This window comes from Scomber japonicus, chromosome 9 (genome assembly GCF_027409825.1).
Source record: "Scomber japonicus isolate fScoJap1 chromosome 9, fScoJap1.pri, whole genome shotgun sequence".
In the NCBI taxonomy this organism is placed as follows: domain Eukaryota; kingdom Metazoa; phylum Chordata; class Actinopteri; order Scombriformes; family Scombridae; genus Scomber; species Scomber japonicus.
The window spans coordinates 35455385-35599563 of NC_070586.1; the positions used below are offsets into that span (position 1 = coordinate 35455385).

General features: G+C 39.9%; 6 protein-coding genes across 8 annotated transcripts; 3 read left to right on the forward strand and 3 right to left on the reverse strand.

Annotated features, from left to right (window-relative positions):
* Nucleotides 1-12864: 12864 nt before the first annotated feature.
* Nucleotides 12865-37231, reverse strand: LOC128365158 (folylpolyglutamate synthase, mitochondrial-like). Of its 3 annotated transcripts, none has more exons than XM_053325812.1 (15): nt 37155-37231; nt 36344-36472; nt 34312-34365; nt 34159-34223; nt 25523-25637; nt 23761-23838; nt 23031-23092; nt 22802-22904; nt 17860-17937; nt 17434-17590; nt 16030-16110; nt 15681-15828; nt 14469-14544; nt 14280-14343; nt 12865-13935 (listed from the first exon to the last, which is right to left on the reverse strand). In XM_053325812.1, exons 1-15 carry the CDS (start codon nt 37167-37169, stop codon nt 13589-13591), a joined length of 1572 nt encoding a protein of 523 aa, XP_053181787.1. In that variant the 5' UTR covers nt 37170-37231; the 3' UTR covers nt 12865-13588. The 3 variants fall into 3 exon arrangements, with proteins under 3 accessions (XP_053181787.1, XP_053181788.1, XP_053181786.1); XM_053325813.1 differs by lacking the exon at nt 37155-37231 and adding an exon at nt 36590-37016 and having other exon boundaries at nt 36344-36449; XM_053325811.1 differs by lacking the exon at nt 37155-37231 and adding an exon at nt 36590-37016.
* Nucleotides 37232-54455: 17224 nt separating this feature from the next.
* LOC128364991 (uncharacterized) lies at nt 54456-78969 on the forward strand. Its single transcript, XM_053325608.1, has 23 exons — nt 54456-54462; nt 54587-54796; nt 55143-55220; nt 55779-55949; nt 56815-56897; nt 57127-57220; nt 57764-57799; nt 57910-58119; nt 58488-58565; nt 59211-59360; nt 60017-60080; nt 64920-64975; nt 68581-68790; nt 69137-69214; nt 69773-69945; nt 70792-70947; nt 71104-71197; nt 71741-71776; nt 71887-72096; nt 72464-72541; nt 73186-73335; nt 73992-74055; nt 78903-78969. The coding sequence occupies exons 1-23, from the start codon at nt 54456-54458 to the stop codon at nt 78967-78969; spliced, it is 2553 nt and encodes an 850-aa protein (XP_053181583.1).
* A 3463-nt stretch (nt 78970-82432) lies between these two features.
* Nucleotides 82433-83937, forward strand: LOC128364992 (Golgi-associated plant pathogenesis-related protein 1-like). The gene is made up of 4 exons (XM_053325609.1): nt 82433-82439; nt 82564-82773; nt 83120-83197; nt 83756-83937. Exons 1-4 carry the CDS (start codon nt 82433-82435, stop codon nt 83935-83937), a joined length of 477 nt encoding a protein of 158 aa, XP_053181584.1.
* A 12737-nt stretch (nt 83938-96674) lies between these two features.
* On the forward strand, nt 96675-99266 carry LOC128365161 (tubulin beta-1 chain). The gene is made up of 4 exons (XM_053325816.1): nt 96675-96774; nt 97668-97776; nt 97873-97983; nt 98092-99266. The coding sequence occupies exons 1-4, from the start codon at nt 96718-96720 to the stop codon at nt 99150-99152; spliced, it is 1338 nt and encodes a 445-aa protein (XP_053181791.1). The 5' UTR covers nt 96675-96717; the 3' UTR covers nt 99153-99266.
* A 540-nt stretch (nt 99267-99806) lies between these two features.
* Nucleotides 99807-102046, reverse strand: bcl2l16 (BCL2 like 16). Its single transcript, XM_053325818.1, has 2 exons — nt 101439-102046; nt 99807-100057 (listed from the first exon to the last, which is right to left on the reverse strand). Exons 1-2 carry the CDS (start codon nt 101919-101921, stop codon nt 99929-99931), a joined length of 612 nt encoding a protein of 203 aa, XP_053181793.1. The 5' UTR covers nt 101922-102046; the 3' UTR covers nt 99807-99928.
* Nucleotides 102047-137906: 35860 nt separating this feature from the next.
* si:dkey-90l8.3 (LIM domain transcription factor LMO4-B) lies at nt 137907-141747 on the reverse strand. Its single transcript, XM_053325820.1, has 5 exons — nt 141536-141747; nt 140497-140735; nt 140276-140372; nt 139780-139938; nt 137907-138804 (listed from the first exon to the last, which is right to left on the reverse strand). Exons 2-5 carry the CDS (start codon nt 140709-140711, stop codon nt 138796-138798), a joined length of 480 nt encoding a protein of 159 aa, XP_053181795.1. The 5' UTR covers nt 140712-140735; nt 141536-141747; the 3' UTR covers nt 137907-138795.
* Nucleotides 141748-144179: the final 2432 nt, after the last annotated feature.

Consider the following 144179-nt stretch of genomic DNA (forward strand, 5'->3'; position numbering starts at 1 on the left):
AAATGGTAAATGTATGTATTTATATAGCGCCTTTCTAGTCTGTGCGACCACTCAAAGCACTTTACATTACATCTCATTCACCCAGGTGCCTGCTCATCAGGGGAATTTAACCATTCATTCACATCCATACACCGTTGGCATAGCAATAGGAGTAATTTCGGGATTAAGTGTCTTGCCTAGGACTGGAGGAGCCGGGAATCGAACCGCCTACCTCCTGAGCCACAGCCGCCCCCTATAAATGTTTTGAGATATGATTTGTGGTTGAGTGTAACGTTGTGGTTGATTGTATTGTTGGGTATCTGATCAACTGTGTGTACTATGGTCTATAGAAGAAATGCTGTTTGGTCTGTTTGGTTTGGTGTTTTTACTGTGTGGCTCTGTATTTCAGTGTATATGTAGATCATGTATATAATGTTAGTACAATGCTAAAAATCTACTGAGTCAGTCACATATCCACCTAACCTTCCCTCCACAGTGTCAGGACCAAGACTTTGACAACTATTCTAAATAGAAAGTTCATCAATTGATATTTACACATTGAGTAACATTTGCTAAAAACCAGAGGCAGACAGAGTACACAGCTTCCTTACTTGAGTAAAAGTACAGATACCTCTTGCTTAATTTTACTCAAGTACAAGTAAAAGTACTACGGTCACATGTCTACTTAAGTAAAAGTACTTGTTTTTAAAAGTGCTTGAGTATCAAGAGTACAAGAGTACATTTTCTAAATATTGCATTACTACTGCCACAGTGCTTACATTTATGTATAGAAATGTCCTAGATGGAGTTATGACAAATGTTAATGTTAATACCTTGGAGAATGTAAAAGGAATTGAAAGTAAAATCAAGTCATTTTCATCCCGGGCCGAGATAGACCTGCTGCGTCTTCTTCCATTGTTTCCTCCATGGTTTCCTTCCTTCCTTCCACCCTTCCTTCTCTCCTTACTTTCCTCCATGGTTTCGTCTCTCATCTACAAATTGAGTTGTTTTTTGTTTTTTTAGTAGAAGTAACGGGTACTCACGGTTATGGATAGAAATGTAGTGGAGTAAAGAGTACAATATTTGCCTCTCAAATGTACTTGAGAGGCAAAAATGATACTCCCCAAAAATGATACTCGAGTAAAGTACAGATCCCTCAAAATTGTACTTAAGTACTGTACTCAAGTAAATGTACTCCATTACTGTCCGGCTCTGCTAAAAACTACAGACCAGCTCTTCCTTCTTTTTTTTAAATGAAACTATAATAGATGTGTTTGTGTTTCTAGGATCAACCCAGTCACTGTACTGTGTTTCTATAACTAAATACTAAACAATTTCACTTATATTTTGCTCTTTAAAAAGTTTTCTGCCTGAATTCATCTCCACAAATCCTCCATAAAAACAACACACACAAGCGTTTTCTGATCTGATGTCTGATGTCAGCAGATGGTGGTTTGGGTTCAAATAAGCACTTTAAAGGTAAAGTTAAATGGCCTTCATTGTCATGGTTACATAATAATAATAATATTGATAACTTTATTTATATAGCACCTTTCATACATGAAGCGCAGCTCAAAGTACTTTACATGTTAAAGCAATAAAGCAAAAGCAAACATGTACAGCAAATTAAGATTAAAATTATGACAGCAAAGGTTTAAAAAATGAAATGTTAAATAGATTTAAAAGATGAAACCAAATAAAGTCTAAAACACAGATGAATTAAAAACGTTGTGGTAAAGGTTTCGTTTAAGTTCTTAACTCTGGATTAAACATTTATAGACATTTGCCATTTCAGGACACTTGTTGAAACAATTGATTTTCTTAAGAGGTCAGTGTTGATGTAGAAAAACTGCAGTAACAATGATAGAAATACAGTGAGTCCAGGACATTTATCTTCAGAAACAGATTCACTTTAATTGTCATTCTTATACAGGTACATAAAAACAAGTTTCACAAGTTAAAAACACATAAAAAGAGAGAACAGTGCAATAATTAACATTCAAATTATCAATTTAAAATGAAGACACTATGTAAATAAATATTCCATAAATAGTTAATAAATACTAAGTGCTAAATTGGTATCTTCTTCTACCTGTAGTCTAGCTAAGTCTTATAAGCAGGAGGAAACTGTTAGCCTTTGTGCATCAAAAGTAGTGTAAACCTTCCACCTCCACAGCTAATGTGTCTTTTTACAGTCTATATTTTACAGTTGGGTGTAGCAGCTCCACCAGGAACTAAGCCTGAAGTCCAGTCCAGGATTATTATGAGTGTGCGTCTTGGATCAATGGATTGCTGCTCCCCAGTCTCCATCAACACCCACCCCCACCCTTAGAAGCAGGGGTGGAGGGAGCTTATCCAGCACCTATCTGGTTGGTGGAGGCCTCTGTGGCGGCTGGACAAATGCCTCAGTCACCCCCACCCACCACCCCCACCACCTCCCAATCTCCCCCACTCCCACACACACACACACTCCAACTCCCCCCTAACCCTAACCCCAACCCCAGCGTCAGGCTTAAAGCCAACCTGCCGCGTTCACCACCACCACAACAACAACAAAAAAAGTTTAATTAAACACTCGGAGGGGGGAGAGGGGAGGAGGGAGGGGTGGGGGGTGGAGCAGAGCACTCCATCGCCTTACACGAGCGACATGCAAATGTGTAAAGTAGTGAGTCACAGCGGCTCGGCGGCTTCACATTCCTCAGTGACTGGCTGCTGCTTTCATTAAAGCTGCCACACAATAGAGAAGTAGACGTTAGGCTGACACGCAGGCTCAGCCAGGTCACACACACAAAGAGCAGGCCTGAAGATGCTGTCCCTCTGTCAGGAAATAAGGAGGTACAAATGCACTTCATGTACACTGTATATGGCCATGTTTGTCCCTGAATCTTAACTAGACTCATTAGTTTATGTATATGTTTATCAGTGTGGAACTATGTCCTCTTTATTATCCTAGTAGAGTTGTGGGAAGTGTTTTGGAGAGCAACACACACACTTTTGATAACTTTTCCGAATCTGATGATGTCTACATTAACCTTCACATTATTATGACTCATACTTACTATACTACTCTCTATAACAATTCACCATCAGTCATTAATAAATGTATGATTAACCCTATGGAAAAAAGACATTCAAAATCACTGTTTTATGGTTCAGGAGAATATCTTTTAGACTATACAGACTAAAGAATAAAACAAGTTTGAATGGTGTGTTTTTTTTTTGCACATTTGCATATACAAAAATGTACAACGGAGTATTAGGGCCATATATGTAAAAAATAAATAAATAAATACTGACCTGGAGGAAGGGGGGTTATATTTCGCGAAGAAAAAAAACTCTGAATTTCTGAGATTAAACTCACAAATTTGTCAGAAATAAAGACACAAATTTAATATCAATCAATCAATCAATCAATCTTTCTTTGTATAGCGCCAAATCACAACAAAGTTATCTCAAGGCACTTAACACATAGAGCAGGTTCTAAACCGAACTCTTCAGGTTTTAACTTTAAAGAGACCCAACATTCCCACATGAGCAACAGTGGCGAGAAAAAACTCCCTTTTAACAAGAAGAAACCTCAGGCAGAACCAGACTCAGAAGTGGGCGGACATCTGCCTCGACCGGTTGGGTTGAGAGGAGAGAAAGGAAGGATAGAGGAAGGAGAGAGAGGAAGGAGAGGAGAGAGAGAGGAAGAGGAGAGAGAGGAAGGATAGAGGAGGAAGCACAATGAAAATCAACAATGAAGCTAGAAGGTCCAGGACTGGAATCCGTCAATACATTTAATTCTGATTTTTGTCTTGAAATATTACCCGCCCCCTCCCTCCCTTCTCAAATATAAAGATAAATTGGTTAAATATGACCTTAAACAGTATGTAAGGGTTAATATTGATGAAGAGTATATATTTTGGAGGGAAGTCTTTAGTTTCTCTGATCATGTTTGTGTTGATTTCATTTTCAACCACAGTGATAAACTAAACTAAGAATAAATAGAATTTTTTTGATACCTTTTAACAGGTTGAACTTATTACAATGGTTGCTGCTGTTTCCCTGCTCATGTTTTTTAATGTTGTGTAGTGTTGGTGTATGTTTTTAATGTCTTCATGATATGGTTTGTGTTTCTAATATATTGGAGGAAGCCGGAGACACATTTCCACTAATTCAATTCAATAAAGAAAAGCTCCAAACTTTACCATGTTTCTACTTTTACTGCAGAGATTTCTTCAGTAAAGACACTTCTTCAGTACGCCTCCTAACACCCAGGCGGGGAGTTCCTGTCCTCTGAAAAGAAGCCAATGCGGAAGTAACTTAGAGCTGCAGTCTATCAAAAGGCCACCAGGGGGCGACCGTTTTGTGTTCAAAAAGACGTCCGGCTCTATACAAGTCAATGGAGAATTCACCAACTTCTCACTTGATTTCTAACCTCAGTAAACGATTTCAAAATGTGTTTATGGTCTCAATCGCTAGTTTAAAGCCTTCTTCAAGGCAGTCTGGTGTTCGTTTGTGAAATTTTGGCCTCCCCTGATTTTATATTTGACGATAAAGCAGGCTACGTGGCTGCGTTGTGATTGACAGGTTGATTGACCAATGTCCTTGAGATCCAGCCTCCCCGCTCCGCCGTTGGTCCTGCCCATACGTCCGTCCATGACTCCGCCTCATGCCCATATAAGTAGAATCCGTGTTCTTTTTTTCCCGGCATGCACCTGAAATTTTCAAGATGGCGCTGCCTAGATTCGATACTATTGGCTTCCGAGCAGCAGAATGTTACGTCCATTTCTTATATACAGTCTATGCTAACACCTGCTGCTGTATTCGTTAGTCATGTGACTCTGTCAGTCCCTCAAGAATCACCTGATCTGGTGTTGTGTCCCCATTGGGAGAATTACTGTACCAGTCAAAAGTTTAGTAATGTGGAGGTCATCTTTATCTTCTTACTTACATAGCCAGCTACCCATAGCTACGTCCTATAAAAACACACCACATGCACCAAGCTGCAGGCTGTTGTTAATTGGCAGTGAAAAACTTGAAGTTAGTTCCTACTTAGGTAGGACAGAAGAAAGCAAGATAACTTCCTCATACAAACAGAAATCAGCTTATTTGACCAAATGAAGTGAAGTGACATGTCCAGTATGTAGTATGTATGTATCAGTAGTATTACACTAGAGTAGACTAGGCTTTCTCATTGTTTTCCTTCCTGTGCAGTATACAGTCCTGGCCCCCACTTTATTGTACATTTTATGGAGGTGAAAACAGTCCGAGCCCCTCTGTGTGTGCAGAGGTGATTTATTGTGAGGAACCTCACACAGACAACACAGCAGCATGCACAACTACTCCTACTGAGACACAGGAATATACAGTGTCTCATATGAGATAGAATAGCATCATTATCACCTGCTATAACAGATCTTTTTCAACCACCATACTGATAAATATGTTATATTATTTTACAAACATGTTCTGCTTAAAATACTAGAAGGTAACTCTCATTCCATTCGTCTCCACTACATATAACAAATCATTTTACAATTGACAATTAAAAAGCTGAATGTTTTGTTTTTTACAAAGCAGGTCAGTCAGTACACTGATTCAATTCTATTTCCATCCATTCTAAAGGCAGTAAAAGCAGTTAATGATGTTTTTTTCTTCTGTAACTTTAAGATGAAGATTTTGTATATGAACATTTTATGGAAGAAAAAACTTCTAATTGCTTTTATATATCAGAAAAGTAATTATAAGTTTTAAGGTATGAGGTAGAATGTCATCAGTTAAGTATTACAATTATGAACTATGACATGGCAAGTCATAATCTCAATAGAATTTCTCATATTTAGGAGATAGAAGTGAGATCATTAGATGCTAAGCCATAAATATGTGTTTATTTGGATCCCTATTGGTTGCTATTATTATTATTATTGGTAGAAACTGTTCTTCTTGGGGTACAAAATATGACATTTTGTCTCATAATACACATTATCAAACATTCTCCTAATTTTGAGATGCTTAAGTTATACACCATGTAATTATAGGAACGTTTCTCATAATTATAAAATACTTTCAATAAAATATATGTACAGTATGTAGTAATGAATTTTCCCTTTGCTGAACTGAACTGGAATTCACAAATATGTCTAATGGATCAGTAAGGCTGTTCTTCTCTCTGTCTTCTCTCTCTGTCAGTTAATACAATTATAACATTTTTGAAAATAACTATTCAAACATTACAGTGTGACTTCACTTCTTTTAAAATAAATTCATTTCACTTTTCAATTTTTTTATCAAACCATTTGAACCAGATGGAATACTGATGCTTTCTTCTTGTCTACAAAGGAGAAACAATAGTAATTCCTTCTAATCACTCTTACTGGCAGAGCTAATCATTACAAATAATAACTTGGATGATGTCATGAGTTCTCATTGCCTGACCAATTGGACGACCACTAAAACCCCGGAGTATTCCTTTAAAACCAGATAAATCCAGTTTCATCCAGTGTGCAGACAAACCATCACAGGGGGTCGTCATCACTACAAACAAATACTGTTCAGATTAATGACACAACAAGACAATCTGTCTCTCGTGCAGCTTACCGTGCTACCATACGGAGCAGTGATCTGAGCTATCTGCTGCAAACTCAGTGTTCTGTGGGTAAACACACATGCTACAATACACAATGCTCTCACATGCAGTTACTAACCCTAACATCCTCTCCTCTTTTACAGCTGCACTGTATGGTAATACAGGATGATTTATAGTGAGTGACACAGGAAGTTTAACCACATCAGGAACATCTAAAACATCTACAACTGTTAAACTAGTGTATGAACTGTTGCATGTTGACTGTAGAGAGAAACTTTTCCAATGCTCACAAAGTAGAATTCACAACATTTTTAGTGCTTTTGTCCCAATGCAATCACAGGTCATGTTTACATCCTCATGTACTCCATGCTAAATGGTAACTGGATTTATTAAAGCCCTTTTCTAGTCACCTGACCACTCAAACCTCTTTTACACCACATGTCACATTCACACATTCACACACATTCATACACTGATGGCAAGGGCAACCACACAGTGTGCCAACCTGCTTCAGGAGGAAACAAACAATTCATACACATTCATACACCGTTGGCACAGCCATTGGGAGCAGTTTGTGGTTAAGTATCTTGCCCAAGGACACATCGATATGTAGATTGGAGGAGCCAGAAATCGAACCGTCAATCTTCCCATTAGTGGATGACCTGCTCTGCCTCCTGAGCCACTGTATACACAAAAACAAACTGCTGCTAATGGACCATGAATGGAACTCTTAAGCTTCTGAACATTTGCTTCACAGTTTGCTGGTATAGTTAGATTGTGGAGGTTGGGGAATGCCTCGTAGCTGAGTGGTTACAGCTCATGCCACCTACCAGCAACATCCTTATGTGAGTCTGGCAATGGACTTTTGTCATGTGTCATACCTTTATGCCACTAACTGTCTAATAATAGTAAAGGCAAAAAAATGCCAACAAAATTATGGAGACTGTCCTAAGATAAATAGCTGCATTAGTTGTTTCAGTAAATACTCAAGAACGACATACAGTATGTTCTAGTGACAAAGCCCACTAGGAACAGTAGTAATTGAAAAACCTTTGTTCTGCCATGTTTCCCTACACTTAACCTGGTGGTATATTATAATAACTTATATTTTGATTTCATTCGGAAGACTTGTGTATTTGGAATTCATTCCAAATGGATTGATTAAAATCATTAATGAAAGTTTCTTCAAGTCTGTATATTCAAAGCCTGATATTTCCTATTTCTTTGTGCTATAGAGCTCTGAAAAACAATTAAAAACACATGAATGAGACACAGTGTAGCACTGGGTGACATGTCATTTTGATTTAGTCCCACACATACTGTCCTACAGCCTGAAATACTCATTAGAGCAACAAATTTGGATTAATCCGCCGCTGAAAATAGTCCCCAACAAATGTATTATTTGTTCTTGTTTGAATGACGTTTGCCAAAAACTACAGTGACCGGCTGTCATAGGAAATTTCTGAGACTTTTATTTAAAGTACATCTTTATACTTTTGACCTGTTTATAAAATGTACATCTTCCGTAGGAGCCTGTGGGTGTGGAGCTTAGTGAAAAAGACATGAAGTCAGAAAGTAATAAGAGGCAGACTAATAAATAGTTGGTTTTGGTCTTGGGATTTCTTGACATTAAGAGAATAAATCCAGGCAATGATACAGCACCCAGTGGTGGGACACAATATTCACTATGACTATAGGGGACTGACTGGTTTAAAGTGCATTTTTTAAAACTTTAAACTTAAACTGAGGTGTGTTACATAATAATAAAACATATTCACAGTCTGTTAAGCTGCTTCTTGTTGTGATTCTGCTCCTCCAGCTTCCAGTAATACAAAGCATTTAGAGGGGAAACACTGTTGGTGGTATTTTACAAGCTGTGGGAAGAGCAGCAGCTGGCTGCTAATGGGCAGCTAATGCTAATTCCGCTATTGAATGGTAATTGGGGTTCATGACAGTCAATCATTGCCCACTGAGATGAATCTGTTAACCACCACTGTATGCTAAAGTCTGACAAGGCTTTTATGTATGTGGAGTAAGGTAAACACAAGATTAAAGAACATGGATTATCAGTGAAATGTTTTGTTTTTTTAAGACGACAGGAAATATCCCAGCTACTATTTCCCACCTTCCTCAGAGAGGGGACAGAAAAGGGTGTTTATAATTTATGGCGCTCCTTATAAAGTTCCAGAAAGGAGATAACTCACTCTCTTTTTCTTTCTCTCTCTCTCTCTCTCTCTCTCTCTCTCTCTCTCTGTCTGTGTCTCGCTCTGTCACTCTCTCCCACGCACGCACACACCCAGACCCACACACATTTACCTCCCTTCCACATCTCAACATCCATTCCTGTCTGGCCCTCAACAACAATGGCCTCTCAAAAGAACCTCAATTGCCTTGTGACCCTTAACTTCACCCCCTCGCTCCCCCCTTTTTTTTCTTCTAAAACTCAAAGCCAACAAAGAATGCTGCTAGAGCTCAGATGGAGAGGCATTCAAACTCCATTTAACAACTCATCCAGCGTTACTCACATCCGTGTTCACATGACCACAACCATCTATACCAGCAAGTACAGGGCAGCACTAGGCTAATCTTCATGAAATTAACGGGCCACTCCGCCAATTCTACACATCTCCAGCATTTTTGGACCTAACCCCAACCCTAACCCTAAACCCTAACCCTAACCAATCCATATGAAGGGTTTAAATTTTAAAAAAATCTCATCCCCTGCTGCTTTCTGTTTTTTAATCTATATCTTGTCACTCCCCAGATTTCATGGATGGGCAATACAAAGAGAAGGCTTTATCTGCTTAGGAACCTGTTCAGAAAATGTCTTCATCTTCAGTACATATGCAAACCAAGCTTCTGGCAAGATTATTCATCAGTGATTCATAATCTCCAACTCTAATCCCTAGATTAGATGATCAGATACAGTATGTGATATGCGATTGGACATCTTAAGCATGTAAAATCTATTTTGTAGTGGGAATTGATGTCACACGAATAATATTTAAATGTCAGCAAGATACATATATTCTGTGCTAAATAAATATAATTGCATGTTTGCTATTCTTCATATAGGTGCAAATCGCTCAGTTTTACTCCTTTACACAAAATGCCATAGGTAGACTTACAAAGGTAATCTCTGCCTTTATTTTATTTATTTCAAATTCTAACCAAGTGTCCTAATTCTTTAATGTGAAAATAAGTGAGAACAAACAGAATTCATGTGGCTTTTTGCTAAATCAGCTGTGACTGCATGTTAACCATCTGAACGTGGCCTATTAGCGGCATGTTACCCAACCAATCCTCCCTGTGCAAATAGGTTAAATGAAAGCAGTAGCCTGTCAGTGGAAGCAGTGATAAAAAAGACTTCAATAACTCACAGCACCGTACACGTCACCTCCTCCACGCAGGGGGGAATTAGTGTGGATAGTGGGAGTACCAGTAAGAGGATTCTGGGCTGTTCAAGCATCTTAAAGAACAGCGGCACTAGATACATGACCAAATCCCTGAGGTTTCACATTCAGGGGAGAAATGTTGTTGCCTGACAGTGGCTCGCCAAAACAAATCTCTGTTGTGACTTCACTAATTGCTCCGGCTGTCTATAATACCTGATTAGCACAATAAAGTGATTTACACGCCAATTGGGGGCCTTTCTCACTAACCGTGGCTTTACTGTACCTGTCTGTTTGAGGGTCTTTGTTCTACCCAGGCTCGTATTAAGATGTCAACTGTGCTCGACTGGAATCTGAATCATACAGTACAATATACTTTCCAATAAAGCAGGCAGATGTTTCGCTAAGTCTCAAATCTCAACATAAGAACATCTGCGGTTCAGACAAAACAGCTGACCTCTTCTCTAATGATATTTTCTCTGTATGGTATAAAGAGATTGTCAGGCTTCAATCTGTTGTCCTGTCCTCTGGCCTCCTGTCTGGGGTAATCTTGATGAGGGGGCTAATAAGCCAGAAAGACAGCGGCTCCCAGCAGAAGCAGCAGCCCTCCCAGCGGGGCCCCCACGACCCCTCCAAAAACATCCCCCGTTAACCCCTTCGTCGCTCCCCCAAATCTGGCCTGAAGGATGCCTGCTCAAATGCACAAGTAATGAAAAGGGATATGAGCGAAGCTTTGAGGGATCAAAGTGAACTTCCTCCTGTAATATTTGGAAGGTAAATATAATAGTAAGACATTGCATTCCAGTTCACTTTTAAGATTGTGTCTGTCTGTCAGCTTAGCTCTGACATGACTACAGGGAATTCACAGCAGGGGGATGAAGACAGACCAGACAGACATGTTTTTGTCTTCTGCTGCGGAAAGGTTGCTGTATTATAGAGCAGTTGTTATATGCAGTGCCTCTTATAGGCAAATGCTGTGTTAAATCACAATATAGTATAAAAGGGAAATGGCATACATTAACAAATTAAGAGTTTGTAAAGAGGTGATTCACTAGTTTTACACATGATGCTCAGTTGATTAGAGAATAGTTGTGTTTTATGCTCTGTGTATGTGATTTATCAAGTCTGAGAAAATGAAATAACCCTTATGATGTCATGAGTAGGTTGGTACTGTATATCCCAACAATAATAGGAAGTTTTGTACAGATGTTCATGCAGAGGATGGATACTACTAACTTTGGTTAACCTTTGACCTTTCTTCTAGCATGAATAACCCAGTAGGGCTCTGAGATCTACTGACTCAGGTCAGGTAGTTGAGCCCAGAGTTCAAACTAAACATGGTGAAGCAGCTTTTAGCTGTTATGCTGCACACAACTGGAACAAACTACCAGCAGAACTGAAATCAGCCCCAACTGTGAACATTTTTAAATCCATGTTAAAAACATTTCTCTTCTCCTGAGCTTATGATTGAGCTCTTTTAAAGCACTTCTTAAATTGCATGTTTTTATGTTTTTTATTTCCAATTCTTACTGTTAAATGTTTGTTTTATGTAAAGCACATTGAGTTGCCATTGTGTATGAAATGTGCTATATAAATAAAACTGCTTTGCCTTGCCTAGCATCACCACGAGGCTCATATTTGAGGTTTTGAGTGAAATGTCTCAACAGCTGTTGTTGGCTCACCTTGACCTTTCATGACCTCCTGAGTTTTGCATCATCATCACCATCATCAGGTCACATACTTTGGTTTACAACTTTATTTATATAGCGCCAAATTATAACAAAAATGATCTCAAGGCACTTTTCACATAGAGAAGGTCTAGATCGTGTTCTTTAATTTAATTTAAAGAGACCCAACATTCCCACATGAGCAGCACTTGGTGACAGTAGGGTCTAAGGATACACAAGTTGGTGCTTTTGTACAGATTGTAAAGCACCTTGACACAAATTTTCAATCTGTAATTTTCATCAGCTGCAGCAGTCATGTGTGTCTAGTGCTTATTTGCAATAATTAACATGCTAAAAGAAGGTGGTAAGAAGATAGTACCTACTTAACATCATCATCAGGTTAGAATGCTGATGTTAGTAAATGGTAATCCAGTTTGAATATCAGATGAAACAACAAGAGTGAGCAGCAAAGGTTCTGGCTCTTTGTTTAGAGCAGGATTAACCTGCAGGGGCCCCAAGAGCCGAGGGCGCCTAATGACCTCCAGGTTCCTCCCTCTCTCCTCGTTAATTTAACTCAACTTTATTTATGTTTCACTTAACGTACAACTCAGCTGCTCTGTTTCACGGCACACAGAGAGATCCTAAGCACCCAATAAATCAAAATCAATTAGGATCAATATCAAAAACTGTTTATTTTCCTTTCAGCTGACGAACTTCATGTACTGTGACTTTCCAGTAAAATTGAATTGTTTAATAAATGTCATTTGTTATGTATTGAATGTCATCAGAACTTGTTCAGTGTGTACATTGTAGCTCAATTGACAAGGAAGAATCTGCTGGAAATGTTTGCAAAGACATTGCAAATATTAAAAATCATACATTAAAAGCTTTTTATTGAAAATGGTCAAACTGAAATGAAAAAGAACTCTGGACAAAAAGCATAGCCATCACTGTAGGATAGTGGAGAACTACACCTTTGAGAATTTGGTTCATACCATTTTAAATGGTTAGTCCCCTCCTCCACTATGTGACTTTGTCTATACTCTCTAAGTAAATTCTATTACATCCTCCAGAATATCCTCTGTAGAGATTGTCATACCATTTCATCACACTACATTTGGACAGTCAGCATTCTCTGTGAACACCACGACTTAGTGGAACGATCTACATGATTACATGAGGAGCTGCCATTCAATCCCCACATTTATTAGCAAAATCTAATCTTTTCAGCTCTGTAACCACTGACCACTTATATATGATGTGTCTTTGTGTGTAGCTTGGTATTTTGTGTTTGCTTTGTACTGTTTGTTATTGTGCTGTTTTATATTTTCATATTGACCTATTGAAGGGAGTACAGATGGAAATGAGCTATAAGTACAGTACATCAAATGGTAATATTTATGTTTAACACTGTACATGGTCCCAATAAGCAAATTACCTCTTCTACATAGCATTCACTATTAAACCTACTGTTGAAAACCATAAACACACACTTCGTATTCTTGGAATTTCTTGTTGTTATTATTATTACAGGCCACTATACAGCCAATACTGATCTTACAATTATGAGACTTTACTTGATATTCTACCATATAAAACCAAATAAATGTAAATGATGTCTATGAATATATGTATATCTATATAGTAGAGCATTATATTGTTGTGTAGCAGTTACAAAAGGAGTAGTGCTTTACTTATGGTGACTGTTACACATAAGTATCTCCTGAGAGATATTGTAGAAATATCATAATAAAGTAACAATAGCACAATAAGACTATAAAATAACAATAAAAGAAACAATAAGATTATATGAAGTTCCCAGAAATATTGTATTGATACTGACATTAAATAACATAAATGTTAAATTTGTCATCAGTAGTTACCATAAACATAAAACCCTACAAGACTCACTGTGAGTATAAAGTCCTCTGATTGGTATTAAAATAGTAATAAAACCGCAATCAGTCATTTCTGATCCACTATGAGTCGAGTGAAGGTTCCAGATGTTTCAACACTCCTCCCACCAGGTGCAAGCTGCCCGTCACCAGAACAGAAATGTGACTTGCCTCCCTCAGCTTGTCAGTGGACTCAGGAGGAGGGATCCGGCATGAACTCTTTGATCCAGCAGGGACTGACACCAACTCTGTTCCCTGACTGATCCACTGGAGGGCGCTCACGATGCAGGGGAACACCAGGCTGTGATTCCTGCAGTTGGTCAGCAGGTGGCGATGTATTATTTCTGTGGTGTTCAGGCTCTGCCAGCTGCTCTGGTTTGCTCTGCAGCGTGCCAACATGTGCTGCACATTCACACTGGCACTGCGTTGAGCTGCCGAGTCCAGCAGCACACAAAGAACAAGAAATGTGAACGTTATTCCTCTTACTGAAGCTGCAGAACATTTAAAAATGACATCCTCACATACAGTCCACAAAATTGTTAATAAGTCAGATTTTACTCAGTGAAATTACATAAAACTCCTAAATGAACCTAAGATCCTGTTTTTCTAACTGTTATCATTCCTCCTCTTCATACTGACCATTAGAAGATCCCTTCATAATGCACTTACAATGGAAAAAGTCTACAAAAGTCTGTATAAGGAGGAATGATTACAGAGAGGAAAACTTATGTACTCTTCATATGAGCTAGACTTGAAAACGTGTTGCTCATCTCACCTGTATTGTCTGTAGGTGTTTCAGTGATGTTGGGGCAGAACAGAGCGTAGTCAAACTGGCAGGGCTGCAAGTCAGACGTATTCAGTCACGTATATATTCTGCTTTAAGGATGTACATCAACACAATAACATGAAACTATAGTGTTTTTGCTTATTTTTACAAAACCACTGTTGTGACTGTTCTACTCACCACCAGCAGTCTGAGTAAAGAAGCAGAGTCCCTTTCTCCTGTTGTGTTAAATAGCAGGATTTTAAGACCAGGGCCCCTGTAAGACACAAGCAGAGTTCTCACTTAAATACATGAATGCCCTAAAATATGTCTGTCTGACATTCAAATCTATTACAATATAAATGCCAGTACTAAACCAGTTGACGGTTATGCTGTTACTGTATCTACTGACTCTGGTTACAATAGCATAGGAAAACCCTAAATAAATGAGTGGTGAAATTGCACAACCAATGCAGCTGCTTCCATACACGATAAAGTGAAAAGTAAATGAAAGTAAAGGGATCAGCAGAGTTATTACAATACATCCTCAGGGAGAAATGACTGTCTGCACTGAATTTTATGGAAATATATGCTCAGACATTCACTAAATCTCTCATTGGGATTCAGCCTTGGGGCACCATGACTATTTGTACAACGTATCACAGAAATTCATCCAACAGATAGGCAGACAGTGCCATCTCTAGCAACCTGATGCTAGTGTGTGCAAAAAATGCATTATTCCAAGAACTGTGGGAACAGTTTTTATGGATATAGTGATAGATGTAATAAACACCTTTGGGAGATTTTGGAGCAACATGTTCACCATCATTCAAAAAGAGTATGGACATATTTTTATAAGAATCTCCACAATAGCATTCCACACACTGACACTGTTCTAGACACTAGGTAACAGTTTCCCATCAGTAGTCCCATTTCCATTAAGGAAGTTCTGGGTAAAATTTAGGAGGTGACTTTAAAGAAACGTCCTCTTACTCTGTCCTCCCAGCCATTGTGTCTCCATTGCAGAGTAGGACCTTGATAAGCCCCACTGGACTCTGGAGCTGATGTAATCATTCTGCAACAGTTTTGATCATCGTGTAATCGTTGTGCAATTTTGCAACAGTTTTGACCGTGACGGCACAGAGGCAACACGAGTATACCCAATCAGGAGTACATACGCTGATGGAGAGACTCATTTTGCACCTGTAAAAGTTCTGGGAGATAGTCCTTCAGGGGCGGTTCCTGCTATGGAGACACGCACCAACGGTCACAACCCTGTAATATTACCCTGAAGTTCCTGCAGTGGAAACGGCCCTATAGTGTCCTTTCATAAAAGTGAAGACACCAGGGAAAACAGCACCTTATGTTTGTGGGCCTTTACTAAATGTACAACGGTTATTCATGCTCTCGCACCGAGTCTGGTCTCTCTGCAGCATCTCCTGGATGAACCAGCGGACACAGGCCTGTATGCTGGCTGTGGTATGAGCTCCATCCAGGTAATATGTGACAGAGCCATGCCTCAGCATCTGGTTTCGTCCTAACCACTCTGTCTCCTTCAGACCTGGAGGTATTCGGGAGGGAGAAGATAACTGTCAATAAAGTCAAATAAGACTTCAGTCAGGTTTGAATCACTGTTAATGGTTAAGTGGAGATAAAAATAAAAAAAAGTTGCACATGGAGAGATTTGGACTAAACCAATATTCCTGATGATTATTTAGGAAAGCTAATTGACTCATGATGAACATATTTTTCTTAAACTTGCCTTGCAGCATAGCTGTGCTGGGCTGAAAAGTGACGGCCTGGGAGTCTGGTTTGCCGGCAGCTTCAGCTAAACTCTGGTCATCTGTAAGAAGTTTTAATCACAGTCCACATTATTTTTTATAATATACTGTACAGGCAATATCTGACACGCCTCAGTCTCTTAGTTAAGCCACCTTTTGTTTCTCCTAGAGGTTCTTGTCTTATGTTTCCTGTTTTATTTTGTTACTCACCTCGTCTTGTTCCGTGTCATTCACTTCCTAACCTCATGTGTTTCCCACCTGTGTGATTACCTGCCTTACCCTAATGTGTTGCATCTGTGTCTCATCCTTCTCCCCTCCCTGTACAGTGTATAGCCTTTTTGTTTTCTCCCCTCTGTGCCACTTCATCTTGTTCACTTGTGTGTAGTGTTTTTTGACCTGTTTCTGTCTTAGACCCTGCCTTTTTGTACTTCTGCCTTCGCTGCTTAATCTGCTGTGTACCGACTTTTGGCATCTGTTTCTGTTTTACCACTATGTTCGAGTCTGAATTTGAGTCCCTGCCCCAAAAAAGTATAAGTGAAAGAGAAGTACATATTATGTATGTATGTATTTACTCAAAAGACAATAGTAGCAATCACTTATGTCTTTGTGGTCCTTTATTTTAAATGTATGTGTGTTTGACCAAAAAAGCATTTAACAACAGTATTTCTTTTACACATTTTATCACACATCTAAACTAATTTAGACTGGTCTCTTTATTGAACTTTCAATTGAAGTTTAGCATTCAGTTTGACATTTAATTTAGTCCTTCAGTTTCAAGTCTTCCTAACAAACTTCTAACCAACAATGAGTGCCAATCAACTTATTACCAGCAGGTGAACCCAGTGGCCACCTGTAGTCAGAGGTGTCCTTAGACCAGCATCTGTGAAAACCTCAGAAGGACCCTTTCCAACAATACAATTATATTCAGTTTTGTCAGTATATAGTTGTGTTTTTGGTTGATGGACTTGGATTAAATGTTTGGAGGCCCAGTGGAAACTAAATAAAAGGAATGAAGGAACATTGGTTACACAAGATTTGTCAGCCAAATTGATTATTCTTTGACTGAAAGCTAAAAGTTGTGTTTTTTCGACATATGAACATCAGCTTCAGTTTACTCTATCAGGCATTATATCCCTATAATCATAGCTCCACTTTCCTCTTATGATATGAAACATTCAACATGTTCTTTCTACATAGTATATTGTCAGAAAGCCAATAAATGACAAAGCCCTGATGAAGAGAGAATCTCACTGAATCTAATATTCAACTTATGTATCGTTTTTTGGTTGACATCCTTTCATTATACAATTTGAATTACTTCTTGTTCTCTTTACTTTACATTTGATGCTTATTAATATTAACTGATTATTGAACTGTAAACTTACTTCCTTTCTGTACAGCCTCATGGCGTTGCAGCCAGCTGTAGCTGAGCTGCAGGGCGAGTGATGCGTTTAAGCGCTGGTGCTTCCCCGCCAGTCCCAGACTCACAGGACCGATCGCAGCCTCATACTGATCCAGCTCAGGACAGACCCACAGAGGACACTAAGAGAAAACCAAGATTTGTGAGTCACAGTCTTTTATTACACAGATAATTCAAAACCGATGCTCCAGATGAAGACCCCATCATGGTTATGAGATAATGGAGAGGTTTTTAATAATCCAAAGACCAAGCCGCCTGCATTGAGCATACCATATTGGAATGTTTTATATATTAAAATATTAAAGTAGGGCTTCATGAGAAGTTTGTACATCTGTGTTCAATGCTACCAATCAGCTTTTCACATTTAGAGCTAGACACTTATCATCCTCACCCCAATCTGTTGAGCTCTGTCCTGCAGGACTCCCAGAGGGCCGGCTTGTTGTCTGACAGTGAACGCTGGAACACCTGGCTGAGGAGGAGAGAGCATTCATCCAGCATTTCTAAACATTAAAGTGTTGTAAAGTTAGTTGGGATACTGTAGCATGGTGTCATTCTCCACAACCCCTCATAGTTTGTGACCTTTCTACAAACTAGCAGCCGTGTGCAGAACTCAGTGATCAAGGGTCTTGAACTTGGGTGGGAAATGATTGTATGAATATGTATAAATGCTTTTGTGAACATATTAAGGGTTACAATGCCTAGTGACAGTCATAGCAATCATGTTTTATGCATCTAAACATAAAAAACAGAACTCACTATGCCTGTTTGGGTATACTTGTACATAGATTATACATGCAATAGATTAAACACAAATAATACATACATTCGTTTGTTATGTACATATGGATCTATTGAATGACTAATGTAAAAAGGGTCGGCGTTATAAGCAAATGCTTCAGCCTACAGTCAGAAACTGATTTATTTATTTATTTATTTATTTATTTATCTATTTTCACTTTTATTATTTTTCCTTTTTGGCTTGTCACTATTTCTAATGGAGATATAGAACAAGTAACAAGGATATATGATTATTTACCTCATTTATATATATGTATTTGAGTTTAATGAACAAATTCTAACTAAACTAGAGGTTGGTGTGAAACAAACAGCTTAAGAATCATTTGCCCCTCTGTAGCAGCTCATAGGTCTATATCAAGTGTGTGTGTCATGCTCTGAGCATTACAAGTGTGACAATACTATACTGAGAGTTATCTCTTTCCTCATTGAAGTCAAGTGCGAGTTACACTAATAGCCACTGGGTGTCACTCTAGTTACAGACAGGTGGAGGAAGTCTATGGGCTCTTAAGTAAGAAAAACATCAATATCATAATGTATGACACTCCCAGAGTTAAAGTCCTACATTCAGATTTTTACCTAATAACAGAAGTATGTACAACAAATATAAAGAGTGAAAACACTTTTCATGCAGATTGGTTCTTTTAGAGTGTTAATGAGAAGACTAATTATTAACTGTAGAGTGTTATTTCATTAAATGCAATATTAAAGTATAATTAATTTGTACTAAGACATTAAGAGATGAGCAACCTTTAAATGTTGCTTGTTGTAGCTAATGTTTTTTAATTATACCATGTTGTAACATGTTGTTGACTCACAAGTACAAAGTAGCATGAACTGGAACACTCAAGGCAAGTTCTAATCATCTCAGAGTTCTTAATTACTTTTCAGAGCTGATTTCAAGTTTCATCTTGTTCAATGAAACACAAACACAGCAATAATTAATTTCTTTCTAAAGGTACTTGTTGTTTGTGTAAAGTCCTCTTGAAGTCCAAAATTAGTTGGGTTTTTTCTATTGTTATTTCACTTGGATATTTAAGCTTCCTGCGTGTGGAGAGTAAAGCCAATCGTAGTCCAGTATGGAGATTACATGAATGTGATAAGGAAACTTGAAGTCTCCAGTACACACACACTAAGAATGGACTTTACAGTGAAGTGGGAGATTTTTGTTTCTTTCCTCTCCCATTAATCATCTCACCACCCCTCACATTTATACATCACTCATAATACTGCAGTACTTTTACTGTAATACTGCATAGCACATCACTCATAATACTGCAGTACTTTTACTGTGATACTGCATACCACATCACTCATAATACTGCAGTACTTTTACTGTAATACTGCATACTACATCACTCATAATACTGCACTACTTTTACTGTAATACTGCATACCACATCACTCATAATACTGCAGTACTTTTACTGTAATACTGCATACCACATCACTATAATACTGCAGTACTTTTACTGTAATACTGCATACCACATCACTCATAATACTGCAGTACTTTTACTGTAATACTGCATACTACATCACTCATAACACTGCAGTACTTTTACTGTAATACTGCATACTACATCACTCATAATACTGCAGTACTTTTACTGTGATACTGCATACTACATCACTCATAATACTGCAGTACTTTTACTGTAATACTGCATACTACATCACTATAATACTGCACTACTTTTACTGTAATACTGCATACCACATCACTCATAATACTGCAGTACTTTTACTGTAATACTGCATACCACATCACTATAATACTGCAGTACTTTTACTGTAATACTGCATACCACATCACTCATAATACTGCAGTACTTTTACTGTAATACTGCATACTACATCACTCATAATATTGCGCTACTTTTACTGTAATACTGCATACTACATCACTCATAATACTGCAGTACTTTTACTGTAATACTGCATACCACATCACTCATAATACTGCAGTACTTTTACTGTGATACTGCATAGTACATCACTCATAATACTGCAGTACTTTTACTGTAATACTGCATACTACATCACTCCACTTCATCAAGCAAGGATTTTTCATGCAGATGAGAAGATTTCTGTGAACAGTGATAGAAACAGATAATATGTTTGTATATTAAGGTGTGAGAAGTCATTTTTAATGTTGTTATTGCTCCTAATTAACCAAGTGTGTTGAAACTACAATGCTTATAAAAAGTGTGCTCCCCCTTGGACGTTTTCCCCTTTTATTGCTTTTATAAACTGAATCATGGTCAATAAAACTTGGCTTTAAAAAAAAACAATTGAAAGTGAAAACAGATTTCTACAACGTAATGTCAATTAATTAAAAATATATAATGTAAAATAGGTGATTGCATAAATATTCACCCTTTTAAAAGTGACTGACCTAATTCGATAAAGGTCTAGCCGATTCTTGCTAGTATTATCACATATAGTGAACTAGAGATGACCTGAGTGCAGTAAATGTGTCTCAAGTGATTATAGTATAAAAACACCTGAAGGGTTTGGTTTAGAACCTGTGTTTACCATGTGTAAAGTGCCTTGAGATAACTCTGTTGTGATTTGGCGCTATACAAATAAAGATTGATTGATTGACCTGTGTCTGTTATTTCATGAAATGTAATATTTAAGTATAATAAATTTGTAGTAAGACATTAAGAATTAAACCACTTTTAAATGTTGTGCTTGTTGTAGCTAATGTTTTTTAATTATACCATGTTGTAACATGTTGTGGACTCACAAGTACAAAGCAGCATGAACTGGAACACTCAAGGCAAGTTCTAATCATCTCAGAGTTCTTAATTACTTTTCAGAGCTGATTTCAAGGTTCATCTTGTTCAATGAAACACAAACACATCTTTCTAAAGATATTTGTTGTTTGGGTAAAGTCCCCTTGTTATTTCACTTGGATGTTTGAGCTTCCTGCGTGTGGAGAGTCAATTCAATCATAGTCCAGTATGGAGCTTACACAAATGTGACATGGAAACTTGAAGCCTCCAGTACACACACTAAGAAGTAGGAGACATCATATGTCCAGCAGTTAAACTTTTGAAATGAAGATTATTTTCATATTTATAGATAGAATTATTCCAAGAGTCTTTTTATAAACAGTATCATGTCTTGAGAGGATGAGAAGCTTAATGCCATCTAAATCAGGTTCAGGCCGCGGGCTGCAGAGAGGAAAATGAAAACCTTGAGGTGATAACACCATCAGCCTCTCATCAGTCTTCTCCAGGAGTGTGAGGATCTATAGCAGCATTGTCTTTGGAAGAACAGCACCCTCTTTTGTTCTATTATGCATTGTACAGGATTTTCGTCAGCAGTTGTCTCATAATCATATTAATGTTTCACACACAGTGGTGGAAAGTAAGAAAGTACATTTACTCAAATGCTGTTTCCTTGAGTAGAATGGAGGTACTTGTTCTTTACTGTAGTATTTCCATGTGATGCTACTTTCTACATCTCAGAGGAAAATATTGTACTTTCTACTCCACTACGTTTATTTAACAGCTTTAATTACTTCTCAGATGAAGATTTGACACAATGGATAATATAACAAGTTTTTAAAATACAACACATTGTTAAAGATGAAACCAAAAAGCTGTGTGTAGTCAGCTCACATTTCAGATGTCTATGGGTTGTTAACAGTTGCACCAAATAGTGATTTTTCCCTCCAAACTTGTCATATAGTTTCATTTCAGTAAATGTTCAAATGATCCAATAGTTCAGCAAAAATCAAAGATTAGAGCAAAAGTCCAAAAACTGAAAACACATTTGTGTATCAGAACTTTGTTTTTTCTTCTTTCCTCTCCCATTAATCATCTCAGCAGCCCTCACATTTATCTGCAGACCCTTTGGAGGGGCCACCCCTAGGTTGGGAACCACTGGATTAAACTAGCTAACTGTATATAAAGTAGTGTAAACTAGCTAACTGTATAAAAAGTAGTGCAAACTAGCTAACTGTATATAAAGTAGTGTAAACTAGCTAACTGTATATAAAGTAGTGTAAACTAGCTAATTGTATATAAAGTAGTGCAAACTAGCTAACTGTATATAAAGTAGTGTGAACTAGCTAACTGTATATAAAGTACTGTAAACTAGCTAATTGTATATAAAGTAGTGTGAACTAGCTAACTGTATATAAAGTAGTGTGAACTAGCTAACTGTATATAAAGTAGTATACATGTAAACTAGCTTACTGTATATAAAGTAGTGTAAACTATCTAACTGTATATAAAGTAGTAATTGTAATACTGCATACCACATCACTCATAATACTGCAGTACTTTTACTGTAATACTGCATACTACATCACTCATAATACTGCAGTACTTTTACTGTAATACTGCATACTACATCACTCAACTTCATCAAGCAAGGATTTTTCATGTAGATGAGAAGATTTCTGTGAACAGTGTAGAAACAGATAATATGTTTGTATATTAAGGTGTGAGAAGTCATTTTTAATGTTGTTATTGCTCCTACTTAACCAAACTTGATGAAAATAGCTCCACTTTGTAACCCACCTTGAATATTCCCGCCTTCTGCCAGGCTATCTTCTCCACAGTGTCTCCAAGCAGACTGCAGTGATCAAACCCGAGAGATGTGACCCCACATGCCCATGGCTTCCTGTGGTGGTAACATGATGTTATTCTAGCACAGGAAGGGTAGAAAGCTTGTTTTGTTTTGTCTTGTTTTTTTTTTGGAGTCAGACAGATAGTTAAGCTTTTTTTTTATTCAGTCAGCCTGTATTACCTGATTATGTTTGTGCAGTCATACTCCCCTCCTATCCCCACTTCAATCACTGCCAAATCCACCTGTGTTCACAAAAGTGCTGCTGAAAACAGTTTCATTTGATTGGATTTGAAAATCTTTAATATCCCTGAAGGGCAATTTGGTTTGCAACAAAAGTAACAACATGAACATCTCACATGCCAACAACACAATAAATCTTACATAACAGTATAAATAATACAAATAAATAAATCTGTACAGTCATCACAGTTTAACCAGTGTAATGTTCCCAACAAGCTCACCTGCAGCTTGTTTAAAAACCTAATTGAAGATGGAACAAATGATTTAAGATACCTGTTTGATTTGGGCTCTACAGGGGAAAGTATAGCTTCTCTTAGACGGGAGAAGCTGAAACTCTATATGAAAGGATGGAGTGGGTTCGCCAAAAATGGAGTGGCTTTAGCTTGATACAGATTAAGATCATTCAGGTTAATGCCAATTGTTTTTTTTTGCAGAGGTTTACCACATCATTCTTCAGCTTGTTCAAACCAACAGTTACCAAACTGCTTAGCTGAGTGTGTGTGTTTGTGTTGTGTGTGTGTGTGTGTGTGTGTGTGTGTGTGTGTGTGTGTGTGTGTGTGTGTGTGTGTGTGTGTGTGTGTGTGTGTGTGTGTGTGTGTGTGTGTGTGTGTGTGTTGGGTGTGAGTGGTATGAATAGTATGCTTTGACAGTGTGTTTGTGTGTGGCTCACCTGCTCTTGTTGGAAAACATGGAATGCCAGCAGAGTCAGGAGCTGGAAATAGAAGGGCATGCTGCCTCCATGGATGTCCTGTCAATTCACACAAGTCAAATTACAAAGATTTATATTTGCATTGAAATTCAAATTTTAAATTAGGATAAAAGATATTAACTATTTCCAACTTTAAAATGTCCTTGTTTAATGATTGGCACGAAATCTAAATTATCAGCAGGTACTATTAGACCATGATTTAAAACATCCTATATATGGCTGATACCAGTTTCCCCATATTGCAGGGCACATATTGCATAGTAAATGGTTACATCTTTATCAATAACCTGAAATTGCTCGCCTAACTATGATTTTTAAATAAAGTGAATTAAACATATTTAGTGGCATTGTAAACTATATCATATTATTTGCTTCATCTAACTTTATTAAGTTGTAAAGTTGGTCTCAATAGATGATACATGTTGGCAAATCTCAAAATTGTACTTACACCAACAACAGCCCTCTGTCATTGGCTAAGTAGGCATAGGTTTACATGCATAGTTGTGTATATTGATAATATACACTCACTTGCACCTTAACCCCAAATTGCTCCTGATGGCTGTGCCAATGGTGAATGAGAGTGTGTGAGTGTTAGCTTCTCCATGGTAGCCCCCTGTCATCAGTGTATGGATGTGTGGGAATGTGACAGAGTGGTCAAAAAAGACTAGAAAAGTGCTTTTTAAGTACAGTCTATTAACAAAAGATATTTAGTTTTTATGATTTTTATTGTTTGGAATTCTAGAGTATGTAGAAGTTTTTCTACATATGTAAGATACATGATCTGAGCAAAACATAAGGTGTTTTTCTTCAGAAGATTGAGTTGGGTTCAACATTTTAAATAACTAGTGCATGAAACTTGAAATGTTGAGTTTTCATAATCTTTTCATTTTTACAGTGTGTATAGTTGTTGTAAATAAAGAAGCAATAAGTCTGTGATTTTATTGGCTTTATCATGAGTGAGATCTGGGGAGGTTCCACTGATATATATATTGATAACTGTTTTCCTTTTATTGGTATTGGAGATTGAAACCGTTTAGAGTGGAAACTAAGTGAGAAAAATGGCACCCCTTAAACTAGTACTCTACCTACAACTCTTCCAACCCAAATAATAATTAATTTCCTCTAGGATGACCCATACAAGCATTTTCAGCTCTGCCACATATTCGTAGGATGTGTTCACACAACTAAGACCACTTGATTCATTTCAGGGAAAGATCACAGAAGAAGAAGAAAAAGAAAGCCACAAGAGTTGTATGTCTGAAAGATGTAAAAAAAAAACAGACTATTTACAGTGTTAGATCAAATGACTGATGATGTTGTTTTTAGCCAGGGTAGAGGCTTTATCCATAGCAAAGTCTGTCACCCCACTGTGGTCCAGACTGTCTCAACAACCATTAAATGAATTGCCATGTTGTACATATATTCTTGGTCCCCAGAAGATGAATCCTAAAGACTCCGGTGATCCTCTGACCTCTCCTATGAGATTGACATTCGTGGTTCACTGTAAAATATCTTGATGAGCTAGCAGCATCATCAGGTCAAACATTTCAGTTTTTTTGACATGGAGTTTTTTGGAGTTTGGGGTTTAATCTGTATTAGGGACTAAACCCATATGTCCAAATAAAGTCTAGGTTTATACTCACACTGACTTTATTTCTTCATGTGTTTTGGTCGGCATTAAGATCAATTCATCCTGCATCTATCTTTTATTGAAGTGATGTACCTTTGTGTCCTCTAACCGCTCGTACACCTCCCAAAAGTACTTGGTGAAAAGCTTCTTGCTGATCGGCCATCCATTGATGCGTATTCTCTCTCTGACATGAACCAAGTGTGGAGAGCTGAGGGAAGAGAGACTGGGATTATTTTACTTCAGCTAAAAATCGTTGTACATTTTGGGTTAGTGTTTCCTTTTTTCACCTGTTTTCTGTTTCTTCTGCCACACACACACACACACACACACACACACACACACACACACACACCCTTTACGGTGATGTGTGTGGCTGACCGCACTGGCACCGACTTGCTGATTAAGGCTGGCAGTTAAAAGGGCGGGATATTCAGCTGACAGTGCCAGCTTCGAGATGTCTGGTGTTGCAAAACTAGTTTCAAGTGACTGTTGTTCTTGTTACTGTAAGTGGCATTTATTATTCCCATCCATGGAAAGGTGAAGTTCTTACATTTTTCTCATTGTGTTCTCACATTGTGTTCTCAACCATTATGGGTTGTTACTCATTTAATCATTCTAATTGGGCTGTTGACATTACTGTGACCTATAATCAAATGTTACATAAGTAATAAAGGACATAATGTGTTCATCTCTCTGGGCATTGCCTATGTTTTTATTCTGGGACATAACACATCAAGAAAAGTAGCAGAAACGTTTTTTTAAATGTGATGCTTATAGGAGATGTCAGTTCTATAGGTGAACAGTGGAGTTCACTGTTCACCTATAGAACTGACATCTCCTGTGCCTGATGGAGTCAGTTTAATTACTAATTGTTTTTCATTCGCAAATCATTCACTTTATGGTGATTAAGTCTGTTTTGCTTTATAATAATACAGTTACAATTACTGATCCAAGGATGGTTGAATTAAGAGCACCTGGAATAGGTTGTAGATACATTTCATCTCTCATTCAGGGGGCTTCTTCAGTTCTAAATGAATCTCCCATTGTAGCCAGTAGAACGGATGGTTACGGATGTAACCGTGGTTCTATGAATAAAGGTCAACACGCCACCGTATGGGTCACTCTCTCCGAGGGTGAGCTGTTTTAGGAGACAATGTAGCAAATTAACACCTCCGCCCAGCGGGCGCAATCAGAGCCTATTAATACAGCTGTGTGATCACCTGCTCACTCTCTTTTTCTCGACTGAGGCCGAACTAGCCTTCTGAATGACAGAGCAAGCTGGCGTGTTGACCTTTATTCATAGAACCACGGTTACATCTGTAACCATCTGTTCTATTTCATATCCGGTCAACACGCCACCGTATGGGTCAACAGTATAGCAAATAAGGTCAGGCAGGAGGTGTAGTGAGGCAAAAACACTCAGGACAACCAGTTCACAGATCAGAACCCATTTTTATTGAGAATGAATAATCTCCAGGTTTGTGGTTCCAGGTTCGTGGCACAATAGCCAAAGGCCGACGAAGGCCACCTGCTGTGAATGAAACACTTTGCATTGAAAAGGAAAAAGGTCCCCATAACAGAACATCCTTAATAAATGAACACAACCACCGGGTGAATATCAACCCTGAAGCCATGGTCCAGCATGGCAGGGATCATAAATCTCACAGGCCTGCTTGCAGAACAGCAGAGGCTATGGATGAAGCAACATTTAGCCTGTAGAACCTTGCAAAGGTCCCAGAAGAGGCCCAACCAGCCGCTGCACAAATGTCCTCCAAGGGAGCCCCCTTGAAGAGTGCCCAAGAGGTAGCCATCCCTCTGGTGGAGTGGGCCACCACCCCCCTAGGTGGAGGGACCCCAGCACTATCATAGGCCAGAACTACGGCCTGGACAACCCAGCGGGCCAAACGCTGCTTGGATAGAGCTTGGCCCACCTTAGCACCCCCATAACAGACAAAGAGCTGATCAGTCTGTCTAACGGGGCTTGTACGGGCGATGTACACCCTCAGGGCCCGGACTGGACAGACCAAGTGTAACCGGGCCTCCTCCATAGATGCCTGGGGAGGAGGATGGAAGGGCTCCAGAACCAAGGGCCTTAAAACAAAAGACCGAGGGAGCACTTTAGGTAAGAAGGCAGGATTTGGCAGGAGAGAGACGGCAGAGCCCTCTTCTCCCAACCTTAAACAAGACGGATGCACAGACAGGGCATGTAGTTCAGAGACCCGCTTTGCTGAGGCCAGGGCAAGAAGGAAAACCGTCTTGAGGGAAAGAAGCTCCAGCCCCAAACTGGTCAAAGGCTCAAAAGGAGGCTCCGACAGAGCCTGCAACACCACCTGCAAATCCCATGATGGGACCATGTGGGACCGTGGTGGCCGGATACGCCTAGCCCCCCTCAAAAACTGGCTAATAAGGGGCTGCGAGCCTATTGTCCTACCCTCAACAGGGATGTGACGGTCAGATACAGCCGCCACATAGCCCCGTAAGGTGGACTCTGTCAATCCTTTCTCCAACAGGGACTGCAAAAATAAGAGGACTGCCCGTGTCCCACAAGAGACTGGGTCCCAGCCCTTCTCTGCACACCACTGGCAAAACCGTTTCCATCTGCCAGCATAAAGCACCCTGGTAGAGGGAGCTCTGGCTGCCTGCAGGGTAGCCATAACCGCAGGACTCAAACTGCTGAGCGGCTCCCATCTAGAGGCCAGACATGCAGCCTGTAAATCCCCGGATTCTGGTGCCAGAGCTGTCCTTGAGCCTGTGACAGCATGTCCGGTCTGACTGGGAGGCACCATGGGGTTCCCGCCAGCAGCCTCTGCAAAGTTGCCATCCATGGTTGATGTGGCCAATCTGGGGCCACAAGCAGAACCCTGGCCTCCATTATCCCCACCCTGGCCAGAACGGCTGGTACGAGGGGAAAGGGAGGAAATGCATACAGCAGGCTCTGGGGCCACTGGCCCGCAAGAGCGTCCACCCCCAATGTTCCCGGTGGACCTGCTATGGAGTACCATAGTGGGCAATGGGTGGTCTCCCGTGAGGCAAAGAGGTCCACCTGGGCCTCTCCGAAGCGAGACCAAATGGCTACCACAATCTGCGGGTGAAGCCGCCATTCCCCCGGCCTGGGGCCGCCCCTGGACAGGAGGTCTGCTGCCACATTCACTGCCCCTGGCAAGTAGATGGCCTTCAGGGACACACCCTGCGCATGAGCCCAGAGGAGGAGCTTGTGTGCCAAGTCGTGCAAGGACCCCGACCGCAGTCCGCCCTGCCGGTTGATGTAAGCGACCACAGTTGAATTGTCGGTCCGAACCAACACATGCTTCCCCCGAATTGCAGGAAGGAAACACACCAAGGCTCGATACACTGCCTCCAGTTCGAGCAGGTTGATGTGAGCCCCTCTCCAAAAGGGACCCCACAGGCCCCGGACCGGGTGGGTCTCCCATAGGGCCCCCCAGCCTGCTTCTGAGGCGTCGGTAGTGATGGTCACCCTTGAGCACACCGGCCCCAGCGGAACTCCCTCCCTGAGGCCTAGGGCTGTGGTCCACCATGCAAGTGCTGGAAGGCAAATTGCAGACACCAGGATAGCCCTCAGGCCATCCTCGTGGGGGCACACTTTGTGACTGGCAAGCCAACGCTGCAGCGGCCGCATGTGAAGCAACCCCAGGGGCACTACCTGGGACGCCGCCGCCATGAGGCCCAACAGCCTCCGGCCACACTTCACTAAGATGTGCTTGCCCACAGTCAACTGTGACGAGCTGTCCATCAGCACCGCTGTCCTCTTCAAGGAGAGGACAGCTCTCATTAAGGTCGAATCCAGAACCAAACCCAGATACTCCACCCTCCTGGATGGAACAAGGCAACTCTTCTCCCTGTTCAAGGCCAGCCCCAGGTTCTTGAGGTGGTTCAACACCGCCAAGGTGTCGAGCTGGGCCTGACGCTCTGACGGGGAGCACACCAGCCAATCGTCCAGGTAATTCAAAATATGAATACCCTGCCTCCATGCACTTTGTGAAGGTGCGCGGAGACAAGGACAGGCCAAACGGGAGGACGGCGTACTCATATGCGGTGCCTTGAAAGAAGAAACGGAGGTACTTCCTGTGACCTCTGTGAATGGGAATGTGGAAGTACGCATCGCGCAGATCCACTGTAGTGAACCAGTCTCCCTGCCTTATAGCTGACAGAAGGCGCGACAGACGGAGCATACGGAAGGGCAGGCGTTTCAGGAAGCCATTGAACCCCTTCAGGTTCAAGATAGGACGGAGGCCACCGTCCTTTTTCGGAACCAAGAAGTAGGTTGAATAAAACCCTTGTGCAGCTCGCCACTGGGGACAGGTGTTATTGCCCCCTTCTTCAGAAGGGCCGAAACCTCTGTCACAACGGACTGACAATCTGCCCTGTTGCTGAGGAGGGTAGGAACAATGCCGGGAAACGGCGGTGGTCTGGTTCTGAACTGGAGTCTGTATCCTGACTCCAGTGTATTTAGTACCCAAGGGCACCGAGTACACTGGCGCCAGTGAGCAAGGTGCTGAGGAGTGAAGCGTGAAGCCGGAGGCTGACAACCGTCAGGGCCAGGCGAGCCGGGCCGCCCCGGACTGGGAACCCCTGGGCGGCAGGCTGCTGCGCCCTGGAGGCCGTAGAGCTGCCTTGAAAGGACCCACGACCCCAACGCAAGCGTGAGGCCGGCACATCCCTCACAGAGCGCGTCAGCTCCCTTGCCCTACGAGACTGCTCCAAGGTTGCCTCACAGGGTGGACCAAAGACCTCTCCTGGCACCACTGGAGCTGCCAGCACAGCAATGCAATCCTGGTCGGACAGATTGGATTGTGACAGCCAGACTTGGCGGCGTGCCTGGACCATGGAGGCCATTGATTGGCCAAGGGCTTGGGCATGCGCACTCGTGCCCCGCAGCAACATGTCCGCCACACGGAGCATCTCCGTCATCTCATCACTCGGGGCTGCTGAAGCCAAATCCTGCAGCAGACCCTCCAAATAAAGCAGCAACAAAGAATTGATGCACGCCAGCCTGGCCGCTAACGCTGAGGCATGATAAGCTCTGCGGAGCTGGTTATCAGTGGCCCTGCAGCGCCTGTTAGGGTGATTTGCATCCCTGCCAGCCCTTGCCACAGCTCCTGCCAACATAGGAAAGGTGGCCCCAACTCGGGGGGCCGTGGCCACCCCATGTGTTTCAGCCCCTGCAATGTTAGCCAGCTGGGTTCTCGGAAGGGCTGCAGAACTAGGAGCCCCCCAAGAGGACTGCAGCTCAGACATAAAATCAGGAAGGACAGGGAGCCCGACTGACCTGCGTCGCCGTGAGCCCCTGTCAAACACTGAAGCAGCTGGAGGCGGAGCTTGGCAGACCAGCTGTGCACGTGCTGCCGCCCTTGTAATCACAGCCCTATCAGAAGGGTCCATTGGCTCAGGCTCTGAAGCCTGTGAAGAGCCATCCCCAAAATCTAAGAGGGACTGGACATCCTCCTCGAACTGGGGGTCGTGCAGACCCTCCAAACTGTCAGAGGCTGCGATAGAAAGCACATCTGGATCTTTATCCCAGACATCAGGAGGTGGCCTGCCCATGCTAGGCCGCCCTGCAGGACGCTGAGCATGAACAAGCCCCTGCAGGGTATTCTGCATAGCCTCCACCTGCAGCTGCAGCTGTTCAATCTCCGCCTCCGAACGCTTCCTCTTCCGCGTGCGCCGCTGACCGGCGAGCGGCCGATCACGCGCCTCTGTGTCTGGCTCATTCTCCGCCCGCAGACCAGCCTGGCCCAGGGCAATGGCTGGAGAAGGAAAAACCTCGCAGTCGCCGTCCTGTGACATGGTCTGGCAAGCCAAGACTGCCACTCGGACGTAGCGGAAAGACACAGGCGACAGGTGTGGATAAAAGCCTCAGGTAGCGTACAACCTCCCGGCCGCAGCGGCTCCTCTCAGCTCCAAAAGCAATCAGTACTCAGTCAGCAATCAGTCAGTACAGGCAGTACTCACCTGGCCGAAGACCACAACAGTAACCCAGCCACGTGAGGTAGCGTTTTCCCTCATGGGAAAAGAGGCTCCCCGCAGCGCCACACTATTCCAGACAAAAACTCCAAAGATCCGCACACTCTGCCTTACTGCGAGCAACAAGCTGTTCCTGCAGGAAGAAAGCAGATAAGTACGTATATTGATAAGCCACATAAAATGTCTCAGTCTGAACAAATACTCACGCACTCCAGGAGGAGAAAAAGAGAGTGAGCAGGTGATCGCACAGCTGTATTAATAGGCTCTGATTGCGCCCGCTGGGCGGAGGTGTTAATTTGCTACATTGTCTCCTAAAACAGCTCACCCTCGGAGAGAGTGACCCATACGGTGGCGTGTTGACCGGATATGAAATAGAACTGAACTGAAGAGCAGCGATCAAAATTAAAACCCAGCAATGGAAGACTTCAAAGAACACATGAAGTCAATGAAAAGTAACATCAAGTTATCGTTATCAGGACGCTAAGCTCATAATGTCCCAACAAGAGTATGGGAGCACACAAACAAGAATGCACATAAAAACTTCCAGGAAGAACACCAACATTGCTGGTGGTGAAGAAAAGAAGAATAAACAACAACATAATAATAATTCCATACGGGTCTGCACGTGTTTTTCAAAGCCAGCAAGAGACTAAGACAGAAACTGGTCCACCCAAAATACCACATACACAAACACAAGAATGATGCAATCTGAGGAATGCACAGACTTGTAATCAGGGAAACTACACAAACGCATGGTTCAACACAGGAGGGCCAACTCCTCAGGTCAAGACTCATCAGTCCACTGACACCTGAAAGATTAGGAACACTCTTTCGAGGACAAGAAAGTTTTGGATAGGGAGGACAGATGGTTTGAAAAAAGGAGTGAAGGAGGATATCTACATCAAAGTAGAAACACCATCTCTCAACAGAGGATGAGGTCTACACCACCACTTATCCCCCATCTACAATGCTGGGTCTCTGTTGAGTCAAACAACTCTAACTCTGGTTGCTACAACAGCAGGAGCACTAAGGGTGTTTCACACCAACAGCATTTAGTGCGCTTTAATTGAACCGTAGTTCCTTTGACCCCTTGTTTCGGTTCGTTCGTTCAGAATGCAACAATCACACTCAGGTCCGCACCAAATTAACCGGTCCGAGACCTCAAAAAATAGGTGGTCTCTATTGGCACCATCTGCTGAACTCTGGTGCAGTTCCAGTGGTGAGAAAGCAACCTGAAACAAACAGGTAAAAACAATCTAGTTGTAATGAATTATGGGTATGGGGGCACTGAATTGTGGATAAAATTATACATTTCATTTCATACATTTTATATTTCTCCCTGAAGTGACAATGCAATGCGTTTTCAGCAACTCCAACATCATTAGATTATTTTCCAGTCACAGCTGCACCTCGTTTTCAAACTGTAATATTTGCAAAAAAATTAGCAGAGGTGGCACGGAACGAAGTATGTACTTGTACTTTGTTACTCTAGTAAGTAGATTTTCCAGTTATCTGTACTTTACTTGAGTATTTAAATTTCTGACCACTGTTTAGTTTTCTTCTGGTTTAGAGCAAGAAGGTCTTCAAGTATCTTCAACCAAGTCCAGTTGCCCTTGATTATAACCGTCCTTGGAAAACCATGACCTGGTTGACTGAGAATATTCACAGACATATGCCCAAACTATTCCATGTGCCAATCAAGAGCACACATGATTCGACCAATCCATTGTCTGAAGACTGAGATCAGTTGATTAAATGAGTCAAGGTGTGCTCCTGCTTGGCTGGAATGAAAATCTCAGCCACATGGTCCTTTATGGGATCATTTGGACATTGCTGGTGTAGGTAATAGAGTAAAATGATCAGAGTCAATCTGTCCGTTTTGTTGAAGAAGGGGGAAAAAAGGAAATTCATGAGATTAATGATTGCTTGTGTCCATGTAAAGGTCCTGTGTAATGCAGCAATCATGTTATTAGTTACAACTGTGCTTTTCCTTCCAGGACATGTTGGAATGCCTTCATTTCATTGTAATTCATTATAAATAACTACAAAGGTTAAATAATCTTATTTTACTATTGATATTGACTACATGTCTTTTGCATAGTTTTGTACAAATTTCCCCAAAATTCCATCCATAACATTTGACAGCAACAGCTCATTTATATATTTTAAAATTTTAGTAAATTCATTCTTATATTATTTCATTGTGAATTGTATATTTTTGACTGTTTTTTGTCAATAAACCTGAATGTGAATCTGATTCTGACAGGTACAGTATCATTTTTCCACAGCCAGTTCCTGTCACATGCTAGGTCTCTGAAGAAGTTGAAAGACTATGGACATTACTGTTCCTACCCAAAACAAACTAGAGATAAACTCTATTATCTCTCAGACAGGTCAAGTTTGTAACAGCAGGGTTGGTTAACCATTAATTGGCTGGAGAGCAAAAGTCCAGACTCCAAACTGAAGAACGGCACTCAAACATGTCTACACTTGAATTCCAGTTGCTATTAAAAAGATCATACAACACTCCTCAATGGAGACTTAGTGGATTAATGTATTTTTCATGTTGTATGGTAGAGTTATTATATTTCTCTCTAATATTGACATAAATGCTTCTCAGGTATCTGTGAGTCTATACATAAACAGTATAATTTATGGCATCTCTGCTCCTATAATATTCCAATAACATATTTTAAAGAATTTCTTGGGACAATTTTTGTAAAAATCCTCATCATTTCTTGGAATACCTGTAAAATCCAGTCCGAAAGCCATAATTCCTCAGTATCCTCTCAATGAAAGCACATGTTGACCCCTGGAAAACCAAAAAACATTTTCACATGCAATAGTGATGTTTGAATGTTGAATTTCCAGTATCCAATCCATTATTTGGCACTTCATACCTTTCCTTTAGTCCCAGTAACATGGACAATGTTGAGCTTGTCCAGTTCACCCACCTAAAGATATTTGCATAACAGTCAGGAGAGTTATAGGAGCAGATACAGCAGTGAACATGTTTACATTGAGAAAATGAAAGCAGCAGGAGAAGATACTATAAAGCAGTGCTGCAAAGTAACTTTTACCATTTTTTAAAAGGTATTTCAACTTTACTTGAGGATTTCCATTTCATTCTACATTATACTTCAATTCCATCACATTTCAGATTGAAATATTGTATCTATTACATTTGCCTAACATTTATCATTACTTCACAAATCAAGATCTTACTAACAAGACATGTGCTTACTTTATAAAATATGATAGATTGTAGACTGAATACAGTCCTGCATTCATAATAATAATAATAATAACTAAATATTATATTGTTTATAATAACATGGCACCTTGGAGGGCCATAATGAGCATTTTTAAATGAGTCCATTTTAAATGTCAAGACTTTCACTTGTATTCAAGTACTTTTACAATGTGATATTGAAACATTTACTTAAAGGTGCAGTGCAGAACCTTTTTTCTCCCACCATTGCAGTAAGAGTAATTGCAAAAACACTGGCAACATGTGCTTTGTGCTGACTGGCTGGTCTCACACAGCCAGCCGCTCCACAAAGCTCCAAAAACGTTGGAGCAAACGTTGGCATTACTTGGATAAACTTACCACAATCTAAATTATCATTACTTTCTGAAAATATATAAAAAATGACATGACACATTCATAGTCTCACAGCAAAAATTACAACAGCTTAATCTCTACTTACTACTTAGCTTTGGCAGCCTTCCACACTACTGACCATGATAGGCTTAATCAACATTGTATGAAGTTGTCTGGTAAAAGCTTGAATATAACAGACATTCATATATGAAAATCCTGCATTGCAGCTTTAAGTAAGTTCAGGATCTGATTACTCTTTCCAACACTGCTATGAGGCAGTTCAAATTATCCTTCACTTCAATAAGTATCAATCACTGTTTGTGTCCTGTATGAGCAGACTATTTCCTGCCAGTGATGGAACAGTTTTGGTTATATCACATGAAAGATGAGTAGAGTTCATTTGGCACTAGATGACGTCACAAATTCCAGTGCACCAATCAAAGCTGAGCAGTATTTGAAACTAAGGGCCTTGTTTCAAACAAGTGCAACGACAAGCAAAAGGTTGGAGATCTCAGGCACATGGGGGGACAGCTTGGGCATCTACATGCGCACCTTCTAAAACCACACCACACAGTCACACCACACTTCATAAATAATAACCCAGCCAGCTGGCATGTCTAGTGCGCCTCACAAGGGTTAAATGCAGACTATGTGGGCACTGAGTGGGCATGGACTTGAACTGCGCAAATTTTGCGGGTCAGTATGAGCCCCATAATGGATGTAAGTTGGCTTAGCAGTAATTGGCATAAACAGGGCAAATTGTAGGGGCCCCATATTGTTTCAAAAACATGGGTCCCACATGTGAAGCCCATGTGGGCTGGCTAAATGGGCCCCATCTAAGGTCCATTCTGATCCCACTTAGACCCCATATGGGAAAACATATGGGTCTTACCCAGTTGGGCCCCACCTGAAACCCAGTCAGAACCCATTTTAAACCATATGGGCAAACACAGGTGGGGTCACCATGGAAACTGTAGACAAATCCACTTGAGATGCATATTTGTAGCCCAAATTTGATGGGAACTAATAGCATTTCTTCCAAACTTGAATTGATGCTAATTTAGTCACAAATATGTTATTGTAAATATTTAAAAATAGGTTTCAGGGGCTTTAATGAAAACAGAAGATTATCTTTTTTATTAACATTATAATATGAATCCTTCTCTGATTTTCAAAGTATGCCAGTGAGTGGAACTCTAGACTTAAGATACACATTGAGGTTTGTCTCATCTAACAAGACTCTTAGAAACCACACCACCAATAATAGCAAACTCAACTAGTACACAATCAAACCCGCACTTGCATGATAATGAAATGTTTGCACTTACAGTGATGCCGGTCCGATGGAGGAATCCCTGCATGGCCTGGAACTGCACAGCAGGATTGTCTTGGCGTGCTTTCAGTCTCTCCAAAACTCCAGCATTATTCTGCAGGCTGTTCAGGACACATAGAGCTCCCTGAGAACACACATAAACACACATACAAACACTTTAAGGGACTAAAATAAGCAACAAAAGTAAGCATGAATACACCTTACAAATGCTCAAGTAGATCAGATGTCTAATAATACTCACTTGAAATGTTGCACGCCTGTTCATGACAGTAGTTTGACCCAGTAACATGGTGCTAAAGCCTTATCAGTGAATTAACAGCTACATGAAAACTACACTAATGTGAATTCACGTGCAGGTGAATCCAGTAGAATGGAAATTAGCCAGTTATAACCTATGTTGGTGGTACTGTGAAGGGCTGAACACGCTCAGATAGCAAACTGGTGTGATCAGGTTCCTGCCTTTTTTTCCAGCTCAGAGCAATTGTTTGCATAAGATTTCTGCCTCATAAAAGCGAATCACCAGAGCTGTCAAAACACTTATCTCAGCAAGTTATTCATCCCTGATTTTCACTAAAGGAGCTGAAAGCATATTCAAAATGAATGAGAGGAGTGTTATCTTGAAACAAAGTACAATGAAGCAGTTTATGGCAACAAGTGCATTAAAATTCCCTGTACAAGCACCTTTATAAACTGGCAGAATATTAGCAGATCGGCTAGTTGATCATTAATAAAACAAACACAGCAGCAGCAATAAGTTAATAAAATAGATTTCTTGACATGTAAGGTAAAGTATTCAAGCACCCTACCTCATAATCCATCATAAACCAGTCTCTGCTGGTCCTAGGTCTGCTTTTACAAGCTGCCTAGGCACATGTTGAGTTTTCAAGTGCATCTGTCTACTGATTGGTTTACTTAAGAGGTATAGATTTTTGGAGACAATGATCACCAACATGAACCGAGCTGCATGTCATGCGCACAGAGCAGCTCGATTTAACTTCAAATATTTCAAAGCCAATAAATGATTTCACACAATATAAAGGCAGCATTTGATTTTTATTTGATTTTTAAGTGCAAAATGTCATTTTTAAAAAACAAGTAGATTTCAATTGGCTTCTGTTGATTTACATCACCATTAGGATTGTATCTGAGGGCAAGTATCTTTTTTTTCTTATTAGTAAAAAGATTCTAACAGACTCACTACTTATTTGAATAGTCATTTGGGTAAAAATAACTCCCCATGTTACACTTCGAGACTAGAGATGCACTTTATTACTCACACACACACACACACAAAAGTTTAAAATTAGCACTCGCCAAATGGGTGTAAAAATAATACAATATAAAATAATAAAATATTTTGGTCACTCGCCATTCACTATATGACTTTCATCATTAATGCCATAGACAGTAAAACGCACAGACTATAGCTACAGCAGGTCTACTGTTCTGCAATAACGGCCAACATCAGCTTAGCGTTCAGTCAGTCAGTCAGACAGCAAATGGAGCTAGCTAGTAGTAAGGTTTAACAGGAATATTTGGTCGGTTTTATGTTAATTTTTTGAGTATGTGGCGACACATTGCCGGAGTACAACAACCAGCAAAGAGAAGACAAGAGGAAAGCTGTGGAAGTACCGCTACTACACCAAAGAGAAAAGAGAACTCCACTACACTACACCACATTACATTACACTAAACTACACTAAACTAAACTACACTACACCACACTACACTACATTAAACTGCACTAAACTACATTACACTACACTAAACTACAATAAATTGCACTAAACTACAATAAACTGCTCTAAACTACATTACGATACACTACACTAAACTACAATAAACTGCACTAAACTACACTACACTACACTACACTAAACTACACCACACTACACTAGACTACAATAAACTGCACTAAACTACACTACACTACACTACACTAAACTACACCACACTACACTAGACTACAATAAACTGCACTAAACTACATTACACTATACTAAACTACACCACACCACACTACACTAAACTGAACTAAACTACAATACACTACACTACACTACACTACACTTAACTAAACTACACTACACCACACTACACTACACTAAACTAAACTACACCACACTACACTACACTACACTAAACTGCACTAAACTACATTACACCACACTACACTGCAACACTACACTAAACTAAACTACACTACACTACACTAAACTGAACTAAACTACATTACACTACAATGCAATACATTACACTACACTAAACTAAACTAAACTACACCACACTACACTACACTAAACTAAACTAAACTACTTTATGTTACACTACACTAAACTACTTTATGCTACACTACTTTACGCTACACTACATTACACTACACTAAACTAAACTACTTTATGCTACACTACGCTATGCTACACTAAACTAAACTACTTTATGCTACACTACGCTATGCTACACTACATTACACTACACTAAACTAAACTACTTTATGCTACACTATACTACGCTACATTACACTACACTAAACTACTTTATGCTACACTACGCTACGCTACATTACACTACACTAAGCAACACTACACTTAACAAAACTACACTAAACTTAACTACAATAAACTACAATAAACTAAACTGTATGCAATGTTCTGATCTAATTGGCTCAAGTTGTGGAATTAAAAAAAAAATGTAAGAACTCACACTAAATGAAATTAAAATGTCATTTATGGTACTGTAGGTTTTGTTAAGACTTCATTTCAGCACATGCACTGTTATGGCAGTATGAGATGTAAGGTTATGTTCAGGAGGGGTATTTACACAAGCTGAACTTATTTTATTATCTGTGAAAATTGATGTCAAAGTTTTCATGTGAATTATGAAAGACCCATTATGATAATATTTGCCTACTGATGCTGTATACAGCTACTGTATACGAGTGTCAGGTCTCACCTGCATCATCTAAAACACTCAGTATCTTCTGTTTTCAATGTATTGATATTGAAATCATCACAAAGTAAAGGTGGCTTATTTGATGCTATTTGCCTACTGATGCTGTATACAGCTACTGTATATGTGTGTCAGCTCTTACCTGCACCAGTTGAAGAGCTGAGAATCGTCTGTTTTCAATATATTGACATCATTTAAATGTAAAATAAAATGTGGAAATAGTAATGATGAAAGGCTGTAAAGATATTTGCTTATCTCATTTTGTTGCCATGTGAAGCTGCATTTGCATATATAATTCCAAAGAAGTTTCATAAAGGTTATTGTCCAGTATCTGAAGTGACATTTGTGGTCGCTCAGCTTCAGGTGCACCGCTGTCTCTGCAGAACCAATTATTAGCCTGCTTTGAATTTAATTTACAGCATTTACGACTTAATGTCTTGTCAGTTGTCATCCAGAAGTACAGCTGATAGAAGCATTGATAGTTGGCTTTACTGGACATAAAGTGACTTTAGCATGATTTTACAAGTTAGATCTAATGGAGCCTGGTTTAACATTACATTAAATATTTTTTTCAGGAACAGCAGAATTTCTAAGAGTACACACAGAGGCTGAAGTACAGCAGTAGACTACCTGCTCACTAACGCCACCTGTTGTTTCAGCTTAAGAACTCACAGAAGCAGATAGTCTAGTATTGCAACACAGTAGACTTTATAGAATAGCATGAAACACCACTGATTGTGAGCTGCAGTTACTCCATTCATTAACAGCTGTTCAAATGATTTGTTGACAGTATGTTTTAGGGCCCAACCACTACTAGATTTTTGATGTCGATACCGATATGAAGGGGTAAAAATTGATATTGATAATTTTATATATAAAGAATATGTACATAAACATACATTTTTTGCATTGATCCCTTAAATGTAGTTATCAAACACTTGTAACAAAGATATGGAATGAAGGTATGATATTTTACCATTTGACAATAAACTTGTTGTATATCGTATAAAATGACATCAGTGCTCTGAAACAGTACACTACTACAACTACACAGGGAATTTAATCATTATAATTAACTATAACTAACTAAATAACAAAAATAAATAAAACAAAAAACATGTACATATATTTAACTTAACTTTAACTTAAATTAGAAAAAGGATATTTAAATAAATAGATTGTCATATATAAGACATAAATTGTCTTATATAAAAAAAAATATTGATACATATCAGTCAACATACATGCCAATATTGATATATCTGTGATAGGTCAATATCAGCTGATAATATCGACTGACTGATATATCAGTCGGGCTCTAGTCTATTTGGCCCAGTAGCAGCAGGAGAACCTTTCAAGATGGTGAAGCCTACCTTTTTCAAGTTTTCATCAAATCAAAATTTCCACTTTCAGTAAGGTAATGTACTCTCAATGTGGTAAAGGTTTTATGCTGTTTGTGTGGTAAACATAGTATTTTCAACACCTATCACTTTATTTCATAACTATTTGTTTGTTTGTATTTAGGTCAATATTTCATTTTATTCAGTCCCTGTAAATTGGAACTGTTGAAAAATGCCACTATCCACAATATCAGCAGTCAGTTTTTATCTGACTGAAAGCAGGATATGAAAAACAGATGCAGCAACAAAATACAGAGACCTGTGGGATTTCTTTGCTGCATACATGTACAGCATGTTCCAGCTATTCCATATGTGTCTGTTGATGCTATAGAAAAGCTAAAGCTCCTCCTAAACATCCCCAACAAGTAAATTATATGGTACATGTTGTAAATAGCAGGGTGTTGTGTTTTTTACTGGAGTCTGAGAATGCTTTTGAATGCTTTCAAAGCTTCAGCTGAGACATTTTAACTACTAAAAGCTGCAAACTGTCCAGCCAGGCGTCACCAGCTCACCTCCTCCTTCACCTCTTACATTCACTTTTACATGCAAATACTTTGACTTATATCAGGTAAGTTATATTCCATGAATCTCAGTGAAGAAACTGCATTTGAAACACATTTTAAACAAGATAAAGTAAAGTAAAGTGTCACAGTAAAGCTCCTGGGAACCAAATGCCTTGGAGGTCAGTGCCTTGCTTCAGGGCAATGGCAGTGGAATGCCTTATTTGCATATAGAGCGTGGGAGGAAACCAGACACTTAAAAATAACAAGCCTAGACAAAACTTCACACAGAGAATGGCCCAACCCACGTCTGTCTTGCTATTACGCAACAATACATTGAGCCATTGTGCTCTTTCAATAATGTCTTTTCATTAAGGGATGTTTTGCATAAACAGAAGACATTCTTAAATAGAAGGATGATCATGTAACACAAACAAACACCAAATATTATAACCTTTGGATGTAATTCTTTCTACAAGTGGTTCTATTGCAAGTGCAAACAGGAGTGGAGAGCCTGCTTTTCTGGTTCATCTTTAAATGTCATTTAATCCATAGACAACACAATTAATCTATGTTATTATAAAGCAACAGCAACTATAATGCCTGCAAGAAGACATCTAGAACTAATACTGAATAAGATACAATCATCTTTTTGAATGCTGTTTTAATCCTAGCATTGTCACATGATCTGTAGTGTCAAATGGGCTATGGGTTAGTTTGGTTATACTATGATTAATTGTATTGTTACAATAAGCGTTATATATGCATTATACTGTATTAACAGAAATACATGTACTGGCTAATCTAATGCAATCCAATACAACAACTCTGCTATCAATTCTACATTTTCATTTTTTGTTCAAATGTGATAATTGTACCTTATGTTTATTACTGAGGTCATAGTGCGTGGTAGTAGTGTATTATATTGAATGTTCCTAATATTTTGTCCACTCCATTAATATACATGAGAGGGCCAAAATATTAGGAACACCAGTCAATATAATGCACCTCAGTCTGAAAATGTATAAACTTTAGATTGTACAGGTGTAACTAATGAAATAGCCAGTGAGTGTATTTAAGATGCTAAAACTAGATTTCTACAAAGATGCTTCTGCAAGCAATGTAGGCAGTATGAGATATAAAGTTGTGTTCAAGAGTGGTATTTCCACAAGCCAAACTTGTTTTATTATAAGTAATTATTATGTAAAAGTTTTGATGTAAATTAGAGCTCTCACTTGCATCTAAAACACTCAGTCAAGTGTTGATGTCATCTACCCCAACCGGTCAAGGCAGATGGCCGCCCACTCTGAGTCTGGTTCTGCCTGAGGCTTCTTCCTGTTAAAATTTTGTTTTTTCTTGCCACTGTCGCCAAGTGCTGCTCATGTGGGAATGTTGGGTCTCTTTAAAATTAAAACCTGAAGACTATGGTTTAGACCTGTTCGATTTGGCGCTATACAAATACAGATTGATTGATTGATTGATTGATTGATCAAATGATAAAATAAAATGTGGGAAAAATGGTCTTATTTTGATTTGTTGCTTTGTGATGCTGTGGTTTGCCCTTTGTGTGAAAGTGCCCTTCATGTTTATTTCACTTCATTGTCACTGTTAAGTCATGAAGGTACTGTTACAAGGTACACACTAAACTGTTAAGGCCCCTTCACTTTCAAATGGACTTCACATTAGTTTTGCCTGTTTTTAATCAGCCTCAGTATTTTAACCTTCACCTTCTGACTGGAATACTGTAAGTTCCTGCTTTCCAGCTTCAAACAAATTCTACAGCTCATTCAATACTGAGCATCTAGGAGTAAAAAACAGGTTCCCTGGTGACACATTTATATGGACTACTTTCCCAGCCCTGAGGGATCTTGTAAATGCTGTATGTTACCTCACATACTGACACACACACACTTCTCTAGACACAAAGATGAGTCTGACTTTTAGTTTTTAAGTTAAGTCCTATACTTTAATAATAATAACTTTCTTGAGTAGATTTAGGAAGCAATCTGTGTTGATTAAGGCGTGTTTGTTATGGTTTTATAAGGAGGACCCCAATGCAGACTCAGATGAAGGTGGAGATGATTAAGAGCTTTTATTGCCAGGATGTGGGTGGCAGAGGTGGAAGTAGCGGGGTGGGGTGGGGGGGACTAGCTGCGGCAGAAGCAGGGGCAGACTTTATCATTATACTGTAGGCAATGTAGCTAATTGTCTGGGGCCCCAACTAAAACGGACCTGTGGGATATTTTTATTTCATTGAGACATTATCAACAATGTACTATATTTACTACATAATTGAATGAGGTACTTCATATTATTCTGTGTTCGCAATCAAGATATTAAATCATTAAAGACCTCTAGCCATTTACTTTTTATGTGTTTTGTGAGAGAACCGAAATAACCATTTAATGTGATCTTAATACCCCAACTGCTCTCTAAGTTGAAGGTAAGACTGTTTGGTATCACCTTAAATCATTGTTGCACGGCACCAGAGCCAGGTAGAGCTCCAGGAGAACAGAGGGTTAGGGTTAGGGTTAGGGTAGCAGATGAGATAGAGCAGAGACCCATAGGGACACTGGCTGGCCCAGATCTACCATACGAGCAATCTGGGCAAGTGTCCAGGGGCCCTTGATTCTTTTTTTTGGTGGGGCTCCACATAAATAGACACACTCTCTAGATGTTGATAATTATTGTCATTTTAATGCGAAGAAAATCAAGTCTCATGACTGACTGTTGAGCAGGTCACAATGCACTGTGGTTAGTTAGCAGAAAATTGATCACTTAGTAGGAAATGGACAACTAACTAAAAGCCCAGTGAACAAGCAGAAAAAATAAAACATTTAAAAAGGAAGAGAAAGAAGCGACTGCAATAAAAAAAAAAAAGTCACGAAAAAGTTGTATTGGCAGTGAGGAGGCTTTCTGTGCTCTCTTTGATGGGTCATGTTTGAGTTTGTGAAGGAGCTGGACTTGTAGCTGCTGATATCTTACTTTGCAAAGAAAAAGGCAAGATTAGCAAGTATATACACACATACATTTATTTGATATGCTGTTTACATCACTGTGATCCAGCCGTGGACACTGGTAGTGGTCCACAAACAGGAAAGTGGGCTCGAAGACTTGCAGGGTGTGACCCCAGGAAGGTCCATCAGGGGCATACCATAAACCGAAAGATAGAAGGAAACATCTCAACAAGCCCATCTAAAAAGCATGCCAAAATAAAAATAGGGGCAAAGGAAGGATAAGCTCAGACAAAGGTCGGAATTACTAACTAAAATGACAGAAGCAGACAATTCACAATATCCACACACATACTCACTAAATTACAAACAAAAGGAACAGGGGGTAATAGCTGCGTCAAAAAGACAGCTTCCCGACTTTGATCGGCCAACTAACTTTGGACTTGTGACAATGAATGTGCCAGAACACACTGACATGACTTCACAAAACTAACTTTGGTAGGAAAAGGGCTAGTGATAAAATGTTTAAAAGGACCACTGTGTAAACCTGATAATGAATATAAATGAAGATAAAAAAGGCCACAACAATTGATTGGCCTTTAGTCAAGTAATCAAAGTACAGGAAGAAACATGAAGGCACGTTGACATGCTACAATAGGAAGAGACTCCCTCGATTTAAACCAATTGCAAATCTTCGTCAAAAGAACTGAACTTTGGGCCGTGTGTGCTGCGAGGAAGAGAATTATGATACCTTTTGTTTACGGTGTAAGTAAAAAATTAGGAATATACACTACCGGTCAAAAGTTTTAGTTCTGGCATAGCTTGGACTTATGTTTTGGGTCATTATCTTGCTGTAGGAGGGTTAGGGTTAGGGTTAGCTGCAGAATGCTGTGGTAGCCGACCGTGGATCCAGAAAAACAGCCCCAGACCATCATGCTTCCTCCTCCATATCTGACAGTTAATGTCACACATTGAGGAACAATCCTTTGGCCTACTCAACGGTGTACAAAACTCCTGCATGATGAACAAAATATTTAAAATTTTGATTCATCCGTCCATAACACCTTCTTCCATTCTTAAGTAGTCATATTCATTGGTGGTGTTTCATGGCCCAGGCAAGCCTCTTCTTCTTATTCTGACATCTTAGCAATGGCTTTCTTGCTGCAACTCAACCTGTCAAACCTGCAACTCCAAGTCTTCTCTTCACAGTTGAAACTGAGACTTGCTTACTACGACCGCTATGAAGCTGTGCTTGAAGCTGTTGTCCTGTGAGCCACCTACCACACAAGCTGTTGAATCTCAAAAACTTGTCTTCTGACTCTGTTGTGGCTGGTATTGTGAAGGAGATACCAAGAAATAATGCAGTACTGAAAAAAGGATTAGACAGGAATATGTGCACCAGTAATGTTAACAGGACTTTAACAGTACTGACTTTTGCAATATGAGTGATGTTAAGTTACCGATGTGTGATATCTGATTCAACATTTACCTGAGTGACAATGTAACTCATAGGATTTTTAGTTTGCAGTGGTATACATTCATAATGTGAAGAAGGGAAGTCCTGAATATCGAGAGATATCCTCATTGCTTCCAAAAGAGGTTTGCTCTCAGGATTCAGTACATTGAAATAACACAGCATGGCTTTTACTCCAGAGGATTTCCAGGCTTTGTATTGGAGTGGCTTGACCCGCTCTGGATGATAGCCAATACACAAGGTCATCTACATAAAGACTGACTCCACCAGTGCTGGTAGATAAGGATGTTCTCTTGTGTGACTCAGGAGTCATAAAGGAAGGAAATATTTTGCAATCTAATCTTTGTTTGACTCCTGTTTGTTTTCATATATCCGTACGGTAAAACATTATGCACGTATTATAAGACAGCATTAGTACCCACAGTGTATTATTGCTTGCTAACTTGAGACCCACTCCACCTCCTCCCTGTTGATGCACAGACCTTGACATTTTAAATTCAGTGTGATAAAACTGTATTAAGCTTTTGACAAGACCTGTTTTACTCTTAATTGGATTGAGTAAGAGTATTGAAAATAATTACTGATTTATTGTTCAACCACAACTGTAAATGTGTCAGCAGTTTCACCACTCACAATGTACATTTGGCACAGGATCAACACATCTAAAGAAATAATAAAAGCTATGAATGAACTGGTTAGAATTAAGCCATGTTGCCATAATAACTTTCATAAAGCCAACATGATTGCCATAATATTTCTCTTTTTCTGCAGCCTTATCTCAGATTACACAGAACTCTCTGCCCATCATAGAAAAATAAGATAAGAAGTTATAATAATAATATAATAATACATATTTCAGTTCAAACTAAAAATAAAAAAAGAACTTACTGTTTTTCTTCCTTTGTGCAACTTATGTCTTGTGCTTGTTATTGGTTAGTTTCTTGCAGGTATGTCTCCTATCTAGGTTACCTAGGTTTTCATAACCATGAGTTGTCTGCCCATTCATACAAACATGGAAGGCACACAAATGACTTGACATTTCTCTAGAATCAGACCACTTAATGGACCTCTGGTAGTGCGGTTTTATGAGTCTGTAAACTGGCAGAGATCTTGTGCAAATAACTGTTAAATGCTGAAAAATACCTGGAACCTGACCATACCAGTTCTGTAAAGGTATTTCTGCCTTTTAGCCAGGCACCTTATCATAGAGACAGGCCTGTGCAAAAATGTAATTCATCTAATTCAGCTGTCACTGTTGTAAAAAACACTTCTGGTATTTGTATTTGTAGTGGATCAGTCTGTGATACAGTTTCGAGTTTTAATTTTCAATTCTACACTGAATATGACATTTTCTGGTACAAATATTGCCACATTTTAAGACATACAGTGTTTTGCATATAGATAAATATTGGTACAAAATGTCAGCTATGATCAGCTAGGGTTAACTGTTTAATATGTAAAGTGTAAAAATGAGATAAGTGGGTTCAGTGACAAGGAACATTTCTTCTCGTGAAGTTTGAACAAAGGCCAACAACATCATACTGTTGGAAAAGATAACTACAGCATGAGGGCAAAATGATTTTCTATGATAATGTGGGGGTGGAGAGAGACACTGCTTATTCTCACATGATTGTAGTTGGTGCTCTGCTGGATGTAAACATAGATTAATACTTTGCATCAGCAAAGTGATTTTTAACCTTTGCTGAAAAGCTTTTGGATATATTCAGCAGAAAAATGTGTTTTTCTTGTGATTCTATGACCAACTTTAGCTTAGTTTTCTGTTTTCCTGTCACAGACACATAAGCCAATGTGAATAAAAATGCATCCATCATTCCAGGATGTATATCGGCCCTTGAACTCCCACAACATTTCTGCCACACAGGAGAGACTCTGACAGTAGTCTCCATTCACTCCCACACAAACCATCAAGTACAGAAAGAAGGGACAAACAGATTTGTCCAATTAGTGGTAAATGTGATTATTCTACGGCCTCAGCAGACACAGACAAGCAAAATCAAGCAGTAACATTGTTAGAAAGCTTTGTATTTCAGCATGAGTGCTGTTTGTTTCTGTTCTTTTACTGTCTTTTCATTTATGACTGCATGTATAGAATTTCAAATCTACACTCACCAGGAAATAAAGGTAAATAACCAAAGACAAGTTCATATGAACCCTTTACATACTGTTCATATTCTGACTCATTAGTCTCTACACCAATTCACATTCATAAATTCCCCATCAGTCATTCATAAATGTTCAATTAATCCTTCTGTTGGATTAAAAGACATTCACAATCAGTATTTTATGGTCCATGAGAAAAAAAATCAATTCAAACATGTTGTACTCATCATATTCTATAAAATGAGTACAACATGTTTGAAACCTTTTGATTTTTTTTTTTTTTTTGATAAACACAGGTCAAAATAAATGACATTTGCTTAAAAAAAGTGTATCGGCTGCACAAACATTTAAAAAATGATGCATTTTGTTTCCATTTTTGTAAACTTTGGATCACATCAGGAAATGTCCGGCTAAAAGAAATGTATATATGCATGACACTCAATACGCACTCAATATGCGTGAGAGTCCCGAAACTATCAGGAGAGGTGGAATGTCTGTCATTCAAACAGAAAACACCCTGAACATGTAATGTGATACTGTTTGAAATCAGTTGTTATTAAGTTACTACTGTATCTGAGTTTCTGCTGAAGTTCCACAACAGGTTCTTTTTTCTCAGGAATAATTCCAATAGTAACAACTGTGCAGACAGATGAAATAAACATGAAGGTAACGTTTAAACTTGATTGCTTACACACTGTATACACACTACATAACTTTGAGCTAAATGCTGATATCAACATGCTACAACCCAGATAGCAAAATTCTTTTGGCCCATATCTGGCCCACACCTGACATGTTCATCCGGCCCACATACAGCATGGAATGATGGCACTTGGGCGGTCCGCTCATGTTTGCCAAAAGTGGGCCATAACCAAGCCATCACAATGCCAGATGTCAACCAAAAACACACCAAATAAACCAGTTCGGCCAAGACTGGCCCAAATATGTTTCAACAAAGGTGGGTCCTTAAGTATGTTTCCTTATATGTGGGCCTCTTTAGGCTCACATCCGGATTAGTCATTGCCATACTTGCCATATTTCGGCCAAAGATGGGCCATATTCGTTTTGTGGTATTTGGCCCAAATGTAGCATTTACTACATGGGCCAGTTTAGGTTCACGTCTGTTTTGTCCGGGCCAGAAGAATGCCTACAGTGCCGGATCATTGCCTCAAGTGGCCCATATTCGCATGCTATCTGGGAATGCTCGCACGCATTGTTTTTGCCTTGTATATTAATTGTATTTATTTGGATATAGAAACATTATCATAATTACAATGTTTACCATGTTCATCATGTCAGTTTAGCATATTAGCATGGTTCCATTTGTTAATTTTAACCTCTTAGTCCATATGAATCTGCTTTTTGCTACTCCCTCAGTAAGGAGCTTAGTGTTTGACTTGTGTTTAGTTTAGCTAGAAATGGCTATGCTAGCTTACTAGCCACGCTTCTTCTGGACAAAAAGTATGTCATGTGTCTCTGTTCTTGAGTGCGTAAATACTGTGGTGTGTTTATTTATGTCTTGACCCCACCAGTGGGGACTCTAGTGATGAACAGAATAACTTACATGTAGAGCTGAGGCTGATGGGAATATCATAACCTTCCCAGTAATAAACCAAAATAAATCAATGTGACATATTCTCATTTTGAGCAGGTGAGGGAGCTTCGAGGAAAAGTCAAGGGATGACCTAAGTAGAGCTCGATCAGTACTGGATTTTTGTGGCTGATGCCGATAACGATTAGCCTGGGTAGAGCCTCTTATACAAGCGATATTCTACTTCGCTCTGAATGTGAGCATGGCCATCAAGACAAAATCTTCGCCTGAGATAGGAAACCAATCACAGAATGGGGAGGCGGGCTCAAGGCGATGGCGACCGTAAAGCAACTCTGTTTACATCCAGTATGGCGTCCACGGAGGTGCAGCAACCGTTCGAGCAGCAGTAGATTGTGTACTAAATAAATTGGCTGTAAGTTTGTCCAGTAGCGTTCAGAAGCATTTGATCGACATTCAATGATCCCGCCTCAAATACGAGGAAATGAACGGCTCCTCTCCAGACCCAGGTCTAACATAGTTATTAAACACCTGTGACAAAGATATGTAATGAAGGCATGATATTTTACCATGACAATAAAATTGTATATTGTATAAAGTGACATCAGTGCACTGAAACAGTCAACTACACTCGGAAGTTAATCATTATAAATAACTATAATTAACTAAACTAACTAAATAACCAAAAAAAATACAACCAAAAAATGTACATATATATTTAACGTGAATTAGAAAAATAATAAAATATACATTAAATGCTCCCTATATAACTTTAAAAAATATCGGTACATATCGGACAATATATATTCTGATGCCGATATATCTGTGATAGGTCAATATCCGATAATATGGGCTAACCGATATATCGAGTCCATGTACTATCTTGTAATTTAGGTGACCTTTTGACACACTTTTTTATGGCTCATATGATGAGACATCCCTGAGAAAGACACAGAAGCAGCTCCACAGCCATTGATGCGTGTGTGTGTGTGTGTATGTGTGGAGGCAGCTTACAAAAGATTTGCCTCGTGTGTTAGTCTTTTAGTGATGGCTACAGGGCATGAATGATGCATGATAGAAGCATGAATGGTTAAAGGGAGGGGAGCTGAAGCAGATACAAACATGTTCTGTTCAATTATCCTCTGCACATAGCTATCATCACAGTGAAGACATGAAGTGAAAATACATGTTCCCTTAAGGCTTCTGTTGAGTGTACAGCTGCCTCAGAGGTCTTTTGAAAGGTCTGTGCATCCATTAATGACAGGTTTTCACACAACAGAGGAATCTGTACATTGTATACTTTCTATAGAAAAAGAAATTAATCTGTCTGAGACATGCCAAAAAATCTACATGCAAATCACATATTTTATGCGCATGTAAATGTTATATGTTGGTTTCAGAAATATCACTAAGCAGAATTCAGACTCACTCATCAGTGCATCCTGGCTTAATCCACTGCAAGTTTTTCAAGCCAGGATGAGGAGGTGCAATTATGTCAAGTGTACACTTACTAGAACTGGGTATCGTTTAAAAAACTACGATACCGGTACCAATCCAAATACCCTTTAAGTGATACTGATACCAATTGAGTGCTTCATTCGATGCTCATTCCACATTTTGTGCACTTGCATTTATTGGCATACTGTAACAGGTGTGTAGTGTAGCCACACTTTATTTTTATTTTTTTTGAGGGGGGGGGCTTTTTTGTGCCTAGCTGGCAGAGAGGCTGACAGGAAACAGGAGAGAGAGAATGGAATGACCTGCTGCATAGGTCCCTGGCCAGGGACACTACGATTATGTGGCATGCATGCACTTGAACCACTCGACCACCAGGGCGCTCCAGTGTAGCCACACTTCAGAGTGTTTAGCATCGATTGCAGGTATTGTTTGACGGGAGACGTTTTCTTTTTTTAATGTCGTTAATCATACTGCTCAATGACTCACTCGCTCAAAACCACTGCCATGGATTGCTGTTACAATCAACCTCTGTAAACTGTGCTCAATGTACAGCATGTGTTGGTATGGCAGGAGAGTTTAGATAGATAGATAGACAGATAGATAGACAGATAGATAGACAGATAGATAGATAGATAGATAGATAGATAGATAGATAGATTTTTTTATTGTCATTACAAGTATACAATGAAACTCCATTTGAGCAATCCAACTGCAGCATCAAAAATATAAAATATGTACACATAACACTAGTATACACACATACAAACCCAAACACATCTCACCCATACCCATCTATCTATCTATCTATCTATCTATCTATCTATCTATCTATCTATCTATCTGTCTCACTGAGATATAGATAGAATGCAAAAATAGATGCAATAGATTATGAAAAAGCGCTCATAAAATAATAAATAATAATAATAAAGCTGTGGCTGGGTTCCCTGCTAAAAGCACTTCTGACTTTCATTTTTATTCACTAGAATAAATCTTCTATCGACCACCTCTTTGTTTGTTAATGAGTCAAGTAATTTTATGACCAAACTCACTCCCTACAACAATCATTCACCACATATCTTCTCAATGCACATCTACAGTTAATCTCTTTTTCGATATTACGTTTTCAACCTGTATATATAAGTTGGTATGTTGTTACAACATTTTGTGTCATAGGGAATCTTATTAAAACAATTATTTCTTACATCATAATGAGAAACTGAAAATAAAGCATTGCATCCTTAATTCTATGCATCAAATTGAAATGAGTTTTTTGTTGGTAACTCATATAAAAGTTAGCAGAAGGGAAGACATCTCTGCTTACTCCTCATAAGGCATGGGAAATTAGTGCAGGGAAGTTGGAACAAGTTTTTTATTTGGAAAGGTTTTTTGTTTCAGTTAGATAACGATCTGCATGCATGGTTGTACATCTGATACATTTAATTAGAAAGAATTGTTGGGTTTCATTTCCCCTTTAGACTGCTCATGCCTGTTCAAAACGATAGCGTGTCTATATTCCTGCAGCCCTATGTTCCTATACAGCCCTATGTTCCTATACAGCCCTATGTTCCGATACAGCCCTATGTTCTGATACAGCCCTATGTTCCTACAGCCCTATGTTCCTACAGTCTTATGTTCCTATATAGGCCTATATTCACACAGTCCTTTGTTCCCTCAGTTGAATAATAAAATAAAGAATTTCACCTGCTTTTTAAGCATTTTCACAGATGGGAAAAAACGGGTTATGGGGGGACAACAACACGTTATGTGCATTAGGGAATGGATTGCCATACCTGTGCTGTGGAAATGCAGGCCTGAGGAAACATAGGGCCTAGTTTGGTGAAATCATTGAGGGAACATAAGGCTGGGGAACATAGGGATGACCCCTTCAAAATGTGCCGATTGCTTGGACTCCACCTGCTAAACTTCAGCACATCTCTGACTGCTTCTCTCTCTTTAGACCACTCGTTCACCCTGTCCCTGCATGTCCTAATTGCACCCAATTGGACCCTGCACTCCCCACTAAGGCATCCTCCAAGTGTGGGCTTGATCAGACATACAGAATTTGCATATTGGCAAATACAGCATGTTGTCGGATAAGGTAAGTCAGTTCATTTTTTCCCTGTTTTATTTTATGTCATTACATAGCCATCCAATGTACTAATCAAGAAGTCTCAAATTGTGAATGAGGAAGCTCCATTTCTTGATGCTGTGTAACATCTGCAATGAAAACCACAACCACAACCAAAATTTTACTTGTCGGTACCATACAAGGTGGCAAAGGTTACTTATAATTTTTTGAAAGCATCCATTATCCTGTAGATAATATTTTTGTATGATAACCCTTTCTGATTCACAGCTATAATACAGTTATCAGCTGTTGAAGATAACTTCCCCCTTGGAAAAAATGCATTTTAGACATTGGTACATATTTTTGTTTAGGCTCATGTTCAGAATATTTTTCAATGTTTAAAAATATTGTGTTTAGTATCATTTTAAAGGAGACACTTTCATTTAAGCCCTTTTGTGAATCTTTATGACAAGTACAGTGATCACTGGAGCTCATCATACGTTTATTCTCACACGTTTTTCCACAATTTTCAACTAAATCAATTACTTTCTTTTAGTCCTGTGACATCAAGAAACCATTTTTTCCAAGGGGGAAGTTAACTTCAACAGCTGATAACTGTATTATAGCTGTGACTCAGGAAGCGTTATCATACAAAAGTATTATCTACCGACATCTGGTCTGGCCCATGGACTACATTCAGTGAGCGAGTGACATTTCACAGTAGAGTTGTGAAAGGAGCAATTCATCCTGGTACTGTGATTAGTGCAATATTTGCTAGATTTGTGGTAAACATAAGCATGCATTATAGGGCCTATAGGAGTGCAGTTTTTATAGCAAGCTAATGAGAACCAGGTGCTTTTGAAGTCGTCTATTTGCCTGCGTTTAATTTCAGTCTCCGTTTGTTAAAACGACAACATGCCTCTACCCGGTGTTAACATGTTACATGCTTTGTATAAAGGTATGTCTGTCTTAGAGGGTGGTGACCCAGGCTGAACAATACACAATAAACCTGGTTATTATATGTGAATTAACACAGTTATATGTACAAAACCAAAACAATTACCAAGAAACCAGAAATACAAGTATGTATCATCACCTGCTTGATTTCATTGCCATATGTAAAAACAGTATTTTAGTCTGCATCTGGATATTCCTTCTTATGTTTCTGGGGAATCTGCATTTGTAGAATGTGTGAATATCCTGCAAAAAACATGCGTTCCATGAGTTATCTCTGAAAGGTGGCCGAGTAACATAATTACAGGCAAGGGCTGGATGACTGTCTCCTCCTTCCTATGAAAATGAGGAGGGAGCTTCAGGTCCAAATAAATACCAGCTTTCAGACAGCTAAAGGAACTGTATCTTTGCAGGTCATTCAGACAGACTTCAGGAAAAAACTCTGAACCAGGTAAGTGCTGCACATTACTGTAGTCAGAGGAGAGTAATTGTCTGTACTGCAGGTGAAAGAATAGAAAGGAGTGTGGTTCAGACCTGCTCTATATGTAAAGAGCGTTGAGATTACTTTTGTTGTGATTTGGCTCGATATAAATAAGGATAGATTGATTGATTGTGTTTTTGTTCTTTTCAACTGTATATATTTCATTTCAGCCTTCATAACCACAAGCACAGCAAACACAATGGCAGGTTAGTACACTGTTTATTGCACTGTAAGAACACAAAGTATCAAAAATTACGGGATTTTTATAGCACAACGTATTTCCTCTAAGGACTAAAAGCTCATCAATTTATAATGTCTTTTTATCTACAGATGCAAGCTTTAAGAAGGAGTTCCTGGAAACGCACAATGCCTACAGAGCACAGCACAGCACAAAGCCATTGACCTATAATGACGAGCTGAATGCTGCAGCTCAGAAGTGGGCAGATCACCTGCTTAGCATCAACTCTCTTGGGCACAGTAACACGAAAGATGGAGAGAATGTCTATAATATGTGGAGCTCTACACCTCTTAACCTGACAGGTGGGTGATACACACAACCTGACAGTTTTCTACAAATCTAATCACATTCATTCCAAGTTGATGGCTGGTTGATTTATTTGTCCACCTGTTAGCCTTTCAAAATTACAATACATCTCATAAAGTGAGAATAAGTGACAAGAAGTGTTGCAAGAATAACATAAATATTCTTCTTTTAAAAATGAAAAGTTGAATAAGCAATAAAACACACCTTTGTACACTGAGAGGTTTTGCAGCCTAGCTTGTGCTGCTACAACCTGTAGTTCATGGAGGCTAAAGTTTACAAACTCATATTGTTTGTGTTCATGATTTGATATTAATGCCTATTTTCCACTCTGTCATGTTTAAGGGAAAGAAGCTGTGGAATCATGGTACAATGAGATAAAGGATTACAACTGGGGCAGACCTGGATTTGCTAGCAATACTGGTAAGGAAAAAGATGAGTTCCATACACGTGCCACAAATAGAGATAGATTAAAATATTGTATTGAAATATGTAGTTAGTAAAAATGTATCGCTTCATATTTATATTTATGAAGTGAAGGTACAAGTGTGTTGTGTGTACTAGTTATACTAGTACTAGTGTTGTGTGTACTAGTTATAATCAAAGTTAGTTTTATGAATTTCAAAAGTAGTTGTACAATATTATGATGGGATTTTGCTGAAGATTACAACCAACTGAATACACCTCCCCTGACCCTTTCCTTTCAAGTGTGTATGAGAACCTACAGTGGCAATGAAATTTGCAAAGAACTATGTAGTCATAAAGGACTCATTCTAAGGTAATGAAGACAGAACAAATCTAATTTTCAGGTGATATACACTGATTAAAATATACTTATGATATTTTATATTCCATTTCTGCCAACTCTGTTTCAGTAGATGCCATACAATTCTACACACTGCACCTTTAATAGAAAATATGTTTTTTAGAAACACAGCACCACACTTTGATAACACTGTATTGCTGTGTTTCTTCCTGCAGGTCATTTTACTCAGGTGGTATGGGCAGAAAGCACTGAACTGGGCGTGGGTCTGGCCACTGATGGCAAAAAGGTCTTTGTTGTCGGGCAGTACCGTCCAGCTGGTAACATGAACATGCCAGGATACTTTGAGAAAAACGTCCACCCAAAAGGTAACATAGATACAAAGAAGAGTTTTACATAATGTAAAGAGTTTTACATAATTTATGTCTGCTCAGAAGAATAAATACATACATTGAGCTGCTATTTCTATGTATTTTATTCTTATCTAGTGCAGGTTTCATGATGGCACATCTTACCTGTATTTGTCTTTTTTTTCAGCATAGAGGCCGAGCAATTTACACCTGGCAGAGAAGTCGATGGAGCAGAAAAGACTTGAGCAAGACCAAAGAAAACCTGCACACTATTGTAGAAAACATAGACCATCTCTGCAGCCCCCATACACTATTACCAACTAGCCCATTACTAAATACTCCATGCTGTAAAAGAAAAACATCAAATAAAATGCTTACTACATCTTAAGTTGTCCTGATTCAGAATGATTTTAATTAACTGAGGTGCAATGTAGAGCTTGTACATCATTGTGGCACTGATGATTTTAAAACGCACAACATGCACAAAAAACAGCTATCTATGAGCTTACACAGATTCACTATAAAAGCTTATAGTTAGTTTTTATTCAGTGTAAATTTACCATTGATGTATATAATCTGATGTGTTTTTTAAACTACTTAATTAAAAAGAAATGTGGAAATACACTGCTCAAAACAATTAAGGGAACACTTAAATCACACACTTGATTCAAAATCACACCGAAAATAAAAGCAGAAAACTGAAATCAGAGCTGATCAAGCTTGTGTGAATTTCATCATGCCAATTCATAAGGTGACACTCTTGTGTGTGTGGCCCCCACATGCCTGTATGCACTCCTGAAATCGTCTGGGCAAATGGTGTCCCGGGGAATCTCCTCCCAGACCTGACCATTAGTGAGCTACTGGACAGTCCTAAATCAATGGTATCAATGCCTTCGTCATCCAGGAACTGCCTACACACACTGGCCACATGAGACAGGGCATTGTCCTGCACCAGGAGGAACACAGGGCCCACTGCACGAGTGTAAGGTCTGACAATCCCTCTGAGGATTGCATCCCGGTATCTAACAGCAGTCAGGTTACTGTTGGCAATGACATGGAGGTCTGTGCGACACAGAGGTCTATGTGGTCTGTGCGACCCTCCAAGGATATGCCTCACTGACCCACCGCCAAACCGGTCATGCTGGATGATGTTACAGGCAGCATAACGTTCACCACAGCATGTCCGCACTCTTTCACACCTGTCACATGTGCTCAGTGTGAATCTGCTGTCATCTGTGAGGAGAACGGGGCTCCCATGGCAAACCTGCCAATTTTGGTGTTCTCTGTCAAATGGTCAATCGAGCTGCACGGTCTGTTTGGACAGTAGCCTGCTTGAAGTCATTTTGTAGGGCTCTAGCAGTGCTCCTCCTGTTCCTCCTCACACAAAGGAACAGATAATCGTCCTGCTGATGGGTTGATGTCCTTCTATAGCCCTGCCCAGCTCTCATCATATAACCGCTAGTCATCTTGTTAGGTTTCTGGGGAGTCCTTGATGAAACAGGCAAATATTATTTGGATTTGCATCTGCAGAATGTGGGAAGATCCTGCAAACAAAACTTTGAGTTATTTCAAAAAGGATAGGAGGCTAAGTGAAATAATTAAAGGGAAGGGCTGGGTGTCTGTCTCCTCCTTCTTATGAAAATGGGGAGGGAACTTCAGGTCCAAAAAAATACCAGCTTTCAGACAGCTAAAGGAACTGTATCTGTGCAGGTCATTCAGACAGACTTAAGGAAAACACTCTGAACCATGTAAGTGCTGAACCTTACTGTAGTCACAGCAGAGTAATTGTCTTTACTTCCGGTGGATACGCCTTCAGCATGATGAAATTACTCTGTATTCTCATTTGATTTCAGCCTTCATAGCCACAAGCACAGCTAACACAATGGCAGGTTAGTACACTGTTTTTTGTACTGTAAGAACACAAAGGTATCATCATTTCAGTGATTTGTAATTGCATAACATACTTCATCATCGATTTATTATGTCTTTTTTTCTACAGGTGCAAGCTTTAGGAAGGAGTTCCTGGAAACCCACAATGCCTACAGGGCACAGCACAACGCAAAGCCGTTGACCTATAATGACGAGCTGAATGCTGCAGCTCAGAAGTGGGCAGATCACCTGCTTAGCATTAGCTCCATGGGGCACAGTGACACGAAAGATGGAGAGAATGTCTATAATATGTGGAGCTCTGCACCCCTTAACCTGACAGGTGGGTGATACACACAACTTGACGGTTTTCCATCCTTTAATCAATTCATTCTTCTATCAAATCTAATCGCATTCATTTAAAGTTGATCACTGGTTAGTTCATTTGTTCACCTGCTAGCCCTTCAAAATTACAATGTTTTTCAAAGTGAGAATAAGTAACTTTTGCAAAAATAATATAAATGTTCTTCTTTTGAAAATGAAAAGTTGAATAAGCAAGAAATCACACACTTTTGAATGTCAGTACACTTTCAGGGGGGGCTAGCTTGTTCTGCTATAACCTGTAGTTTATGGTGGCTAATGTTTGCAACTCATATTGTTTATGTTTATAATTTGCTATTAATGTCTATTTTCCACTCTGTCATGTTTAAGGGAAAGAAGCTGTGGATTCATGGTACAGTGAGATCAAAGATTACAACTGGGGCAGCCCTGGATTCAGTGGCAATACTGGTAAAAATTAAATAAAAATTAATTAATTAAATTAAATTTTAAAAAAACACATGAGTTCTGTACACATTCCATGAATAGAGATAGGTTAAAATATGTGATTGAAATATGTAGTTAGTAAAAATGTATTGCTTCATATTTATATTTATAAAGTGCAGGTACAAGTGTGTTGCTCTGCACTAATTTGTTGAGGACTAATTATAATCAAAGGTTAGTTTTATAATTTTCAAAAGTAGCTGTACAATATTATGATGGGATGTTTTCCAATAGATCTGACACATAGACAAGTCCTAATGCATTTAGTGGCATCTAGTGGTGATGCTGCAGATTACAACCAACTGAATACACCTCCCCTGACCCTTTCCTTTCAGGTGTGTATAAGAACCTACAGTGGCAATGAAATTTGCAAAAAAAAACTATGTAGTTATAAAGGACTCATTCTAAGGTAATGAAGACAGAACAAATCTATTTTTCAGGTGATATACACTGATTAAAATATACTTATGATATTTTATATTCCATTTCTGCCAACTCTGTTTCAGTAGATGCCATACAATTCTACACACTGCACCTTTAATAGAAAATATGTTTTTTAGAAACACAGCACCACACTTTGATAACACTGTATTGCTGTGTTTCTTCCTGCAGGTCATTTTACTCAGGTGGTATGGGCAGAAAGCACTGAACTGGGCGTGGGTCTGGCCACTGATGGCAATAAGGTCTTTGTTGTCGGGCAGTACCGTCCAGCTGGTAACATGAACATGCCAGGATACTTTAATAAAAACGTCCACCCAAAAGGTAACATAGATACAAAAAAACAAGTTTTACATAATTTATTGTCTGCACAGAAGAATAAATACATAACAACCCAAGGCTGCAACTTTACATGTGTGCAACTCCAAAGGGAAAACAAGAAACATTAGTTTTAAAAATGTTTAAGATGCATCAAGACCAGTAGTTTTGAAATACTTGATTACTTCCATTTGATGACATTTTATACTATAAGTATACATAACTTTTATTTGACAGCTTGTAGTTGCTAATTACTTTTAATATGAACGTTTCACATACATAATGATGTGCTTATATATATTTTAAAAATCTATTCATAAACATCTAAATACAAAATGAAAACTATTCAACTGAGCTGCACTGTGACAACATTAAAATGTCCTTTACAGTTACATATTAGTAGTACAGCAACTCAGTCTTAATTCTGCTGAAAGTGAGCTGTGCTCAGGGCTCCAGTGCAATGGCCAATGAGATAACTGGGACAGCTGATCAAATGAGTATCTTCATCACTCAGTGACTTCGTCACTCCTGGGTCCATACAGTCACTTTTCGATTGCAATCAATTTCAGTCAGCTGCTATTTCTATGTATTGTATTCTTATCTAGTGCAGGTTTCATGCTGGCACCTCTTACCTGTATTTACTGTCATTTTCTCCGGCATAGATGGAGCAGACAACACCACTAGTGAGAAGCCTGGAGCAAGCCCAAAGAAAACCTGCACGCTATTGTAGGCCATCCCTGCAACCCCCGTACAGTATTACCAAATACCAAGTAAATCAAATAATATCAAATAAAATACTTACTACATCTTACATTGTCCTGATTTGGTGTCCAATCTTTCAGTTGTCTTTAGACACTCATACTGTGCCAGATCTGTGGAAAAAGTCTATTATACCTGCACTTAAGATCTCTTGTCCATCTGTCAACTATGATTTTTGTTCATGAAATTGTGAACTTGCTTAAGTCAGAAGTTGCTCCTCATCTTAATCCCTTCCAGTTCACCTACAGGCAAGGTTACAATACGATACAACCTCATCTGTTGGTCCAGAAGCTGATTGCCATTAAGGTTAACTCCTTCATCATTAAATGTCTCTATTCCTTCTTAACAAATAGGACTCAACAAATGAAAGTAAACGGCTCCCTTTCTGTGCTAAAAAAGTGCAGTACTGGTATGACCCAAGGTTGTGTCTGCTCCCTTTATTATTTATTTTGTACACTAGACAGCCCAATAATTACATTATCAAATATTCTGATGACACCATAATTTTAAGCTAGCTAGAAAGCCAGTGATTGCATCTCTGTGTATCTCAAGGAAATCACTGCCTTCAAGGACTGGTATGACAGGCACTATATATTGCTTGATACCAAAAAGACAAAAGAAATTAAAGCTGCAAGCAGCGATGATCGGGCCCAAGCTCCCCCACGCACCGCCCCGTACGCGCATGCCGGTGCATGCTGCAGTTACACGGCAGACACAGCGGGCACGTAGACGTCTTTCCCCGGGCTCGTAATGAACATTGTGTGATGGGGCTAAGGCACATTGCATGTGTCCACTAGGTGGCGCTAGAGATCACCCACCAATTACATGTCATGTTGCAGTGTCTGATGTGGAGAACACATCCTGTAAATTTCATGTAAATAGGATAATGTTTGTCATATGAGGCTGACTTCCTGTGTCCAGTAGGTGGCGCTGTGTATATGAAGCAGTATTGATGCATAGATGTGTTCAGGGCGGGACCCTCTACATGTGTGATCAATTTGGTGTAGGTGGGACAATGTCTGTAGGAGTTATAAGGACTTCCCGCTTTATGGCGAAGCATCGAAATTGTTTGCACAGCCACGCCCAACAGGAAGAAGTCATAAAAAAGCTTTTGATAACTTGTCATCTCCAATGTCTCAAGATGATTGTGTGTGAATTTGAAGTGGATGGGATGGAATCTCTAGGACTAGTTTGTTCAAATATGAGGCCTGGAGATGACCAAAAAACTCACTAAGATATAGAATTTTTCCCAAGATGGCCGGCTTCCTGTTGGACTTTGGGTATGGGTCCAAATAACAAATTTTGTGCGTCTGGAGATGATACATAAACCTACCGAATTTCATTCTTCTATGTCAATCGGGAAGGCTGAGGTTCAATTTTGAAATATTTAAGGGTGCGCTATTGAGCCATTTAGTCACGTCCATCCCATTGAAGTATATAGGATGTTAAATGAACCCACTCCAGACGTGTGTGTTGAGTTCGTTACCGTGGAGGCATCCTTTGCCCCTGAAAACTGTAATCGTATTTTCATGGCGTTGAATGTGTTGTCATGGCAACGGTATTTGATGATGGGTCATGAGTTGCAGAATGTAGCATCGCCAAGGTCTTATGTCTCAGCTGAGTTAATTTCAGGTATAAATACTTAAGATTATGGGAGTAATCAGTGAAAGACTGAAGCAAGTGACTTCCTGTTGCCAGTAGGTGGCGCTATGACTGTCACTAAATATGAGACTGTACATGTGTTCAGACCGGGACACTGAACAAGCATATTAAATTTGGAAAAGCTCAGACCATGTGGAGTCAAGTTATGAGGGTTTGAAATTTCATGGCGAAGGATCTAATGGTGAAGGAAATTGTCGGCGCCGCCACGGCCAAACCGGATCCCTAATCAGAAAGTTTTTGATAACTTTTCATCTCCAATGTCTCAAGATGTTTCTGAGTGAATTTGAAGTCGGTCGGATTAAATCCCTAGGACAAGTTCGTTAAAGTATGAGGCGTGGAAATCGCCAAAATCGCACATATTTTTCAAAATGGCCGACTTCCTGTTGGAGTGACGTCATGGGCCCCCCAGACTTTTTTGTGCGTCTGAACATGATACACATATATACCAAATTTCGTTCATGTACGTCAATCTTTCACGTTTTTATATTCAATAGGGGGTGCTATTGAGCCATTTTGCGACGGCCATTTTGGCGAACCATAAAATATCAAATTTTTCGCCGGGTCTGAAAGGCGTTCGTTTTGACAGAACGAGAATAATAATAATCGGTACAATTACAATAGGGCCTTCGCACTGTAGTGCTTGGGCCCTAATTATCCTTGAACCCAGGGAAGTTACAGACCATGACCCTGTGTTCGTGAATGATAATAATGTATTTGTGCAAGTGCCTTCCTTCAAATATTTGGGTATTATGATAATAAGTTTAATTGGAATGTTCATGTGGATTGTCTATGCTCCATATGCTAATACTCCACTTACTTCAACGACTCCAATTGTTTGGTGTCCGAAAAGAAATAATTCTAACTTTCTATCAGGCGGTGACAGAAAGCATTATCAGATATGGTATGGCTGTCTGGTTTGGATTTCTTACTGTTCAGAATAAGACCAGACAACTGAATATTACAAAAACCGCCTTCAAAGTGATGGGAATAAACCCAATGTGGCCTTTGCAGTCCCTATATGAAAGCAGTGTTGTCAAACAGGCAGGCAGAATCCTGGATGGCTCTTCTCACTTTATTTTTAGAATATGAGTTGTTGCCTTCAGGAAAGCACTTTCGATCCATCAAATGTAAAGGCAAAAATACATAATTTCATACTTCAAATACTGTAAAACGAAGGGGGAAAGTTTTGTGTAAAATCTACAGTTTCAGCTAATGTACTGTAGCATAGCATTGCTTGGACTCCAGTAGTCTCATCAGTGCATCCTGGCTTAATCCACTGCAAGTTTTTCAAGCCGGGATGAGGAGGTGCAATTATGTCAAGTGTACACTTACTAGAGCTGGGTATCGTTTAAAAAACAACGATACCAGTACCAATCCAAATACCCTTAAAGTGATACTGATACCAATTGAGTGCTTCATTCGATCCATATTCTGTGCACTTGCCTTTACCGGCATAACAGGTGTGTAGTGTAGCCACACTTTATTTATTTTTTTTTTGGGGGGGGGGGCTTTTTTGTGCCTAGCTGGCAGAGAGGCCGACAGGAAACAGGAGAGAGAGAGTGGAATGACCTGCTGCATAGGTCCCTGGCCACGGACACTATGATTATGTGGCATGCATGCACTTGAATCACTCGACCACCAGGGCGCTCCAGTGTAGCCACACTTCAGAGTGTTTAGCATCGATTGCAGGTATCGTTTGACGGGAGATGTTTTCTTTTTTTAATGTCGTTAATCGTACTGCTCAATGACTCACTCGCTCAAAACCACTGCCATGGATTGCTGTTACAATCAACCTCTGTAAACTGTGCTCAATGTACAGCATGTGTTGGTATGGCAAGAGAGTTTAGATAGATAGATAGATAGATAGATAGATAGATAGATTTTTTAACAGACTTTCTGATAGACTTTTGTCATTGTAAGTAGACAATGAATTGAAGCTTGATAAGTGCAATTTCAGGAGTGGGAACACACACCAATTACACCCCTTCCGGCTCCTATATAAACAGACCTAACAGCTACCCCCTCGTTCACTCTCGCTTTCGAGTTTCCTCCCCCCTGCCCTCTCTTCTGTTCTTCTCTCCTCTCTCACAGGTTCCTAGGGGTTCGTCACTGCCCGGGCGCAGCGGTGGATCCTTCATCCGACCTCCCCACACCACATCAAGAATCACCGTATCAAGAATCACTCCGCATCAAGAATACACAATTCATTCAAATTCTGTCAATAAATCTGTTAAAACGTATCTCGTTGGTGATGTGTTCCTTGCTCGTGAAACTCCATTTGAGCAATCCAACTACAGCATAAAAAATATAAAATATGTACACATAACACTATTATACACACATACGAACCCAAACACATCTCACCCATACCCATGACCACATACACATTTACTGTCTGCACCGATTGTTGTGACTCACCTTCAATGTCCCAACGTTCTGCAGCTTCAGTGCTACTCCTGTTTCTGCAGAGTGTCGTTCTTCTGTATGTCAAACCGTTAAAACAAAGCAGTGCTTTAAGCAAACAATTGTACAATACTGTCTGAGTCAATACTTTTCAACTGAACTCAAAGATTATTGAGCAATGGAGTATTTTTTTGCTTGTCATGCACTTTATGTGCTGTACGTTTTGTGCGCTAAACAGTTTATTTCTCACCGCAAAAACTGTGTAATACTTCCAAAGAAAAGAGTATTTCACATTTTTCTATTTAATGCAAGCATGAAGCAGACATTTTGTTACCTCAGGGTCATTGCACTTCTGGTGCAGCCATCGGAAACAATTTTGGGTTAAGTATCTTGCCCAAGAACACATCAATTGTTGGTGTGAATTTCAACTGCTTTTAATATTTTTAAACATTGAAAAATATTCTGAACAAAGAGATTAATGTGACTTAATGTAGTTTAATGTGGCTGAGGTTGATAGGGAATGCATCCTATGCAGGAACCATTGGCAGTTCGGTCGCTGATGTTGGGGTCCGTTTGTGGATGTAATGGCGGCCGGACAGAGAGTGCGAGTTTGGTGTGGTGGAGAATTATTTGGACTGTTGAAGCAGCTGAGGAGGGGAGAGTTGAAGCTGCTGCTCCAGTGGCTTTGTCTGTTGCTTCCCTGTTTTTTTGTCCTCGGCATGCGTCCCGGCATGTGCGCAGCGGCTCCGCCGGGATGCTCGGCTGCGGTCTGCTGCTGGGTGACGAGAGGAGAACCGGTTTCCTGTGAATCTTCAGTCGAGTCGGACGGGTTGATCGGCAGTTCGTGATCCGTGGTGAGTTCGCTCTTAGAGTAGTAATCCTAGCATTTGTTCAAGTTTTGTTTATGCAATTATGCGGGAAGTAAGATCTGTTACTGGGATGACCATGAAAGCTTGACTAAGACTGCCTCCACATGAAACTCGAAAGCTAGAGTGAACAAGGTGGAAGCTGTTAGGTCTGAACGAGAGCTGCCAGCACTCTGCTTCAACTGAAACATCCGCCACCGGGATTCCAGCGCCCCGCTTTCTCATCATTGAGGTACCAGGATAACCCATATTTTACTACACTGATCCTTCCAGGTCATTTCTCCCGGGCAGTGACACCAGGATGTCATTGCCCCCAAGTGCTACTCCTGCAACTTCATCAGACAGAACCATGCATCGTTCTCCGCCAAATGGCCAGCTGAGACCACCCCCTTTCATACGTTTAACATAAACTACCTGTCGTTCTCTCTCGTCACTTTGACCATTACATAATCAACGCCCCTTTCTTACGTTCAACGTAACCTACACTTCGTCCTATCTCATCACTTCTACAATTTCATTATCAATACCCCTGTCACACGTTCAAAGTAATATATATGTTGTCCTATTTCGTCACCATAACTATTTCATTATCGACGCCTCTTAGAGCCACCTGCTGTCTATTGCATCTTCAGTCCCGTCGCTTCTGTCTTCCTTCTCACTGAACCAATCATGTCTCGCCGAGGTTCGCTTGTGGCTCCACCTCCTCTCTAACTGGAACGTTAACTCCTTCTGTTACGATGATCAACTGACCAACTCCCTTGACATCCAGCTACACTGATGCCGCTCCTTCTGCTGATTTTGGGGGTTTCTACAACAGTAGATGGTTAGCATCAGAATGGCCCCCAGAAATTGCCAGGTCGCTTCCTCCGCCTCTTCGAAATCTACCCCATAATAGCTGCCGCAGTTCTATGGAGACATGAATAGTCTAGTTAATCCATTCTTATACACTCTGATAATCTCAGTCATTGACATCATTAACAAGGGTCGCTCCTACTTCTCTTCAGTCATGCCATTCATGCGTCGCTCACGTGGCACTCCGTCACTAACCAATATATATTCCATGCTGCCCATGTCCCAGGCCACCATAATACCATCGCTGACTCTCTCTCTCATTTTATGTTCCAGAAATTCAGAAAGAATAAGAAAGCACGTCTCAAATAATTGGAGCTTTTTGGGGGTTCGTCACTGCCCGGGCGCAGTGGCGAATCCTTCATCCCACCTCCCCACACCACATCAAGAATCACCGTATCAAGAATCACTCTGCATCAAGAATACACAATTCATTCAAATTATGTCAATAAATCTATTAAAACGTATCTCGTTGGTGATGTGTTCCTTGCTGTTGAATCGAAGCTTGATAAGCGCAATTTCAGGAGTGGGAACACACACCAATTACACCCCTTCCAGCTCCTATACAAACAGACCTAACAGCTACCCCCTCGTTCACTCTCGCTTTCGAGTTTCCCTCCCCCCTGCCCTCTCTTCTGTTCTCTCCTCTCTCACAGGTTCCTAGGGGTTCGTCACTGCCCAGGCGCAGCGGTGGATCCTTCATCCGACCTCCCCACACCACATCAAGAATCACCGTATCAAGAATCACCGTATCAAGAATCACTCCGCATCAAGAATACACAATTCATTCAAATTCTGTCAATAAATCTGTTAAAACGTATCTCGTTGGTGATGTGTTCCTTGCTCGTGAAACTCCATTTGAGCAATCCAACTGCAGCATAAAGATATAAAATATGTACACATAACACTATTATATACACATACGAACCCAAACACATCTCACCCATACCCATGACCACATACACATTTACTGTCTGCACCGATTGTTGTGACTCACCTTCAATGTCCCAACGTTCTGCAGCTTCAGGTCTACTCCTGTTTCTGCAGAGTGTCGTTTTTCTGTATGTCAAACCGTTAAAACAAAGCAGTGCTTTAAGCAAACAATTGTACAATACTGTCTGAGTCAGTAGTTTTCAACTGAACTCAAAGATTATTGAGCAATGGAGTATTTTTTTGCTTGTCGTGCACTTTATGTGCTGTACGTTTTGTGCGCTGCACAGTTTATTTCTCACCGCAAAAACTGTGTAATACTTCCAAAGAAAAGGGTATTTCACATTTTTCTATTTAATGCAAGCTTGAAGCAGACATTTTGTTACCTCAGGCTCATTGCACTTCTGGTGCAGCCATCGGAAACAATTTAGGGTTAAGTATCTTGCCCAAGAACACATCAATTGTTGGTGTGAATTTCACCTGCTTTTAATATTTTTAAACATTGAAAAATATTCTGAACAAGAGCCTAAACAAAGATATGAACCAATGTCTAAAATGCATTTCCAAGGGGGAAGTTAACTTCAACAGCCGATAACTGTATTATAGCTGTGACTCAGGAAGCGTTATCATACAAAAGTATTATCTACCGGCATCTGGTCTGGCCCATGGACTACATTCAGTGAGCGGGTTGACAGCGGGTGACATTTCACAGTAGAGTTGTGAAAGGAGCAATTCATCCTGGTACTGTGATTAGTGCAATATTTGCTAGATTTGTGGTAAACATAAGCATGCATTATAGGACCTATAGGAGTGCAGTTTTTATAGCAAGCTAATGAGAACCAGGTGCTTTTGAAGTCGTCTATTTGCCTGCGTTTAATTTCAGTCTCCGTTTGTTAAAACGACAACATGCCTCTGCCCGGTGTTTACATGTTTTCTTTGTATAAAGGTATGTCTGTCTTAGAGGGTGGTGACCCAGGCTGAACAATACACAATAAACCTAATTATTATCTGTGAATTAACACAGTTATATGTACAAAACCAAAACAATTACCAAGAAACCAAAAATACAAGTATGTATTATCACCTGCTTGATTTCATTTCCATGTGTAAAAACAGTATTTTAGTCTGCATCTGGATATTCCTTCCTATGTTTCTGGGGAATCTGCATTTGTAGAATGTGTGAATATCCTGCAAAAAACATGTGTTCCGTGAGTTATCTCAGAAAGGTGGCCGAGTAACATAATTACAGGCAAGGGCTGGATGACTGTCTCCTCCTTCCTATGAAAATGAGGAGGGAGCTTCAGGTCCAAATAAATACAAGCTTTCAGACAGCTAAAGGAACTGTATCTTTGCAGGTCATTCAGACAGACTTCAGGAAAAAACTCTGAACCAGGTAAGTGCTGCACATTACTGTAGTCAGAGGAGAGTAATTGTCTGTACTGCAGGTGAAAGAATAGAAAGGAGTATGGTTCAGACCTGCTCTATATGTAAAGTGCATTGAGATTACTTTTGTTGTGATTTGGCTCGATATAAATAAGGATAGATTGATTGATTGTGTTTTTGTTGATTCTTTTCAACTGTATATATTTCATTTCAGCCTTCATAACCACAAGCACAGCAAACACAATGGCAGGTTAGTACACTGTTTATTGCACTGTAAGAACACAAAGTATCAAAAATTATGGGATTTTTATAGCACAACGTATTTCCTCTAAGCACTAAAAGCTCATCAATTTATAATGTCTTTTTATCTACAGATGCAAGCTTTAAGAAGGAGTTCCTGGAAACCCACAATGCCTACAGGGCACAGCACAACGCAAAGCCGCTGACCTATAATGACGAGCTGAATTCTGCAGCTCAGAAGTGGGCAGATCACCTGCTTAGCATCAGCTCCATGGGGCACAGTGACACGAAAGATGGAGAGAATGTCTATAATATGTGGAGCTCTGCACCCCTTAACCTGACAGGTGGGTGATACACACAACCTGACAGTTTTCTACAAATCTAATCACATTCATTCCAAGTTGATGGCTGGTTGATTTATTTGTCCACCTGTTAGCCTTTCAAAATTACAATACATCTCATAAAGTGAGAATAAGTGACAAGAAGTGTTGCAAGAATAACATAAATATTCTTCTTTTAAAAATGAAAAGTTGAATAAGCAATAAAACACACTTTTGTACACTGAGAGGTTTTGCAGCCTAGCTTGTGCTGCTACAACCTGTAGTTCATGGAGGCTAAAGTTTACAAACTCATATTGTTTGTGTTCATGATTTGATATTAATGCCTATTTTCCACTCTGTCATGTTTAAGGGAAAGAAGCTGTGGAATCATGGTACAATGAGATAAAGGATTACAACTGGGGCAGACCTGGATTTGCTAGCAATACTGGTAAGGAAAAAGATGAGTTCCATACACGTGCCACAAATAGAGATAGATTAAAATATTGTATTGAAATATGTAGTTAGTAAAAATGTATCGCTTCATATTTATATTTATGAAGTGAAGGTACAAGTGTGTTGTGTGTACTAGTTATACTAGTACTAGTGTTGTGTGTACTAGTTATAATCAAAGTTAGTTTTATGAATTTCAAAAGTAGTTGTACAATATTATGATGGGATTTTGCTGAAGATTACAACCAACTGAATACACCTCCCCTGACCCTTTCCTTTCAAGTGTGTATGAGAACCTACAGTGGCAATGAAATTTGCAAAGAACTATGTAGTCATAAAGGACTCATTCTAAGGTAATGAAGACAGAACAAATCTAATTTTCAGGTGATATACACTGATTAAAATATACTTATGATATTTTATATTCCATTTCTGCCAACTCTGTTTCAGTAGATGCCATACAATTCTACACACTGCACCTTTAATAGAAAATATGTTTTTTAGAAACACAGCACCACACTTTGATAACACTGTATTGCTGTGTTTCTTCCTGCAGGTCATTTTACTCAGGTGGTATGGGCAGAAAGCACTGAACTGGGCGTGGGTCTGGCCACTGATGGCAAAAAGGTCTTTGTTGTCGGGCAGTACCGTCCAGCTGGTAACATGAACATGCCAGGATACTTTGAGAAAAACGTCCACCCAAAAGGTAACATAGATACAAAGAACCAAGTTTTACATAATTTATGTCTGCTCAGAAGAATAAATACATACATTGAGCTGCTATTTCTATGTATTTTATTCTTATCTAGTGCAGGTTTCATGATGGCACATCTTACCTGTATTTGTCTTTTTTTTCAGCATAGAGGCCGAGCAATTTACACCTGGCAGAGAAGTCGATGGAGCAGAAAAGACTTGAGCAAGACCAAAGAAAACCTGCACACTATTGTAGAAAACATAGACCATCTCTGCAGCCCCCATACACTATTACCAACTAGCCCATTACTAAATACTCCATGCTGTAAAAGAAAAACATCAAATAAAATGCTTACTACATCTTAAGTTGTCCTGATTCAGAATGATTTTAATTAACTGAGGTGCAATGTAGAGCTTGTACATCATTGTGGCACTGATGATTTTAAAACGCACAACATGCACAAAAAACAGCTATCTATGAGCTTACACAGATTCACTATAAAAGCTTATAGTTAGTTTTTATTCAGTGTAAATTTACCATTGATGTATATAATCTGATGTGTTTTTTAAACTACTTAATTAAAAAGAAATGTGGAAATACACTGCTCAAAACAATTAAGGGAACACTTAAATCACACACTTGATTCAAAATCACACCGAAAATAAAAGCAGAAAACTGAAATCAGAGCTGATCAAGCTTGTGTGAATTTCATCATGCCAATTCATAAGGTGACACTCTTGTGTGTGTGGCCCCCACATGCCTGTATGCACTCCTGAAATCGTCTGGGCAAATGGTGTCCCGGGGAATCTCCTCCCAGACCTGACCATTAGTGAGCTACTGGACAGTCCTAAATCAATGGTATCAATGCCTTCGTCATCCAGGAACTGCCTACACACACTGGCCACATGAGACAGGGCATTGTCCTGCACCAGGAGGAACACAGGGCCCACTGCACGAGTGTAAGGTCTGACAATCCCTCTGAGGATTGCATCCCGGTATCTAACAGCAGTCAGGTTACTGTTGGCAATGACATGGAGGTCTGTGCGACACAGAGGTCTATGTGGTCTGTGCGACCCTCCAAGGATATGCCTCACTGACCCACCGCCAAACCGGTCATGCAGGATGATGTTACAGGCAGCATAACGTTCACCACAGCATGTCCGCACTCTTTCACACCTGTCACATGTGCTCAGTGTGAATCTGCTGTCATCTGTGAGGAGAACGGGGCTCCCATGGCAAACCTGCCAATTTTGGTGTTCTCTGTCAAATGGTCAATCGAGCTGCACGGTCTGTTTGGACAGTAGCCTGCTTGAAGTCATTTTGTAGGGCTCTAGCAGTGCTCCTCCTGTTCCTCCTCACACAAAGGAACAGATAATCGTCCTGCTGATGGGTTGATGTCCTTCTATAGCCCTGCCCAGCTCTCATCATATAACCGCTAGTCATCTTGTTAGGTTTCTGGGGAGTCCTTGATGAAACAGGCAAATATTATTTGGATTTGCATCTGCAGAATGTGGGAAGATCCTGCAAACAAAACTTTGAGTTATTTCAAAAAGGATAGGAGGCTAAGTGAAATAATTAAAGGGAAGGGCTGGGTGTCTGTCTCCTCCTTCTTATGAAAATGGGGAGGGAACTTCAGGTCCAAAAAAATACCAGCTTTCAGACAGCTAAAGGAACTGTATCTGTGCAGGTCATTCAGACAGACTTAAGGAAAACACTCTGAACCATGTAAGTGCTGAACCTTACTGTAGTCACAGCAGAGTAATTGTCTTTACTTCCGGTGGATACGCCTTCAGCATGATGAAATTACTCTGTATTCTCATTTGATTTCAGCCTTCATAGCCACAAGCACAGCTAACACAATGGCAGGTTAGTACACTGTTTTTTGTACTGTAAGAACACAAAGGTATCATCATTTCAGTGATTTGTAATTGCATAACATACTTCATCATCGATTTATTATGTCTTTTTTTCTACAGGTGCAAGCTTTAGGAAGGAGTTCCTGGAAACCCACAATGCCTACAGGGCACAGCACAACGCAAAGCCGTTGACCTATAATGACGAGCTGAATGCTGCAGCTCAGAAGTGGGCAGATCACCTGCTTAGCATTAGCTCCATGGGGCACAGTGACACGAAAGATGGAGAGAATGTCTATAATATGTGGAGCTCTGCACCCCTTAACCTGACAGGTGGGTGATACACACAACTTGACGGTTTTCCATCCTTTAATCAATTCATTCTTCTATCAAATCTAATCGCATTCATTTAAAGTTGATCACTGGTTAGTTCATTTGTTCACCTGCTAGCCCTTCAAAATTACAATGTTTTTCAAAGTGAGAATAAGTAACTTTTGCAAAAATAATATAAATGTTCTTCTTTTGAAAATGAAAAGTTGAATAAGCAAGAAATCACACACTTTTGAATGTCAGTACACTTTCAGGGGGGGTAGCTTGTTCTGCTATAACCTGTAGTTTATGGTGGCTAATGTTTGCAACTCATATTGTTTATGTTTATAATTTGCTATTAATGTCTATTTTCCACTCTGTCATGTTTAAGGGAAAGAAGCTGTGGATTCATGGTACAGTGAGATCAAAGATTACAACTGGGGCAGCCCTGGATTCAGTGGCAATACTGGTAAAAATTAAATAAAAATTAATTAATTAAATTAAATTTTAAAAAAACACATGAGTTCTGTACACATTCCATGAATAGAGATAGGTTAAAATATGTGATTGAAATATGTAGTTAGTAAAAATGTATTGCTTCATATTTATATTTATAAAGTGCAGGTACAAGTGTGTTGCTCTGCACTAATTTGTTGAGGACTAATTATAATCAAAGGTTAGTTTTATAATTTTCAAAAGTAGCTGTACAATATTATGATGGGATGTTTTCCAATAGATCTGACACATAGACAAGTCCTAATGCATTTAGTGGCATCTAGTGGTGATGCTGCAGATTACAACCAACTGAATACACCTCCCCTGACCCTTTCCTTTCAGGTGTGTATAAGAACCTACAGTGGCAATGAAATTTGCAAAAAAAACTATGTAGTTATAAAGGACTCATTCTAAGGTAATGAAGACAGAACAAATCTATTTTTCAGGTGATATACACTGATTAAAATATACTTATGATATTTTATATTCCATTTCTGCCAACTCTGTTTCAGTAGATGCCATACAATTCTACACACTGCACCTTTAATAGAAAATATGTTTTTTAGAAACACAGCACCACACTTTGATAACACTGTATTGCTGTGTTTCTTCCTGCAGGTCATTTTACTCAGGTGGTATGGGCAGAAAGCACTGAACTGGGCGTGGGTCTGGCCACTGATGGCAATAAGGTCTTTGTTGTCGGGCAGTACCGTCCAGCTGGTAACATGAACATGCCAGGATACTTTAATAAAAACGTCCACCCAAAAGGTAACATAGATACAAAAAAACAAGTTTTACATAATTTATTGTCTGCACAGAAGAATAAATACATAACAACCCAAGGCTGCAACTTTACATGTGTGCAACTCCAAAGGGAAAACAAGAAACATTAGTTTTAAAAATGTTTAAGATGCATCAAGACCAGTAGTTTTGAAATACTTGATTACTTCCATTTGATGACATTTTATACTATAAGTATACATAACTTTTATTTGACAGCTTGTAGTTGCTAATTACTTTTAATATGAACGTTTCACATACATAATGATGTGCTTATATATATTTTAAAAATCTATTCATAAACATCTAAATACAAAATGAAAACTATTCAACTGAGCTGCACTGTGACAACATTAAAATGTCCTTTACAGTTACATATTAGTAGTACAGCAACTCAGTCTTAATTCTGCTGAAAGTGAGCTGTGCTCAGGGCTCCAGTGCAATGGCCAATGAGATAACTGGGACAGCTGATCAAATGAGTATCTTCATCACTCAGTGACTTCGTCACTCCTGGGTCCATACAGTGACTTTTCGATTGCAATCAATTTCAGTCAGCTGCTATTTCTATGTATTGTATTCTTATCTAGTGCAGGTTTCATGCTGGCACCTCTTACCTGTATTTACTGTCATTTTCTCCGGCATAGATGGAGCAGACAACACCACTAGTGAGAAGCCTGGAGCAAGCCCAAAGAAAACCTGCACGCTATTGTAGGCCATCCCTGCAACCCCCGTACAGTATTACCAAATACCAAGTAAATCAAATAATATCAAATAAAATACTTACTACATCTTACATTGTCCTGATTTGGTGTCCAATCTTTCAGTTGTCTTTAGACACTCATACTGTGCCAGATCTGTGGAAAAAGTCTATTATACCTGCACTTAAGATCTCTTGTCCATCTGTCAACTATGATTTTTGTTCATGAAATTGTGAACTTGCTTAAGTCAGAAGTTGCTCCTCATCTTAATCCCTTCCAGTTCACCTACAGGCAAGGTTACAATACGATACAACCTCATCTGTTGGTCCAGAAGCTGATTGCCATTAAGGTTAACTCCTTCATCATTAAATGTCTCTATTCCTTCTTAACAAATAGGACTCAACAAATGAAAGTAAACGGCTCCCTTTCTGTGCTAAAAAAGTGCAGTACTGGTATGACCCAAGGTTGTGTCTGCTCCCTTTATTATTTATTTTGTACACTAGACAGCCCAATAATTACATTATCAAATATTCTGATGACACCATCATTTTAAGCTAGCTAGAAAGCCAGTGATTGCATCTCTGTGTATCTCAAGGAAATCACTGCCTTCAAGGACTGGTATGACAGGCACTATATATTGCTTGATACCAAAAAGACAAAAGAAATTAAAGCTGCAAGCAGCGATGATCGGGCCAAAGCTCCCCCACGCACCGCCCCGTACGCGCATGCCGGTGCATGCTGCAGTTACACGGCAGACACAGCGGGCACGTAGACGTCTTTCCCCGGGCTCGTAATGAACATTGTGTGATGGGGCTAAGGCACATTGCATGTGTCCACTAGGTGGCGCTAGAGATCACCCACCAATTACATGTCATGTTGCAGTGTCTGATGTGGAGAACACATCCTGTAAATTTCATGTAAATAGGATAATGTTTGTCATATGAGGCTGACTTCCTGTGTCCAGTAGGTGGCGCTGTGTATATGAAGCAGTATTGATGCATAGATGTGTTCAGGGCGGGACCCTCTACATGTGTGATCAATTTGGTGTAGGTGGGACAATGTCTGTAGGAGTTATAAGGACTTCCCGCTTTATGGCGAAGCATCGAAATTGTTTGCACAGCCACGCCCAACAGGAAGAAGTCATAAAAAAGCTTTTGATAACTTGTCATCTCCAATGTCTCAAGATGATTGTGTGTGAATTTGAAGTGGATGGGATGGAATCTCTAGGACTAGTTTGTTCAAATATGAGGCCTGGAGATGACCAAAAAACTCACTAAGATATAGAATTTTTCCCAAGATGGCCGACTTCCTGTTGGACTTTGGGTATGGGTCCAAATAACAAATTTTGTGCGTCTGGAGATGATACATAAACCTACCGAATTTCATTCTTCTATGTCAATCGGGAAGGCTGAGGTTCAATTTTGAAATATTTAAGGGTGCGCTATTGAGCCATTTAGTCACGTCCATCCCATTGAAGTATATAGGATGTTAAATGAACCCACTCCAGACGTGTGTGTTGAGTTCGTTACCGTGGAGGCATCCTTTGCCCCTGAAAACTGTAATCGTATTTTCATGGCGTTGAATGTGTTGTCATGGCAACGGTATTTGATGATGGGTCATGAGTTGCAGAATGTAGCATCGCCAAGGTCTTATGTCTCAGCTGAGTTAATTTCAGGTATAAATACTTAAGATTATGGGAGTAATCAGTGAAAGACTGAAGCAAGTGACTTCCTGTTGCCAGTAGGTGGCGCTATGACTGTCACTAAATATGAGACTGTACATGTGTTCAGACCGGGACACTGAACAAGCATATTAAATTTGGAAAAGCTCAGACCATGTGGAGTCAAGTTATGAGGGTTTGAAATTTCATGGCGAAGGATCTAATGGTGAAGGAAATTGTCGGCGCCGCCACGGCCAAACCGGATCCCTAATCAGAAAGTTTTTGATAACTTTTCATCTCCAATGTCTCAAGATGTTTCTGAGTGAATTTGAAGTCGGTCGGATTAAATCCCTAGGACAAGTTCGTTAAAGTATGAGGCGTGGAAATCGCCAAAATCGCACATATTTTTCAAAATGGCCGACTTCCTGTTGGAGTGACGTCATGGGCCCCCCAGACTTTTTTGTGCGTCTGAACATGATACACATATATACCAAATTTCGTTCATGTACGTCAATCTTTCACGTTTTTATATTCAATAGGGGGTGCTATTGAGCCATTTTGCGACGGCCATTTTGGCGGACCATAAAATATCAAATTTTTCGCCGGGTCTGAAAGGCGTTCGTTTTGACAGAACGAGAATAATAATAATCGGTACAATTACAATAGGGCCTTCGCACTGTAGTGCTTGGGCCCTAATTATCCTTGAACCCAGGGAAGTTACAGACCATGACCCTGTGTTCGTGAATGATAATAATGTATTTGTGCAAGTGCCTTCCTTCAAATATTTGGGTATTATGATAATAAGTTTAATTGGAATGTTCATGTGGATTGTCTATGCTCCATATGCTAATACTCCACTTACTTCAACGACTCCAATTGTTTGGTGTCCGAAAAGAAATAATTCTAACTTTCTATCAGGCGGTGACAGAAAGCATTATCAGATATGGTATGGCTGTCTGGTTTGGATTTCTTACTGTTCAGAATAAGACCAGACAACTGAATATTACAAAAACCGCCTTCAAAGTGATGGGAATAAACCCAATGTGGCCTTTGCAGTCCCTATATGAAAGCAGTGTTGTCAAACAGGCAGGCAGAATCCTGGATGGCTCTTCTCACTTTATTTTTAGAATATGAGTTGTTGCCTTCAGGAAAGCACTTTCGATCCATCAAATGTAAAGGCAAAAATACATAATTTCATACTTCAAATACTGTAAAACGAAGGGGGAAAGTTTTGTGTAAAATCTACAGTTTCAGCTAATGTACTGTAGCATAGCATTGCTTGGACTCCAGTAGTCTCATCAGTGCATCCTGGCTTAATCCACTGCAAGTTTTTCAAGCCGGGATGAGGAGGTGCAATTATGTCAAGTGTACACTTACTAGAGCTGGGTATCGTTTAAAAAACAACGATACCAGTACCAATCCAAATACCCTTAAAGTGATACTGATACCAATTGAGTGCTTCATTCGATCCATATTCTGTGCACTTGCCTTTACCGGCATAACAGGTGTGTAGTGTAGCCACACTTTATTTATTTTTTTTTTGGGGGGGGGGGCTTTTTTGTGCCTAGCTGGCAGAGAGGCCGACAGGAAACAGGAGAGAGAGAGTGGAATGACCTGCTGCATAGGTCCCTGGCCACGGACACTATGATTATGTGGCATGCATGCACTTGAATCACTCGACCACCAGGGCGCTCCAGTGTAGCCACACTTCAGAGTGTTTAGCATCGATTGCAGGTATCGTTTGACGGGAGATGTTTTCTTTTTTTAATGTCGTTAATCGTACTGCTCAATGACTCACTCGCTCAAAACCACTGCCATGGATTGCTGTTACAATCAACCTCTGTAAACTGTGCTCAATGTACAGCATGTGTTGGTATGGCAAGAGAGTTTAGATAGATAGATAGATAGATAGATAGATAGATAGATAGATAGATTTTTTAACAGACTTTCTGATAGACTTTTGTCATTGTAAGTAGACAATGAATTGAAGCTTGATAAGTGCAATTTCAGGAGTGGGAACACACACCAATTACACCCCTTCCGGCTCCTATATAAACAGACCTAACAGCTACCCCCTCGTTCACTCTCGCTTTCGAGTTTCCTCCCCCCTGCCCTCTCTTCTGTTCTTCTCTCCTCTCTCACAGGTTCCTAGGGGTTCGTCACTGCCCGGGCGCAGCGGTGGATCCTTCATCCGACCTCCCCACACCACATCAAGAATCACCGTATCAAGAATCACTCCGCATCAAGAATACACAATTCATTCAAATTCTGTCAATAAATCTGTTAAAACGTATCTCGTTGGTGATGTGTTCCTTGCTCGTGAAACTCCATTTGAGCAATCCAACTACAGCATAAAAAATATAAAATATGTACACATAACACTATTATACACACATACGAACCCAAACACATCTCACCCATACCCATGACCACATACACATTTACTGTCTGCACCGATTGTTGTGACTCACCTTCAATGTCCCAACGTTCTGCAGCTTCAGTGCTACTCCTGTTTCTGCAGAGTGTCGTTTTTCTGTATGTCAAACCGTTAAAACAAAGCAGTGCTTTAAGCAAACAATTGTACAATACTGTCTGAGTCAATACTTTTCAACTGAACTCAAAGATTATTGAGCAATGGAGTATTTTTTTGCTTGTCATGCACTTTATGTGCTGTACGTTTTGTGCGCTAAACAGTTTATTTCTCACCGCAAAAACTGTGTAATACTTCCAAAGAAAAGAGTATTTCACATTTTTCTATTTAATGCAAGCATGAAGCAGACATTTTGTTACCTCAGGGTCATTGCACTTCTGGTGCAGCCATCGGAAACAATTTTGGGTTAAGTATCTTGCCCAAGAACACATCAATTGTTGGTGTGAATTTCAACTGCTTTTAATATTTTTAAACATTGAAAAATATTCTGAACAAAGAGATTAATGTGACTTAATGTAGTTTAATGTGGCTGAGGTTGATAGGGAATGCATCCTATGCAGGAACCATTGGCAGTTCGGTCGCTGATGTTGGGGTCCGTTTGTGGATGTAATGGCGGCCGGACAGAGAGTGCGAGTTTGGTGTGGTGGAGAATTATTTGGACTGTTGAAGCAGCTGAGGAGGGGAGAGTTGAAGCTGCTGCTCCAGTGGCTTTGTCTGTTGCTTCCCTGTTTTTTTGTCCTCGGCATGCGTCCCGGCATGTGCGCAGCGGCTCCGCCGGGATGCTCGGCTGCGGTCTGCTGCTGGGTGACGAGAGGAGAACCGGTTTCCTGTGAATCTTCAGTCGAGTCGGACGGGTTGATCGGCAGTTCGTGATCCGTGGTGAGTTCGCTCTTAGAGTAGTAATCCTAGCATTTGTTCAAGTTTTGTTTATGCAATTATGCGGGAAGTAAGATCTGTTACTGGGATGACCATGAAAGCTTGACTAAGACTGCCTCCACATGAAACTCGAAAGCTAGAGTGAACAAGGTGGAAGCTGTTAGGTCTGAACGAGAGCTGCCAGCACTCTGCTTCAACTGAAACATCCGCCACCGGGATTCCAGCGCCCCGCTTTCTCATCATTGAGGTACCAGGATAACCCATATTTTACTACACTGATCCTTCCAGGTCATTTCTCCCGGGCAGTGACACCAGGATGTCATTGCCCCCAAGTGCTACTCCTGCAACTTCATCAGACAGAACCATGCATCGTTCTCCGCCAAATGGCCAGCTGAGACCACCCCCTTTCATACGTTTAACATAAACTACCTGTCGTTCTCTCTCGTCACTTTGACCATTACATAATCAACGCCCCTTTCTTACGTTCAACGTAACCTACACTTCGTCCTATCTCATCACTTCTACAATTTCATTATCAATACCCCTGTCACACGTTCAAAGTAATATATATGTTGTCCTATTTCGTCACCATAACTATTTCATTATCGACGCCTCTTAGAGCCACCTGCTGTCTATTGCATCTTCAGTCCCGTCGCTTCTGTCTTCCTTCTCACTGAACCAATCATGTCTCGCCGAGGTTCGCTTGTGGCTCCACCTCCTCTCTAACTGGAACGTTAACTCCTTCTGTTACGATGATCAACTGACCAACTCCCTTGACATCCAGCTACACTGATGCCGCTCCTTCTGCTGATTTTGGGGGTTTCTACAACAGTAGATGGTTAGCATCAGAATGGCCCCCAGAAATTGCCAGGTCGCTTCCTCCGCCTCTTCGAAATCTACCCCATAATAGCTGCCGCAGTTCTATGGAGACATGAATAGTCTAGTTAATCCATTCTTATACACTCTGATAATCTCAGTCATTGACATCATTAACAAGGGTCGCTCCTACTTCTCTTCAGTCATGCCATTCATGCGTCGCTCACGTGGCACTCCGTCACTAACCAATATATATTCCATGCTGCCCATGTCCCAGGCCACCATAATACCATCGCTGACTCTCTCTCTCATTTTATGTTCCAGAAATTCAGAAAGAATAAGAAAGCACGTCTCAAATAATTGGAGCTTTTTGGGGGTTCGTCACTGCCCGGGCGCAGTGGCGAATCCTTCATCCCACCTCCCCACACCACATCAAGAATCACCGTATCAAGAATCACTCTGCATCAAGAATACACAATTCATTCAAATTATGTCAATAAATCTATTAAAACGTATCTCGTTGGTGATGTGTTCCTTGCTGTTGAATCGAAGCTTGATAAGCGCAATTTCAGGAGTGGGAACACACACCAATTACACCCCTTCCAGCTCCTATACAAACAGACCTAACAGCTACCCCCTCGTTCACTCTCGCTTTCGAGTTTCCCTCCCCCCTGCCCTCTCTTCTGTTCTCTCCTCTCTCACAGGTTCCTAGGGGTTCGTCACTGCCCAGGCGCAGCGGTGGATCCTTCATCCGACCTCCCCACACCACATCAAGAATCACCGTATCAAGAATCACCGTATCAAGAATCACTCCGCATCAAGAATACACAATTCATTCAAATTCTGTCAATAAATCTGTTAAAACGTATCTCGTTGGTGATGTGTTCCTTGCTCGTGAAACTCCATTTGAGCAATCCAACTGCAGCATAAAGATATAAAATATGTACACATAACACTATTATATACACATACGAACCCAAACACATCTCACCCATACCCATGACCACATACACATTTACTGTCTGCACCGATTGTTGTGACTCACCTTCAATGTCCCAACGTTCTGCAGCTTCAGGTCTACTCCTGTTTCTGCAGAGTGTCGTTTTTCTGTATGTCAAACCGTTAAAACAAAGCAGTGCTTTAAGCAAACAATTGTACAATACTGTCTGAGTCAGTAGTTTTCAACTGAACTCAAAGATTATTGAGCAATGGAGTATTTTTTTGCTTGTCGTGCACTTTATGTGCTGTACGTTTTGTGCGCTGCACAGTTTATTTCTCACCGCAAAAACTGTGTAATACTTCCAAAGAAAAGGGTATTTCACATTTTTCTATTTAATGCAAGCTTGAAGCAGACATTTTGTTACCTCAGGCTCATTGCACTTCTGGTGCAGCCATCGGAAACAATTTAGGGTTAAGTATCTTGCCCAAGAACACATCAATTGTTGGTGTGAATTTCACCTGCTTTTAATATTTTTAAACATTGAAAAATATTCTGAACAAGAGCCTAAACAAAGATATGAACCAATGTCTAAAATGCATTTCCAAGGGGGAAGTTAACTTCAACAGCCGATAACTGTATTATAGCTGTGACTCAGGAAGCGTTATCATACAAAAGTATTATCTACCGGCATCTGGTCTGGCCCATGGACTACATTCAGTGAGCGGGTTGACAGCGGGTGACATTTCACAGTAGAGTTGTGAAAGGAGCAATTCATCCTGGTACTGTGATTAGTGCAATATTTGCTAGATTTGTGGTAAACATAAGCATGCATTATAGGACCTATAGGAGTGCAGTTTTTATAGCAAGCTAATGAGAACCAGGTGCTTTTGAAGTCGTCTATTTGCCTGCGTTTAATTTCAGTCTCCGTTTGTTAAAACGACAACATGCCTCTGCCCGGTGTTTACATGTTTTCTTTGTATAAAGGTATGTCTGTCTTAGAGGGTGGTGACCCAGGCTGAACAATACACAATAAACCTAATTATTATCTGTGAATTAACACAGTTATATGTACAAAACCAAAACAATTACCAAGAAACCAGAAATACAAGTATGTATTATCACCTGCTTGATTTCATTTCCATGTGTAAAAACAGTATTTTAGTCTGCATCTGGATATTCCTTCCTATGTTTCTGGGGAATCTGCATTTGTAGAATGTGTGAATATCCTGCAAAAAACATGTGTTCCGTGAGTTATCTCAGAAAGGTGGCCGAGTAACATAATTACAGGCAAGGGCTGGATGACTGTCTCCTCCTTCCTATGAAAATGAGGAGGGAGCTTCAGGTCCAAATAAATACAAGCTTTCAGACAGCTAAAGGAACTGTATCTTTGCAGGTCATTCAGACAGACTTCAGGAAAAAACTCTGAACCAGGTAAGTGCTGCACATTACTGTAGTCAGAGGAGAGTAATTGTCTGTACTGCAGGTGAAAGAATAGAAAGGAGTGTGGTTCAGACCTGCTCTATATGTAAAGTGCATTGAGATTACTTTTGTTGTGATTTGGCTCGATATAAATAAGGATAGATTGATTGATTGTGTTTTTGTTGATTCTTTTCAACTGTATATATTTCATTTCAGCCTTCATAACCACAAGCACAGCAAACACAATGGCAGGTTAGTACACTGTTTATTGCACTGTAAGAACACAAAGTATCAAAAATTATGGGATTTTTATAGCACAACGTATTTCCTCTAAGCACTAAAAGCTCATCAATTTATAATGTCTTTTTATCTACAGATGCAAGCTTTAAGAAGGAGTTCCTGGAAACCCACAATGCCTACAGGGCACAGCACAACGCAAAGCCGCTGACCTATAATGACGAGCTGAATTCTGCAGCTCAGAAGTGGGCAGATCACCTGCTTAGCATCAGCTCCATGGGGCACAGTGACACGAAAGATGGAGAGAATGTCTATAATATGTGGAGCTCTGCACCCCTTAACCTGACAGGTGGGTGATACACACAACCTGACAGTTTTCTACAAATCTAATCACATTCATTCCAAGTTGATGGCTGGTTGATTTATTTGTCCACCTGTTAGCCTTTCAAAATTACAATACATCTCATAAAGTGAGAATAAGTGACAAGAAGTGTTGCAAGAATAACATAAATATTCTTCTTTTAAAAATGAAAAGTTGAATAAGCAATAAAACACACTTTTGTACACTGAGAGGTTTTGCAGCCTAGCTTGTGCTGCTACAACCTGTAGTTCATGGAGGCTAAAGTTTACAAACTCATATTGTTTGTGTTCATGATTTGATATTAATGCCTATTTTCCACTCTGTCATGTTTAAGGGAAAGAAGCTGTGGAATCATGGTACAATGAGATAAAGGATTACAACTGGGGCAGACCTGGATTTGCTAGCAATACTGGTAAGGAAAAAGATGAGTTCCATACACGTGCCACAAATAGAGATAGATTAAAATATTGTATTGAAATATGTAGTTAGTAAAAATGTATCGCTTCATATTTATATTTATGAAGTGAAGGTACAAGTGTGTTGTGTGTACTAGTTATACTAGTACTAGTGTTGTGTGTACTAGTTATAATCAAAGTTAGTTTTATGAATTTCAAAAGTAGTTGTACAATATTATGATGGGATTTTGCTGAAGATTACAACCAACTGAATACACCTCCCCTGACCCTTTCCTTTCAAGTGTGTATGAGAACCTACAGTGGCAATGAAATTTGCAAAGAACTATGTAGTCATAAAGGACTCATTCTAAGGTAATGAAGACAGAACAAATCTAATTTTCAGGTGATATACACTGATTAAAATATACTTATGATATTTTATATTCCATTTCTGCCAACTCTGTTTCAGTAGATGCCATACAATTCTACACACTGCACCTTTAATAGAAAATATGTTTTTTAGAAACACAGCACCACACTTTGATAACACTGTATTGCTGTGTTTCTTCCTGCAGGTCATTTTACTCAGGTGGTATGGGCAGAAAGCACTGAACTGGGCGTGGGTCTGGCCACTGATGGCAAAAAGGTCTTTGTTGTCGGGCAGTACCGTCCAGCTGGTAACATGAACATGCCAGGATACTTTGAGAAAAACGTCCACCCAAAAGGTAACATAGATACAAAGAAGAGTTTTACATAATGTAAAGAGTTTTACATAATTTATGTCTGCTCAGAAGAATAAATACATACATTGAGCTGCTATTTCTATGTATTTTATTCTTATCTCGTGCAGGTTTCATGATGGCACATCTTACCTGTATTTGTTTTTCAGCATAGAGGCCGAGCAATTTCCACCTGGCAGAGAAGTCGATGGAGCAGAAAAGACTTGAGCAAGACCAAAGAAAACCTGCACACTATTGTAGAAAACATAGACCATCCCTGCAACCCCCATACACTATTACCAACTAACCCATTACCAAATACTCCATGCTGTAAAAGAAAAACATCAAATAAAATACTTACTACATCTTAAGTTGTCCTGATTCTGAATGATTTTAATTAACTGAGGTGTCATGTAGAGCTTGTACATCATTGTGGCACTGATGATTATGAAACACACAACATGCACAAAAAAAAATCTATGAGCTTACACAGATTCACTATAAAAGCTTATAGTTACTTTTTATTCAGTGTTAATTTACCATTGATGTATATAAACTGATGTGATTTTTAAACTACTTAATTAAAAAGAAATGTGGAAATACACTGCTCAAAAAAATTAAGGGAGCACTTAAATCACACACTGAGGGCTTGATTCAAAATCACACCGAAGATAAAAGCAGAAAACTGAAATCAGAGCTGATCAAGCTTGTGTGAATTTCATCATGCCAATTCATAAGGTGACACTCTTGTGTGTGTGGTCCCCACATGCCTGTATGCACTCCTGAAATCGTCTGGGCAAATGGTGTCCCGGGGAATCTCCTCCCAGACCTGACCATTAGTGAGCTACTGGACAGTCCTAAATCAATGGTATCAATGCCTTCGTCATCCAGGAACTGCCTACACACACTGGCCACATGAGACAGGGCATTGTCCTGCACCAGGAGGAACACAGGGCCCGCTGCACCAGCGTAAGGTCTGACAATCCCTCTGAGGATTGCATCCCGGTATCTAACAGCAGTCAGGTTACTATTGGCAATGACATGGAGGTCTGTGTGACACAGAGGTCTATGTGGTCTGTGCGACCATCCAAGGATATGCCTCACTGACCCACCGCCAAACCGGTCATGCTGGATGATGTTACAGGCAGCATAACGTTTACCACAGCATCTCCGCAGTCTTTCACACCTGTCACATGTGCTCAGTGTGAATCTGCTGTCATCTGTGAGGAGAACGGGGCTCCCATGGCAAACCTGCCAATTTTGGTGTTCTCTGTCAAATGGTCAATCGAGCTGCACGGTCTGTTTGGACAGTAGCCTGCTTTAAGTCATTTTGTAGGGCTCTGGCAGTGCTCCTCCTGTTCCTCCTTTTGCAAAAATAATATGAATGTTCTTCTTTTGAAAATGAAAAGTTGAATAAGCAAGAAAACACACACTTTTGAATGTCAGTACACTTTCAGGGGGGCTAGCTTGTTCTGCTATAACCTGTAGTTTATGGTGGCTAATGTTTGCAAACTCATATTGTTTATGTTCATAATTTGCTATTAATGTCTATTTTCCACTCTGTCATGTTTAAGGGAAAGAAGCTGTGGATTCATGGTACAGTGAGATCAAAGATTACAACTGAGGCAGCCCTGGATTCAGTGGCAATACTGGTAAAAATAAAAATAAAAATAAATTAATTAAATTAAATTTAAAAAAAAACACACAATGAGTTCTGTACACATTCCATGAATAGAGATAGATTAAAATATGTGATTGAAATATGTAGTTAGTAAAAATGTATTGCTTCATATTTATATTTATAAAGTGCAGGTACAAGTGTGTTGCTCTGCACTAATTTGTTGAGGACTAATTATAATCAAAGGTTAGTTTTATACATTTCAAAAGTAGTTGTATAATATTATGTTGGGATGTTTTCCAATAGATCTGACACATAGACAACTCTATTATTCTCTATTATTACAACCAACTGAATACACCTCCCCTGACCCTTTCCTTTCATGTGTGTATAAGAACCTACAGTGACAATGAAATTTGCAAAAAAAAAAACTATGTAGTTATAAAGGACTCATTCTAAGGTAATGAAGACAGAACAAATCTATTTTTCAGGTGATATACACTGATTAAAATATACTTATGATATATTATATTCCATTTCTGCCAACTCTGTTTCAGTAGATGCCATACAATTCTACACACTGCACCTTTAATAGAAAATATGTTTTTTAGAAACACAACACCACACTTTGATAACACTGTATTGCTGTGTTTCTTCCTGCAGGTCATTTTACTCAGGTGGTATGGGCAGAAAGCACTGAACTGGGCGTGGGTCTGGCCACTGATGGCAATAAGGTCTTTGTTGTCGGGCAGTACTGTCCAGCTGGTAACATGAACATGCCAGGATACTTTAATAAAAACGTCCACCCAAAAGGTAACATAGATACAAAGAACCAAGTTTTACATAATTTATTGTCTGCACAGAAGAATACATACATAACAACCCAAGGCTGCAACTTTACATGTGTGCAACTCCAAAGGGAAAACAAGAAACATTAGTTTTAAAACTGTTTAAGATGCATCAAGACCAGTAGTTTTGAAATACTTGATTACTTCCATTTGATGACATTTTATACTATAAGTATATATAACTTTTATTTGACAGCTTGTAGTTGCTAGTTACTTTTAATATGAAAGTTTCACATACATAATGATGTGCTTATATATATTTTAAAAATCTATTCATAAACATCTAAATGCAAAATGAAAACTATTCAACTGAGCTGCACTGTGACAACATTAAAATGTTCTTTACAGTTACATATTAGTATAGAGTACAACAACTCAGTCTTAATTCTGCTGAAAGTGAGCTGTGCTCAGGGCTCCAGTGCAATGGCCAATGAGATAACTGGGACAGCTGATCAAATGAGTATCTTCATCACTCAGTGACTTCATCACTCCTGGGTCCATACAGTGACTTTTCTATTGTGCAATCAATTTCAGTCAGCTGCTATTTCTATGTATTGTATTCTTATCTAGTGCAGGTTTCATGCTGGCACCTCTTACCTGTATTTACTGTCATTTTTTTCCGGCATAGATGGAGCAGACAACACCACTAGTGAGAAGCCTGGAGCAAGCCCAAAGAAAACCTGCACGCTATTGTAGGAAACATAGACCATCCCTGCAACCCCCGTACAGTATTACCAAATACCAAATAAATCAAATAATATCAAATAAAATACTTACTACATTTTAAATTGTCCTGATTGGTGTCCAATCTTTCAGTTGTCTTTCGACACTCATACTGTGCCAGATCTGTGGAAAAAGTCTATTATACCTGTACCTAAGATCTCTTGTCCATCTGTAAACTATGATTTTTGGTCATGAAATTGTGAACTTACATCTTATCTTAATCCCTTCCAGTTCACCTACAGGCAAGGTTACAAAACGATACAACCTCATCTGTTGGTCCAGAAGCTGATTGCCATGAAGGTTAACCCCTTCATCATTAAATGTCTCTATTCCTTCTCAACAAATAGGACTCAACAAATGAAAGTAAACGGCTCCCTTTCTGTGCTAAAAAAGTGCAGTACTGGTATGACCCAAGGTTGTGTCTGCCTCCCTTTATTATTTATTTTGTACACTAGACAGCCCAATAATTACATTATCAAATATTCTGATGACACCATCATTTTAAGCTAGCTAGAAAGCCAGTGATTGCATCTCTGTGTATCTCAAGGAAATCACTGCCTTCAAGGACTGGTGTGACAGGCACTATATTTTGCTTGATACCAAAAAGACAAAAGAAATTATCCTTGAACCCAGGGAAGTTACAGACCATGACCCTGTGTTCATGAATGATAATAATGTATTTGTGCAAGTGCCTTCCTTCAAATATTTGGGTATTATGATAATAAGTTTAATTGGAATGTTCATGTGGATTGTGTATGCTCCAGACTAGCCCAAATACTCCACTTACTTCAACGACTCCAATTGTTTGGTGTCCGAAAAGAAATAATTCTAACTTTCTATCAGGCGGTGACAGAAAGCATTATCAGATATGTTATGGCTGTCTGGTTTGGATTTCTTACTGTTCAGAATAAGACCAGACAACTGAACATTACAAAAACCGCCTTCAAAGTGATGGGAATAAACCAAATGCGGCCTTTGCAGTCCCTATATGAAAGCAGTGTTGTCAAACAGGCAGGCAGAATCCTGGATGGCCCTTCTCACTTTTTATTTTTAGAATATGAGTTGTTGCCTCCAAGCACTTCAGATCCATCAAATGTAAAGGAAACTGCTTCAAACTTTCTTTTATCACCACTTCTACTGAACAAAAAGTAGCCTTGTAGTAGTTTACACTTTACCAGGGATGGATTTCCTGCTTTTAGTCAATTCTTAACTTTCTTAATTTTTTTTTTTTTTTTTTTTTTTACTACTTACACTTTATTATCCTTGGGTACTGTTGTATGATCACTGTATTTGCGGCTGCATTTTAATTTACTTGTGGTTCTTGGTTATACATATACATATACATATATATATATATATATATATATATATATATATATATATATATATATATATATATATATATATATGTGTATGTATGTATGTTTAATGTATAATTTATGTGTGCACTGACGCACTTCATGCCCAAGACAAATTTCCCTGACGGGACATTAAAGTATATCTTGTCTTATCTTATCAGAATGATTTAAATTAACTTATACTATGTAAGAAAATATCTAATTGTGCAAAAATACATAATTTCATACTTCAAATACTGTAAAACGAAGGGGGAAAGTTTTGTGTAAAATCTGCAGTTTCAGCTAATGTACTGTAGCATCTACATTACCATATATCAGGGATTTACTGTATGAATTCACATTCGCTGTCCAAGTAAAAATACTTCCAAAACGTACCACCAGGTGGCAGTGTAACACAGCAGAACCTGCCTCCTCTACATAGTGCATTTTAAAACATACAACCTGCACAAAAAAATTGCTATGAGCTTACACAGATTCACTATCAAAGCAAGTTTATAGTGAGCTTTTATTCAGTCTTGATTTAATTGAAAGAGATGTGGAAATAATAATACTAAAATGAATAGTAAATGACTACATTTCCCATAAACCTTCCTTTTCTCCTTAAATGTTCACACAAAGATAATCAAACAGGTGCACTATGTAGAGTGACCCAGAAGCTAGTCATTTGCATTAATGTAGTACTCATAACCAGGAAATACAATGTAAGACAATAGGTAAAGGGAACCAGACACTTGATACACTTCACATTATAGGAACAAATTCTCTGTTTGTTATAAGATCTTAAACACTGTATGTGTTGCTGAAAATCAAAATGTTTGTAGGCGTAAGACACGTTACTTACATGTTCACAGTGCATACATGCATTGAAACTGCAACCTGTCATCACTGGAGATGCTGTGCTGGTAATCACATGTGAGTGTAGTAAATAAGTAATATGCAAAGCTCCAGCGTATCAGGAGGAAATTACACAGATAGGAATGAATATATTCTGTGTCTGCCTGATTTGCTTACAGTTCACTGTCAATGTAATGTGAATGTAGCTTCTGTAAACCAAGTTCCTGTGAAGAAGCAATAAGGTATCTATCTATCTATCTATCTATCTATCTATCTATCTATCTATCTATCTATCTATCTACCAATACCAAGACAGAGTGCAATTTAATTTTTAGCTCCATTTAGTGGTTACTGCAAATGCTGTGAGGCACAAACATTAATTTACATTAAATTTAAATTACATTAAATCTGATGATGAAAATCTATGGCATAATGTTTTTTGTGTGATAAAATAGATGTCAAAACATCAGATTACTGGTAGGGCAGTTGCAGTATTCTGCATGCCAAACACTGCATGGGAGAATGAATGTATTCTGTGTCTGCCTGATTTGCTTATTGTCCACTGTCAAGGTATGAAGAACAAGGAACTGTGAAAATCTGGCCCACTGCCAAAAGATCACAGGTTTGATTCTATTCTACATCATTGACCTTTTGTTTGGCTGATGGGCATGGAGCACCCTCTAGTGGATAGCTTTTCTGAGATACAGCTTTCTTAGCTCCACCTCGCTGACATCATCACTGTCATAAATCCAGACATATGGAGGAAACCTGCTTGCTTTGTGCTTCCTTTGAGGTTGTAACTGAATAAAACCCGAGTGATTATAATTCGGACAATGTGCAGGTGGTTCCTCTGTGTTGTGAGTTGTGGATTTTGGATGCATGTATCATTTCCTGGCAGTATTAATGTGATGTGCTCAGTAAAGTCTAAAACTGTACAGTCATCTTATGAGCACACAGTGAACATTTTATTTATATTTTATATTTTAGTGGCAATGGTAACATGTAACAAACTGTACATGTATCGTTAATAACTACAGACATATAAGTACTGTAATGTGAATGCTCTCATTGTTGACTGATGAGAGAGTCACATCAGGAAGTCCGAGCTTCCTGACTTGATCACTGTATTTCAAGAACAGAATTATAGTATTAATACATTTCCTGCCTCTGATTTTCTTCTGTCTCAAATTAAGACCACATTTCCCATGAACCCTTTTGCTCCCAGAGCCCTCCTCCCTGCTGGCATTTTAATAATGGAGGAAGTGGTTTTTCAGTCAGCCTCCAGCTGCCAGGATTTCTGCAATGCAGGTCTATGATCATTAGAGGCGGACATGCTTTTTCCTGATCATATTTTGATGATGAATAAATGATTTATAGATGCTACATGCAGTGATTTTAAGCTTTAAAACAATGGTAAACACAATGAGTGAAAACCAGAGATGGAGATAACAGTAGATGCTTAACTAGACCCTCCCCCCACCTTGGTGCAACGCCCTAAAATCATTACACTGGTGTATTTCTGTAACATAATATCCTGTACTTGCAGGGTGGGCGGATGCTTCGTGGACTTCCCCTGGATCAGGCTTATGGACCATCATGCTCAGTGACTGTGGGGCTGGGGCTGTGCATTGCCTGCTGGTGACTGTCTGGCTGCATTAGCTTCTTGACTCAACTCTCTGGAGAGCAGCCAGGGAGATACACTGCACTCTTAAAGGCACACTACACATAATGAGTTATTCGGAAAAATCAATGGAAGGAAGGAAGCATCTCTAAAACCAGGCTAAGACTTCACACAGAAAAAATATGTATTTATATTCTTTGGCCAAATATGGTATATTACATTCTGGGAATTAGGGCAGGAAACACAGTATCTAAAAAGAAAATGTTTTTCAGCTTTGTTTTCCATTTTAGCTCCGAAAATGAATATCATTCTTTATTATTTATGGTCCAAAGTAGCCTTTCTCTGTTTTGCTGTATGTATATTGAATCAATATGATACATGAGTCTACAATGTAACATATTTAAAGATGTAGCTTTACCAACTGATTACAGAAGCAGTTACCCGTGTTAAGCTAGTTAACATTAGCAGGAGTTTAGCAGTAGCTTAACTAGGCTTCATATAGTTTGAATAAATTACAAAAATATTTTAGAGATTTTTAAACCTTGCTATGTACATTTAGTTTCAGCCTTTGCTAAAGCTATGGGTGTGGCCATCTCTTGCTAGGGCTAGCCATGGAGAGCTTTTTTACTTCATCTTTGGCTGTTTCTGTGTGGATATAGCTTCTGTAAACCAAGTTCCTGAGAAGGATCAATAAAGTATCTATCTATCTATCTATCTATCTATCTATCTATCTAGAGCTCACCAATTATCAAACCAGGGTGTAGTTTAGTGTTTAGGGGAGCATGTCTTTGTTCCCTCAGCCTTGCTTTCCCTCAGTTTAATAATAAAATAAAGAATTGCACCTGTCTTCCAAGCATTTTCACAGATGAAACATGTTATGTGCATTAGGGAAATTGGTGGAAAATCCTTTTAGAAGAACATAGGGCCTAATTTTGAAATGGGGAGGGCTAGGGTTAGAAATGAGGGAACATAGGGCTGTGGGAACATAGGGATGACACCGTTTTTAGCTCCATTTTATGTTTTGTGAAGCACAAACATTATAAATCGTATTATTTTGAATCTCTTTGGCAGAATACTTTCTGTGTGGTAACATACATGTAAAAACGTCAGATTACTGGTTGAATTTGTAGAGCAGTTGTGGTTACAATGGAGTTTCTAAGTATTCTGCATACCGCTAAACACTGTTAATGACCTGTTAATCAGTGGCCTGAATCTAAAATATCATTATCAGGCTTCAAGCATACATCTCTGTAAAAAGTCTATTCATTATGTTTCTTTCCCACCTGAGTCATTGTATTTTCCATCCTTGTTGACAATGCTAGCTCTGGGTGTAACCGGCATTTAAAAGGACGCAGTATGTCCTGACACACTTTGATGGTGTCCAATGTGTGTCCACAAATTGAAAGGACTGTGGTTTACAGCAGAATGTGAGCTGCACTGAGGAGTCAGTAACATGATATGAGAGTGAATCAGTGGTTCTCTCAGCACACATACTGTACATGAGTCCAGCTGTTCCTGTCTGACACCTGTCCACCCTGATAACTTGTTCCCCATAATATCTACTGTGTATAAGAGGGCCAGTCACCCAGCTGGTACAAATCAATACTGTTGTGGTCAATAGATATTTAGGCGTTTTTCTTTGAGTTCCTGTGCGTGCATAATTATTTTTGCACAAGCTGCAGTAACAACGTTACATTGAATATGTTATCATTTGTTAACAGTATTTCATGTTTCATGCTCCGTGTTGTATTTGTATCCTAATCTGTATGTAAATCTGTTTTGCATTTACTTCTGAGCTGACGCTTCACTTTACACTACATACCGGCGCCTTGTTCACACCAGTGGTTCCAAACCTCCGGGGCGTTCACCGTGTGAGGGGAGGAGACTTTAGGAGGAAAGCACACAAGACCAACGGGGGTGGGTGGGGGGAATGTGGGACACAACAAAACTTGATTTATTTAGGAACAGAAACCAACTGTAACAGCAAAACAACAAGAACACAAGAATAGTGTTTGTCAAGGAAAAAAGAAAAATTAGTTATTTTTATCAAGCAAGTGCACCAGTCTAATTTAAAATATGAAAAAGGCCTGTGGCTTCATTGTCCATTGTTTGTGAGCAAACTTTTGATGACATTGACGTTTGGATTTACACAATAGAAACAAATAAAAGAATTCATTAAAAGAAACAATATTGTTCATTCTTTGGTTACTAGCTGATAAAAAAGGGGGATGGGGACCTTAAAGTCACCCTAATGATATCATTCATTATCTTTATCTATGTGCACTTGCTACTATGTTGTACTGAAGTAATGTGGAGGTATAGAGCATTAGCTGGCTTTTTCACTTTTACAAAATATAGTAAATGTGGGATTCTGAACAATAATTAAAACCTGTTATGTAACATGTTTAGATATTCTGGAACGGTGAGATACTGCTGGTTTATGTAACTGTATTTCTAGATTCAAAGCACAGTACATAAAATGACAATCAACCATTATTAGGAAATATTATGTCAACCAGTGAACCTGTCCAGTATGAATTTTGCATGCTTAAAAAAATATATTAAAATGACATCCAAACACTGTTCTTCCTCAGATTTCCTTCCTGTGTCTGCAATGCTTTTTGTTCCTAAGTGGTTATACTGTATGATCAATCCTCATCACATCACTGACTTCACAGGTAATTTCATTAAAGCATTACAACATTGGAGCAGGGCTGATGCGATGGGTGTGTCCCCTCCCCTCCCCACAGCATCTGCTTCCTTTTTGCAATATTGATCTGGCTGATGGAGGCTGAGTGCTGAATGCTGCAGTGTCCTGACAGATGCTGAGTCATGAGGAGCTGCACTATAGTTCAACGGGGGCTTCACAGAGACACACTGCCCGTTCCTCTGCTGTAAGTACACATTGGAATATGCTTCATCATGGGGTGGTGGATTCAAAAAAAAATCCTCCAATGGCTAAATCTCCTCCCAGTTGCACTGAAAGGGTTTTCATGCATTAAGCACCAGCTGACCTGCTCAGGCTGTCACCGCAAAAACCACTTAATGTGCACACTTCATCCTCCCAAAGAAAGGATTCAATGAATAATTGATCGGCTATGGCACAAAGGCAACAGACTGCAGAGAAACAAAACTGAGTGAGATCAAAGAAAATATCTACCAACTCCTGAGGCTGTCTGGATAAAACACATAACTGTCTGACTCGGGTGCTATTAATGGAATATCTTTCACTGTGTGTCTCATAAAAATAGAACAGATCACATCTTTTTTACCTTCATACAAAAAGGACAAAGGGGCAGTCTTTTGAAACACTCTATACTTGTGTTCATGGTTTGGGCCTCTTAGTTCCAGTGAAAGGAAATGTTAATGCTACAGCATACAGCCACAGATTGTGTTTGTCCAGCTTCCTGTTTCAATGCCCCGACCACATAACCAGATTCATAAAGAAATAGTGTGAAATGAACTGGAACACTGATCATAAACCATCAGATATGGCTGTAATATTTTGGGCATCTGCATATTTTTTGACTATGTATAAGCAGCATAAGTAGTAAATTGATTCTAAATTAAAACTACATACGCCTGGCTCCATGTAGTCAACTCAAGATCATTTGTGTAGGTTATAAATATTTAAAAATAAAGGAGCTGGTAGGAGATTCGGTGACATTACCTTTGAATCCTGCTCCTTAGCTACGAAGTGCACTGGAGACCTTCTTTTCCTCCTCGCTACATCTGATAATTACACACCAGTTGCTGAAGGGTTCTAATTTATCACCTAACGTCGCTGGATAGTTTCGCCAAATCCTAATGCATGAAATCGGTTACTACAGCGACGAGGCAGCGACGCTAAACACAATCTGCATTACAACTTTTGCCATGCAATTCAGTGACACACCTGAAAACATCAAACTACATATCATAAGGCCCATAGGACTCGAAGCATCACTATAAGCTTGAGATGATCATGCTTGCATCCTGACTCATCCCCTCTGTAACATATCTGCCAGGGAGCACACAGAAGAGGTCTTTGTGTGTCATGTTACAATGCACACACAGTAGAGACTATGTGTGTGACCTACATACAGTATAATGTGATAAGCATAGCAGTGGCGTTCCTGTAAAAGAAATCCAAAAACACAAAGACCCAAGCTGATGAATTTATAACGACACTATTTAGATTTAATGAGAAGCACCGAGTGAATCACTGCTCATTTATTCCCAGAAAGGCTTCACTGGTCTGCACAGGATTTAATCTACATAAAAATGCATGGTATGCATATACACTGCTGTAAAGGCTGGGTAGGTCCATGAAAAGCTTATTTAAAGCCCTGTATTAATGCACAGAAGTCCGCAACGCCCAGTGAGGAAGCCTAATCATCATGGCGACAAGCACCTGGGAGTGATGTTTCTCCCCCTTCTCTCTTTCTTTCTCTCTCTCTCAGTCTTTAGAGATACAGCCGTGGCAACTGCACCCATGCAGGAGAGCTATGGCGTCGCAGCCACATTCTTGCCTGGCATTCAGATTAACTATTAATAAGCTCATCTGCCCTCATTCCACAACACTACTTTACAGCAGGGAGCGCAGTCCACAGCCTTTTTCTCTCCTCCAGACATCCTGTGTCTGAGTCAGCTCCTGTGCATTTTGTTTAATCCTCACAGAGTCTGGATTCTAACATTTCAATTCATACATTATAATCAGATTCATGCACAAATCTGAAAGATGTTCTGGCCGAGATGAAATCTAACACATGAAAAGCTGATATTTAGATCTCTATATTGATTGTATGTTTATCTTTTATAGGAGAATATATTGTAAACTTGCCCTTGATTCTTATCATTAAATCTGGCTTTAACTGCTTCACTGACACACGATCACTACCATTATGTCACATCTATCAGGGCACTGCAGTCTCTTTTTATTGGTTCCCTATGGTGATCTATAGGCCATACTGTTCTGTTCAGTGCATACAATCTAAATGTTCCTCAGATGCATATGTATATATTTATATTGCCATAACACCACAAAAATATGTATTCACTGAGATTCACAGCACATATAGCCTATGTCATTGTTTGTTGTTTCTATCATACACCATCAAGTCTGAGAAAGCAGCTTGTCACTCCAAACAGACTGTACAAAAGCTCATTACTGACCCATGAAAAAGGGAACTAATCTGTGAAATGAGCTGCTGGTGTGTTTGGCTGGAATGAAAAGCTGCACAATCACTGAGGCACATGACTGAAAATCAGTGTTGTAGCCATGTAGCCTACACTCAGGCCAGACGGTCTTGGTGAGGCGGTTTCCGCCGGTGAAATTTCAGCTAAACTGGACTCATTGTACTCAATTAGTCAGCCACGTGGACTGTGGATAACTAGCAGTTAACGAGGACTACTGTCTAATAATTGATCAAAACTAAATAGTTTCAAGTGATCGACGATATAAAATGTTTCATATTCTCTACCACAGACTAACGCCCGGCTGTGACATGCAGAATAAAATCTGTTGTCAGTGTCGCATTTTCTATCCGCCATCATGAGGGAAGTAGGCCAACGTCTGCATATTACAAGACAGTCACACGTTTGAGATGAAAGTGATTGACAGGCGAATTGAGCCAATGGCGAATAAGCATTTGAAATGCGATTGGTCTAAAATTATGTCTGTAAAGGATACTTGCGAGTATGAGCCAATAGGCATTCGAGCTGAGTCGCAGTGGGTGGGTCTTATTATGATATAAAAGAGAGAGCAGAAGCACTGGGCGCGCACATAAAGAAATCCAAAGTCATACATTGGAAGGTCTATTCTACCTCCAGACAAAATGAGGGAAATTGTTCATCTTCAAGCCGGCCAGTGCGGAAACCAGATTGGTGCCAAGGTTAGTAAACCTATTTTGTGTACTTTAACTACTAAATTGAGTTATTTTATCCAGAAATACCGTGTTGTCTGCTCCAGGAGCCGGTGCTTTGTGCCAGTTGGCGTCCTAGAAACCACACCCTAGGAATATCAATGCGCCCTATTTACAAAAAACTGCATTCTAACGTTAAATCTAAACACAATGCGTTTATTGGGGTGTATTAAAGACTATAATATGTCGAGATATAGCCGAATTTAAACAATTTAAGCACATTTTGACATGTTGTAAAATGTAACAGTTGAAATCGTTATACCAGCTCTTGTGCATTGAACACTAGTAGTTAACCGTTAAACGTTAGTGGCAGGATTAACGCTCACTAAAATGAACGATGTGTCTATTGTTCGATGGACTAACGTTACTGCAATGCGAAAAAAGGAAGTGGGGATTGCCGAGAAGGAGGGTGGGGGTGGGGGCAGTAGACTTTATAACCAGTAGACCAAGTAACGTTTAGAGTGACGTCACTGTATGTATAAAACAACATTTTTATTTTCGAAGGAAAATAGTTATGTTTCGTATCGTTGCTGCGGCTCACTGAGGCCTACATGGCGATTCATTCTGAACAGCGCCCGGCTTTTATGTGGAGTGGGCGGTGTTGGCGGTTAGTGACGTAGCAAGCAGATTTCAAACGCATAACCCATGGGTCACAGCCAATAGGGGGTCAGGCCGCGCGCGCCGAAAGAGGCCCGGCGGGAAATTTGATTTGAACAATTATATATATTGTTTGCACATGCATTATAAACACACTAATAAATGCAGCACTTACATAGATTTGATAGATTATCGAGTATTTTTTTTTCTTCAGAGCTTGAAAGCTTACATGTCTGACTTATATATTTTTTTAAATTTTCTTACAGTTTTGGGAGGTGATCAGTGATGAGCATGGCATTGACCCAACTGGTACATACCACGGTGACAGCGACCTGCAGCTGGACAGGATCAATGTCTACTACAATGAAGCCTCAGGTATGTTGAATCAGCTGTAATTTTTAAATTGCATGAACTGAATAGATGTGTTTCTTCTTCCCTCACCTTTGTCTTTAAATTTTTATTTTTAAACAGGAGGAAAATATGTGCCCCGCGCTGTGCTGGTTGATCTGGAGCCAGGCACCATGGACTCTGTGAGGTCTGGACCTTTCGGTCAGGTCTTCAGGCCAGACAACTTCGTTTTCGGTGAGCCTTTCCTCCTTTTGTGCACTTGTCCAAAATATTTCAGCTGTTACCCATGAGCCCCTCCTCCCCTGAGTGCTGCAAAGCTTAATCTCAATTCTTCTCTTACAGGCCAGAGTGGTGCTGGCAACAACTGGGCCAAGGGTCACTACACAGAGGGTGCAGAGCTGGTGGACTCTGTCCTCGATGTGGTGAGGAAGGAGGCAGAGAGCTGCGACTGCCTGCAGGGCTTCCAGCTCACACACTCTCTTGGTGGCGGTACAGGCTCTGGTATGGGCACACTGCTCATCAGCAAAATCCGTGAAGAGTACCCCGACCGTATTATGAACACCTTCAGCGTGGTGCCTTCCCCAAAAGTGTCAGACACAGTCGTTGAGCCCTACAACGCCACACTATCGGTCCACCAGCTCGTAGAAAACACAGATGAAACCTACTGTATCGACAATGAGGCCCTTTATGACATCTGTTTCCGTACCCTCAAACTCACAACCCCCTCATACGGTGACCTAAACCACTTGGTCTCCGCCACCATGAGCGGTGTCACCACCTGCCTCAGGTTCCCCGGACAGCTCAACGCTGACCTGCGTAAGCTGGCCGTAAACATGGTGCCATTCCCCCGTCTGCATTTCTTCATGCCTGGCTTCGCTCCCCTCACAAGCCGAGGCAGCCAGCAGTACAGGTCACTCACTGTGCCAGAGCTCACCCAGCAGATGTTCGACGCCAAGAACATGATGGCCGCCTGCGACCCACGCCACGGCCGTTACCTGACAGTGGCTGCCATCTTCCGTGGCCGCATGTCCATGAAGGAGGTGGACGAGCAGATGCTGAATGTGCAGAACAAGAACAGCAGCTACTTCGTTGAATGGATCCCCAACAACGTCAAGACCGCCGTGTGTGACATTCCTCCCCGTGGCCTCAAGATGGCCGCCACCTTCATCGGCAACAGCACAGCCATCCAGGAGCTGTTCAAGCGCATCTCCGAGCAGTTCACAGCCATGTTCAGGCGCAAAGCTTTCCTCCATTGGTACACCGGCGAGGGCATGGATGAGATGGAGTTCACCGAGGCAGAGAGCAACATGAACGACCTGGTGTCTGAGTACCAGCAGTACCAGGATGCCACCGCAGAGGAGGAGGGAGAGTTTGAGGAGGAGGGCGAGGAGGAGCTGGCCTAAATGTCACTGTTTTACAGAATCCTGCTAAATCTTTGCAGTGAAATGTAACGTTCCAAGTCTTTTCCAGTTTTCAGTGTTCTGTCTGCTGTTCATGTTAATAAAAGGTTCCGCATATTTGAGGCTTGTCTCCCTGGTTTTAATTACCTACTTAATATATTATGACTCAGCATTCATGTATTTAAAGAGGATTAGTCTGCTAAATGTGCTACACTGTACATAAAGTGTAGCTGTGTTAATGAGTTCTTTCCTGAAGTGAAAGTAACTTTACAGCTGCAGATAACAACAATTAGCCTCCATTCAAATGCACTGAGGTTAAACTCCAGTGTGTTTCTTTTCTTTATAGTTTAATAGAGTTGCTTATCTGAAAACACTTGGTCTAATGGCAGTTAACATACCAAAGACATGAGCCTGATCACACCATAGCACTATAATCCTACATGTTGGACTTTGAACACACCTGATAGAGCTCAGTCCAGATTAATTTATAATGCCAGCTCAAAATTCATTTCCTGCTCCACAAACACTATTAGCTTTCACTTTTCTTCCCCAGCATGTGATTAATTTAAATGGCTCCTTACATCACATATTAACATAAGTTTATACATCTGTTAGAACATTAAACAAATGCTACAAATTATATTATTTCCAGCAGTGTATGGGTTACTCACTGATTTATTGGTTTACATATTATATTTGTTTATACAGGTCAGACACTTCAGTATTTAAGTAGCTCTTTGGCAGAGTTTCTGGTTCTGGTCACTAGGTGGCAGTCTTGACTAAGCCATTCTTTTCCATATGAAGTAGGTGAGGATGCTTATGGCCAAAGCCACCAATGTCCAACAGCACACTTTCTTCACCTGGCCCTCCAAGTCCTGTTTCTCTCCAAAGCGTGACACAAAACCATCCTGCCAGAGATATTAAGTAAACCTGATTGTCAAACAGTATTGCATAGTTAGTATTACATATTTTAATAGAGAGAATATGGCACTTTTGGGTGTGTTTTCTATTCTTAATGCATAAAGAGGTCATTAACATATCAGTAAAGTGAACTGGTATTTTGAATTGTTGGTTTCTGTATCTGTATTTTTAAATCAGTGTGTGTTGTGACATGGAAATATGTTCAAATACATTTTCACACTACTGGCTTCATTAAAAAGTCACTAGAGAGCAGTTATTTTACTGCTATCTTGTTTCTAAACTGAATGTATTTCAGCGTATCTACACAGGATGCTGATGTACAACAAAGCTGGACATGGCACAACCAAAACGTTTGGGCTCCGGTTGTTGTAATTTCATTCATTGAAAGTTTGTTTGGAAATATATACTGAAGTTGAAATATTTTTTTAGTTTTAAAGGATGGGTCTTAAAACAACAGTCAGGAGCCCAAAATGAACATCCTGATCATTCCTCCTCCTGTTCATCTCTACATTTTTGTCTCCACTCAAATACAATAGACATCTATCTATCTATCCATCTATCTATCTATCTATCTATCTATCTGTCTATCCATCCATCCATCCATCCATCCATCCATCCATCCATCCATCCATCCATCCATCCATCTATCTATCTATCTATCTATCTATCTATCTATCTATCTATCTATCTATCTATCTATCTATCTATCTATCTATCTATCTATCTATCTATCTATCTATCTATCTATCTATCCATCCATCCATCCATCCATCCATCTATCTATCTATCTATCTATTCTATCTAGGGAATTTGATGTTAAAAAGACTGTAAATGTGTCAGATATCACTTGATGTGACTAACTCACACTGATGAAGCTCAAATAGAAGCTTCTACTTTTAAATGACTGTGTGGACACACTGTGGATTTAGTCCTCCATCACTTCCATTGAAAGCAAATTTGAAGGAGATCTTTTAATAGACCTGCCTGCTGGTTTAAGACACACTTACCAAATTTAAACCAATCCTTTACGTCATCTTGATGCATGATGATCTTCAGACCCTGTGTCAAAATCTAGTGTAAAAATATGTGTATGTTTAATCAATTACCACAAACTGATACACAGGAGACCTGGAGCAGGATGCTATTCCAGAATAATAGTACCAACAGCTTTCTAGGGGTTTGGGTATAATAGGTTCAAATAGGGTTGGCTGCTTTTTAAAGAAGCTGTGTTTTCATGGTGGAGCAGGGTTGTAAAGCTGTGGGTGGGTGGGTTGTACCAATCTATGTTGTATTAAGATCATCTGGATGCCTATATGTTTAAATACACATAATCAGTCCCCATTTTCATTTTCACATATGAGCACTCACCCATCCTCCCTTGTTTTGTATCTCAGGGCAGATGACCCTCTCCACATACGCCCCCACGCACTCCTTCAGCCGGGGCAGGACCTCCTCCATGCCCCTCTCGTGGCAGTGCAGGGCCATCTGGCCAGCCAGAACGTACACCGATAGCACGGCACTCCAAGCCAGGTCCCTACGCCGCCCCCCTGTGACCGGAGGGAAGAAGTGCTCATCCAGGAGGTTCATTAGCATGGGGCAGGCCGTGTTCTCCGTCACATCCTGGAAAACGCGAGGCCAGCGCCTGAAGAAGATGGGGAAGCGGGTGAGGAGCTCGTCTCCAGCGTGGCGCAGAGCTGCAGTGCAGGCTGTAGGGGCAGGACCCATGGTGCCATCTGCCCCCCCTGTGGTTACATAGTCTATGTAGTCATGAGCCATCAGGAAAGCCTCTCTCACCAGTGGGTCAGGACTGTTCAAGCCAAGGCTGGCCTCTGGCACCTCAGACTGACACATGGCCCCCTCTGACAGCCACTTCACTAATCACCAAGCTGTATTCTCATCAGGAAACAGATGACAGCTGCATTGCCAAGCAGCATAACCATTCTCTAAGTCACATCAAGCTGTCACAGTGGCTCCAGGATGCTGTTAATATTCACATTTTTAAAAATTCACATTAGTATAGAAGAGTAGGAAATAAACACACATACTGCAGTGTCATCTCATATGAGGAAATAAAGCATTTAGCACTCACCTCCTCTTCACTGAAACACACAGGTAACACACACATACACTGAAATAAAAGACACAATCAGCAGGTGAAACAGCGTTAGGGAGTCCAGAGGAGTGTGTCTGTTTGTGTGCGTGTGTGTGTGTGTGTGTGTGTGTGTTGTAGTCAGAGTGGGTCACCCAGTCCCCCCTCACAGGCTAAATATAGAGCCCTTGTTGGAAACTGACACTGATCTCCAACCTCACATGCACAATCATAGCCGTGCTGTCACACATCTCCATTCCAACACGAGCAGCAGGGCCAGGGCTAAATTCAGAGGCAGCAGACAGAGGAGGAGCAGGTTAGCTTAAAAAGAAAATAATAATAATCAGAGGTGATTGTACACTGCTGATGGCTTACAGCTGTCAGCAAGACACTAACATTACACACACAATCAGGAACATGGTAAACCTTTTCTCATGTCTCAGTTTTAAAACCTTATTTTAGGTTTCATTTCATGTATCTATGCCAAATGTTTTTTCCCTCATATTGGAAGTGAGTACTTTCACAATGATTGACTAAATAAATAAATAAATAATGGATTTTGCACATTTGACTTCATTTATCCTGCTTAAAAAATATTCAGTCATAGTATCTGATGAGTTTATAGTCTTACTTGGAATAATGTGGAGAATGTTTGTATTATGTGAGGGCTCAAATTTGAATATGATTTGAATATTGAAATGATCATTCACCTACATCATGATATTACTTTGTATTCCCAGGAACACTGCACACTTGTATATAGTATCAGGAATGTATCTATATTGTAGATTTATATAAATGAAGATTAGTTTGCACAGAGACAGTTTTTTTGATCACTTTCACTATTACGCAGCCACTGTTGTGTCAGTTTTTGAATTTCTCCCTAGGGTGATCAATAAATATACCTTACCTTAGTTCTAGCAGTATAGTCAACATTGTTGACAGTGAACATTTTCAGTAGCAATACAGTCTGACAAAAAATAGTCCCTGTTTAAAGAGACTCTTTCTTCAGCTAAAAGCCTTTCTAATGAAAACTGTTCACAGTGACTGAATGGGTGGAATAAAGTCACATGACTACCCATCTTGGTAGAAAACCCCATTGGCTGGTACATGTATGGATGCACATAATTGTTTTTTTGTTTTGTTTTTTTACCTACCCCATTTTAAAGACTGCCAGTCCAAACGTGTTGGTCTAACAATGAAGTCGTTCTATACTACTAATAATACTTTGAACTCGTCTCTTATCAATTACATTAATTACATTACATTCAGCTTTTTTATACTCTATGGATTAGTAGGGTACTTCTTTTTTTACACTTACATTCTAGTACTTTTTAAAATCCAGACTTTTCAACTTCTTTGACTAGACCAAAGCCATCGATCCCATAAAGGACACATTCACCATTTTTAAATACCCCATGTAATATACCCATGTATGCACAGGGCCTTAAGACAGTGCATCAAGTTTACATTCAAGGTTTAAAAGTGACAAGTGTGTCAGGAGTCCATATGAACAGTGTTTTTCTCACTGCAATCATTCTTCCTTTTCATACCTTCCTGGCTGTTAAAAAACAAACAAATCTAGAGACCTGTCAAAAATAAAACCCAAACTCCCTGCATGGATCAGTATGAGCAGAGGGAGGTGAGACAGTATGCAGTACTTATTTAGGTGTGTGACCTTTTGAATTGCAGCTAGACTTGAATTTCACCACATGGGAGCAGTGGTGTATCACTGGAGACACGCTACTCTGCGCTAGTGTGCATGTGTGTGTATGTGTGTGTGTGTGTGGAATCTGATAGGTCTCCTTTGGATTTGAGCACATAACCGCTTGTTTACAATGAACTTTTAAAAGAAAGCTGTTGCACATGCAGGCCCATTTAAGTCTCCTCCCCCTGGATATCAGCAATCTCACCAAAAAAAACCCAAACATATACATATATATATATATATATATATATATATATATATATAAAGCCAGTGTAATGACATTCAGGTAAATGCATTTAAAATGTGGATAACACGTGTGTGAGATCTCTCCTGTGGACCAACATTAAGGCATGCATGGCTAAACATACATTGTCCTTTAAGTGTTTCCTCTCCTTTTATGAAATGGCTTTATGCGTCACATGGGGATCAATCAAACGCTCTGTGCATGGCATTTATGTTGGTTGTTAATATACTGATTTATTAGACGAGTGAAAAGACATGATCAAGTGGTACCATTAGCGGCTCTGTGTTCTCTGGCCATCTGGCGCACCATACATTGTGAATGCGCGCGGGAGGGAAGATAAGGCTAACCATCCAGAAAGAACCCTAACCCCCCCCCTCCTCCTCCCTCCTCCTCCTCCCTTCTGCACACACACACACTACTTTAGATGAACTATCAGAGTGAGTGTGTATAAATGGCTACCTAGTTGTTCCTCATTGCTGAGCCAGGGAACAGGGGAAGTGACATGGTTGATAGAGACTCCTATCAGGCCTCTCATATGTTCATGTTGCAACATGTGCAAGTTAGGGCGGGGAGGGGGGGGGGGGGGGGGGGGTTGCTTCCTGTCTCCAGTAGAGAGGGTTTTTTTTAATGTGCAGGGGAGAGAGAGAGAGAGGAAGGTGCAACATTAAGAGGAAACTTGCACTAACACACTGTTGCACTGATGTTTTTGTTTTTGTCACTAAAAATTGTTTAGAAATCATTCGGCGATGACATCACACAGCCAGATTAACCTGCTTTGGGGGGGGGGGGGGGGGGGGTTCGTGGCGAGGGATTTGTTGTTGTAACCCTGTTGACCCCCACTGTTCATGCCAGCTTTACCCCCCACCCCACCCCACACACACACACACACACACACACCTCCTGGACTCCAACCAGTAATCTGAACCGATTATTTATAAATTAGCTGCCTCACTAAAAAAGTTCAACCTTTAACTAAGTCATTTACATCATACTTCATTCCTGCAGTGTGATATTGTTCCATGTAGTCATATTTTAGATCAGGGGGGTCAAACTCATTTTAGTTCAAGGGCCACATACAGCTCAATTTGATCTCAAGGGGGCCAAACCAGTAAAACCATTGTATAAATAATATATAATATATGTTATAACTTAACTGTTATAATAAACCATCTACTTACAAAACAGATGCTGAGACAGAAGCTGCTGATTGATGTTTAATATATGAATGATTTAAATATGATCACAACATGTATTCAGTGTTCTTTCAGAGAACTGTATTCTGTTCTCTGGACCCACACTTGGACCCTTAGGGCCCCTTGGTGGGCCGGTTCTGGCTCATAGGCTATATACTTCACAGCCTTGGTCTGGAGCCAGTTCATTCATCTAAATCTAATAAACTGACAGAAAATTAATTAATAAACAATTAATAAAAATGCAAAAAGGTTCAAGTTTTAAACAGCTGGTCAGATACAACACAGTCAATATGTTTTCATTGGCACTGGGGAATTTTGAATTTTTACTTTTTTTTTTACTATTATCTTACATTTAACATATTAAATAATTGATGATTAATCAATAATGAACATAATATTTAGCTGCTGCCCCCACAGTACTGCTATGATGAAATGGCTCATGTCTCAGCCATGGCCGGACCCGGAGCCCAGGGGCCCGCGAGCAGAATGAGGCTCTACAGAAATACAACACAAGGCTTGACTCATTGTCTTAATGATGTTGTTAGGAACTTGTATGTCCAAAACAAAATCAAACAAGGCCTTATCCAATCAGAATAAAATATAAGTTGTTTGGGGGACATGAGCTTCAGTGCCTATAGGGGCCCCTGGCAGTACTAATGCACGGTTGGTCCCTGCAAGTTCCTTTAAAAAAAAGGGGGAAAAAGGACAATTAATTAAATTTTAACCAGCTGATATGGAGAGCTTTTGGGGTCCCTGAGAGTCCGGGGGGCCTCGCCTCACCCGTGCCTTCAGTTGATTTGTATATTTACAAGTTGTATTTTCAGCTCTGCTCCTGCTCCTGGTTAATCTGATATATTTTCTTCTCATGCTTTAGTTCAAATTCACCAGAGGGAAAAAGTAAATCAATTAGAAAGTATTATCAACAATAAAAAAAAAAAAACAACAGCGTAGGTTTTAACCTTGAGTCACAGGATAAGAGTTTCTCCCAACAAAGAATGAGTTGATAAGGGCCACAAAAAAAGAGGGCCTGTATGGGTGGATACTATTATAATGGTGCGGACCCCCCCCCGCTTCCATTTCTGTCATTTTCATCCCTGCTGAGGTGTTTTTGTCAGTGTGTATGTGTGAGTGTGTGTGGTGTGTCCTGAAGCATACACACACACACAAAGTATCTGCTATAATTTAATCCAAAGCGTTACAAAACGTACCCCTCTCTGCTAATAGAGGAACACAATGCAAATGGAAGAGTTGCAGAGGAGTTTTTTTAACTGAGCAGTGATGAGCGAGATGAAGCACGAAGCAAATTTAACCACTTTGCAAAGTAGAAATGGAACAATGTGGCAAATGCACGTGTGTGTGTATGTGTGTGTATGTGTGTGTGAGGCGTGTGTGTGTTTTTTGCCTGTTATCTATCAGCAGCATAAGAGTATCTCTCTCTCGCTCTCAGGAAGTAGCTTATCAACATCTACACAGAAGTTGAAAATGCACTTTGAAGTTCCAACCCATTGAAAAAAAAAGAAGAAGAAGAAGAAGGAAAAAAAAAGATATGGCTCCAATAAAAGCATGCAAGGTGACAGAGGAAGGTTGAACGAGGCAGACAGATGAAAAAAAAAAAGCACCGACCTCCTCCCCGCTTCCTCCCCTGCCAACCTCTCTGTCAAACAATCGCGATCTCCACGCCTCTTTGTTCAGGACTCCCATCAGCCTCTCAGTGGGAGGTGTGGTCAGAAAAAGGAGGAAATTGCTCTGAATTTGCAGGTAATTGAAAACACCTATATCCCCCTGTGTCTCCATCTCTACCTGCTTTAAAAACCTCTACACCCCATTTTCCCTACGCCCACCTTAATGCACTCCTAATGGCACCCCTTCCTCCATCCTGTCCTCCATCTCCCACAGGACTGAATTGATGCAAACGATCGCTCGCCCAATTGCTGTCTGGAAGGAGAGGTGACCCACTTGTGTTGAATTTTTTTCAGCTCCACCTTCTCCCAATTGTAGGTATTGATGCCCCGCCATTGTTTCCCCCCCTACCCAGGGGGTGGAGTGGTTTGTGGGAAAATTGGGGGACCCCTCAGGTGTTTGATGGCTTTTATCGATTTGCACCAGACTCTCCCAGCTCCCATTTACCCTCTGCTACAAGCTTTTTTAGAAAGCGGCTGTATATCTGCAGAGGTGGCAATTGTTAAGCGGTATTATTCTGTTCTACTGATGCATAAGCACTTCTTTTTTTTTGCCCTGTGTGTGGTTGATCAATGCGGACGTTCTGTTTCTGCATCTCAAATTAAACCTGCTCTACTTTCAAATGTCTCATTAATTGCAGCGTCTGTTCTCTGTGTTCTTTTCCAGGTTCTTCAAACAACATCCAGGAGGTAAAGGTATATTTTAAGAACACTAAAATCTTGACCTTTTTCCACTTTAATTTAAGGTGTGTACAATCAGATTTTGGAATATAAAGTTTAAGCTGCTGAGGCGTTGCATTTAATTACGTCTGGAAAAGGAATATCATCTAGTTAATACATAAAAATGTTAAATGTAGATTCATTTTTTTTAAAAGTGAATGTTTTAATTTTGCTATGAAGACAGCTGTTTAAAGCTAAAACATGCACAGAACAGTCGTTTATAATAAGAAAACATTAATAATTGACCAGTCAATAATATTTTGTTTATTTAACGCAAATTTACCGTAATATACTGTATATATCAGCACAGCTGATTTTTTCACAAATCTACAAATAACTAAATAAACACAAGGCTCATGTAAATCCATATTATTGTCATATATACTTGTTGCATCTAATCTCCACTACATTTCTATTGATGCTCTCGTTACTCACTTCTTACGTCAGCTGATGATTTTTTTTTTTTTTTTGCAAAATTCTGAGAAAAAAAACTGTCTCTGCTGATTTGCGTATTTGTCTTAGTTGTATTGCCGTACCTGTACTACGTTATGCCATACGAAGACATGGAGGAAGAAACTGGAGAAAGCAGCCAAGGCCTTATATCAAACCTATGTTTGAGATTTTTGTCACAGAAACTGATTGGTTTCAGTTTAAATGTTTGTTGTGCTTACCGCAAGCAAATGATATCACGGCCTACAAACCGTCTTCCAACCTGAAAAAGTATGTCGCGGTAAAGTAGCTGCTAACGTTAGCTAGCTTAATGTTTGTTAAATTGCAGATCAACATTTTAATTATAGTATTTGTATGTGCTTTAGTATCATAGTTGCCATTTTTAAACGGTTTAAAAATATGGTATCTGTTGCAGTGCAGTTGAATGATGAAGTTGACTTTCTGTTCATGTTTTTATACAACTCATATCAAAGAGTCCAAGGTAGAGGTTAGCTGTGTTGAAATGTAACTACTGTACAATAGAAGAAGTTTCATTTGTTGATGAATACTTTTACTTAAGTAATATTTTGACTAAGTTACTTTTACTTGTATTGGAGTAATATTTGACAAGGAGTATCTGTACTTTTACTCAAGTAGTGAAGTTGTGTACTCTGTCCACCTCTGACAACAGCAAATGTTACATCAGTGATATTCAGCTTAGCATTGACCGCAACTTGTAAGTGCACCTTTGCCTTCAGAAACATCCTGTATAACTGAAACTTTTACCACAATAACAGATGAAAGGATACGTAATGCTGCAAGTTAAAGGCAGTGATCCTATCAGTGGAGCTTCATAAATAAAAACAGCAGTGAAGCATTTACAGAGCATTTTTTACATGAAGCTCTAATGTCCATACACAATGTCTTTGTTCTAGTTTGGTCTGTCCATCACAGATGCAAATGTGAGTACTACATTGACTTATTGTGTCTAATTTGATGCAAATGAACCCTGAGATGGGCATTGATCTGAGTCATTATCGCTATGATATGATCTAGTCAGCTGTGTTGAACGATAATTTGAACTCCAAAGTCCACTTAATAGTTTTTTTACAGAAGTTTCAACCACATCTCATGGTCTTCATCAGCAAATGGAACTGGCAAAGGTGTCATCACATGACCTAAAGTATGGTTGAAAGCTCAGAAAGCATTTGTAGATTGACCTTTGACATTATCATACTAAACTTCCATGCTCCATTTCTTATTTTTAGGTGTGTTTAAAAAAGCTCGCCACTGATTTATTATTTTATTAACACTGACAGACTCACAACTGTTTAAAAAAAGGATCAAAATCTATGTAGCAAATGCAGAGATATCATCTAATGTTACTCCATATTCACCTTTTCCTTGTCAATACCTGGTGCCTGCATTACCCAGAATGCAACTTGACTTAATTAGCTTGAAAGTTCAGATTCAGATGTGTTAAAGTAGTAGTAGAATGAAGTAGAAACAGCTGATGTAGCGTCCAGTAGAGATGAGGAACAGCTACAGGTCTGCTAACTTCACTTCTTTCTAACTCCACACTGTAGACAATTAACATCAAAATACTGTAACATCATGACATCAAAAAACTGTGAATGGATCATTGTTATTTTACAGAAATATTTTGTAAAATATTGAACCAAACACAACTGTTGGAAAAAGACTAAGAAAAACATATTCCTTTGTAGAAATGACCTATTAGTAGTTTAAACGCAGAACAACTGTAATACAAAAAACAATACAATGCAGTTTAAATGACATTATTAACATTATTATATTATATATTATAACATTATTTGTCAGGTAGATTTTGATTAAGCAACAACTGAATGTAAATCTTACTGGAGGAACTGGTTTAGTAGCATAATGCTCATGCTAAATAGTGAATTTACTGATTAAAATTACTGTTAAATTTACAGGTTTGTACTTTTTAGAGGATTATTCTGGCAACCACCGCTGCCAGTTTATTCCTGTAAAAACAACAGGATTTGTTTTACAGTGCACATTTGTAGTCTTTAGACCCAACTGACGCTGACTCAAGCGACATCACATGAGGCAGTTCATCAGATTTAACACAGCTCCCTTGGAGAGACAGAAAGCTTTATATTTCTCTCTTTCACACATGTAGCAGTACTCTTCAGCATCTGGAAACACACACTGATGTGTAAAATTGGTGGAATTCTCCTTTTCAAAAAATCTTTCATTCAGATTAGGTAGATTTTCTGGGTGGACTCTATCATAAAGACCTCTGCATCCAGAAATACTACCTTAACTAGTGAACACTACTTCGAATTCTGACTTGCCTCTCCTTCACTTTTCCTCATCAGCAGCAGTCACACTTTCTAACTTCATCATATCTCAAACATGAGCAGCAGTAGCCACGCAGCCGAAAGACACAAAAGCGTGCCACTTACAGAAGCTCAAACTTCAAAATCCATTGAAAAGAAGATGTCGATGTCGGAGTAGCAGACGCTCCGATTGATCTTTGGGACGTGCCGAGCAAGACTGCAGTAATGAGCGCTTAGCACCAAACACTGAGACAAAGGAGGGAGAGGGGAAGAAAAAAAAGACAAAATAACAAGGAGCTTGCAGATTACCACTTTAACAACCTATTGAGATGTAGAACAATCAGCAGCAGCATGATCCAATTGGAGTGTACAGAAATAGAGTTTTTAGAGGCTGTTGTGTTCATTGTTGTGAAGGAGAGGAGAGGTGAGAATTGACTCTCCGGTGCAGAGAGCAGACTCTCCATGCCAATAACCACCTCTTCATCTGCACCCCTTTGACACCCGCGTTCACCCACTGGAATATATATCGCTTTCAAAAAGCATGCTGCCTGCTCTCCAAATATTTAATTTTCAACTTGAGGTGTACCTCTTGTTTATATAACAAAAGCCTCCTCTCAATTAGAGCACACGGGGGTGGGAGGAAGCGAGGGTGCATATCTGTACACCCATCCCACCCAACCCCCCCACCAACCACCACCACCACTCCCGCTCTCTCTCTCTCTCTCTCTCCCCTCCCTTCTTCCTCTTCTCTCGCTCTCGAACACTCATTTATGAACAATCATACACACACGCGCGAGCACAGAAGCACATGGACACACACACACTCTCTCTCTCTCTCTCTCTCTCTTGCTCTGCTTCTCACACACTCTTCCTCTTTCTCTTTTTCTCTTCCTACATAGCTGTTTTGGAGATAATGAGATTAAAAATCTATTTTTGTCAGTCGGTTACCTGCAAGAGATGCTTTAGTGGAGACATTCCGCAACACCATGCCTGTCACATTTACACAGTTGTTAGTTGTTAGTTAGGCTTAAGCCAGGCTCAGACTACAGGAGTTTTGGGCCAATTCACCCCTGCCAACAATCGGACGAGAAATGTGGTCTGAAACCTTGGCTGGAATCGATGTTTGGCCTAGATTATCTGGTAAAAGATGGTAAATGGTAAATGGACTGTACTTATAGAGCACTTTTCTGACCACTCAAAGTGCTTTTACACTACATGTCACATTCATCCATTCACACACACATTTATATATGGCGTAGGGTTTCCACACAGGGTGCCAACCTGCTCATCAGGAGGGAGCTAACATTCACACACGGTTGGTGCAGCCATCAGGAGCAATTTGGGGTTAAGTATCTTGCCCAAGGACACATCGACATGTGGACTGGTGGAGGCGGGAATCGAACTGCCGATCTAACGATGTATCCTTTCCATGCTTCTCTTCTGCCTGTACACCAACAACTGCACCTCCAGTCATCAGTCAGTAAAGCCAGCACACACTCTTTGGGCTCATCCCTGCAGATAAGACCGTCAAAAGGTAGGACATTGACCACCTAGTGACTTGGTGTGGACTTGGAGCTTAAATGTTCTAAAGACAGTGGAGATGGTTGTGGATTTTAGAAGGAACCCTCTGTGATTCCCTGGTCGACACTGTGGAGTCCTCCAACCTTCTGAGAACCACCATCAGTCAGGATCTCAAGTAGGAGCAGAACATTGGCGGCCTCATCCAAGAAGGCTCAGCAGAGGATGTACTTCCTGCAGCCCCTGAAGAATTTCAACCTGCTAAAGTCAACGATGGTGCAAACTGACCTCATCAACAAGGCCCAGGACCCCCACTTTGACATGACACATTATATTAACACCAAAACCCTGCATGGTGCATTACATTAACACAGCTATTACTTGATATTATGAATTATGCATACTGCATACACTCTTTACTCCTGGTCAATAGCCTGTACATTCATCCCATTCTTCTCTATTTAATATGTATTATTCAAGATTTCAATCAGTAGCTGCTCCTCTCACCATAATGTATTTTACAGTTTTTATATTTTAGATGTTACATTTTTCTTCTATTGTGAATTCTTTTTTGAATTTTTTTATCTTATTTAGGAGCTCTGATTTTTGTGTATTTGTTATGAATGTATATCTTTGACTTCTATGTGCAATAATGTAATCTGATCATCTACTTGGCAACACAGCTAATTCTGATTTTGATATGTGAAAGGTTTAAAAATGCAGAACTGTCATTTCATGTGTCCATGTTTGATATTTAGGACTTCAAATCTGGATGATTAGCCACTACTTTTCGAGTAGGACCACAACATCCAGTGAGAGACATAAGTCTACAAGTAATGAGAGCACTTTTGAAATGGTAACTGTAAAGAAGCGATAACAAACTGTTGTACGGGTCCTAGATGGAGGAAAGGCTTGTCAATATGTGGAAAGAACACAACTGCCAATATAACGTGTCCACCAAGACATTTCACAACAAAGAGAGGAATGAAATCATGTGGTATATGTTTGAGTTTCGAGAGAACATATATGAAATGTCACCATATACATGTGATGCAAGACTATTTCAAAATTGGTTTGGATTTTAAAACTCCTGTGGTCTGAGCCCAGCTTTATCTCACTCAACCAGCTATGCAGCTCATGGTTAAGATGATGTAAGTGAGGAGCACAGCAAAACTGTAATTTTGTGATGTTCATGTAAGTAGGTTAGATATTTAGACATAAAGAAGGTGGAACAGGATGGAAACAGAAAAACACTGATGCAAAACACTCTCGTCCAATCACTGAAACACATCCAATATATGAACTAGGTTGTTACTGAACCCTTTCTCTTCATCATTTTTAATCCAACAGAGCATAATAATAATACACTTTATATAGTACTCTTCTTAACAAAATCACAAAGTGCTTAACAAAACGAAAAAGGAAATCATAAAACAGAGGGGAATAAAATGAAATCTGAACTGCCAAATGTGGGAAATAAATATGTGTTCTGATATGAGTTTATGAGTTTGACATATCACAGAAAAGTGTGTTGTTAACCACCCTGCCAAATTTGAATGATTAAGAAAATCGCCAAATATATGAAATTAGGCTTCAAAGTTGTGTCAAAATCAGCCTCTTTCTCTGCTCCCAAACGCTGTGGGCGTGTTCGCTGAAACCCCGCCCTCTACCAAGTGTCACCTGTCAATCAAAGTCACTACCTCTACCCAAAACATGGACGCTATGTCTGAGAGCTTTTTGCGGCTAACTCTGTGGCTAACTCAGCTCCTAGCTCGGCGGCTAGCTCAGCTAACTGGCTAACTGTAGAATGTAGTAGTAGTGTGTGCTGACTGCAGCTGCAGGAGCGGGTTTATGATTTTCAGACCTGCCCACTAAATCCTGAACACAGAAATCTTGAAACACAGTTTGTGAAGCCTAGCTCCACAATTCAAATCTAAACTGTTGAAATGCTTTTTACACCTTTTTTAGAAATACATTTATGACCTATTTAATGTGTTTAGAAGAAAATGTCTGAATTCACTTTACACAGTCTTTAACAAGTGTAGCAGTAGGTTCATATCTCTTATTTCCAGTTACAGTCCAGACTGTAGTGTTCTGTACTTGGAGTCAGTGAGGGGAGTTCGAACTGATGCTGGCAAAGTGCGTTGCTGTAGTCAAGCCAGGAAAAAATAAATAGCCAATGTGTACTCCTAGCCTTAACTGTGCCTAACAAAAACAAATAAATAAATAAGTTTGTGCTCACCATGTGCTCTATGCTCTATATGACCGTGTACTTTATTATTGATGTTGTTGTAGTCATTTTTATCATCATTCTGATTTCTTTTTTATTGTGTTTGTGTGTCTTTCCTCTATGTGAAGCACTTCTGACCAATTGTTATGTTTAAAGTGCTATATAAATAAAGCTGAAGTTGAAATATGACTTTATGTAAATCAGTAGGATACAAGAATGATCTGACTTTGGTGATGTTTTAAAATGGTATGACTGGACAGCATTTTCCATTACAACAGAGATCTGCATAAATTCTGAGCAGACTGCTTAATAGTTTTGGTCAGGTTGGTAGAAATTGTAAGACCATTGACTATGACCTCAGATTTATCATCATTTAGTTTTGAAACGTTTTGAGACAGCCAACATTTAACATAACTAAATCAGGCAAACAGGTCAATGCGACTGGTGTTAACAGTGTAACAGTGGAAGGAGAAACTGTGGTTTTGAATGATCTGACTGAGAAGAAGTATATTATATAAGTATATATATAAGTATATAAAACAGCAGTGGGCCAAGAGTAGATCCTTGAGGAACACCACAATTAAAATGGGCAACAGAGGAACAGGCATTTGCTATGACAAGGTAAGAACAGCAGTTTCCTTAAACCAACCCAGGTTTCTGTAAAGTGCAGCAGAAAAGAAACATTCACCAGGACTGTGTGATCGCCTCTATATGTAGAAATGTAGATCAGAGGACTGTCTCTGTGCTGTGGCAGGCTCTAAAACCTCGCTGAAAACTATTAAAAGTATCATTACTGTTCATAAAACATATTAATTGAGTTGAAATTACTTTCTCAAGCACCTTAGATAAAAATGACAGTTTAGAAATTGCTCTGTAATTACTGAGTTATAGCGGGTCCAAATTAGGCTTCTTCAGTAACAGCTGAATGACTGCATGTTTCAAACAAATGGGAAAATTATCAGAAGTAATAGAACTGTTAATAATCAAAAGAATAAAATGACCAACAGAGGTGAATATAGCCATATACCATTAACTGCTATTATATTGCATATTTAGCTATATTATTTTAATGTGTAAAGTGTTGAGCAGCAACCTAATTCAGCCTAAATACTGAACAGAGCTCGACTAACTCAGCAGAATGCTGCATATTTGAAACCATCATTAATAGCTTGTAAAACCACGTATACTTTTTTGGTCTTTTTTGTTGCAGCCATGAGAAGCTCTTCCACTCCTGGGATCCTATAATGATACAACAGCACCACATTCAAAAATCGAGTGATTTTTAATTGCATCTTGGCACTGTACAGGTAAATAAGCATACTGTCACCTTTGAAGTATGAATATAAAGCTGTTCTAACACATGCTGAGAATTATTGTACGGTATCTGGTTGTAGCCTAGTAGCAATCATGCTAAAACCAGAGAGCTCCAGCTTTATATTGTTATTTTATTTGGTTAGAAGTTACAAAGCGACCTATTGTAACTGCTAATTCTTGCTAAAATTAGACATTGGTGAGTCGGTGTGTCTAATCTGATAGAATGAAGGTAAACACATAGCTACAGCCAGTGAATATGTTTTATTATGCTTACATTTCACCCCAGTGCAGTGTGGGAGGATTTACTCAACACTTTGAAAGACTTTAATTTAATTGCTTATAATACAATTATTTATTACAAGTTTTAAGCAATTATATTATTAAACAGCAGCATTGGACGAGTTATAATCACCTGAAAATAAGAATTGTTGTATTTTTGTTTTCTTAGGAAGCGGGTAGCCTAGAACGGACAAAACAAACACTGTGTCTAGAGAGGGACCTGTAATTAACTATTTCAAGTAGACCTATTTGATTAGATTTGTATATTTTTGACTACACTAGAATAGCTTTGCATGATTCACAGAAAAAGTCATCTTCAACGCCTTTATTGTCATTGCACAGCAGTACAACAAAATGATGTGTTCCCAGTGGCTGATAACACATAAAAACAGCAACAGACATTATACATAAAACAACAGACAAGACTCATTAAAGACACTATAGAGAATAAATAAATGGCAGTAATAAATATAGGAATAAGGTGTTGTTGATGAGTAAATCCATTCAACTGATTGGTCTGACAATATGAAAACTATGTTAACTTCAGATTTTTGATTTAGATTATCATTATTATTATTATTATTGTTATTATTATTATTATTATATTATTATTATTATTATTATTATTATTATTAATAGCAGATTTAACTATAGTGAAATTAGTCAGTCACATTCAGATGAGCAGTCAAGCAGCAATCTATTGTCAAATCTAGAACTGAATTTACGTGGGGGGAGGGGGGGTCACTGCAGTCCATACAAGGCAGGTCCATCCACTGAAGAACAGAAGAGGGCATGTAATCCCTGCGCATGGATTGGAAATCTGAGGACAAGTTTTGTTTCTACCCTGCGACCCTGGCGGGTCCCTGTAAAAAAAAATAATGAGCCAGTTAATCGATAATAAAAATAATTGTTAGTTGTAGCCCGAGTGCTAACGTAAAGGATCTGCACCACTAAAGTGAAGCTGACACAATAAAGGTCTCTAGGTGGGTCCTGTGTCAAAATCATTATTTCAGTTTTGTTCTTACATGTTTATTCATAGTGATGGAAGGACAAAGCAACATATCTTTCCATCAGTATAGCGTTGCAGTGGGAGGATTTTATAGCTTTATGGAAAATGGGAAGAAAAGGAGTCTAACAGGAACTAATTTTTGCCTCAGGGCATCTTGCAGGTCAGCAAGATCCATGCTCTGGATCAGTGTTGGATGAATGAACAGATTTATATTCATACAACTAAAATAAATCTTTATAGTGCTGATAATATATCTATATTAGAGGCATTGCTATACTATAATTGTCCATCTTTGACCACCCAGTCAGTCAGATCCACACAGCCCTGAGCATCACACAGCTGCAGGTTCACCTACATGATGATCCAGCTGCAGCCGCTTCACATTATGACAGGTTGTGATAGTTTGTTCTGCTTTGAGGTAATGTATTGTATTAGTATGAGCGTTGGGCAGCAAGCTGTGCAAACAGAGTCGGCAGGGATTGATCTGAGGCTAAAGGTGGGGAAGTGGTGCCAACAGGTCTGGACCCCACAGAGTGGAACCAGTCAAATTTGCCATTATTTGGAGTTTAAACTGAGCAAAGGTTAATGGAGTTTGTGACTTTGGAATGTAACTTTACTGTTGTTATGTTAGATGGTAAAGGGAGACTTCATTTGTGGAGAGATGCAGTTTAACACAACCTCCATTGCAGCTGTTCAAACGACAAACATCTATATTTTTTCTATTGATTTTGTGTAATAAAATATATTACAATAAAACTCATTTAAAAACAGCACATGTTAAAATCACACATAATATGGGAAGTGTATTGCCTACTTTATGGCATTCTCCCAACGCGTTATAACATGTTATAATCCTGTATAACACATAGAGGTTTGCTGGGAGGTAAATACCATCCTCATTTATCATACACATCATACATACCTAAACTAAGCGAGCCTATCAGATGGTAACAATGGCATTTTTCAGATGAAAGTTGAATTATCTCATTCACCACTCACATATAATAGAGACAGGTCACACCTTTTCTCATGTAATAAACAGCCAATATTGAGTAAATGGAGATTTTGGACATAATTGAATCATTTTTGTATCATCACTCACAGCTGTAGTGTCACACAGCTATCACTGACTGTGTGAGTATTGTGGGATTGTACTTTAGGGTAATGCTATATGATAAGAGTTCATAGAAAAATGCATTGAAAAAGCATGATTTCGTTAATTAAATCAAATTAAAATCAAACTTTATTTACATAGCAGCTTTCATTCAGGTTCATGTAGTTGATTGACAAGCTGATAATAAGACAGAACAAGTGTAGACAACGGACAACATAAAGAAAAGGAATAAAAACAGAGAACAAATTACACAGAAAAAGAAAAACTTGAGACTAATGCATGCCAGAGAAAATGATAAATAATAATAATAATAATAATTTAAAAATAAAATTAAAATAATAAGAATTTAAATAAAATAATAAATAAATAAATAAAAATAAAAGAGAATAAGGGAAAAGGTTTATTAAAAGCTCGACTAAAACCCAGGATTAAAAAAAACATTAAAGACAAAATAAACAGATTCATAAAACCAATAAGAAGATACAACTTTTAGAATGTTAATAATAATAAAAAATGACTTAAATGAAGTAAGAACATTTTCAAACAACAAAAACAAATATATTAAAAATAGAGCTCAAAGCCTATAAATCATTCTTAACCAAAAGTCAGGTTAAAAAGATTTAAAAAGTTTACTCAACCCTTCCAGCTGTTCTCAGCTCCTCAGGCAGACTGTTCCAGCTGCTCTGGTGTTATAATGTAATACCTCATGAACTATCAGGTATAGTATATCGTTGTTCCTATTCCAGGAACAACGTGTTCATTTCATCCAAACAAACAACAAACTAACTATCACTGTGTGTAACTAATAGCTACAACGCTGCATCAACTTGTCCTGTACAAGTCTCTGACTCAGCCAACACCCATCACCCCTCCAAACATCCTTACACTTTCATTTTCTTTTCATTATCCTAATCTTAGGTATGAATGTAGCATATAGAGCTTCTAAAACGGAGGCCTCAGCCAAAGGGTTTATTTCTAATGCAGCCATTAAGGAAAGGCTTTAGGAATAAGCCGCGCCTATACAGTTGGTGTAGAGGTGTAGTTTAGGTTTCACGTTATGAGTTCAGCTTAGGTGGTCTCAGTGTTAGTGGGGCTGTGGGGCTGAGCAGCAGGGGCAGCTTGGGGGGAGCTTAGCTAGGGAAGGGGAGCTGCTATCCCGCTGCCTCACCGAACAGCAAATCAAACCAGATGGGCTCATTTATGGCCAATTAGCAGTGTGCTGCGAACGAAGCGCCACTGACTTCACCTAGCATTGCTATTATTGCAGCTTTTTTTTTAATCTGAGAGAAACCTGGTGAGCGACTAAGTTCAGGGTTGTTTTTGTTTTTTTCTAATACTTGTTTGACCCCCCAAAATGCATAAGAGGGGAAATTGGAGAAGCTGGTCCTGAGAATTGGAACAGAGGCAGGGAGAAGGTGATGAATAGCTCCAGGAATGCAGAGAGGGTTATCTGTGCTGCTGAGCTGGGCTATGAGTCGTAGCATAGATTTGGAAAGAGGAAAATGACACATACACACCCACCCACACACATACACACACACACACACACACACATGCAAGTAGCAGATGTGTGTTTTCCAGCTTCACCAATAAACAGGAAAACCCACAAAGAAAAAGGTAGCACTATTATACTCTCTTTTTTTCCCCATGTGACGCTCTTCCTGCAGAGACATGAGTGTCCTGTTACCGAAAAGGGGGGATCAAGTCCTACACAGGAATGTTGCTCACCACCACCATCACCCCACCCCTCCTTCTCACTCTCCTCTAATCGTTCCCTCCATCACTTTACTTGGCCTTTGCTTGACTCCCTCTGTGATGGTCCACTTCACTTAGCTCATAAACAATGCCCCCAGCCCCATCCACACCTTCATATTTCTGGCTGCCTACGACGCTCCAGCCTCCTGCCTACCTCCAAGTTATATCAGACCTTTCAACAGTAATTAGTTGAGGGGCTGCAGCACAGCGAGATATCCCCCCCCCCCCACCCTCCTCTTCATTCATCCTCATCTCTGGGAGAAAGGAGAAAAGTAAGGTAAAGCTGTGTCGGTTGCAGTCCCACGCTGAGATAATGACAGGCCTCATCATACACATACAAACAAAGACTGGAGGAAAAAAAGGCTATTTGTTGTCTTTATAAGAGAAAAGACATGAAAAGGAAGAGAGAGGGGGAATAAAAGCAGCTGCATACTGAGCTCAGATCAGTGAAATAACAACTGTTTCTTTCCTAAAAGGTTGTTGCTGCACCAAAGCTGGACTTCACCTCTGAATTGGAATGGAGGGGAGGGGTGGGGGGTTTCTCTGAGTGAGGAGGAGGAAGAAGAGGAAGGGAGGGAGTCATGTTCAGTGCAATGGTATGTCCCGAGGGGTATCAGCCGCCAATGACAGCGCTGCGTCGTTTTGAAAGCCTCTCAATGAAAAAAAAAAACTCCCTACCTCTAATTGTCCCTGCAATGCTTATCAACGCTGCCAATCCCAACTAGAGCGGAAAGACAGAGCAATTTTCCCATTACGACGGGAGCAGAAAATGGAGGAGAGACGAGGAGGCGAGGGAGCCCGGTGTCTCCAGAGAGCCGTGCAGATGGCTTCATCTCCAAGTTCAAAAAACACAGACAGGAGGGATGCACACACACACACACACACACACAGAGAGAGAGAGAGAGACACACACACAAGCACTTGATGATGATGATGATGTCCCTGTGCACTGATACATATGTTCACGCGCACAGGCACACAGGCGCACAGGCGGTGGGATGGGGAGGTAGGGGGGGGCACGAGTCATGCACCCCGACAACATGCGATCATTTAGCTTCTAACCTCCTTTTTCCGTAGTCACTCGCTTTCAAGGCCGCAGTCGCTCAAGAGCTCGACCGTAGAGGATTCATTTCAACGAGCGCTGAGATCATAGCTGTTTTAAGCTTACTGACCCCCCCGCCTCCCCCCCACCACGGCGGTTTAGATAAGCCAGCTTCAACACTGTGTCTGTCCCGCCGCTTTGATCTCCAACGACCAGAGAACAGGCTCTGCAGGCATCCACGTGTTAGATTTCTCCTTCTTCTCCCAAATATGGAGATTTACATTAAACCCTCCCGGTGGAAGAGCTGAGTTTCCTCCCTTCGGTTGCTGCGGTGGGTTACAAGAATGCAAGCGCCACCGTGCTCGGATGCTTATGACAACAAATGGCGTCTTGATAAGATCGAGCAGGCCGAGATTCAACCTGAGCTGAGCTTTACCCTTCATCCCAGCAGTGATGAGATTCATCTGTTTACCTGCTTTCTTGAAGGAATGTTTATTCAGACACATGCAACTGTGTATACAGTTCACCATAAGAGCCAAGACACTCAAGCACAGGTTCAAAATGATACAGCGAGTGTTTCGTGTGTGTGTTTGTGTATGTGTGTGTGTGTATGTGTTCTTGGAGGGAGGTTGCCTATGCTAAAATCTGCCTTTATTATCAATGCAGACATCTTTAAGTGTCTGCCGTCTGGCTCCACTAGGCTTATCAGTTCCTCATTGGCTTACGCAATTATAGAAAACACACAAAAGTGTGTAGCTGTGCCTACACTCAAAGCCGTGCTTGTGTGCACACATACACACACACACACACACACACACAGGCAAAGAGGCATTTAGCGGGCCCACTTAAATCCAAAATAGATCAACTTAACCTCTTCTAGGCAGCAGAGTGCTTGCACAGACCATCACAGCGCAAGTCTCACAGGCCCGACAGACAACGACGACATAATGCTTCTTTCTATAACAAAAAAATGCTGTATTGCACAGAGACGGTGCTCTGTTTCAGGGCCGTCCTACTCCTGAGGTCACGACCAGCAGAGAAAGCAAACAGAGCAAAAGATGGGGCCAGAGATTTGTTGAAGGGGGGGGGGGGGGCTGTTGGGCCTGATCTCTTATCTTGCCGCACCTTTACTAACCTCCAGTGTGCATAGAAAGTTCAGTTCAACAGCAGATATTGTGAGAGACACTCTGACTCAACAAACCTCAAACTGTCAAACCTGCTTTTTTTCTTCCATACTGTTCATATCCAGGCGTTTCACAGTATCCCCTCATAATTAGTCTCTATACATAATTTCAGAACCTCAAATCATTCTTCACACCTCATCAGTCATTCATAAATTGGTGATTAATCCTTAATGAAGACCTCCAGAGAGCAGTGTGAGAGAGTGTAATATTTTGTTCTTATGCTTTTTTTTTGTTGATAGAGTAAAAAATTACAATCTCATGATATAATGGTCCAATGTTACATAACACTGGAGAACATAACACTTTAAATCAACGATATTAAATGGGAATAAACTGTGATTTTGAATTGGGTTTTTCTTCATTTTTGAATAAATATGAGACGAATAACTATATATGAGACGAATACCCATACAAAAACAGTTTTAGAAAGTTGACATGTTTTCATTTTTGTATATTCTGGGTCACACAATGAGTACAATAAGTCATCAAATTTCTGATTTAAAAATAGTTTTTAAAGTGTTTTTTTTTTTGTTTTTTTTTTTGTCAAATGTGAAAATGGTTCAAATTAGACCCTGAATAGTATGTAAGTGTACTGCAAACCAGTACTGGGCCACTTTTCTACCAGTTATCTGTCTGTCCGTCTGTCTGTCTGTCTGTTTGCCCCCCCCTCCAACTACCACCACTGTGCACAGAAACACCTCCATGGCCTCCTATTGTGGTGGCTGCGCAGGTGTACGGGTGCTGATAAGAAGCATGGGCGCCCCCCTGGTTCATGAAGGTGAGGCCACGTCGGTCGAACTCTGCCCTCGGCCCCGCGCTGGCATTTACAACTGGGGGAGGTTCTACCGTGGAGGGCAGACGCTGTGAGGCTTATCAAACCCAAGACTGAGGACCAGGCGCCCCGGTAGAGCCGCGGAGGGACTTGAACCCCTAACCCTCATCCCCCACATCTCACCTAATATTGTCTGGCAGCTGGGCCTCGCTCAAGTCAGGGAAAACCACAGTCCACCACTCTTGGGGTGAGACTGAACAGCCCCCCCCCTCACCCCCTGCCCCCACACACCCTCCTTTAAATCAGCGCTGTGCACCTCTCACCCTGCTCTGCAATGATATCTCTGTCTAAAATGCCAAACCTCACACTCACACACACACAGACACACACAAACCACACTCTGACATTTCAGCTTCTGATCATCATACTCTTGTACTTCTTGCACTCTTCAGAACTTTATAGATGGTTGAGTGGTTGGAGGTGAAGAGTTAAGTCCTCCTTGCATCATAAGTGTAATCAAAAGAATGGGATTGTACTCATCAACAACATATTTTTACATTATTTTCATTTTATAAAGGCCACTCCAGTCTTTATCAGTATTTGTGGATAAGTGGTCCACTTCTCTTATATAAGGTAAGTGCTGATTGTAGATCGTAGTGTAAAAGTGTGCTCAGGTTAAACATAAAGCTAACCTTAGAGCTGTGTGGATGCACAATGGACACTCAAGAAAGAAAGTTGTGTTGTTGTGAGTTGAAACATTTCGATTCTAGCAATTGTTCGACTTGACTTCAGGCAGAGTTGGCGGGAAAAGGAAAAGAAAAGGAAAGAACCTTGAGGAAAATTACAGAAAGAAATTGAGCGTAGCATTAGTTCAGGCAGAGCCATGGTGTTATTGGCATCAGCTGTTTCATTCATGCTCACAATCACCGGCTCGTTGCGGCTATCAGCTGATGAGTAACATCCAATCACGTTCATAATCTGACACTTCTCACAATTACACTGCTGATAAACGCATAACCCTCCCCTTTGGATGGGCTAGGGCTGGGTAGTTTAAAAAATGACGGTATTAGTATCAATCCAAGTACCCTTAAAGTGATACTGATACCAACAGAGTACTTCATTTGATACCCATTACACATTTAGTGCACTTGTTTTTATCCAGTGTAACAGGGGTGTAGTGTAGCCACATCTTGGCGCGCTAACTCAAATTCACCACGACTTCACCACCACAGATGGGTCGTAGCTACTGTGGCAGTGGACCAATTACGTTGCATTAAATCTTTGAATGCTTGCCTTGATTGGTTGTGAGCAAGTCCATACAAATAGTCATATTTTCTAGCTCTGGGTGCAAAAAGCGTGGACGTTTCGATACTACTTGGCATTGATTTATTTCGGTCAGTACCTTAAAGGTATTGAGTACCCATACCCAGCCCCAGTATGTGCTATGTTTTTGGTATTTAAAAGGTATGCTTTCCAGCAGAATTTTGGGACAGGTAGCCTGAGTTCCCACAGAAACACATCGTCCAGCATCTACACAGTTGGAACAACAGGCTGCTGTGGTGGATAAACCGGTACTGAACAGTTCTGAGGTCAAATTTGCAAGAATAAAGCAAGGAGAAGATGTGTGTTGAAGCTGAATGCTCCCTTTGGGGGGCTGTGACGCAGGAGGTAGGGTGGGACGTCCAGTAATCGGAAGATTGGCGGTTTGATTCCTGTGTCCTCCAGTTCACATGGCGAAGTATTGCCTCCCAATGATTGTACCAGCAGTGTGTGAATGTTAGTTTCCTCCTGATGAGCAGGTTAGCACCCTGTGTGGTAGCTCCTGTCATCAGTGTATGAATGGGTGTGAATGGGTGAATGTGACATGTAGTGTTAAAGTGCTTTGAGCGTTCGAAAGCTTAGAAAAGAGCTATATTCAGTCCATGTACCATTTAACTGTACCAACAGTTGGTCGTTCAGTTGGCCTTGAAAGTGAATCAGGAAGAGTTGTTGAACCAGGTCCCTGCGTGGCTTTCGGGAAGTTACTGACTGCTTCTTCCGTTTTTCCCTCCAAAACAAACGGTGAACTTCCTCCCCCTGCTCTAACTGAGTCAAACAGAAAGATCATGTATATGCTTGTGTATATTTTCAATTGACCTCAACCATTCAAACATGTGGTAAAGAGAAATGTGTGCTGATTAACATTAGAGTGCCAAAAAATGTTAATATAAACTGTCTAGACTGACTTTCTAACTATATGCATCCAAACTGGCAAACGTGCAGTGAAACAGCCCACTTACAGTATGTTAGCATTAGGCTATCACTGCTCCTCAACACTGTCCGCTGATTCTCCTCATCACGCCTCTATTTTCAGCTCATACACTATCACACTGATTTGTTATATAATGAAACACATTTCTAAATGTGATTTCCTGCTCGGCAATCATAAAACACTAGTTGGTGTCAGCTTACTAACTGGTCCCAGTTGATGAGATGGTGTTAAGTTATGAAATTCACTGTGAACTTCAAAACTGCTGGGGTTACGCCTCCATTCACATGCTTGTCGTCTGATACGTCGCAGCCAGGTATCAAAATGAGTGAGTAAACATAATAAGGTAGGCTTTTTTTTTACAGCAGCAAGCAGACTGTTATAATTAATATAATGTTCTCAGGTTGATGAGGATGTCTGGAGTTCTTTCAGATGATTATTTTGGAACATATTTGCTTGAATAATGATATTGAATGGTCTAAAAAAAAGCAGACACTGAGGCTCTAACACTAATTATTTCCACTGATGCCTGCTGACTGGTTTTAAAGTTTCTCATACGTGCATCTCATATTTTATTTTTTTCTTCTTGATGATGCCTTTAGAGCTTAGTTAGGGTTCGGTTCAGAGGGGGTGTTTGCAGTCCCACGCTGAGCCTAAACTCGACGTGGCAGTCCGAACCCCACCTGCTCCCCCAGTTCAGAGGCCTCAATTAGGGAACAAGGCTGGGATGTTGTGAGTTAACTTTAATGGGCAATAAGGGGATAGTGGCTTTAAAGGCTGGCCCTCTGGTAGAAAGCAGTTGGGGTTGGAAAACTCACGTGGCGGGGAATGCTTGACAAAACAACCTACTAGTTTAGAAAACAGATGTGTTTAGAGAATGGTTATATCTGTCCAGCATGAAATCTTCTGTTGGATAATCTTTGAAATGCAAATTATAATTTTTCATGCCTCTTAAAAGTTAGTATTTGATGATTTACACTTGACAAATTGACAAAAAACTAAGTGTAACTAATGAGGACAGATTTTGCCATGAGTCAAATCTATAATTCAGGACCAGTGTTAACTTGAAACTACAGATTCACAGTTTTTCTAGTGTGTCTGAGAACCACAGTCAGGAGCCCAATTGAACACTGAAACAGGTTTTTCTTGCTCCTCCTGTTCATACTTCCTCTTCAAAGATCCTTTCATGATGCAATTACAATGTGCAAAAATAATCAAATATGAAGCTTTAGCCATCCAAATGAGTCAAATCTTCATCTTCTATGTTTCAATGTTACAGTGTTTTTAGTACCAAAGTCTTTTTATTACTATACTTCCACCACAGCTCAACAGGAAACACTAAGAGGGAATCTGACGTTAAAAAGACTGTAAATATGTCAGATATCACTTGATGTGACTAACTCACACTGATGAAGCTCAATAGAAGCTGATCATCTGCTTTTAAATGAGTGTGAGGACACACTGTGGATTTAGTCCTCCATCACTTCCATTGAAAGCACATTTGAAGGAGATCTTTTTATAGTCAGTATGAACAGGAGGAATGATTACAGAGAGGAAAACCTTGCTCACTGATCATATGGACACCTGAGCCTTAAAAAAATGTGAACCTGCCCTTTACAGAGACAGTGAGAAAAGAAGATTAACATTAATCTGTGAGTGTGTGTGGAGTCATAAAGACTGAAAGAAGGGAGAAACAGCAACATCTGGATATATCCATAGTTTAAAATACATCTACCAACACATCTAAAGCTCTCAAATTAACACACTGTATCTCACATGCAGAAATGCAAAAACAACAATATGTGTTTTTACAGGATGTTACATACTGTACCAACAACCGTTTATCCATCCACACAGTACATCTGTGTAGATACAGTCAGTAAGCAGAGTTTTAAGTGTAGTTCTATGTTCATTGCTAACAAACCTGGTGACCTGACTATGACTATGCACATGTTTACTGTAAATGGTTGCTGTCCACCAAGAAATACTTCCAGAATGTAACTATACTAGTAAATGTCCTTTTTACATTTCTGTGTGTGGATTAAAGAAGCCACTTTCATGTTAAATTACACAGCTTTAAAAGTATTGGTTGGTCAGCCACAGAGTCAGAGACATCATTACTCTTTTGAAATATCAAAATAAATCAAAATATCTTACTCTTGGAAACAAACACATAACATTTCCCAAAATGTTCTCCTTTAATCTGATAGTTTCATATAAAATGTATCCGATTCATCAGCTTTGACAGAAACACAATAATCAAAGCATGAATTTCGTCCAGAATTTCAGATGAAGTCTCTTTACAGGGCTGCTAACGTGAAGCGGTGCCAGGAACAGCGGTACGTCCATCAGCATTTTGTGCTTGTTTCCTTCAGCAGGACGCTGAGCCCCCTCCCATCTGCTTTTGTTGTTAAAGATAAAGAGTTCAGCCTTTCATACTAGTAAAAAGCTCAACCCAGATCCACAGATGGGGCATTTTTCTGGCTCCTGCAGCTCACTTGCATCCACTTCCTCTGAGATAAAAATAGTCTGACATAAGGGAAATGATATATGATCTCAGTCATTCATCTAAATTGGACAAATGAGGCCCACACGTCTGAGCTGCGAAAGAGCCCCCCGATAGAACTGAATGAATGGGCCAAAAAGTGGGAGGGGTGCATGTGTGTATGTGTGTGTGTGTGTGGGAGTACTAACACCCACACATTCAGTATGTATTTTCATGTTTGTCTGTCTGCATGAATATACACATTAACATTGCTTTCCGTAGCATTAACAGGAGTGTCTGTGTATTTTCAGAATGTGTGTGTGTGCGTATCAGCCTTTATGCACAGCTCTTTGTGTGTAAGTGTGCGTGTGAAAGAGAGAGAAAGAACGAGAGAGTGAAAGGTGGCATTGTTGCATCTGCTCCTCATTAAAGGGCGCTAATGAACGCACGTGTGTTCCACCTGGTTCGGTGGAGTGGGGGGTTGATGAGGGCCTGGCCTTTCCCAGCTCTCCTATCGTTAAAAGAAAAAAAAAACAGTCTCAAGACAAACAGGGGAGCTCCATCCCCAGACGCTCATCTGACAACAGTTTGGCGGTTCCTCCTCTAATGATGAAGGTGATGCTCAGTGGCGGCCCTGCTGAGAAAGACTGCGTCCTTACCTGGAAAAAAATAAGACTCCCATTACGGAGGAGGACCTGGAAAGAGGCATGGAAACGTCTGCAGGAATTAGACTTGCAGTTTGTCTCAGGCCTCCAAAGTGGCTTCCAGACACTGATACTAATGTTTTTTGACCAGCAACAAGACATCATGGGTGTCGGCTCAGGATATCAAATAGATTGTCCAATAATGCTTTCAGGATTTGTAAAGGATCAGTTCAAGCAAATAGAAATATCTTTCCATGCAGATTTTAACTGACATCACCATTGTGCATCATCACTGACAGGTGTAAAGCTCATGCAGAGACACATAACAGTCATTTTCACCTCTATAAAATGAGGCGCCCTACACTGTGGGATTGTTAGCAGTAGAGTAGCCACTACAGTAGTGTACATACCATGGACACCACTTGTTTTGTTCCACTGAGGAATTTTTGTGGGCATTATACAGTGGATACATTTACATCCTCAGAATTCAAACACAAATAAAACAGCACAGGGTAAATATAGTGCTCCACATCGCAAGCAAGGAATGATTTCGGACACAGCCTTTAGGTCTGTGGATTATCCAGAGTAACTGAGACACATACTGACGCACACCAGCCCACTGTTTCTGGGAAGAAATTAGTTGTTCAATTGAAGTCGGTTGGATTGTTGAGTCACACTGGCAATTTTGGTCGGTTGGTCCACCTCTTTCTTCCTGACTGAAATATCTCAACAGCTATTTGGTAGATTGCCATGTGCTCAAATGTTAATGACTCCCAAAAGATGAATACTGGACAGATGATGGATGTGACAGACAGGAGACAAAAGGGAGGGATAGATGGGTATGACATGTAACAAAAGTCCCTGACTGGAATCGCATCAGGGACGTTGCAGTAAAATGGTAAGCACAGTAACCATTTAGCGTGGGGGGACGCTTCCAGAATATGACTCCAGAATACTTTCAGTGACCTTTCCTATAGCATGAGCAGCAGGTCAAATGTTTTACTTATTGGGTGAGATAGACCTTTCACAGCATCAACTGGACAGATTAGCACAAAATTCATGATTCCCAGAAAATGTACCCTGATGACTTCCTTTGCTTCCTTTCGTCTATTGTAGCATCACCATGATCTTGACATTTGTGGTTCTCAATCTCTAATATGGCTCAACTGTTATTAAATGAATTGCCATGAAATTGCTTACATACATTCATACCCCTCTGAGATTCAGTTTTAATCACGTTCACATCGAGCAGCATCATCAGGTCACATTTTTAATGTGTCTAATACATTTATGAGCAAATAGCTGCAAAATAAATACTTATCAGCCTCAGCTGTACTTTGTGTCTTGTGTTAATTAATGCATTATCATGCTAATATGCTGAACTAATATTGTAAAGATGGTGAACCTTATACCTGCTAGACATCAGCATGTTAGCATTGTCACTGTCAGCATGTGTTAGCAAATTCTAGTATTTAAGTATCACTGTGCCAAAGTATAACCATGCAGATCTGCTACTAAAGTTTTGCCTCGTGTCATTCATGCAAATGAGTCTTGGTTGTCCCCAAGCATCCAAGATACCAACTATGTAGACATTATCTCTAAGCTAGCTGGTTATTTACACACCAAAAAACTGGAGAAAAAAAAAGGACAGTTACACCACTTATGGTTTGTGGACTCCAGTAGTGAATCCTCAAGTTTGCATTTTGACAGTCACCATCTTGTTTTTTTGGAGCCAGAAGTGATGAGAAGTGACCATATTTGGACAAGAGTGTGTAACTGAGGATGTTTATGTATGCATTTGTGTATCATGGATGTGTAAAGAGAACTGGACACAAGAAGTTGACATAGCAGCCAAACCAAGTAATTACAACCATTTCATGTGATGCACACTGTCCCAAACAGACTTTTCCCCATAGACTTACATTGCAAAAGACATGTCTGATGCTTTTTTCTTTGCGTCTCAATCTGCAAATGACTCCTTTCACTATCACAATTTGATCCATTCGGTCCGATCACATTTTGTAAGTCTAGAAGAACAACCCGATTGAATTGTTTTATCCCCATTCAAGTTAGTCAGATTGCTAAACCGGAAGTTAGCCATCTCAGCCAGTGGTAGTCTCTAGGGAGTATGATCAGTGGATGCATGTGGCCCAAAGATTGTGTGCAGTACATTTTCATCCCACACACCACTGTGGTGGCAACTTGCCAATGGTAGGTAATAAATCAAGTGAGAAGTAGAGTCATTTTTCCAGAATCTTTTATATAAATGGACATCTTTTTGGAGCCAGTTGAGTTGCCCCCTGCTGGCAATAAGAGAGAAGTCAGTTTTAGGGCATCTCCTCATTAGCTTCACATTTCAGACCCGCAGCTACCCACCTGGTACACACCAACCATTTGTATAGTAGTAATGTTTGTGTTCAGCTCATCTTCTGACTGAGCTCAGAACTCATCAGAAACGACTGTGCTTATGTTATTGCTCACCAGCCTCTCCTTTTTCTCTCTTATCTCTATACGTTTATGAGGCAGACTCACAAAGCTGCAGGATAAGCTAACATTTTTCAATCAAGATGATACATTTCAATCCCCACAGGCATGTATTTGCATCAATTTGCACCATCCCAAATTTGCGTATTGCATACACCACTTCTAAATTTCACTTTGCTTCCTGCTTGCACACAGTGAGTCTTGTTGATTTTCTGTGTATGAAATTATTTCACTACGCTTCATTTACGATAAATCCATTCTTAGGACCTTTTTAGAAAAGTTGTTTTTGGGTGAGCAGTGACCCAAAGCACTTCCAAATGTTCTTTGATTGGTTTCAGCTCATTGTCAACGAATGTTTCCCAGACTTAAATCTAAAGTTTACAATATGTATTCTGGCTTTGTAAAGACTGAGTATCAGTCCTGTATTTGGCAGTAAAATCAGTTTTCTTCATGTCCCTGTAGAATGGATTCCTGCATTTAACTTTAACTCAAGGCTGATTGGATTTCTTCATTGCATCAATTCAGCTCATTTAGGTAGTGATGTGTTTTTTGAGAGAGATATCAGAACAAACAAGTTTCATTACAGCATTAAACAAACACAGTTTCAACCATGCAGTACAATACAGCGAATACATATTTAGAGTATTCACATAATCCCACTTGTTTTCTAGAACATTAACTTTATGAAGACAAAGTTATAAAGTGCCATACAAGGAAAACAATAAACCAAAATGGAAAAAGTGATAAAACCGCAATGATAAAAGAGCAGATTATAAATCACCAGAGAACAGTAATAAAATGAACACATAATAACATGACAATCAGAAAGATGATGGCAATCAATCAAACACACAAAGAAAGTAAAAGACAGTTTTTTTTAAAAAAAGTTTCTGGAGTGATTTGTAGGAGCTGGCGACACACTATTCACTGAGTTGTTTCAAGGTTTTGACATGGTATGCTTTTATCATTTTTTAATCATTTTAATATTTATTTGCTTTATTTTGTGACATTTTTCAAAAAGGTGAAACCGCAATGGAAACAATGACCATGTTTCACAAGATAAACGTTCCTCTCAAGATTCAAGATGTGGAGTTTACGTTAAGCAATCACATTATCATTATCATTGCTGTAGAATCACAGAAGAAGACGAAGCATATCTACTATCATCATGCTTTGCTGCCTGGATATTGAGCTGATACCATGTTTTTTATCAGCAGAAGACTTTGGCGAGAAGGCATGTAAACTGGTGTTTCAATCACTTCAATCGCTCTGCAGCTGTCTTCAAGTCTCTGCGGTGAGAAACCTTTCCCTCGGGTTCCTTTCACAGCCTGCTAAGGGTGGTATTGATACAACACCCTTGTGTGCTCATTTTACATGGGGCCACAACTGGGAATATCGATGTCACAATCGCACTACACTGAGGCGCGACCTTTTAAATGTGCCTGGATCGTGGACTGACAGATAGACGAAGATACATACATTGATACTATTGACAGCTGATAATGGGTGTCAACATTCCATATGTTTAAAGTAGTAATCATGGAGGATGTGATCATTACTGTCATTCCCTTAGAGAGATGAGTCACAGACCTCAGCCCTCATTGTTTAACACTGCCTGGAGCGCTCCGAAAGAACTTTCTGTTCAGTTTCAGTATCTGAAAAGGTTTTGCCACATTATTATGATTGAATGTTTAGCTCCTTAACTACAACTCCTCTATATTTTCATTTTTGCTAACTAGGTTACATATTTTTATTGTTGCCTTTCATACCAAATGGAAATGAATAGAAATCAATGGCTGCCTGGAACAGTAAATAAAAATGCTGTGGTGTGAAGTGTGTGTGATTTGTAGCTAATTAGCTAAAATACACAAAACCACTGGTCCTTTAAACTTCCAGTGAAAGGACATTTAGAGTGTCTAGCTCCTATCATGTGACATAATTATAAGTGCATTGGATATATTGGTGGGGTATAATAACAATTTATTTGATTAGATGGTTAAGGGATTTGATATGAATGCTTCAAGGATAAGGCTGGTGACAACAAACTCATTCTACCTACTATTATTGTGTGTGTATCAAAGCCTTATACAACTTATTCTTCTGTGCCACAGACCTGCCTCTTCTGTGCCTCTGTTTTTGTTCAAAAACTACTGAAAACGGCAAACGCCAACATTTTTAAAAGTTTGTGTGACTTAGCGAGCACAGGAAGGCTGCCAGAATCTAATTTACAGCACAATTAGCATCAACCACACTCTGGAAATGCAAACAAAGATTGCGCCAAATGACATCCATGATATGATGAATGGGACAAATGAGATTTATGTATGTACACCCAGGAATTTTAATATATAAATAGGCATGCATGCTTTGTTGTTTAGCCCAACTGGTCCTGCAGGGTTGTGTCTTAACCCTTAATAACCCTCACATTTACTAATGAAACTCATCCTGCTGGTTTACAGTGTGTGCTTCTGTTTATCGAGACAGATTACTTGCTTGAGGCAGTCGCATTTAATTTCTTCAGCTTATGAACATTCCAAATTGTCTTTGTAGACTAAGGCTCAGGTGTTTAGAAGAGCAAACATCAAAGCTTTTGCGACCTACTTATGGACTGAATCATTGACAGCATGCTTTATTTACATCAGGATATTGTTACTACTGTACTGCCTTGACTGCTGCTGCTGCTAATAGAACCAACCAATACAGCACTAATCAATTCTACAATAATCAAAAACCATGAATGACAAAAACAGTATCAGCCTTGTGATCATCAAAACCATGCATCATTCTAACCACAGTTGGGACAGCAGAGGTTGGAAGAGGCGATACATTTGTTGACTCTCATCACATTTATCTGTCTGTGTGTGAGTGTGTGTGTGTGTGTGTGTGTGTGTGTGTGTCTTTCTATCTCTCAACACACCATTCCTCAACCGTGTCCAACGGTGACAGCCGTGGGTAATGACAGTCGAATGCTCGCTCGCTCCTCATTTACTCGGAGCTGGCAGTGTAACTGTTCGCTCAGAACTCTTAAGTGCTTGTTAATTTAATATGCAAATAAGTTTCTTGTCAATCTGAATGCATTTTAATGAAAAAGCTCCTGCTTCCACAGGGCGGGGTGGGTGGTAGGAGTGGTGTGTGTGGAGTAGAGGAGTGTTCTGCAGGTTGACTGTTGCTGCTATGTGTGTGTGTGTGTGTGTGTGTGTGTGTGTGTGTGTGTGTGTGTGTGTGAGCAGCAGGGGAGAGAAGGAGAAAAGGGGGGCCTGGTTGCAGGTTGAACAGGAAAGCACAGGAGAGGTGTGCCTGTAAGACACTGAAGTTCAATGTATCGGCGACAGAGAACAGTCACACATGAGGCTATTGAACACGCGTGACAGCTGGTTGCAACCTGAACATGTGTAACACATGGAACTGATGCCGCCGTCACCTCCGCTTCGCCCTCCTGTGATCTGTGGCAGCCAGTGTTCCCAGCAGATAGAGCTTCAAAACACAATCAGGGGTTATGAAAGGGAGCAAACACAAGCACCAGCCTGCACAAACATGATAGAGTATAACACACACACACGCACGCGCACACACACACACACACACACACACACACACACACACACAATCCACTACCCACATCCCTCTGTTAATGACAGACCTTAGCTCAACCTTTGCCTACATATGGGTGGCGCAGTGTGCTGAGAGTAAGGTGAGCATGTTATTGGGAAGGTGGGGGGTGGATTGCAGGCAGTGTTAAGTCAAGCAGGAACCCTCAATGTTGCTAATTTATTTACAGATTTAATTAGATGGATAGAGCCCTCACAGATATAAGAAAGAGAGGAGAGATGTTGCCAGCGTTACAGCACTTTAATTATGGTAGCAGGCTCCTGATCCCTGTGCTCCGCTGTCTGGGGAGCCAGTTAATTAAAATCCTCATTATTTTACTTTTAATTAGTTCCCCCCTCTTTTGTTTCCTTTCACCATATGGCCGTGTTCCGTGGTCAAATTAACGTAATTGAGCTAATTAAGCCGATCACTTTAATTATTCAAAGCGTTCCGATTGGCCAGGAGAACTTTTCTCCCTCTCCCCTCCCTGACATTCCGGTATGAAGCTCGGAGTTGTAAAGTCTCTTTCTTTGTCATTATGTTCCTCTACTCCCATGCTGAAGGCAGTGAGTTATGTTCCAGCAGTGTCTCATGTTTCATTCCTGTACAATGCGGGGTATGCAGCGAAAGCACTGGGAGACCTCAGCGAGTTCAAAGAGGCCTCAGAAATCATCGGAACATTGAACACACTCTGTGGTTATGACAAATTATGTGCGTGTTGGTAGTTGTTGTAGCTGCTTTCTCAACAGTCATCTGGTGCTCTGGGATTGGAAGCTACCAGAAATAGCTTTGGCAGCAACGGGCAGCTTTCACAAGGACTGTCAAGCACAGTTAAATGCCATACACATCTTTCAACACAGGAGCGTTGCATTTACGTGCTTGGGGTTTTTTTTGGGGGGGGGGGGTTTGGTTTTTTTAAATGGTGACAACCAGATGGCGGTTTTACAGCAAACATACTTACATTGAGATTCATGCCTGAGGGTGGACAAGACCTGTCTATCAGCATTCATACCTCCACACATACTGTACCTCTCTGGTATCCTTCATTCTCAGCTCATCAGGCTGGGTTTTTCCAGTGATGTATAATCATTAACATCTTTAACCTATTTAAATACTGTGCTAGAACAGTTGGATCTTACAGGGAGTTTTATATTTTTTATCGTCAGTGGATGTGCAAATTCTGTTCTATCTTCACAGTATACGTTTCTGGGAAAATCCTCACACAGGAAATAATGTATTTCATGTTTCTAGTTTGTTGTAATGTATAGAGCATGAGTAATGATAAGCATCAGAGCAATGAAACATATGAATCAATTGAACTCATGAACACTGCACATACTGCTCTGTAATTTATAAGGGTGAAATCTGTTGTGTCAAATGGCACTTAAAGGATTGTTCCTCACTTAACTGTAGCAATCATAGTAATTTGTTGGAACCTACAATTTAACCTACACTGAACTTTACATACTTCTTCTTGTTTACCCCTCAGTGTTTTATTCAGCAAACCATCTCTAGCTGAGATTTTTTTTCACTTTCATATCTCTAGACTGCACACCATGCAGCATCTACCATGAAATGATTAGGCGCCATATAGTCTGACCTTTGCCACTCGATCTCATCAAAGTGATATGACTAAGAAATGTTGCTGTTCTTCCATGATGGAAAAAAATTATAACATGTAGAATTTGGAAAGGCTAGAAGCAGAGAGATGCTTCATAATTCTGAAAGAAGAATAACTACTTGAGTACACTTTCATTTAAGTATTGAACTATTAGTTTAGCATTAGCACAAGCTAAGATTCGGCTGCACTAACAGCACCTAACAGCTACTCTTGAGGGAATACAGCTCAAAAGAATCAAAGAGTCTAAGTTAAAGTAAAAAGTGTTGGACTCACCATCTCTAGCTGAGATTTTTACAGTGTGTAAGCTGCACACTATTCAGAATCTACCATCAAATAATCAGGCGCCATATAGCCTAACCTTTGCCACTCACCCTCATCAAAGTAATATTCGTAAGAAATGTTGCTGCTTCTAACTATAAAAATACTTCCCTATGTGCTCTAATTTATTCATCTTGTATCACCAAAACATACAGGAAAAAATAAGGGCTAAAAGAAGATTAACTACTTTGGTGTTTAATGTAAGCATTCATGAACTATTAGCATAGCATTAGCACAAGTAGCTGACACCTACTCTCTCTCTCTCTCGAGAGAGAGAGAGTTAGTTAAAGTAAAAAACTAAATGGCAAAAGAACAGTTGTGAACCAAAGAAAGAACTAACCCTGCGGTTTAGACACTGCTTAACATTTGGCAGGACAAAACAAGACTGGACTGTCACAGAGATGTGTGCACTAATGCCAGCACATTGTCCAATTCCAAACACTCAGTCTGGCCTCCACACCCACACACACACACACACACACACACAGAGAGAGAGAGAGAGAGAGAGAGAGAGAGAGAGAGAGAGAGAGAGAGAGAGAGAGAGAGAAGTCTGGTTGTTAGAAAGAGCTGCTGGTTGACAGATCAGCATCAGAAAGAAACTGGGCTAAAGCAAGGCAGCCATCTTGGATCTATATCACAGGAGTGTCTGGGCAAGAAGAAGGCTTTGCCAGGCCTCTTCCTCTTCATCATGAGCATGTAAAAATATCCTGGCATCATCTTGTGTCTTCACACAGTGTGAGGTGGAGGAGCTCAGGCAATTACACTCATCTGCATGTGTTAATATGATTAATTAGCAGGAATAAACACTTTCCTATGACACAGGCTACATGGTGAGCCACACACCTGCAGAAGCTCTGATAAAAGACAACGCCTCATGGCAAAGAGCCTTTTCATGAGACCTGCTAATTGGCATCTGAAAACGTTCTGGCTAATTAGGAAAAGGCAGATGAGGCTTGATTAGTTTGAATGCAAAGTGTAACTTGTGGTGCGGTGGGACTCAGGAATGTGCCGAGGTTTTATTTCTTCACCATCCCGATACAAAGATAATTGTAATTGTGATCATTTGCATACGTTAATGAATTTGCGTGACGCTTCTTGATCAGACGTGGAATAAATAATTGATGCAGTATCAGCACCTACCATGACAAGTGGGACGTTTTGAAATAGCTAAGCGCATTAAGGTGCAAGTTTGATGGCTGCCATGCTCCCAGGCAAGGTGTGAAAGTAGAGCAGATGCTATCTTCTGCTTCCTGCACGCCGCGTACTCGGCGCCGCTATCACACTGAAAAACCTACCATGGAATGCTGAGACTTAAAGTTTTTACATAGCTTTTTTTTTTAAAGGGCGAGTTACAGCAAATTAAGACACGGCTTGGAAAAAAAAAAATCAGAAGCCATGCAGAGAGCGGCGGAGAACAAAGAGTCATGATGGGAAACAAACTAGGCTGTGTGGGAGCTTTAATTGGAACATGGTAAACAGTAAATACATCAGATTGTTTCAAATGCCCTGGATATAGAGGGGGCCACTCCCCTTTAATTAGCCTGCTTTCAGATTAGGCTTTATTAGAGGCAGGCTGCAGGCAGCCAGCCACCGAGCCAGTCAGCCACGGGATGTGCCTCAAGTTCAGCCTCCCAGGAGCTCCAGCAGAACAGATACAGGGCTCATGTTTAATTGCTTCTGTAAATGGTCAGAGCTCAAGCCCCCTAATTCCATTCCTCAGGGTAATCAGGCATGTTTTCACCATACAGGGCTAAAGAGAGAGAGAGAGGGGGGGGGGGGGGGGAGACAGCCACATCCACCATTGCTAGGTACCATGCAACACAATGCCACTCTAATGCCGCTTTCAAGGGGGGGCTTGGAAATGACCTCAGCTCAGCTTGGTGACATGTTAGAGGAAAATCGTTTTAATAGGATTTTAGTTTTTTTTTTAAACTCCACACATTGAACAGGCATCTGATAAAAGAAATAAAACTCTACAGAAGAAAAAAACAACAAGACCTTCAACTGGATCGTTTCAGTTCTTCTTTGTGTGCAGAAATCACAGCTATCAGCCACATTTAAGATTTTTCCTTGAGTGCTTTAAAAAAAAAGGAAAAGTTTCCGGTGCAGGTTCGAGTCTCACTTCTGACAAGCAGTGTTTTTTTCCCCCTACAACTGAACATTTTCACAGACCCACCCACATGGATTCTTGCACCTATCACCTATCACCTATCAATTTTATATTCAATCCCCCCCAGTGTGTAAAATCTCAGTTTAACATATACAAGAGAGAGAGAGATGAAGAGTTCTTTAAAAACACTGACGCTCAGGGGACAGAATGCAAAGCTCTGAGTTCATCTTCACTGCAGTCCATCAAATGTTCATTCGAGCATCTTTTGTTCCTTCTTCTGGTTGATGGCGTAAGCTTTCATCATCATCACCATCATCATCATCATCATCGTTATTGTCCTCCAGCTTTCTCTTAGTCCATGAAGGAGCCTTTTTCCACACATTCTGGAAGTCTCTGCATGATGTACGGACCACTTTAAAACATTGAACACAACATAAACTCTTTACGCGCTGTATAGAGTGTGTGATATGGTGACAGGAGACCAGATCTCTGTGAGAAACGGCATCCTCTCCGAGGAGGGGGGCGGGGCAGCGATGAGAATCCACAACAACGGCGATAGTAGCAAGAGGAGAAGAAGAAGAAACAAAGATTGGGAGAGGTGAGGCGAGGCGTTTCTGCTCCTCAGCATACCTGCAGAGAGGACACGAGAGAGGGACATGGTTCATGTTTTTATCTAGATACAGTCATGTTTCTGTTTCCTAACCTATAACATACACAAATAAAATATTATCTATAGTATAACATCCATATGTGGGATAATTCATCTAAAAACTAAATACAATATAACCCAAATGCCACGCTATGTTTGCAGCACTGTTATGTTCTTATATATTCTAATGATTACTTATTATTATTACTAATGCATGAACACGTAAGCAGCATTTTAATGGTGCTTTATGGTATTAAACTATTTTACATCTTGTCGAGCAGTTTGATGTGAAACATATTATGCAATCTGATGATATATGTGTGTATGAAAAAGATCATGTGTACAATAATAATAATTTGTGACTAAGCATTCAGATAAATGTAATGGAGTAAAGGTACAATATCAAGTGGAGTACTTGAGTGAATGTACTGATAATATAGTTACCAACATGTTAACACAATAATGTAGTTATAATCAACCGATGATAACAATAGATAGAATAAAATACAGTTGTAATAATATAAACTGTGTCCTGATAGGAGAAGTTAGAATTGCTGACAAATATTGTACATACATGAATGTATCCAATGTTTTTAAATATGATTACAACTACATTATAATGTGTTATAAACTTTTTATTAAATCCTTATTTTTAAGTCCTAAATAGGGTAACCCAAAAGCCATTGTTATATTCCACCACTGCTGTTTATTATATTAACTCCATTTTCTTTCTCCAATGTTTCAGCTTACACATTACATCGCACCTCACTCATGTTTTTAACCTCTCTGCTGCATATTTTTCCCTTCTTATTCTAAAAGCATGCCCTGCTATGATAGCAGCTGCCAGCAGTCAACATTTTATCATTAGCATTAAAGCATAATGCTGCTTGTGTAAGGAGAATGTACACTCTGCTTTGAAAACTAGTGACATGTCAGTAACGCCTTTATTTATTTACCTTCTGGTCTGTCAGCACGTTGCTGCTCTGAAGTGGGGGCAGGTGGCTGTTGAGCAAGGCAGCGCCGGGTCTGTCGTGCTCGCAGAAAATTGTACCGTTGATGTAATGGAAGCGATCGCCAGGCATCAGTCTGTTTCTACAGGTGGCACAGCTGAAACACTGCAGGGAGGAGCACAATGGAACTATGGGTCAGACATGAAAGTGGAGTTAATCACTAAAGCAGGTTGATATAGAGTAGATATATCAGCTTAGAATGAACCTCTGTTTTCTATTTTAAAAAAAAACACAATTAAAGCTCTTAAAAAGATGTCTCAAATACAGTTAAAAAGTGAGGATATGTGTTTGAGGCTGGAACAAAAAGGGCATTTCCTCTCTCTCCTGATACTGTGGGGACATGTCTTCCTGTCTGACTTGTCTCTCTCCACCAAATCCCAGAAGTTTCTGTCAAACAAGCAGTGGGAGATCAAGCGCACTGATGTGAGATCTGGGGATTTACCTTGAGGTGGTAAACATTTCCCTGCGCCCTCATCACCATTTCGTTGGCTGGGATCGACTGGCCGCAGGCGCTGCACGCCCCGCTGTGCCCGAACAGTCTGCAAACACAACAACACAGATTGCTCAGTCTGTACAGCTTCCAAAAAAAAAAATCTAAAAGCGGCCGCTTCCTCTCCTCCATCCTCCTCTTTCTCCTTCCTCTCCAAACGCAGTAACCCTCACCTGATGTAGTCGCTCCGACACAGAATCATGCCCCCTTTGCTGTAGCAGGTGGTACCGATGTCCCCCAGCTGGGCCTGGCAGCAAGAGCACTTGAGGCAGCGAGTGTGCCAGTAACGCTCCATGGAGAAGAGCAGGAAGCGGTCCGCGATCTTCCCCCCGCATCCTGCGCACGACCTGGGGGCCGGCGGTACGCCTGACGCTTGGCTGTTCACCATACTGATGTGGGCCCTCAGCAGCTCCTGGGCACACAAGCAAGAGAGAGAGAGAGAGAGAAAGAGAGCGAGAGAGAGAGAGAGAGAGAGAGAGAGAGAGAGAGAGAGAGAGAGAGAGAGAGAGATAAGACAGGTGTAATGTTATTTTACACTTATCTCCTTTTTAAGATAACATGTTAATTCATTTTAAGGCATGTGCAAAAATGAGTCATTGAAAAAAAAAGGGGGGGGGGGACTTCTGTTTCTACTTGTGATCACCTTGGAGTAATTACATGAGGTCTTAACTACACACCTCTTTATATTTAACACACACACACACACACATACACAAACACACCAGCCATTTCCACTCACGCTGACACAAATCTACACATGCCTTTAAATAACAAGCTTGTAAGAGCCCAAACACTAAAATACAGAATACATGAAATTCACTGCTACTCTGTTTAAATGTATGCATGCAGCACATTAAAATGTTAAATATGTTAGATTTTTTCTCTTTAACCTTCAGCTTCTGTAAATCAAAAGTAATGCTGTTATTGATATGACAGCAGACTGAGAGAATGGGCAGCAGGCACTAACATTATGTCAGACTGTACTTTGACGTGAAGAAGAGGAAAGTCACCAAATGGGACTTTTGGAAGAGTGCCTGAATGTAACTGACTAAATGTATTAATGGAAGCATTATAAAAGTATTTCTTTTTTCTCTTTTTTTACGTTGGATGTATTTAACTTTAAATAACATGTAAATATGTTTAAGCTTGACAGAAACGTTACAGGAATAACAAAGCTTTATCATGACGTGAGAAAAGAAAGAGATATGTTACCTTGTCGAGCCCAAGCTTTTTCCTCCTGCGTTCAAGTTTGACACGGTGTGAAAAAAAAAAATCACAATAACCGCCACACACACACACACACACACACTCAGACACACACACACATTCTCTCACTCACACACGCACACTTAGACTACACACATTTTACTCTCCATAGCTTTCCAGAAGAAAAAAAAAAGGCGAAGCGACACAACATTAAGCCCGGGACGCTAATAGTTGAGCAAACTCTCTCCGACATCCAGCTCCGGTGATGAATGGTTAGCCTACATGTAGCCGTGAGGAGGAGACGTGACGCAGCTCCTCTTCCCTCTCCTCTGTGTGTATGTGTGTGTGGGCGTGTATGTATGTGTGTGTGTGTGTATCTGTTACAGCTGTCCGTCTATCAACATGCCTTCATCTCTATCAGCGACACTATTCATCAAATTGCGCAAGGAGCTATTTAAATTGCCGAGAGGGGACGCAGCCGACGTGACGCGCGTGGCAGCCAATAGGAGAGCAAGGGGGCGTGTCCGCAGTCACAATGATTTATGAGTTTATAGTGGCTCGTTAATATGCACGTTCTCTCCCAGAGGGCCATCACACAGCATGTGAGGGATCAACATGGAGAAAAACACACAGAATAATACATGATGCTAACATGTGTGTATAGTTCACAGGCCTCTATGAACACAGTAGAGTTAATGGATGAATCAGAGATAAGTTATGAAAAAACACACACAATGTGCAGAATTGTTTAAATAGGCCTAAATCAAATTATTTAAATTGCTTTTATGTGGACTGCACTGTTTGTTTAATCTGGTTGACCTGAAAATAACTTATTCAAAATATATATGTATGTACATGTATGTATGTATGTATATATGTATATATGTATATATGTATGTATATGTGTATGTATGTATGTATGTATGTATGTATGTATGTATGTATATATGTATATATGTATGTATATATGTATGTATGTATGTATGTATGCATGTATGTATGTATGTATTTATATTTACTTCATTTTATCTATCTATCTATCTATCTATTTATCTATCTATCTATTATTTAATTGATTAAATTTATTCATTTTTGTATTTATTTATTTTAATTGACTTAATTTTATGTATTTATGTATTTATTTATCCATTCATTTACTTCATTTTATGTATTTATTTATCTATGTATGTATTTATTAATTAATTTTCATCATTTTATGTACTTATTTATCTATTCATTTATTTCATTTACTTCATTTTATTTATTTATTTTTTCTTATTTCATTTCATGTATTTATTTATTTTACTCCTTTTTTGTTTTCATAATTGCTGTCTGTTTCAGTCTGTTGTTTTGTTGTTTTGTTACTTTATACATTTAATGTATAATTTACAATTATTCCCTAATGCATATTATATTCTTAAACTCAATAAAAAGAGGAGGATATATTATCAATAATATTGATATAATATTTAAATCAATAGATGTAGTGTGTATTGCAAAATTTGTATTTCTTAACAAAAAATGTGACGCATGTCTCTTTTTAAAGAATATTTTAGAAATTATATTAAAAGGAAGTGAAATGTAACCATTCACAAGTCCTGCACACGATACAAATGATTGTATTACTCAGTATCAGATTAAAACATCAGTAGACTTTGCTTTGAACAGTCCACTCATAGTCACATAGTCATCCTTCCATACATATGATGACAGAATGTGATGGGGAAACATTTTATATTGTTTTTCTGTTCTGCTGCACCAATCCAACAGGAAGGTCAGAGGTCAACCCTAACAGCTCCAGCACAGTGGGGCAGGTTAGCTCTCAGGGTAGGGGTTAGTCAGTACACCAGCCTGCTGCCCTACTGTATTGCCAGTAGAGTTCCAGTAGAGGACAGCATCCTATCATGTTGCAAAGAGCAGACGTTTGTGCAGGTTTGTAATGTACATCCTGATATGAGGTTAAATGTGCTGGAACAGCGTGCACCGACTATTCATTGTTTGGCCCAAAAGATCAATACTTTATTTTTTATTTTTCTAGTATGAATGTATAGATTTTATAACACATATGTAAATGGACTCTGGTGAAAGTTTGGTGTTTCAGAAATATCTTGTCAGTAAATCACTGCATTTATACTGACAATTTAAGTTCCCCCTTACTCACATTCATTCATTTTATGGTTTTGTTTAGTCTTTTATTGTTTTCTAAAGCTCATTTAGAAAAGTGTGACATGTCCGTGATATTAACTTCAACATGACTGTGACTGCTGCTGACACTTTTTGAGAAAAACAATAATGGTAAGTGAAATGTTATATTACTATTATTGTCAATATTTACACAAAAAACAAATATATATTAACATAAATTACAGTTCCAAGTGGTGTTACACTTCCTCACTCTGACCACTAGGGGGAGATGAATGAACTCATGATTCTAGACACTTATGAAGTGACAACTTTTTAGACAATCCAACACTATCAAACACAATCTAACTCAAATAAAACTATCAAAGAGTCATGTTTCTTACACTTTTTCCTTCAGCAAGTATGTGTCATTGCAGTAACTGTAGTGAGGTGAACTTCATTCTGTAAATGCCTGATGAAGGCTACACTATAAAAAGCTTTAACACTGTCCATTGCCATGGTGAAACCC

What these genes read in the sequence shown, in the direction of transcription:
- LOC128365161 (XM_053325816.1), top strand. Translation starts at nt 96,718, where the DNA reads ATGAGGGAAATTGTTCATCTTCAAGCCGGCCAGTGCGGAAACCAGATT. An exon ending in CTACTACAATGAAGCCTCAG is followed by an intron (nt 97,777 to 97,872) that starts GTATGTTGAATC and finishes ATTTTTAAACAG; the next exon opens with GAGGAAAATATGTGCCCCGC. An exon ending in GCCAGACAACTTCGTTTTCG is followed by an intron (nt 97,984 to 98,091) that starts GTGAGCCTTTCC and finishes CTTCTCTTACAG; the next exon opens with GCCAGAGTGGTGCTGGCAAC.
- LOC128364991 (XM_053325608.1), top strand. An exon ending in TAAAAACGTCCACCCAAAAG is followed by an intron (nt 73,336 to 73,991) that starts GTAACATAGATA and finishes TCTCCGGCATAG; the next exon opens with ATGGAGCAGACAACACCACT. An exon ending in AAGAAAACCTGCACGCTATT is followed by an intron (nt 74,056 to 78,902) that starts GTAGGCCATCCC and finishes GCATGTGCGCAG; the next exon opens with CGGCTCCGCCGGGATGCTCG.
- si:dkey-90l8.3 (XM_053325820.1), bottom strand. Translation starts at nt 140,711, where the DNA reads ATGGTGAACAGCCAAGCGTCAGGCGTACCGCCGGCCCCCAGGTCGTGC. An exon ending in TGTCGGAGCGACTACATCAG is followed by an intron (nt 140,373 to 140,496) that starts GTGAGGGTTACT and finishes TTGTGTTTGCAG; the next exon opens with ACTGTTCGGGCACAGCGGGG. An exon ending in GAAATGTTTACCACCTCAAG is followed by an intron (nt 139,939 to 140,275) that starts GTAAATCCCCAG and finishes TCCTCCCTGCAG; the next exon opens with TGTTTCAGCTGTGCCACCTG.
- LOC128365158 (XM_053325811.1), bottom strand. Translation starts at nt 36,637, where the DNA reads ATGTTACTGGGTCAAACTACTGTCATGAACAGGCGTGCAACATTTCAA. An exon ending in TTACTGGGACTAAAGGAAAG is followed by an intron (nt 34,224 to 34,311) that starts GTATGAAGTGCC and finishes TTGGTTTTCCAG; the next exon opens with GGGTCAACATGTGCTTTCAT. An exon ending in ATGTTTTCCAACAAGAGCAG is followed by an intron (nt 23,093 to 23,760) that starts GTGAGCCACACA and finishes TTGTGAACACAG; the next exon opens with GTGGATTTGGCAGTGATTGA.
- LOC128364992 (XM_053325609.1), top strand. An exon ending in TGCACCCCTTAACCTGACAG is followed by an intron (nt 82,774 to 83,119) that starts GTGGGTGATACA and finishes GTCATGTTTAAG; the next exon opens with GGAAAGAAGCTGTGGAATCA. An exon ending in TGGATTTGCTAGCAATACTG is followed by an intron (nt 83,198 to 83,755) that starts GTAAGGAAAAAG and finishes TTCTTCCTGCAG; the next exon opens with GTCATTTTACTCAGGTGGTA.
- bcl2l16 (XM_053325818.1), bottom strand. Translation starts at nt 101,921, where the DNA reads ATGTGTCAGTCTGAGGTGCCAGAGGCCAGCCTTGGCTTGAACAGTCCT. An exon ending in TACAAAACAAGGGAGGATGG is followed by an intron (nt 100,058 to 101,438) that starts GTGAGTGCTCAT and finishes TATCTCTGGCAG; the next exon opens with GATGGTTTTGTGTCACGCTT.